The following is a 125,146-nucleotide window of genomic DNA, read 5'->3' as shown; positions in this document are numbered from 1 at the left end:
CCATATGTATATCCTGGTCACTTGTAATTAACATATTCACCCAATACTCAAACAAAAAATTAAACTAATCAAGAAAATTGAAACCATGTTTTATTTTCTTTTTATCATTTGAAATAAATCGAAGCATTTTGAACTAAAACCCACCCTATGAAAACGTAAATGATATTTCATTTAATTTATTTTCAATTGTATGATATATTTCAGCTTTACATACAGAAAAAATCGTGATTGTCACATCAAAAAAATATTAGGATTTAGGATTGTGTGTGGTCTAACCACAGCGTTTTGGATATTGTGCTGGGAGGGTATACGGGTTTGGTTTTTAATAGAAAAAAACTTACTCACAGGAAAAAGCCTAAGTTCTTTGATCTAAGGGTCTATGCGGTAATCCGCGTGGACTGTGGGCGTCCAATAAAGTCGGTTGTATTCCCGGTCGATTAGATCCGGTCATGTTTCCGTTAAGTTGTAAATGTCACACACAATATCAACTTGAAACAACCAGCCTTAATAATAAGATTTATACTAGTAACAATGTGTGACTGCTAAGATTGTGTTATCACAAGTGATTGTCACACTTAATTTGCCATTATGTTTGTCTTTACGTCATTTTTTGACAGAGTTGACAATATTTCACTCGTATGTGAGATTAGAGACTTGTGCCAAGTGTCTATGTATTGTGGGAACTTCTGAAAAATAAAACTTTAGGAAAGCAGTCAACTTGATAAAACCGGATCCTGTCATAATATAGAATATGGAGTGAACAATCGGATGTCTCGTTTGTAATTAGAAGCTTGTTTAAGGATTTTACAACAAACGGGGATTGCCAGTTAATAAAGCGGGCATTTTGCTAAGTCTAAAGAACGACAAGGAAAGAGAAATCAGGAGAGGGTCTCGGACTTCACATACACTACATTATTGCACCCCGGGTCCGTTTTTCAACGAGTGACAATTTTGACGTTACACCGGCCTCTCTGTTGCACACCAGTCTTCTAGAGTGTTACGAAATCTAGTGGTATATAATATCCCACTGCGGTATCCGTATCACCAATCGATGAATAACCTTTTTATTTCAAAGTGATGCTCTATTTTTTTTTTTTTCTTTTTGTTTGTTTGTTGTTTTTTGTTTGTTTGTTTGTTTGTTCGCATTCCAGAGATTCCAGGTTAATTAGTCTGGATACGTAACTACATCAATTTTTGCACCACTTTTTAAAGACTGGCGTAACATTTGCTGTCTTTCAACAACTGAGTTTTTTATTTCTTCACTGGGATATTTTTTTTAATTTGCATAGATGTTTCTATGTTGGTTTCAGGATCATATGATTTGTCAGGTATTTCAGATATTTAAATGATCGCAAATATGTGGGATTATATATATATATCTTAAAAGCAACTGACTAGCTCGTGGCAATGTCACCATTTCCCAGGCAGAAAAAGAAAGAGGGGGAGAGAAAGAATGTTTCATGTGAAGTGACGATTAAGTCGCTTTACTTCCTGCTTCTGTTGTTAACATGGAAATTCCAGGATAAATGATAGAAATATTGAAAGCATTACTTTTGGAAATAAAAGATAACCAGTAAACACTTATGACATGCGTCAAAAATTAAACAAAACATGGACTTACAAAAAAACAACAAGAAAATATCAACATATCAACGCTATCATAATCCAAACTCAATATCAACAAAACTAGGGCAAAATATGAAAGATTTACACGGAGACTCACGAAAAAGTACAATGAGAATAAGACCAGGTTTTCCGGAAGAGAAAGCGTCTACTGTTTCATCGACAACACCCGCCATGTAAATCTTGGTCAATCCAAGTTGGTGATGTCACGCTCTCAATTGGGGACATGTGTAAGTTTCATTAGGCGCATATTTTTGCCACAAAAAGGCGGGAAAAAATATGAATTTATCAATTAATAGATGAGCAAACAGTCATGCCATTTTTACAGTGGTGTCAATGGCCAGAGTATGGGCCTAGATATTACGCACTGACGCAAACATTTAGGTTTTATAAATATACCTTTTTGTTCAAAAGAAACAAAATGGAGCATGTCTTCTTTCCACTAACAAATGTACAACTAAACAGACCTACTGAGACTGTCCGATTATTGAAACGACTTCGTTGTACCAAATAGCCACCATTAGAGGTACACTATAAATGGTTATTTCACATTGATATACCTTCGCTGTCCGTGAGCAAACATTTATTTGATTTGTGCGACAATGTACAGGGAAATTAGATACATATATTCTAACTGTTCCGACGTTTTGGACATCGTTCGAGACAATTTATAAAATGTCAGAAGACGAGTTCCTGTTTGCCAATTAGCCGATTTGTCCTTATACATGTATGTCAAATCCAAGCTTACATCGGCTTATCTACAACATTGACTAGTCCTGATTTATGTACACACCACAGATGTGGAAGTGTATTATAGTTGTAGTGCAGTGAAATAGGTGTGTTACAACAATATCAACAGAATATCAATATATGTGAGTCGTTCTCATCACCCACGTGTTAGATAAAATCATAGAAATGGATACCCCCAACCAAAAAAAAATAATAAAAAACAAATATATTTCAAAAATAAAAATGGGCTTAAAAACAAAAAACGGATGACCCTTAACAACAGCACTAGTCTATATACCTTACACATAGGTACCCCGAAATATATTACTAGTCTATATACCTTACACATAGGTACCCCGAACTGTAGTACTAGTCTATATACCTTACACATAGGTACCCCGAACTGCAGTACTAGTCTATATACCTTACACATAGGTACCCCGAACTGCAGTACTAGTCTATATACCTTACACATAGGTACCCCGAACTGCAGTACTAGTCTATATACCTTACACATAGGTACCCCGAACTGCAGTACTAGTCTATATACCTTACACATAGGTACCCCGAACTGTAGTGAAATTATCTGTCATACCAATTAGATGTCATAATAAATCTTTGTACAAGTGGCCAGAATTTACTCACGTGTGCATATTGCATTAATCAGATTTCGTTATTGGCATATAAACATGTATGTCTCTTTTCTTTCTTTCTTTTTCTTTTTATCTCGGTTAGGGTTTTAACTATTGTCTTTAATGTAGCTAATTATGTCGAGGCCAAGTTGAATGTTGGTCTTACCATTGTAAAACAAAACTACATCGTACAAAATCGTTATCTCTTTAAAGTAAGAACTGTATAACACTCGCTGGAACTAAATGATAAACATATCAAACTACAGTGGATTAATATCTACTGCAAAATAAAAATATAGGTATTTGATGAGATTGATTCAGGTCTTATTCTCTCTTAGGTTGATAAAACAATTATCATTTGTCACACCGTAGTGTGTACCGTAATCAGTGGAGAACTAGCATTGACAAGGTGTCTATCTATGGATGTGGCGTTACGTAACAATGCGAACATCTTATTACTTATACTGTGAAGTGTAGATTAAGATAGATGACTCACATGTACGTGTTTACTGAAATTTACGCTTGCGAATATATTTCAAAGTTATTTTACGTTAATAATACAGGATTATATAGGATTAAATCACGGTTAGAACGTGGTCAGCTACAAATACATTACACATTCGTTCATCTAATGTTTATTCATTGTCAAATTATCAGAAAGTACACTGAGACGTTTATGCGACGTCTTGTTAAGTAAGGAAACACGATTGTAAAACACGTTTTATACCAAAATGTTAAGGTTTACCCTTTGTGTCTGCGAGCAGTACAGCTACTTGACATTTGGTTGAAATTCTGTCTCGTTTCGAATAACATTGTACACATTCTTGTTGTTTTGTATTGGTGTTTGTGAAAAAAAGGGACTTTCAATAGCTTGATAAAACAGTTTTTTCTTGAAAAATATTTACACAAAGGTTTTGGAGTATTTAAGTAATACACAATGCGCTGACACGAAACTTTAAATGTAAAAATATCTTATATGTCCATTTTAATTCAAATGAATGATTCGTGCTTTAATTTAACACTAGGAACCCGGGGACCAGTTAAGGTAACTCTTACACAACATTATTGACGCAAGGTGTTGAACTTGGAGGAGGAATATTTAATTTGATCGATACTGTATGATAACTGTAAGGATGTACCGTCCGCTATCTGGTGTGCAGTAGTTGAGTTTGTTACGTGAGAATCAACGCCTCCTCGCTTTGATGTGAATGCTTGATGATAAAGTCGGGCAGTGTATAGTATCCGTGCTTCATTGTTAATTCCAGGACATCACTTACAAGACTGGGTGTGTCACCTAGACCTTGAACCTGGGGTTACACAAACAACAGTCGATATTTAAAATCATTTTAACTCTTTCAAGAATCCCTAACCCTCCTCCCTGTCCCGATGTGGTAATTTATTGTGATTGGTTCAGATGAAAAAAACTGTTACATTGTATAAAGAATGTGTTACTTGGAAGAAGTATATATCTACTCCCTGCGTTACAACAGTCGCTCTTTTATCCCTAACATGTCATATTGATGCTTGTTTTTTTTTCTTTTTCGGCATACATAAGCGACATGTGCTTGGCGACATTGAACCAAATTATGCCTTTCCATGATCCGGAAGGCGCTAATGATGCACGTTTATTCAGTAAGCTGCTGTATAAGAGTCACTGATATGGAAACACTTAGCACGATTCCCTTCTTACAAGGAAACCCTTCTCAACTGTAAACTACTTTACTGTACTGCCTTGTTTGTCTTTTTGTTAATATATCCGATGTTTTCGATGTCTTTTTCCATTGTTCTCTTTAAAGAAGATGACATCACTTATTTGGATTGGCCATGTGTGGTGGATATCGATGAAGTAGAGGGCGCTTATCCTTCTAAAACATCTGGTCATATCATCTTAAACTAAGATTTGTGAACTATGTTATTTTCCTTTTGTTTATGACCCCAAATTAAATGTCTTACCCTTATTATCACAAATACTGAAACCTATATATCTATAGCCCTTAACACACACACACACACACCCTCACACACACACACACACACACACACACACACACACACACACACACACACACACACACACACACCACCACCACCACCACCACCACACGCACACACACACACACACACACCACCACCACCACACTCACACACACACACATATATATAAACTTAAATTAGATGAGAACATTGTGCATCGTTTAATTATGAAAACATAAAAGGCCAACAAGGCAAATAAACTTGATTATCGCCATATAAGGCCAGCATGTTTGTATGTTTACATATATTAACTTGTTTTCTTAAGCGTTCCTCTAAAATATACGCATTTGCCTTTAGATTTGAGCGTCAAGTCAAACCCATTTAAGCCCCCATCCCCCATACCCCACATTACAACATGATCACTTTGCGATTCGAGCGGAGGGGGGCGTAAATTGGACCCCCCCCCCCTTCCCCCCACAAAAAACAGCTCTGTGACGGGGAAATGAACCCTTCAGAAAATTCTAACAAAATTGCTTAAGATTGATGTAAATATTTGATGAATCAACGACCAAAGTACACGGTCTTGTTTAGCGTGGTTCGTTCAGCGGCGGCCTGTCAGATGTTTTAAATCTTGGTCAAGCAGAGTCCTGGTGGTCTTAGCTAGTGCAAGCCACGCCCTGCATGTTACACCGTATCCTGTACTCGCGACATGAGTGAAATCTGGCGAGTGACAGATGTGACCTATTTATTACATTCCCTAGATCATACAGTTGTTGCGTTTAATAATGATACTTAAGATTTGAATAAAAATGATATTGCGAATCTATAGAGGATAATTTCTACTAAAATATCTCAATGAAACATATCTACTCCGCCCCTTTATGTCACGTAGACGTCGAAATCTGTGGTGCATAATTTTATCTAATTTGATGTACAGCAAAACATTTTAATTAGATGTACATTATAAGGCCTGTTGTAATTTTTTGGCATATATGTCGAAACTCGAAAGAAATTCTCCTACACTTCCAATCCGTTAATGGTATTCCTGTTGCCGTTCACGATGGTGTAGAGGAGGGAGGAGAGGTGATAATTCATTAATGATTACATCAAAACTTATCTAAATCAAACGATACTCTGAAGACATCCGAGATTTACATGTATATATATATATCTAGGTAGGTATATTTTCTACAATAATATATTTAATCAATGTTGTGGGCTCATTTTTGGTTAGTACTTACTGTACGGAATTGACAACATATCATTTGTTTTATATTGGAAAGCCATATGAAAAAAATCCCGGTCAAGATTGCATTGGAAATGATTATTCAAATGTGAACGAAAAATTAGATATACATTATACTTATGTTTATCCTCCTAGGAGTAAAGGTCAAAAACATCGCGTTAACAGCAGGAAGAAAAAAACGGATTTAAATAAAAACTAGTAAAATTTGACGAGATTGTTTAATCTAAGTTTTCTACTGCTGAAAATTTTACAACGCGAGTTATTAGTTGAAAGCGATAATTGGAAAAACATTAAAGAAACCATACAAATTCTGGTTCCTTATTGAAAATGTTATATACGGGAGGTTTTAGAGGGAAAAAAATATGAAAAGAGTAACCTTGAGAGTATTAAAAAAAAAAGTTTTTAAAAAAATCTGTAAACAACCGCTATTCCGCACCTGCGCCTCCGCTATTCCGCACCTGCGCCTCCGCTATTCCGCACCTGCGCCTCTTCACACAATAACAGAAATCGGCACAGTGTTAAAGACGAAAAAACTCATCCAAATGGTAATATCTGGTAAATGTTGAGAATTAATGGTATTATCTTCATGTTTACAAAGGTGACTTCCAAATGTTTTTTAAAATTTCGATACATTTTTTTTTTTTTTTTTTACATCTATTCAATTTTGATTTATAACTGCTTAAAAATTCAGACTCAGATCTATATATATATATATATATCTAAATCCCTTGTGTAATTCACACGTTTAGATAAAATAAATTTAACTGTAATGTTTTATCATACAATATAGTTTATAAATACTTTTGAATTAGTGTCGGACTGAAATGCTTTAAACTATCAGTCATAATAACAGTGAGATAAATTTAAGGTTTTTGTTTTTCGCATACAGGTATCTCCAGAGAACAAATATGTAAACTCAGACACATGTTAATTTCTATTAAGACGCAAAATTAAGTGACAAGTAGTGGTATATAATAAAACTATTGCATAACAATATTAATTACGTCCTTGAATAGGAGTAAGAGTTCTGACAGCTAGCGCTCGTCGAGCCGCCATTAATGGCACGAGTTGAAATTAATCCTCCTAGTTTATAAGTCAAGAGTCAAATTAATATTCTTACCTTGTAAGTTGCGTGGGAGATTCAACAATCTGTTTCGGACGATTACAATTTCAAAGAGCCAATGAGTTCTTCAGCTGCAATTAAATAAAACTTGGTAACTCCTTCAGTTAAAAATTAAGATATTTTGCTATCCACACTGACATTTCGTTAAGTGTTTATATCCGAAAGTTTATACTTTACTTCTGAGCGAGTTACTCCTGTGTGTGAGAATCGTCCGTATTTGCAAGATGTAAAACCTACCTCCACAACAGGTAAACACACCAGGTACGTACATGCACAGGTACGCTCGCTCGGTCATTTTACATCTATCACAATATATAGGCCCGGCTGTCACAGACAAATGACTGGCTGCTGGCAGGGATCACGTCCACGGAGGGCTTATTCTCTTCAGTGTTCTCTTACTATACTGAACCCTAGTGGTCCTATGATAGATAAATAAAAGTGGACATTGCCCGTGTTAGTCATGTAGCCAGGGGGAAATAAGAAAAGATCAAAATTTTGTTTTTAAGGGGGGTAAGGGTTTGGGGAGGTTGGTGGGGGAGGGGGGGGTATTCCTTTCTCTGGATTGTAATATGCTTTGTAATAACGACCATCCTACATATGTATATCCTGCTTCATCTAGTATGAGTTTACACTTAAAATCTAACCTGAAGCATGATTTGACAATTTCTTTTACATTTTGCTCTAGCAAATTCTTTGATTTTCGTATTTATTGCGAAATATAAAAAAACCTAAATATTTGTCCTTTACTTTACATCCTTATTCATTCCAAATGCAATTTAGTTGTGTATATCTTGTGTAATATGTTTTTTCTCGCAGTTAATTCATTTCCGTTGCTTTCTGTTTTCCCTTTTTAATAATTCGTTTGATTGTACCAGTCCATTTATTCCCCCCCCCCCCCCCCCCCATTTTCACGATCAACTGTCTTCTACAGATGCTGCATTATTTTGAAGAAAAGCCACAAATCATATATTTTTTTAATTTGGCCTTTTTGGTGAAATTGAAATGTTTTCATAATGTATATTAGAAGCACCCATTTACAATGTATGACGTCATAATATATGATTATCTAATATGCGTAGATAGTGTTATGAGATTGGCTACGTCTATTATGACACTCTTTTTGTATATCACAACTTTGCGTAATTATAATCGCATTTCTGGTCAAGGAAAGTCAAACATAATTGTCAAATTACTAATCAAACAAGAGACAGAATTATAATTGTCAACTTTCTCATCATAGAAGATTTAATATCAAAACTGTCGAAATCCTTGACATGAAAGACTTTCTCATCAAACAATAACATCATTCAATAATTTCAATACCTATATCAATCATTAATTTTAATATAACTTCATATCTGAGGCTAAAGTGTCCCTGTTATTAACTTCCTTCAACATACACTGCACATTCAATATATCCGTCGCTCATCAAAATTCAAACGTGTTCATCTGATATGCATCAGTAATATTTGCATTAGTATTATGCATGACATACGAAAACTTAAATGTCATGTCCTAAATAAAAACCCACCGAAAATACCAACAATAAGAAATATCTAGATGATTTAGTATCGATCTCATGTTTACTATATGATACGTTAAAACTAATTATGTTTCTTTTTAATAATCAATTTCCTACACGCTTACGTGTACGGAAAACTAAGATAAGTATATATAGATACCGAAAATACTGAAACAGGTTCTAATTTTATGTACCTCACTTTCTGCCATATAGTTATTTTGTCATATAGATGTAATTTGGCTTTCAAAATGACATTGGAAACTAGTTTTACATAAAGTAAGTAGTTACTGTATTATACTTAAGATGTAAAAGTACTAAAGGCAAAAGATGAAAAAAAACTGTCAGCTGTAGGTAAATGCAATGTCAGTTGTGACATGAAAGTAGTTAGCGAAAGATTTGAAGATACAGATCAAATTTACCATGAAATGCTTCGTAACGATGCTCACTTGTTGAAAAATAACAGATTACTAATGTGATCGTAATATGTAAAATTTGACTGATAACTTCTCTTAGGGGACATTTCCATAAATAGTAATTTTAATTCTTTCCTTTGTCACGCCATACCACGTACAAAGATTGCTATTTATCACATCTCTTGAGTAAGAGAGTAAGATGTCAAGGATGAGAAATTCTCGTACCCAGACTACTTTTTATAAAGATGATAACGACACTTTCATAACATCAAGGTATCGCGTTTAGGTTGTTAAAAAGCCGGCGATAAGAAGGTCGTTACAATCTCGTGTATTTTTAAAATTTGGCAGGTTTTTCATTGAGAAATCAAAATATATTTTCAGGGGGAGAAATAATTCAGGGGTGGAAATCCTCACTGTAATTAGGACGATATATCTAAAAACTCTCCAAAAAGTGCTTAAAGGTAAAAACATTGATAAATTGTGTTGTTTAATTTTGTAGTTTTGTATTCGTTGTTTTTCCTTTTGCAGGCTTCCCGAAGTGAAGTTTACATAGCAGCACTAACTGCAGAAAAAAGCCCATTGATATCAACCTTTTTTTATAAAATGTTTTGAATGTTAGAGGCCAATGTCAAAAGCCATGATTGTTATATATCGGCTTAATACATCAGATTGTAATTGCAATGTATCTATTTTTACAATTCTGTATCCACTTCAAAAATAAAGAAAATTAGAAGGAGGAATAACCATGTGCTTACAGAATAAACTAGAAAACCAAATACATGAGATCGTGCATGTAGGTTTACTGTGTAAAGATATTAAAAACCCCTGTGAAAACTACGGACGATTATAAAGGTTATAAAAATATAATATCTGTCTCGGACTTAAATCCTACACAGACTGCCTTCTCTTTTAATACACCAGAAATAATATTTATGGCCAAGCTCAGCAGGAACTACACGATAGCAAAGTTAGATTCAGTACATAAAAACAGGATGAGAAGTCATTATCCTTAACGGATCTCTTTTACGAAACCATGTCCAGCGGAAGCATAGATAGAGACACATTTATGAAATATACAGGGAAATTAAACGTTTTGAAACTTTTTCAAATGGGTTGATATTGTGATGTTAGGGCACTTCCTTATTTGGGTTCTGGCATTTCTTCCAACACTGTTGCTTTTCCCTAGTCACCTTCCTGGTTTCCAGATTTAGTCCCGTAGTCATACCTGTAATCCTTTATACTCGCTGAACAAATTAACATCAAAGTGGCGGGGACTTTGAGTTCTTTGTCGGAAAGGACACTATAAAAATCAATATCCTTCGTTATGTGTAACTCTATTCTTAGTCAGCTACAAGTAGTTGGTTGTTCATCCGAAGTTTATAATATGTACTTAATATTGAAATTGCCCCGTGAATTCGTAGCAGCAATCGTATTTGGTGTACTGCCCATACCGGCATAATGTCATGATTCAATAGCGCTACTATGAACTTTAATTAAGTACATTATCATGGAGTAATAACTTAATACGTTTAGATTTTGTCAATCAAGTAATATCTAGAGAAAAAATCCTAGGGCAATCCGTTTTGTGATAAAATAAGAATTTGCACTCGTTCCCCTCTCATGTGACATGTATAAAGTCCTCTTGTTCTGTTACTAGCCCGAGGTTTGTTAACGTGGACACTTCTACAAACGTTTCATATCTTCTGCATTTCAGAGCTTTCTAGTGACAAATTTGCATTAATTTACGAAAAATATATGTAGCTTTTCTACGTAAATCTATGTAGCTTTCTACGTAAACCGATGTAGTTTTCCACGTAAACCGATGTAGTTTTCCACGTAAACCTATGTAGTTTTCCACGTAAACCGATGTAGCTTTTCTACGTAAACCGATGTAGCTTTTCTACGTAAACCGATGTAGCTTTCTACGTAAACCGATGTAGCTTTTCTACGTAAACCGATGTAGTTTTCTACGTAAACCGATGTAGTTTTCCACGTAAACCGATGTAGCTTTTCTACGTAAACCGATGTAGCTTTCTACGTAAACCGATGTAGCTTTTCTACGTAAATCGATGTAGCTTTCTACGTAAACCGATGTAGTTTTCTACGTAAAGCGATGTAGTTTTCTACGTAAACCGATGTAGTTTTCTACGTAAACCGATGTAGCTTTCTAAGTAAACCGATGTAGTTTTCTACGCAAACCGATGTAGTTTTCTACGTAAACCGATGTGGCTTTCTACGTAAACCTATGTAGTTTTCTACGTAAAGCGATGTAGTTTTCTACGTAAACCGATGTAGCTTTCTACGTAAACCGATGTAGTTTTCTACGTAAAGCGATGTGGCTTTCTACGTAAACCGATGTAGCTTTTCTACGTAAACCGATGTAGCTTTCTACGTAAACCGATGTAGTTTTCTACGTAAACCGATGTAGCTTTCTACGTAAACCGATGTAGTTTTCTACGTAAACCGATGTGGCTTTCTACGTAAACCTATGTAGTTTTCTACGTAAAGCGATGTAGTTTTCTACGTAAACCGATGTAGCTTTCTACGTAAACCGATGTAGCTTTCTACGTAAACCGATGTAGTTTTCTACGTAAATCGATGTAGTTTTCTACGTAAACCGATGTAGCTTTCTGCGTAAACCTATGTAGCTTTTCTACGTAAACCTATGTAGTTTTCTACGTAAACCGATGTAGTTTTCTACGTAAACCGATGTAGCTTTTGAAATGTGTTTTCTAATATTTCTTTGATTCGAATTAATGGGCTTCATCATTTTTTATTTATTTTTCATTTTTCATCTACATGTTGATGCTGTTTAATTATTTTATTTATTATTTGATAATATTATTATCGATATATCTATTCTAGGTTAATGATATGCAATACATCCACTTAAAAGTGTTTTATTTTGAACGTACAACATCTGCACTGTGTGCCTTTCCTATTCCTTTATTTGAATTCGTGCATGAATTCTGAATGACTGAATGATGGTCTGTTTGTGAAATGACAAGCATGAAATTGACATTAGGTCTGGATAACTCTATAGAACGGTTGTCATATCAATCTCTGATTTGTAAAGCACGCAGTATTAACCCACCGATCCGATTAATAGGCATGGTTCTGTAGCAAACTCACAGCTGGCAATGGAGGTGTCTGTGTTCACTTGGTTCATTGTTGATGTTGCTAAAGGAAAGCAGTGTGGGATAGTAGGATGTCAATGTGCAGTCTTTTGTTTATTGAAATTATTACAGTGTAAGTTCATTTTATACGTGATATACAGCATATTAGTGAATTGTACACTGAAGTTTGATATTTTATGAGACGCTAGTTTTGTCAATATGGGCCATTTATACATATCCTTTAACATCTCAGAAATAATCTTCTAGAAAACGTTATAATGTAAATGATTCATATACCACAACCTACAAACAGCTTAACAACCCGTTAAAAGAATATTCATTCAAATATCATTTCGAAGAAACTGTGGCAAGATAAAACAAATGAAAATTTTACACGCAGACTTCTGAAAAGTACAATGATAATCAAACCAGTTGTTCCGGAAGGGTAAACGTCTCCCGCTTATCGAGGACACCTGCCTTGTACATTTTATTCAATTCAAGCAAGTAATGTCACGTTCCCAAATGAGAGTGTCAACAAGAATGGAACCACAAGACATGGAACATCGATCACGTCAGTAGAGCGATAGGTTGACAATTTTTTTTTTTTTTTTCATCGAGTTTGGTGGAAAGATCTTTCAACCGACATGCCTATGGGGACTAATTATACCCCTCAGGAGCGCAAGAAGAAATAAAAAACAGTCAGCCAAGAGAGGGATAAAGTTTGTTCCGAGATCAAACTGGTACTTATCTCATATAGGATATATTCGAGTATCAGATTTCGATGCAATTGAAACTAATTCTACGTGTAATGCGTTCTGCAAAGGGTAATGATTTTGTCTTGCTCCATGGACATTTTCTCATATTTTTTTTCATTAATAAATTTACTTGTATGTATTCATTTATGTATTTATTCAATTTTTCATTATTTTTTGTAAACGTTTTCCTAATTCAGCTTAATAGCAAATATGAAGAATTCCATCAAGATAAGCAAAGAATTAGCACAAAAATATTCTTCATACCAAAATCCATCAAAGGACGAACGACACTAAGGTATTTGTTCAATTGATCTGTTTGTATTGAACGAAACGAGTCTTTAAAAACGGTATAAAAGGGGACATCACTCACCAAATATTTTTTTCTCGTTATTGTAATGTACTCGCGAATTATGTGCTTGGAGTAAATCCGGCTTCAACAAAACTAGGTCTATTAAATTCTAATCAGTGATAAAGTAGTTCTAGATTTGTTGGTACAAGGAATATAGAACATGGTATGTTGTATGATGTAGCTTTAGAAAGCATGGTAATTTTTGTTTTGAGTCGTGGGCGAAAAAAAGACGAATATTAGACTCAATCCATTGGTGGTCAATATGTATGAATTAAATAAGAAATTACTTCCCTCTTGAATATTCTCTCCAATCCCTCTCTTAAGTTAGGTTATCTTCGTAAACAAAATATATTTGCAACAGACTTTGTGTGTCGTGGGAAGAATTTTAAAGGTGTAGGCTGGAGAGAAACGCTGGCATATTGCACAAGAATATCGGTTACACAAGGTCGGAAAGGTCAATTTTCCCATATCTACATGCTCTTGTCCCCGCGACCACTGTAACGTCAGAAAAACCTTATATATCAATTCAGGAAATTCAATTTCCAAACCCATAAGTAGAATTTAAGTGATTTTCAAACACAATCCACAGCTTCGTCGAATTATAATTGAATTTATCTGAAGCCATTTTGATTCACGTCTCCAATCATCCGTAGAATGATTATTGTAGAATCAATTTAGATAATAGGATGTTCGTTCTGCTTGAGTGATTTTGAGGCGATATTAAATGCATGTGGAATATCTCGTGATTTAGGAAGCCTAGGGCTTGGTAAGTTACATACTGAGAGTCTATATATCTACAACGGTGCGCCATTCTGTGAAAAAAGTTTAAACTTTGGGTGTGCCTAAATAACAATATATTTCAAAATATCTTGAAACGACTGGTATGTTGAGAGTTTCGATGATTCACTTACGTATTTTTAAGGGTACAACGTTGAATATATGTACATATGTGTCGATTAGGTTAAATTGACAAACCACAGATCAGTAACTAAGCGAGTTTTATTTTCAATATCACAGATGTTAAGGATTATAGGTAATGAAACATCCGTCAGTAAACTTTAAATACATAAGTTATTATGCTTGATGTCCAAAACAACTTCGCGTCTTAGTATCAATGCCAAGCGTGCGCTTTCCTGACATGACTGGAAACAGTTCATTTTCTTAAAATCAATTATGTGTATTTAATGAAATAAAATTAAAGTTTCTTGTGCCTATGTGTTATTGTAAAACTGAAACTCTGGACTGAAATCAAGCCTGGAATAATGGTTTATATCCAACGTAAAATAACCATTTGTACTTTATGCCGGCGAAACTAGAACGTATGCTCAGAATCCGAACTGTCCTAAAAATCAATGATGAAATCAATTTTTTTTTTTTTTTTTGTTTTTTTTTTCTTTATTGTGAACATTAAAATACTTTCTTAATTCGAGTCTTTATTAAATGTATAGCAACACGGACTTTCAGACAAACACTAACCGGAACCGGTTTATAGAAATATGAAAGCAGACGTTTGCAAAAAATCTATCTTGTAGATGTTTAATCGTTGGTTTTGACATTTGTGAACGGTTTCTATATTTATCATGTTTAATTATCATGTATTTTGTTTCCACGAAACCAGATGAGACGAATGACGTAAAGTCGTGTCCTACAGGATGTGACAAAGATAATCAACACTCTGTATAACATCCTTGAATAGTTCCGTCTGGTTTAACATTTTTAGGATGTTTTTTATAATTACTCATTGTTATCATAACTAGTCTACCGTTTATAATCTTACTATAACACTAGACCTATGAGACAATATGTAATCAAAAGTAATAGAATTAATCTTACAAGGAGCACTAATGAAGTGTGACTATCCGATTAAGTAGAAGCTTGAAGTTGATAAGTTTATAACGAACAATTCCTTTAGTACATATATATATATATATATTATTAAGAGTTTCTTCCGTGCGAGTGAAATTGTTAAAACTTAACATTGTGTGTGTTCTATATGTTAAAATTTCTATATCTTCTTGTTGGAATGTTAGTTCCAGAGCTCGAATACAAGTCTGTTCTAACTAGTGCTGTAGTATTCTGTCTATATGATCATAAAATCGCTGTCACCCTTTTCTTTATCTCCATATGTCTCATGTATTTAGGGTAGAGTACCACATGCGTGTGAAATCTGACTCATTTTTTCAAGACAGAATTTATTCTAAAACTTCCAGACATCTGTGCTGCATTTAAGCACCTTGAAGGTCAACCATTGTAAAATGCTGTTGTGACACTCTAAATTTAGCAGAAGTGAACATATCTGGTGTCATTTACACCACATAAAAATAACATTTTCGCTCAATGACAGAAACTTTGTGTAATAATCATGATAATGTAGAGATAAAACTTAAAAGGCACTTACCTTCCCTTACCTCATTAACTATTAGATATACTGATCCATTCACATCAAACACCTAATTTGAATGATGCTCTAAATAGATGTGGGTTTATAAAACACGGTAACACAATTTGAAAGCAAAACTATTACAATCATCGTTTTAGATTTAACTTTAATCAAAATAAATAAAAAAAATTTCATTCAAATGACAGAACCATTTTTGTAATCTATTAAGATATTTTCGACTGTAAGAAAGGCTTTTGATTTTTTTGTCCATTCAGTTTTTTTCTGTTTGGCATACAGATATGTGCTCATGAAAGCAAGAAATTTGAAATGTATTCATACATAAGATGCCTTCGATCTCGCCTTAGATTATGCAAATAGTTTCGCTATGAGATTAAATCGGTCTTTCATAACCTTAAATTACATATAACCTACATCTATTTCTAAATAAGTTGAAAATGCATGTTGAACAATGTGACAATTTGATGTGAAAAACGTTTACTGCAAAATGGAAAATAGATAGGTACGGATTTTTTTTCTTGTTCTCTTCTTCAATATGTTAATTAACCAAAAGATCCTAGAGGGATCCTGGCGGCCACAATTGTTTGATCTTTATACGCTCTTTGAAAATCGGATCTTTTCCCTTCTTTTCTCTTCTCTCTTCTGTTTTTGCTCTTGATGATCAGATATTTGAGCATTCCTTTACCTGCAAATCCGAAATGGCCGCCTGGAAGCCATTTTGTTTCTTCTGATCAGTCCCAAAATCAAACGAGCACAAGAAGGGATCAAAGGGAACATACGTATGAAAAGAGTACTTCTGAAGAACTAGCAATAACAATCTTTAAAAGGCAAAATCAAAGATGGCCGCTTGTCAGCCATTTTGATTTCTCTCATCAGTACCAAACTCAAATGGGCAAAACGAGGGATCATGGTAAGCATACACATGAAATTGGAGAAAGATCCATACCGTAGTTCCCAAGATATAGCGATAGCGATAACAAACTTCCAAAGTCAAAATCAAGGGTGGCCACTAGTCAGCCATTTTATTTTCTCTTATCAGCACTATACTCAAATGGGAAAAACTAGGGACCAAGGGGAACCTATACATGCCATTTTGAGAAAGATGCATCCAGTACTTCTCAATAAATAGCATACAACCAAAACTGTTTATGGGCGATCAGACAGTTGGAGTGGTAGTTGTGCATATTTCACATGTGAGCTGCAAAAAGTACAAAGAGCACTTTTGTGGTGCACATTGTAAAACTGTATAGGTGAGAATATTAAGCCAAATAAGCCTACTAGATGCATCCCGTATCACTTTTGTCAATATGACAAAAGCAAAAACAAAAACAAAAAACAAAAAACAAAAACAAAAAACAAAAAGAAAAACACCACGTCAATATGTGGAACAATATTAAGATATATCACATGCACGAGTAATGCTTCCAATAAATGAAAATTGACGTTTTTCCAACACAATATATTTGTCAAAGTTTCCATAAGAGAATGAATTATAAATTGTGTCTTTGTTAAAAATATGGTGGATTATGGACAGGTTATTTTAGACTTCACGGGCAGTTTGCAACAGCTGATGCTCACAATTATGTACAAGTCATCTCAAACGTCACGGATGAATAACCTCTAAAACTCTAAAACTGCCGCCAACTTCCTGAATACAATAGTGGTTGAAGCCCACAATTATTGACAAGTCTTCAAAAAATTTACGTATTAAATTCAGGTATTGCCGAATGGATAACAACACCTCAGATATTACTGTTATCATGATCATAAAATATCACAGTCATCAAACATATAAATGAAGAAGTCAACTACTTTTTATAAATGGTCCATGGTACAAAGAAAATTATACTTAATATAAAGTATAAAATTACTTCAAATAATACAGGGTGGGGCAGTTTATCACAAACTCTACCAAGGAATACCCACCGAATCACACACAAATGATACCAGAGGGCAAACCTACAGCTAGTATTGCAAATATAGACGGGGTTGGATTGCAGTTAGGAGCCTGCAGGTTTTTAGAGGGGAAGGTGGGAAGGGGGCCAGGTTGGTCGGGGTAGAGGGGTAGGTGGGGAGGGGGCCAGGTTGGTCGGGGTAGAGGGGTAGATGGGGAGGGGGCCAGGTTGGTCGGGGTAGAGGGGTAGGTGGGGAGGGGGCCAGGTTGGTCGGGGTAGAGGGGTAAGTGGGGAGGGGGCCAGGTTGGTCGGGGTAGAGGGGTAGGTGGGGAGGGGGCCAGGTTGGTCGGGGTAGAGGGGTAAGTGGGGAGGGGGCCAGGTTGGTCGGGGTAGAGGGGTAGGTGGGGAGGGGGCAAGGTTGGTCGGAGTAGGGGGTAGGTGGGGAGGGGGCCAGGTTGGTCGGGGTAGAGGGGTAAGTGGGGAGGGGGCCAGGTTGGTCGGGGTAGACTCGGTAGGTGGGGAGGGGGCAAGGTTGGTCGGAGTAGGGGGTAGGTGGGGAGGGGGCCAGGTTGGTCGGGGTAGGGGGGTAGGTGGGGAGGGGCCAGGTTGGTCGGGTAAAGGGGGTAGGTGGGGAGGGGGCCAGGTTGGTCGGGGTAGGGGGTAGGTTAGGAGTAAAGGAGGAGGTGGTGTTAAGTGGGGAAGACCAAGATGGGCCGCCATAAAATCTTCATACTTAATCCCCATCGTCATCATTTTCATATATTGCTGCCATCATCTTCATGATCTACTGAAACATCATCATGATGAATCCCTGACATCGTTATCCTTGATCCCAATCATCCTTGATCCCAATCATCCTTGATCCCAATCATCATTGATCCCAATCATCCTTGATCCCAATCATCATTGATCCCAATCATCCTTGATCCCAATCATCGTCTTCATTAATCTTCATTATCACCAACTTTGCCGTCTTGATTCAATTTTGTGGCAAATTAATATTTCAACCAGAAGGCGTAATCCTCCAATCCAATGCAGCCATGTGAGGTCTAGTACATCCACACTAGGTCAGCTCATTCAAGGATCCATCTGTAAAATATTTTTAATTTGTGCTGTGTTTATAAAATGTTAAAAAATAATACCCAACAGTTGATTATACCTCTCACGGGAAATGTAACACCTAGGGGTCATGAAATTCACCCATATTCTCCTTGGTCAATGTCAGATTGTGCATCTCTTGATTTTTAAAATTATTTTTTTTCTTTAAGTTATTTTTATAAAAACTTTACAAGTATCACATTTCAAATAAAATTCCACTTTCATTCAGTTGATGCAATCCTTGCAAGAAATCAAAGTGAATGCTTTAACAAATTTGACAGAAACAGGGCTGCAAAATTTGAAATCCAAATGCCAATTGAGTCTGTATTCCTTATCGCTCATGTGCTTAAGCTTATTTAGATTATAAAAAAGCAACTAATAGATGTTTTCTCTTTAACGAGAGGCCCTGGTACCTAAACAGTCATGTGAATAAACTGCAAAGGGTCGTAACTTAATCAAATCGGTTCCATAATATCAAGGCTGCAGACCCAGGTTCACATCCATATTTTCAATTTTTCATGTGCACAAGGTCCACTGAAAGTAACAAGGTCATATATCTGTAAACTACAGATGAATCCCTGACAATGTCAAACTCATCCAAATATATTGTACAATTTTGGAGAATGGAGAAAGCAAAGTGATTGACAGCTATAATGACATACAATTAGCTGCAAGTACCCTGTATTTTATTGTTTTTCAATTCATTTATCTATTAATATTCCACTAAATTAACGTTAGCCATTTCATACCTTAATTTTGTATAGCAAGTGTGAAGGTCTTGTGCAATGAATGGTCAAGGTCATAACTAAAACCAATACATGTATGTATACCTTTATGTTTTCTGGGCTAAAGTCAAAATCAAGACCATACGTAGATTTCAGGTGAAGGTTATGATAATAAAATCTCTCTTGTCGATGTTGAGCAAAAACATAATAGGTCTTGTGACCTGTATGGCCCGTTTCTAGATAAGTCATCACAATTGACAACACAAAATAATTCACACAATGTACAGTGAATTCCACTGATGATATCAATATGATATCCCACTTACTATATTTATTCTGAGTACCAAATAATCCCTATATAAATTAGATGTAAAAAGTCCAACATGAAATATCAGAACTAAAAGTGAAAGTAAATTTATCTTTTATTTGATGGCTGCTTATGATGTTTTAATACACATATATCACCATTGATATAAGTAACAAGAGGTCTATAGGGCTTGTATCACTCGCCTGGATATTAAAGGCCAGCAATGGTATACATGCCTATAGGTTGGGTATTTCAAATTACAGCTCATTCACTTAACCTCTTTGACTGGACAAGACCATTGTGTAAATTCTTATACCATGACTGTCTTTGTGTTTTGATGCCCAGTAAGAGTTCATGTTTGGCTAAACCATAAATACCCGTGGAAGAAAGTAATTAATAAAAGAATTTTTGCTCTTGACGATAAGAAATTTGAACATTAATCCTTTGCAGAATTAGCCATAACTAGAACTGTCACACCCAAGGGTCAATGCTTGCACCATGAATGTGTTCATCTCTTGATGTCTAGTAATGCTATATATAGTTATGGGGTTTGGATATTCACTGTCTCAATGATATAACCTAGAAACAAATCCCAGAAGTGGGTTCAGACTGCATGGTCATTTATTTACGTGTACTGACTGACAAGATATACATTTACGTTCGACATTAAGAGATGCTGTGATATTTACTCTGTCTAGGTTTCATGACCCTAACCTCCCCTAATATGCTAATTTCGACCGATCAGAAGCCTCCAAACTGTTTCCTTGGTAACGGTTTTGGAACATTTAATGTATCAAATAATAGGCTGTAATAAGCTGTAGCATTTGATCAAGTTTCAATGAAAAGTGAAAGGTAACAACTATACATCATAGGGATGTAGTTTGAGAAATATTGATTCTATACTTTATTAGATCTACTTGACACAAAATCCTATAGAGTATCTACACAAAGGGGCATAACTCTTCCAAATGTTGTCGAAATTTACAAAAAGAGAAAATAAAACATCGATCTTAAATAAGATAAAAACAATTTTAGAGTAGTCCATATTTACAGTTTGGGTTGCCTCCCTTCAGCTGTAGCCAGGATTGTTTTGGCATAAACAGTTAAACCTGTTAAACTACAGTGCAAAAAAGACATCATGTACCAATCGAGACTGAGGCTGGCCAGCGGAATATTTGGCATATGCACTCTGAGGGGTCGACCTGTATCTATCTATCAAAACAAGTTTCAAGAAATTCATCATTAGGCTGGTTTCCAGAAATGCTATGCTCTTTGGTGCAAGTTAAAAAGGACGTCATTTTTATTTTTGGTTCATTATTCTCTGTTTGACAGGGAGTTCAATTTGGGCAGGCGAGCTAAAAATGAAACTTAATCTGAACTACTATTTACAAATGATATCCTGTATGTGTGCATACGTGTGCAATGCGTGGTATACATTTGTACAAGATCAGATAAATCCAAAAAGTATAAAACAGTAGTATGATGCAGTTGAAATCATAATTTGGCTAGATGTTGTATCCAATCTCAGAAGTAAAATGAAACGTGTTATTAACTTCTGGTTCAATCCTTTGAACTTTGATGAAAATTCACGTCTTGCTAGTAAAAACATCACCAAGCAACCGTTCTGAAATATTGTGGTATCCCATCATTCCATTGGGTACCCTGGAGTTATAATGGTTATATTTTTAATCCTTATAAAATAAAAAAAATCAATAGTGATGGGAAATTGATCACAATCATTGATTACAATCATATAAGTTTTAACTGTTGGGAGTAATATTTTCTTGTAACCAAGTAACATAAAATGTCTCACTTACTTCGAATTAATATTAAAAAAATCTTTATCTTTATTATGCATATTATTTTTTACTTAAATTAAAATTTCAATGATCAATTTAATAAAAAAAAAGTGACTGATTATTGGATCAGGTAAGACTAAACGATCCATTATATCTGATCATCATCCCATCACCACCAGCCAGGGGGATCAACAGATTATGAAATAAGACATTTGATAAGATTTCGGTCGATTCATATTTTGATCACTCTTGCAGATAACATAAGTATTTAATCAACTTGGCGCAACCTTACTGCATTACACCTCAAACTGAAATTAAACAGGTGAATTGAACAACATTATATCTTGATTTTTGCAGGGCTTACATTAAGATCTCTCAATAATAATGACCATTCAGGTTTCCATATAACAATAAATATCAGTTTTTTCACCAAACTTGATAGACTCCCAGTCCCAAGATGTTTCAAACCCCGAACAACAATTAACTTTTTATGTAAAACAGTTAGAATATCAGTTACATGCATATGATTTTAAATGAAAACAAATTGAAATCAATTTTCAAACATGACATCTGCTGCATGTGCAAACACTTATGTTTATAAGTCTATATGTGGATGGGTGGGAGAGCCAGAGGACACCTCAGACGTCCTGAGACATCAGTTTGCACCAATTAATAGAAGGGCCAGTTGTACGCCTACCTAGTACAGTCTCCCTGTGTATCCCGGGGATACTCCCTAAGGTTAGGAGTTTTGAGCAGGGTTTTGATCAGAAGGGGACCTCTACTGCGTCCGTTACACAGCCCTAGACATGGGCCCCAAGTCTCCAATATTCGGTATGTACCATCGCTTGTGCAATAAAGTGTTTGTGTGAAACTATTTGTGTCTGTCTTTGCTGTTAAATGTTTGGAACAAAAGAAAACGTGATCGGTAGTTTCCACATTGTTACATAACTCAGTTTGCGGACGCATGTTCCAACATAATATATTGACGTTCAGTTTTGTTTTGCCTCATCTTAATTAAGTACTTAATGTAATTTGATTTACTGGTACAAACCTTGTTTTCAGTGTATAAGTGACAGATGAGGCTGGTACCTTCTAGACTCCCATTGATACATTTTGGGAAAAATTCATTCCGAAAGTAAAATACGAAAATGTTCCGAGTAAATTATGGCGTGCATTTTGCACGTGCGATTTGCCGCGAATGTTTCCATTGACTCCTAAGCCCTACGGTAACATACATGTATTGTAGGGGAATTTAGGGATTAACAGAGTACATTTCACTACTTAGGTAAAGTCAATGTCAGTTGCGTGGTTTAGGGTAGTGTCTATTTCATTTATAGTTGTGTCATGTTAGTTGTGTGGTTTAGGTTAGTGTCTATTTTATTAATAGTTGTGACGTGTCAGTTGCGTGGTTTAGGGTAGTGACTATTTTATTAATAGTTGTGTCGTGTTGTGGTGTATGTGCGCAACTGAGTAATTTGTTTAATGTGTTTACATTTAATATAATCATATTTCATAGGATTAATGTACAAAATAGGATCCGGCACAAGTTTTCAAATTCATATGAAGCCTTTTCCGAATACAACTTTTTCAATTCTATATGATTTTAAGATGACATATTGGATATATGAATTTTTTTTTGAGAGAGATAAGGAAATATTTCATTTAGGTGAACATAGATAATCATGGATAACTATAGCTTATCAACTGATAGTATAACTTTAAACTGTTCACTTTAGAACCCACTATTACTGATTTAAACATATTTTATTATCTGTAAAAGATAAATGGATCAGAGAAATTCTAGCAAGTTATAAACTCTTCTCCATAGATAAAATTACGAATAATCAATATACCGCACGTGACACATATTTATTCTATAAATATGAAGATATGTAATTCTTAGACGTGCAATTGTAAGTTTAAATTATTTTGTCAAAAGGAGGAAAACATGAGAAGATAGGACAAAAAGAAAAAGGGAAAAAGAGATAGTATATATTTTATATCTATTTTATATCAATTCTATATCAATTCAGTGCCGACTACAAACAGTTCAGAATTAGGTAGTGTTAAAACTTTTGAACAGATCTAACAATATTAATATAAGTTTCATATGAGTAAACATCACTGTCGCCCCATAAGTTTCTATATCAAAATCTACGTCTAAATCATACAAAGTATCAAACAATATGCGTCTACAGTTAGAAAATAATGAACATGTAAGGAAATAGTGACTTGTGTCTTCAATACCATCACCACACGGACATTTCGGGGATTGACAAATACCTACCCTATATAAATCTGAACGTAAGCCACTACAGTGGTGTCTAATGCGGCCAGGTATAACAGAGAGGTATCGATTATTAGAATGTAAATAACCAGGAACCGAGGAGTATGTGCGGGATAGTATGGTTCTGAATGATTTTAATGATACCACCGATTCAGTAGAATTATCTAAATAATTCCACACATTTATAGTCGACGGAACAAAAGCCTTTCATAATATCCAGACGACTTCGTGGACTTAATAGTTGTCTAGATGTCTTAACTCCATGTTTAAGTCACGCCCATTAGGTGGTATCAAGTTTTCTAAATATAGAGGGACGTTTTTGTTACGTATTTTGTAGAAAGTGATAAGCTTTGATTCCTCTCTTCACTGTTTGAGACACATGCCTGTGTGTAATAGAGGTTAGGGGAGGGGATATAGTCAATACGAGTTACGTCCCTTGTACATGTGCCACTGGGTGTGCATGTCAGTAATTGGTGCAATTCGATAATACACACTAATCGGATTGATGAACGCACAAAAACCTTGTTTGATACTTTAAGTATTATGTATAAACTTTTTGAACAACATTTTGTTTTTTTGTAAAATGAACATTTATTCACAAAAGCCTTAATCTATAGCAATGTACCTAAAAGAATAGATTTTGTCTTTAAAATAGCGCTTAAAATTGGATTTTCATATAACCCATGTATGCAGATTAAAGCAATTCAGTAGTTACGTTGTCATCATTGTTAATTTTCAGATTATTGTAAGATGACAACATAACTACTGCATCATTGTCATATATATATATATATATATATATATAGAGAGAGAGAGAGAGAGAGAGAGAGAGAGAGAGAGAGAGAGAGAGAGAGAGAGAGAGGGGTGTGTGTGTATTTATATTTTGTTGACATGAACTGGTTACACATAACTGTCGGGGCTTGCATATGATTAAATATGATTAAATATTATGTAATTTTGACGTCTATAAAATGCCCTAATAAAGGGTTTATTTTTTAATCTTATTCCCTAAACCTCTGGATCCATGTTATTACGTCTTCTCTTTCAAAATCTGCAGAGTATTCTTTATTTATCTACATGTACACGGACCGCCATTTAAAGTCCCGTTCGCCCGTTATTTGATAAATTTTATTTTCTCTCCGGACACACAATCCGTGTGCTGCAATAAATCCAAAGTATAGATTATTAGAAACAAATCTCATTAATACATACCTACCCACACACACACACACACACACACACACCCTCACACACACTCACCCACACCCACACACACACACACACACACACACACACATACATTTATACATACATACATACATCAAACTTCATATATGATGTTAGCTTATGAGGTACATAGAGAGTGTGATTGAGTTTGGGGTAAAAAGATCAACTACAAAGGTCACTACGGTTGCTAAAAATTTTGGTTTCCAGGTGATAACTGCAGACAGGATTGATGGATTTGCTTGAACTGATTGACGGACAGTTTTTCAGTCGCCATGACACCTTCCGTATCGGTATCGTCTAACCGACAAACGTCAGTGTTCTGGAGGCGTGCACGCTTGAAACTTCATACAATATTAGCTTTCAATGTTAGCTTATGGGGTAATACAGGGTATGAATTTGGGGTCGAAAGGTTGACTGCGAAGGTCATTGTTGCTAAAAAAAAAGAAGTATATCGTCAAATTTTGGTTTCCAGATGAAAATTTCAGAGAGGATCGATGGACTTGTTTTTAACTTCATACGATGTTAGCTTCTGAGGTAATATAGAGTTGGATTGAGTTCAGGGTCATACGATGTAAGCTTCTGAGGTAATATAGAGTTGGATTGAGTTCAGGGTCATACGATGTAAGCTTCTGAGGTAATATAGAGTTGGATTGAGTTCAGGGTCATACGATGTAAGCTTCTGAGGTAATATAGAGTTGGATTGAGTTCAGGGTCATACGATGTAAGCTTCTGAGGTAATATAGAGTTGGATTGAGTTCAGGGTCATACGATGTAAGCTTCTGAGGTAATATAGAGTTGGATTGAGTTTGAGGTCAAAGAGTCGATAAGCTACGAAGTTAGGGTTACTAAAAATTATATTTTTATCGTCATATCTTAGCTTCCAGATGATAAGTTTTATTTATTTTTTTATTTATTTTAATTTTACAAGATATTTTACATAATACATAATAACATGAGACACACTCTCATCCATGCATACATTTTCATACATTCATGCACACATACATGTAATTCATCATCATCATCATCATCATCATCATCATCATCATCATCATCATCATGTACACGGACCGCCGTTTAAAGTCCCGTTCGCTTACAATTTAATATAATTTATTCTCTCTCCGGACACACAGTCCGTGTGCTACAATAGGTCAATCAACAAATCCATACTATAAATTATTAGAAGCAAATCACATCAATAGTCACACACACACACACACCCACACACACACACACACACACACACACACACACACACACACACACACACACACACACACACACCATCATCATCATCATCATCATCTGCATCATTCATATCATCGCCTGCATCAAATTCTATCATGATGACAATAATGAATGATGATCATCATTCCCATCATCATCTAGATCATCATCTATTTCATCATTATCACACATACATATAATCCCTTACATATCTGCCCATCCACACATCCATACACATTTATGTTCATAACAGACATATAACCATGCACATCTACAAAAACAGTCTGAGAGAGAGTAAGCGAGAGAGAGAAGAGACATGGAGATAAAGAGTAATAAGTAAAATGTATGTTCCTCAAGCTTCCTGGTGGTAGATATTTGATACATGAAATATTATATATGCTATTGTATATAAATACTGCACAAAAGAGCATTTGTCAAGGACTGGAGACAGAAAGTTTACGTAACCTTTTGACAAGACAATACGATATGTGTAGGTAATAAATGTGTCAATGTAACATTAGCATTAATTTTTCCCACTTCTTTCAATCATTTACACATTTCTCTTTTGCTATTTCCCCTTTACTGTTAGAATGTACTTTTTAACTTTATAATGGTCAAATATAGTAAAAATCAGAGCATTAATATTCAGTGACTTGTGTAGGCATCTAGTTCTGTAAATGTATTGTTTAATTAGTAAAATGATTTGATTGTCAATTTTATATAATGCAGAGTTTTTAGTATTGATCTTGCCAACAAGAAGGGCGTGTTTGTTTAAAGTAAACGGAATAAAAAGAGCTTCTAATAACAATTCTAAACTTTGAACAAAAAAATGAGTTTGATCACATTCCCAAAACAAATGTTCAATGGTTTTTCTCTCTGAGTTACAAAGATTACAGAGAGGACTACCTACAAGTTTTACGTTAAAACGAAAGGAATTGGTGGTTAGAATATGGCGAGATACTCTAAACTGTAACCACTGAAGTTTGGAATTTTTAGTAATTTAAAAAAAGGCATTGCATACATATACTCTTCCAGACATCCTCGTTAAAATCAAAGGTCTCTCCCCACTTTTCTTTGCCTTTAGCAACTAGAATGTTTATATTATTTAAAAATTCATAAAATTTTTTGAACCTCAATCCTCTTTAGAAATATAGCAATGTTGACTGGTAGAACAGGACGAGTTAGTTTGTATTCCCAAATGTAATGGTTTTGTACATATTTTCTAATGGCTGATACTATGTCATTATATTTTAAAAAGTCTCTGTCAATGTTGTATTGATGTATAAATTCATAATATGTAAAGAAAGTATTTGTGTTGTAGTCCTTAATGAAATCTCCTATTAAGTAAATGCCTTTTATACCATCTCGGATAAAAATCTGGTTTGCCACCAATTGTTACGTTATCATTATGCCATAGAGGTGTGTGCAAGAGTGACTTCCCCTTTAGTAGTTTCATGTTATCTGAGTTATCTAATCTTTGCAAAGCTCCCAAAACATCTGTCCAAAAACTATTATCACAATTTTCTTGCGAAATCTTTATATAGTTACCTCCAATATATATCAGTCTATTTACGTTCACTAATTCCTCCAAAATTACTCTCCATTTGCCTGGATATGAATATAATCTTTTAATCCAACTCAATTTCAAAGCATCAATGAAGTTATAAATATTAAGCATTTTTAAACCACCATGAGTATAATCTTGTACAATAACTTCCCTTTTAACTTTATCAACCTTACTGTGCCATAAGAATTCATATAAAATATAGTTTATTTTCTTCAGTTTTTTTTTCATTGAAACTTAATGCAATCTAATATAACTAAAACATATACGGGTGGGATGGAGTTGGGAATGAAAAGGTCAACTGTGAAGGCTATAAAGGTCACTTACTACAAATGAAATTTATCACCATTTTTAGGGCCTGCATCAAAGATGCAAGTTTGTCAGAATAACACCAGCAGTCAACTGACCAATGTTCGAGGTCACTGTGTCAAAAGGTCACGGTCAAATTTTACATCTTTTTATGTGTATACTGACAATGTATCTATGATGGTTAAATATACCCTGACAGGTCAGACACAAAGCCGGATCATTTCTGATATGTCAGTGTTTTAGTTTGTTTTCCAGATAATCACTTAATTGAATTAGGGATGATAAACTTGATTAAATTTCATGCAGTATTTAGCCCTAGGAGGTATATATGAAGTTATTTTCGCGTTATTTTCTTGTTTGTACGTCCTTCCTGCCAAGACACTTGATTTAGGAAGGAAGACTTTCAATTGTTAAAATGACATATTTGTTCATTTCTATCAAGGTCTTTGTTGCTTAGAAAAGTTTATTAACGGCAGGGGACGAGTGTTGCATGTAACACTAACTGTAAACTTGTTTTTTCTAGATTTTCTAAAAAATTGACAACTTTCTTGATAAGAGGCACACTTGTCCATCGACCTGTTTCAAAAGCCAGAATTTTAGATTGTTGGCTGTTCTAAATCAACAGAATATTCTCTTTTCTTCCGGATATAACTAATTCCAATCTGCTTTTAAAAATTAAATAGATTTGTCAACGAGAGGAAGCCCTGTATCATGATACCATTTAAAAATAAATTCGTCATTTAATGTATGTTTGAGGGATCTTTGCTCCCACCATTGCTTCAGTAATGTTTATTTTCACTTTGAAAATTCTATCTTTTCCCTTTTTTCCCTTTTCTTCTCTGTTTTGCTCTTTATGATAAGACATTTGAACATTCCTTTGCAGAAATTGCGATGATAATCTTTACCTGACAAATCCAAAATGGCCGCCTGGAAGCCATTTTGTTTTTCCGATCAGTCCCAAGCACATACAACTAGGGACCAAGAGGAAATCAAACGGGCACAAATAGGGAAAAATAGAAACCTACATATAGAGTTTAAACAAGATCCATCCAAAACGTGTGAAGAAATAACGATAACAAACCTCGTAGTTTTGTTGATTCGTTCTAAAGTTAAATGAGCACAAGTAGTGACAAAGGGGAACTTACATAAAATATTTGAGAGAGATCCATGTGGTACTTCTCCCGAAATAGCGATACTTTTAAAGTCAAAATATGTCGGCCAGTCCCAAAATTAGATGGGCTAATAGAGGTTACAAAAATTGTTGACCCACGGACGATGGGCGCCGTAATGTGAGCGATACAAGAAACATAGGCGGGAAAGGTTGTGAATAAATTCCTTGTGACTTGCATGTAGACACTGCCTGAAGATGGCCGATAGTTCTGAAAACATAAAAAAGAATTAGAATTAAGTTGAACTTATTTTTCATTATGCAGATGTAAATAAATGTACATGGAGTCCTGATGTTTGTTGTTTCTCCTTTCGATTAAACATTATAATACACTTTACACGTTTTATCAACCAATTCCAAATGAACGAACATTAACTAGTCCCAGGTAGAGTTAAAACCATTAAAAATAGTAGCAATATGAACACAATGACATTAATAAAACGTTTTAACCAGGCAATTTTTTTTAATCTGGATTGTCAGTTATTAGTGTCAACTTTTACAGCTGCGTGCCTGAATATATTACATAGCTGTTTTATTGGCGTCACAGATCAATCCCCATGACGTATGTGACAGATTCTCAAAGATCTAATGACGATATTTTGTTTATAGTACTTCCAGTGACAAAGGACCAACATCAATCTGTTATAACACACTCAGTCAATCTTAATGCTACCGTCAGATATACATATCGCCGGAATCATTTGGAGAGTATATCAAACGAGTTTCATTTCATTTTAGAACAATTTTCGTCTCATAATAAAAATAATACAATTAAAAAAAGATATTTATATCACAACGGTGTAATATGCTGTGGAAAAATTTGACCAAATTATACCAGAGTATTTGTTTTGACACTGCTATGATAAATTCACATTGGACAAAGATGTGAATTGCCTTCACCTCGCACACAGTTATGAAACTCTTTCTGATATCAAATACTACCGAAGTTAGTCCAAAGATTTTTAAAAACAATTTTTTGATGAAGATGTCACAAAATAAACCACACATCTAATTTCTAATGAATGCTCAGGTAATGAGGGGATCGGTGTTATAAGATACCTTTAATTTGTTACTTGTAAGCTATTTCTATTGTATTTTCTCTCTGCATTATTCATTGACCTTTTCAGTGTTCTTGTCATGTGTATGCGTGTCTGATATATATATATGATATGAAGCGTACTAGGTCAGGTGAGCTAATTTTGTCAAATTTATTCCACTTTTCACATTTTCTTGTACTTTGGATTTGTGGCTGAAAAGTCCAGTATATATGCATTCGTATGTATACTATTGTTTGTTTATCCCTCCCCGAGTACGTCCTTCTAGGTAAAAATAAGTCACGTGATAGAGTTCACACCTTAATACAGTGTGATTGTGATTTATCAACGGAAACGCGCGAGACTGAATCATTAAGCACTGCCATCATGTTATATAACATGTAAAATAGTGCATCTAATTTAAAGCATGTGTTTATTAATAGAAAACCAATGATTCGGAAACAGATGAAATCCTTTAAAACCACGAGTCATAGTTGTCAGTGCTATTAGAAAAATAAACTTAAAATGTCTCGCTGAAGTGTGGTTCACCGCCTACAGCTAGCGAGACAAGACAATGCCTTGTCAGTGCCCATGTTAAACAATGATCGATTGTGCTTAATTACGAAAGAAGAAGCTTGGCCAACCAAACAACTCTGTTTAAAGGTATGACATAGGTAGGTGTTGACGTCACATTGGATATGGTTAGAGAAAAAAAATTGATCACTTTTAAATATGTAAATCGTCGGAGAAATTCTATATAAAAGGACTGAAATTGACAATATCAGAAGAAACAAAAATACAAACAAGGAGTACATGTTTTTATAAATATTTATTGCCTTATGTTTATACACTACTCGACGATGGTTTTATTTACAATTTTACTTTTACTACAATGGTTACCAGTGATTCAAGGGGATACATCCTCGTCATCAGGAGGTCAGATAACAGGTAGGATGTTGTATAAAGGAGCTGGGTATATTATCAGACCTAACATTATACATTCACCGTGTTTTGCATGCTACATTTTAGATTTTCTTTAATAACTACCAATAAATATACTAGCAATATTAAAAAAACAAAAGTCACGTCTTATTCTTAAGAATTATGAAGTAGAAATATATATGTGCTGTATAGCTTGTCTAATAAATAATTTCACTATTGTATATCCATAGAATGCAAGAGACTGATTGATCTGATTGCTGTGATCGACGCTTCCGACAGCATCAACGATGACGACTTCCGAATGTTAAAAGACTCCATGAACACCTTTATAGACCATATTCATATTAACTCTGCCCGTATGGGTATTGTCGTGTACAGCTCCCGGATCTCTCTGGAGTTACCCCTGACTGGAAACAAGGCGCGCCTTCAGGAAAAGGTCGGAAGCCTACCCCATGACAAGGAGGGTACCAACACAGATCTGGGTATTGAGAGCATGACGAAACTTTTTAAACAAGACGAACGGCCTGGTGTGCCTATGTTAGGATTCGTCTTGACCGACGGAAGGTCAAAGAACCCGAATGCGACTTCCCACCAGGCAGGGCTAGCCAGGGATTATGGTATTAACATGTACGCTGTTGGTATCGGTAGTAAGATTGATGACAACGAACTGAATGAGATTGCTAGTAAAAAAGAGCAAGTGAAGAGAGTTGCCTCGTTTTCGTCACTGGCAGATTCTATAGGAGAACTCGTAAAGCTTGTGTGTCCAAGTAAGTATATTAGTTTAATAACATTATTGGAGTATGGGGTTAACTGTACAGGGACGTAATTTTTTTTTATTCTATTACACCATGACTGTTTTGGTAATGATAACAGATCGAAAGAACGCCCCCGTGAGGATCAAAAGGGATGCTATTATTTTTATCTAAATAATCTATTTCATTCGTTCGTGTTTGAATGATTTTTTTTAACATTTCGGTATTTTCTTGTTTTTAGCTACTTCAACAACTACCACAACGACTACAACAACTACAACGACCACTCCAACTACAACAACGACCACTCCAACTACAACAACGACCACTCCAACAACGACCACTCCAACTACAACAACGACCACTACCACTCCTGCGCCAAGTACAACTACCCCTAATGGCGCGGAGCCGAGCACGCTTCCTCCATCTAAAGGTAGAGTGTTTGTTAATTAACGTGACCATAGTATTACTGTCGGTGTAATATCAATTGTAATAGCTGTGTTTTGAGTCCGGAAAACCAGAAATGGTCCCGGAATTAGACATCAGTCATTTTCGAAGTCTCACTTCCACATTGCAACAAAAGGGCCACCATTTCCTAACCTCTGATTAGTCATTTTTTTATAAACACGTTTGTTTCTTTGCAAACGAAAATTAAAAGCTCGGAAAAAAGCTGGAAAAATTGAAGGTCCCTTGTGCAACACCTAGTGTACAAGTAGAAAAGACTAGTCTGATTCTTTGATGTACATCAATCGCATATCGAGGTCACATAGCGGTATCTTGTTATGGTTGTGAAGTTGGGTGTCGATCTTTTGAAATCTTTAAATGGAGCATATCAGCCTGTGATTGGTCAGTTTTCTGTCTCCTGGAACAAATCAAATCAATTCACTTGTGCCTTCAATTTTTCCATGACATGTTCCAGGGGTGCAGAGAGCGAAAGTGATCGTAACCCCTGGAGTATCTAGGATGGCCAGCTTAACATATATTCAAAAAGCAATAAATATGATATCTTAATTGCAAAAGAATCTTACATGTTACTATAGCTTAAAGAGATCGCACCAGTTTCTATATAAGATATCTCAGTAATTATCCTACATATATGTAACATATCTGATATATAAGATATATCTTATGTTATATAAAATATCTTATATACGGCTAAATATCTCTTATCTTATCTAAAATGGTGGTTTTACTTCGTAAAACTGTCAAATCTCGAGTACTGTCACACGGCAGCCCAATATGTCTTTGGACATATCATATTGATCTTTCAATACAACCAGAACGGACTTTTGTCGTTCTGTATAACCAATATTACATTCTTATGAACTATCCTTGCGGATGAAAAATGGTTTCGTCTCTAGCACATTTCTCCATATCGTCAATCACGCGGCGCGTTCATCTCGCCATCGAGTGCAAATTCAGTAGCGCAATAGATAATTCTTTGAGATATCTAAGTTCCTGCCGCGAACCGTGCGACATTATATTCTATATTAGCTAATGTGTACATTAACAAAAATACCTCATTATTTTGCAAATATATAATGTTTCGATTCAACAGACCGGAAATGTCCAGAACTGGAACTTCGGGACGACTGGCACTACATAGAAAAAACTTAAGTTTTGTATCTTACTCAAAGACAATTATTGAAACTTAACTTTGTGCTAACACATACAGTTTAAATGTAGTTATTGCTATGTTTTACAGTCTTAAAGACAACATTTTTTATATCTGTTACAGGCGTATGTGATGACTGTACCATCGTAAATGGAATAGGTTACAATCCTCACCCAGAAGACTGTGATCAATTTGTCCAGTGTTTCTTTGGTGACAATGGTGAAGTTCGTGCTATAGACAGACAGTGTGGTTTTGGACAATACTGGGACCAAACAGTTCTCACCTGTAGAAAAGCTGCAGAAGTTCCCTGTCGTAGAGGTAAGCGCTTTTACGTTGTTTTACCGTCTTTATAGTGATACGATGTATCCCCAGGGCTGTTATCACGCGTCTGTGGTATAATTATATCCACAGATTTTACTTTCAAGATTAGAAGACGTTATATCAAATTGGTATGATATTAGTTGATAAAATACAAGGATGTTATTGGTGTTTAAGTGTCATCCGATCTAGTCTGTAACAAGACTTTGCTCCAGATCAACAGTAATAATACTAATATTATTTAAGGATTGAATCTTGCTTATGTTGGTCTTCGAAGTTCATTAAATTTGTCTCAAGACAAACTCATTTCATCATCCCATGAAATCGACATAAGCAAGATTCAATCGTTATATTTCAATTCACGCTTCTTTTTTCTATGGCATGGGAACTGACGCAATTTATCTTCTACTTTCGTTTCTCGTCATCATATCGTCTGACGTCATACAAGCAAATTGTCTGTCATTTGAAGACAGATTATTGTGACAGGTTGAAATATATTTCAGCGTGGTTACTTAATATTCAATGAAACTTAAATAAGAACGAAATTTAATATATTTTTCGACAACTTTAATGAAAATTTATATAATAGTGTGCAACAAAGACAGTATGCATTTTTCCCCGCGGAGGAATAACCTCTAGACGTGGTGCGCCGGTCCGCAAATGAAGCGGTGTCGGCCATTTTTTTACAGGCACTGAAGCGGAGAGCAAGAAATATTAAGCTTCAATCGCTTCACATCTTTTGAAACGTAAAGTTACTGTTAGTAAATGTTGAATTGAAATTTTATTTTGATGTTTGTTCATACTTGTGGTATATTGCCAGTCTAGTAGATTTTGGGGAGTTTTCTCTCCTCACCTAATTTTTGTATTCATACGCCCTGGCAATGTTATTCTGGTCATATTCATTGGTAAATGAAACAGATCACATTTAGTAGTTTCATTGAGTCTGATTTGGGTAAAAATTGTTTAATGAAAGAAAAACAAAGCTCAATGACTTGGAGTTACTTCCATCACTTAGATGCATCTAATACATAGAGTCCCGTATCTCCGAAACTCCAGGGATTACCATCACTTTCGCTTTCTACACCCCTGGAACATGTCATGGCAATATTGAATGTTCCTTATTCAACACCTTGTAGACACGGCAAAAGACTAGTTTGATCCTTTGATGTACATCAAACGAATCTCGAGGTCGCATAATGGTATATTGTTATGGTTTTGAAATTGGGTGTCGCTCCTTTGTAAACTTCAAAACGAATGTATCAGCCTGTGATTGGTCAGGTTTTTTCTCCTGAAAGCAATCAAATTACTTCGCTTGTGCTTTCAATTTTGCCATGATATGTTCCAGGGGTGCAGAGAGCGAAAGTGATCGAAATCTTTGGAGGATGAGAACCCTATCATATATGTACATATGTTCACATGAGTTGTATTTTCATACAAAAAGACTCAATTTAATAATTGTTATCTTGCAGAAAAATGCCGGTATCCATTTCTGTTGTCCTATCCTTACGATGGTATAAACAACTGTCGGGCTCACTGGAAGTGTAACATGGGGAAGTCCGAGGGTATGTGTTGTCCTAAAGGTTATTCATACCGACCATACTATGGCTGTCGAGCCGACGAGAGTTGTAATGACCACTGTCCGCCATTATTCAATCACCAGACGGGAGGTTGTGATACAATGATGGTGGTCGGGAATCCAAAGGCTTATAAACAGTACGTAAACGGGTTCGGCTGGATGGAGCGGCCATGTGCTCCTGGTACCCATTACGACGCAATGATTTGTGGTTGCAAGATGTATGATAGTATTGTCCCCGGAAAAGGTAATTATAACGTTTTATAAACAATATGTTATAACAGTTTGAAGTTTCGTTTCGCACAGTTTTCGAATTTTGATTCTTTTCGTTTCTTTTATTGAGAAATATTATTATATATACACCATCAATGAATATCCGGAAGTTACCATTTTGTGTGTTGGTATGTCCGTGTTTCCGTATCGTCTCGGTTTTGGTTCTTGTTTTAGTTTTACTTAAACTTTTTCCGGAATAAAATTGAAGAGATTGAGAAACACGTGTTCTAGTTAAACAACTCTCGCCAAGCTCCCCAAACACAATTCTTTATACAACATTATATTGATTCATTGACAGAATGCAAACCAGTCGTAAATATACCGTTTGATGGAGACGTCAAGAACCATGCTAATGGTAACATACACGTGGAGAGCGACAATGTTGAGGTGGCTGTCAACAACTATGGGTATTTTAACGGTAGCTCCAAACTCTACATCCCCTACTTCGCCAATATGGAGTTCTACACAGATTTTGTCATTATAATGAAATTCCTTCCTGTCAAGCCAGGTGTCCAGGCTTTGCTTAGCAACAGTGATTGTTGTAGTGACGGCGCCACCATAAACATCCTCAAGACGTCGAAAAATATCTATTTCCGGGCAAGAGCTGACGCCAGTGAATCCGCCTCCTTACGTCTTGGAATAGTTGTAAGTAGAAATTTTGTTTTCAGTATTTGTCAGGCATAATCTTGTACGTGGTTCTCTTTGAATGAAATGACTTATTGTAATATGGAAAGAAAAACATTGTAATGGAGTCAAATCATAGTTTAACGACAGATGAATGTGTATTTGAAATCAACTTTTCCAAATTATCACTAAGGATTTTACAAGTGAATAACATCCTTCGGTAAAATTTAGAATGAGGTAGAACAAGCCAGTCAATGAAATACACAGCATATTGTACAACTGTTCGATCTTTCTTGAACTTTTTGGAATCAAAAGTATTGATTTATGCAAATTGATTGATGACAAACTAATGATATGCTGTATAAACTATTTCCAAAATATTTGAAATATTTGATGTGTAATATAAGATCAGTCGTAATATTTAGCCTACATATCTGTCAGAGGTGAAAGGTTTCATATAACAAACAACAAAATAATTGATGACTTGGTTATTTATCCCACAGCATGGCAACTGGAATAAGATCTACTTCATTCACGACCACTACAGCCTTCAGGCGAGAAGTAACGAGAGAATGGCGGAGACGGATGCATTCGGTCCTATTAGGACGAGTTCAACGGGTATACAGATTGGTTATAGCAAAGGATTCGACAGCTTTGTGGGTTTTATGGATTATGTGAAAATCTACATGTGCCGCCCGTCCACTGTGTAACCAGGATACCCATCATATGAAATCTCTCATTATAATCCAGAGACTGACAGAAAACTAATTCGGATATACTTGTCTGTTTCATAGATCAAAACAAAAAATAGGTCACGTGAGCGATTTACTTCAAAGATAAAAAAATATATGCTATTTTTGTCGTTATGGGGGCCTTTGGCGAGGAATGGATGCGTGAATAAATTGGAGGCGTTCTACAGATGTATGTTAAAATAACTCTGATAGTAATATTATGTTTATTTGTAAATAACCTAATAACATTACAACTTTCTAACGCTGTATTTATATCTAATATTGATACATTTTCCTTTTAAGCCATCTCAATGCAGTTGAAAGTATGTGGTATTATTTAGTTGTCAAAGTTACATTAAAAATAATGGAAACGTACAGAATTTCAAAGCCCGACGACGCATAAACTCCGTTTTAGAACAATACAGTTTCACCAGATGTAAAACACGTGTTAAGAACAATACAACACTACCAGATTTAAACACGTGTTTAGAACAATACAATATCGCTAGCTGTCAAACACGTGTTTACGATATTGATGATGTATTATATAACATCAAACAAGTTAGTTGCATGATATTTATTGATAGATATATAATATAGTTGAGATTTTCGTGATCTTTTCTCGTTTCTAATGTGCAATAACCAGACGATCAATGATATCCAAATTGTAATATGTAATTGTATATGACTTTCGGTGATTTATGTGAGGTAACTTCTTGAATAGCGATGTGTTCACTCAATACGTTTCAGAATGTATGTTGACGTGACAGTTTGTGTGAATGACAGTGACTTGAAGATCTTTGTGACAATTTGTGTGAATGACAGTGACTTGAAGATCTATGTGACAGGTTGTGTGAATGACAGTGACTTGAAGATCTATGTGACAGGTTGTGTGAATGACAGTGACTTGAAGATGACAGTGACTTGAAGATCTATGTGACAGGTTGTGTGAATGACAGTGACTTGAAGATCTATGTGACAGGTTGTGTGAATGACAGTGACTTGAAGATCTATGTGACAGGTTGTGTGAATGACAGTGACTTGAAGATCTATGTGACAGGTTGTGTGAATGACAGTGACTTGAAGATCTTTGTGACAGGTTGTGTGAATGACAGTGACTTGATCAAGCATGTATGTTTTAACAAAAGTGCTATGTTTGTTACATATTCTCAGAATATTTATTAACATATTTATATTTTTTGAAATTTTGAACTTGATTAAAATGTGATATCTTATCAGACTTGCTGTTGTGTGTTTATTTGTAGACTTAAAGAAAACAAAATCGATACATAGATATAAACAATCACCTTGTCCTGTTGGACGTAACAGATAGGTCACCTAACCGAGGCCTGTACAACCATGTTGGTTACAGTTTTACCTGTACAACCACGTAAATAACAATTTTACCTGTACAGCCATGTTGGTTTCCATTCTACCTATACAGCCATGTTGGTAACAGTTTTACCTGTACAGACATGTTGGTTACAATTTTACCTGTACAGCCATGTTTGTTACAATTTTACCTGAACAGCCATGTTGGTTACAGTTTACCTGTACAGCCATGTTGGTTACAGTTTTACCTGTTCAACCACGTTAATTTTAATTTTACCTGTACAGCCATGTTAGTTACAGTTTTAACTGTACAACCACGTTAATTATAATTTTACCTGTACAGCCATGTTGGATACAGTTTACCTGTACGGCCATGTTGGATACAGTTTTACCTGTACAGCCATGTTGGTTACAGGTTTACCTGTACAGCCATGTTGGTTACAGGTTTACCTGTACAGCCATGTTGGATACAGTTGTACCTGTACAGCCATGTTGGTTACAGGTTTACCTGTACAGTCATGTTAATTAGAATTTATCTTCAGCGCCATGTTAGTTACAGTTTTCCCTGTACCTGTATCATCACACTAACCAGCCATGTTGGTTACAGGTTTACCTGTACAGCCATGTTGGATACAGTTGTACCTGTACAGCCATGTTGGTTACAGTTTTACCTGTACAGCCATGTTGGTTACAGGTTTACCTGTACAGTCATGTTAATTAGAATTTATCTTCAGCGCCATGTTAGTTACAGTTTTCCCTGTACAACCACGTTAATTATAATTTTACCTGTACAGCCATGTTGGTTACAATTTTACCTGTACAGCCATGTTGGATAGAGTTTACCTGTACAGCCATGTTGGTTACAGTTTTACCTGTACAGCCATGTTGGTTACAGGTTTACCTGTACAACCGTGTTGGTTACAGTTTTACCTGTACAGCCATGTTGGATACAGTTTACCTGTACGGCCATGTTGGTTACAGTTTTACCTGTACAGCCATGTTGGTTACAGGTTTACCTGTACAGCCATGTTGGATACAGTTGTACCTGTACAGCCATGTTGGATACAGTTGTACCTGTACAGCCATGTTTGTTACAGTTTTACCTGTACAGCCATGTTGGTTACAGGTTTACCTGTACAGTCATGTTAATTAGAATTTATCTTCAGCGCCATGTTAGTTACAGTTTTCCCTGTACATGTAACTCGCCGTTATCATCCTACACTAACCAGTCTAACCTGATATGTTGTGATTCGCTGTAATCAATCTATACTATTCTTCCTAACCTTATGTGTTGTGACTCGCTGTAATCAATCTACACTATTCTTCCTAACCTGATATGTTGTGACTCGCTGTAATCAATCTACACTATTCTTCCTAACCTTATTTGTTGTGACTCGCTGTAATCAATCTACACTATTCTTCCTAACCTGATATGTTGTGACTCGCTGTAATCAATCTACACTATTCTTCCTAACCTGATGTGTTGTGACTCGCTGTAATCAATCTATACTATTCTTCCTAACCTTATGTGTTGTGACTCGCTGTAATCAATCTACACTATTCTTCCTAACCTGATATGTTGTGACTCGCTGTAATCAATCTATACTATTCTTCCTAACCTTATGTGTTGTGACTCGCTGTAATCAATCTACACTATTCTTCCTAACCTGATATGTTGTGACTCGCTGTAATCAATCTACACTATTCTTCCTAACCTGATATGTTGTGACTCGCTGTAATCAATCTACACTATTCACTAACTAGTATTCTACCTGATATGTTGTGACTCTAACCTTCCTAACCTATGTTGTGACTCGCTGTAATCATTCTACACTATTCTTCCTAACCTGATGTGTTGTGACTCGCTGTAATCATTCTACACTATTCTTCCTAACCTGATATGTTGTGACTCGCTGTAATCATTCTACACTATTCTTCCTAACCTGATATGTTGTGACTCGCTGTAATCATTCTACACTATTCTTCCTAACCTGATGTGTTGTGACTCGCTGTAATCATTCTACACTATTCTTCCTAACCTGATATGTTGTGACTCGCTGTAATCAATCTACACTATTCTTCCTAACCTGATATGTTGTGACTCGCTGTAATCAATCTACACTATTCTTCCTAACCTGATATGTTGTGACTCGCTGTAATCAATCTACACTATTATTCCTAACCTGATCTGTTGTGACTCGCTGTAATCAATCTACACTATTCTTCCTCGCTGTAATCCTGATATGTTGTGATTCAATCTATACTATTCTTCTGTAATCAATCTACACTATTCTTCCTAACCTGATATGTTGTGATTCGCTGTAATCAATCTTCACTAACTAGTCTAACCTGATATGTTGTGACTCGCTGTAATCAATCTACACTATTCTTCCTAACCTGATATGTTGTGACTCGCTGTAATCAACTCACACCAACCTTTCTAACCTAATATATACCTATATAAATATAGTTACTTTTCTTGTGTTAATTATCATAGGTATTTCATATCATTTCTTACAAACATTAACCATGAAAATTCCCTTTAAAGTAAAGTGCTTGCGTGAATGATGTATCTTACACGGAAGGTGCCTTTACTGACAAATGTCGCGCTCCCTTTGTTTGTGTCATAATGACATTCATCATTCTGATGGTCGTGACCTTTGATAGAATGTTATTGTATAGTGGCCATCTAACGCAACGTTTATCAATAACATCATTGTTTATATTTTTGTTTATAAAAGAATCAGACTTAAACGTAAATCATTGCTGATGTTTCATGTTTACTGCCAATCTTTTAACATCTAATATTGTTATGATTTATCCTGATTTTGTTTGATTCTCATTGATGCATTTTTAATTGGATTATGTCTTATATATAACTCGGAACAGATAAAAACAATAAATTAAAAAGCAAACAGTTAGTCAAATTGTTCCTGAACTCACGAGAAGTCAATAAAATGCATTTTTCTGCGGAAGTCCCATTTTTATTGTTTTAATTATCGCAACAAAAATCTAAGGGAGACAACTCATCTATGTACAGACTTTGATTCTACACACTTGTCAACTGCCGGTGAATTCCAGTGAATTAATATGCCGAGACGTTTGTACACACCTGAATGTAACTCAAAATTTGTTACAACAGCAGTAATGTGTATGAAGCTCTGAATTTAAGAAACACCATACTTATCTACTTTCTATATTGTAGATATAGAATCTAAACGAATATGGAATCGAGGCTTTGCGTTTTATTGTGTGTATGACAAATCGTTCACAATATAAAGGGATAGGATTCACAGAGCCCAAAAATATGTATAAGATAAATGTGTTGTATATATATATGACCGCAGTTAGTTACCTTAATTCTAGTGCAAAGTGACACTTTTTTTAATCCATCTTAACTTGTTAATACTTGATATCAATCAAAAAGCTCGAGGCAGATTTTGAAGTCAGCTCTATTTAAATGTGATCATTTCAGCTTACAGTCCCAACGACATAAAAGGTAGGAGATACATCACCGTTTGACAACTCAGATCTATCTAATATGGAAACACAAACACTGAATATATCCAAATGTCATACGAAATCCGGCCGACACCGATATATCTTGACCTGAAACGCCAAAGTAAAATTGATGTTAATGCAAGTTTGAAACCAAAAAAAAAAAAAATAGTACTATGATATTGTAGGGAAGCGAAAAAAAGTCTGTTGTATATTAAATGGCAGATGAGTTTTATCGTAACTGTAGAAAATTTTAAAAACAAATTTTAAATCCGTATCCAATGAACTATGAGTGGGCGTTTCCTCAGCAGATCATCAGTAAAGAGGAGCGGACACCTGCCTCAGGAATTACTGTACGATTATTTGAATAAAGTATAAGTTAAAGATATTACATACATTACACCCAATGATGGAAAATCATTTGTGTATCTAATTAAATATTTAATTTCAATGAAAATATTTGATGTACATTGTGAGAGAGTGATCAGTCAAAAAGGTGGATTCACAAAAGAACAGACAGAAGAGGTGTGTGTAGTCATGTTTCAGTTATGATATTTTATAGAACATCATACCAGGAAAAGTGTATTAAGCAATGTGTTGGGACAAATCACGCCTTCAAATATTGTAAACCTTCTCTAGCCGAAACTACGAACTGATACAGCAATGTATAGGTCAACCTCAATAATACTCCAGGGGTTACGATCACTTTCTCTCTCTGTATCCTCGATACTCCAGGGGTTACAATCACTCTCTGTATCCTCGATACACCAGGGGATACGATCACTTTTTCTCTCTGTATCCTCGATGCTCCGGAGAGAGAAAGTGATTGTAACCACCGGAGTATCGAGGATACAGAGAGAGAAAGTGATTGTAACAACTGGAGTATCGAGGATACAGAGAGAGAAAGTGATTGTAACCCCTGGAGTATCGAGGATACAGAGAGAGAAAGTGATCGTAGCCCCTGGAGTATCGAGGATACAGAGAGAGAAAGTGATCGTTACCCCTGGAGTATCGAGGATACAGAGAGAGAAAGTGATTGTAACCACCGGAGTATCGAGGATACAGAGAGAGAAAGTGATTGCAACCCCCGGAGTATCGAGGATACAGAGAGAGAAAGTGATTGTAACCCCTGGAGTATCGAGGATACAGAGAAAGAAAGTGATTGTAACCACCGGAGTATCGAGGATACAGAGAGAGAAAGTGATTGTAACCACCGGAGTATCGAGGATACAGAGAGAGAAAGTGATTGTAACAACTGGAGTATCGAGGATACAGAGAGAGAAAGTGATTGTAACCCCTGGAGTATCAAGGATACAGAGAGAGAAATTGATCGTAACATCTGGAGTATCGAGGATACAGAGAGAGAATGTGATTGTAACTCCTGGGATATCGACGAGACAGAGAGAGAAAGTGATTGTAAACCCTGGAGTATCGAGGATACAGAGAGAGAAAGTGATCGTAACATCTGGAGTATCGAGGATACAGAGAGAGAAAGTGATTGTAACAACTGAGTATCGTAGGATTCTTAGAGAGAGAAAATTGATTGTAACCCTTGGAGAGTATACAGAGAGAGAAAGTGATCGTATTCCCAGGAGTATGGAGGATACAGAGAGTGAAAGTGATTTTAACTCCTCGGGTATCGAGGATACAGAGAGAGAAAGTGATTGAACCCCTGGGGTATCGAGGATACAGAGAGAAAAAGTGATAGTAAACACTGGAGTATCGAGGATACAGAGAGAGAAAGTGATTGTAACCACCGGAGTATCGAGGATACAGAGAGAGAAAGTGATCGTTTACACCTGGAGTATCGAGGATACAGAGAGAGAAAGTGATTGTAACCCCTGGAGTATCGAGGATACAGAGAGAGAAAGTGATTGTAAACCCTGTAATCGTTATCAGGATATCGGACACATCGTCGTCATTCATACCTGAAGTTTAAATAATAATGTGATCTCACTGAGTTACAAATGTACGTTTCTTAATCCAGAACACGTAATGAGTTTTTGATTAATGGAAACCTTGTACTCGGAAATAATCGAAGCTAAATTCTGTATGAATGTATTGAACGCTCTCGGTTGTCTCCCCCTTATGACGTCCCATCCGGTCCATCCATGGCAAAAGCACCGGGAAGAGCGGTTTCAAACCTTTCTAGAAAACTCAGATACAAGACAAAACTTCGGATATCGGTTTGGATTTCGACGTTTTGCGGTCTTGAAATGAGATTGGAAAAAAAAAAAGATAAAAATATAGTTCTGTAGTCAGATTGACTGTTGCCATTATACGTACCTCATCAATATAACCCCTGAAGCTGTCAAATCCCCTTCCATAACCGATATGGATGCCTGTGTGTGTCCGTTTGATACGCCCTGTGGAATCAAGGATATGACGTCAATCACACAAAACAGCAATAAGTAATTACGTTACAACATCAATGGTGTTACAGAAACTGTGGAAATTCAGAACTTACCGTGTAAAGGACGTGACTTCATCTTTTTATTACAGCTGCCATACACCTTTTCTGCATCGTAGATGAAGTAGGCATCGTTCCATCCATCCTACAATACAACAGTCATCTATCCTAAAACATTAATCAGATTCTATATCTATCCTAAAACATTTATCAGACCAGACATCTATCCTAAATCATTTATCAGACCAGACATATGATAAATCATTTATCAGACCAGACATAAATGATAAAACATTTATCAGACCAGACATATGATAAAACATTTATCAGACCAGACATAAATGATAAAACATTTATCAGACCAGACATATGATAAATTATTTATCAGACCAGACATATGATAAATCATTTATCAAACCAAACATAAATCATAAAACATTTATCAGACCAGACAAATATGATAAATCATTTATCAGACCAGACAAATATGATAAAACATATTTGTTGGAAACATTGAAGTGTTTCCAACTTCAATGACAACTAATATGAATTGTATGTATGTGATTTGATATCTCATTTGTGACTTTAGCACTAACACCAGTTGACGCTGTCTTTCGTTACCCACGTTTCACTATTGATAGAATACCGATTTATACATAATATGTATTTACAATGAGAATACTGGAAATCACTTACACATTTGGGAAGATTAAATGAACACATCTTGCGATTTTGTGATATTGCCATATAATGAACATAGGATTTACTTAGGATCATCATCAGCGAGGCGTCCTCGTTACAACAGTCACTGTTACTGACCAAGGCGGACAGTCTGCTCCTCTTGCTAGCTGGCCTTTTTGACCTTTTGACCTTGAAACGGATCTTTATAACAATCTCTTTGAAATCTGCATTTGAATATCTGGGAATGACAAGCTTTGACCGGCCATTGAAATATGCATAACCCTTCCTTGTCACTTTTACATTATAGTTTTGAACATAGCTGTGAGATCCGGAATGATCCCTGAGATCCTTTGTAAATGGTAGGTATACTTCCGGTTTACATTTCCCTGTAAAAAAACAGTGTTACATCTATATGATCTAGGTAGTATATATACACGACTTGATTTACGAAATAGATAACGCTGAGGCATTAGTTTCGGGACCTTTAATAATCGCCATGTCGATTGACAACAAACAAATACAGAACTGAATTAAAATGTTTCCATTCTATAAAATTCACTAAAACGCTTACCAATGAAACATTTTTTTTCTATAAATATCCATCGATACGACCTCAAGTTTGCTCACCTAAAATGACCGACATGTATCGGAAATATTACTGTACCTCTGTTTCTGATGAAATTACTGAACACAGAGACGCTTTAATAACCCGACGATGGCCCAGATGTGTACAGATAATGAATCACATAAAACCATCATTTGAATGAGAATAACATTGCAATGAACACATTTCAAAATACAGTCATGATGTAAAAAGATGAATATATATAAGGATATATTTAACAGGACGATGTTACATGTATAGAACGGCAGTATTATGCACAGTTGTGGGATAGCACAACGTTACATGATGTGCGGTGTGCTCCTGAAGACTGCACGATGTGCGCACGAAGGGAAATTTGGCCGCAATAAGGTGTCATTCTATCCTGGTTAATATAAAGGACAGTATTGTATATAGCAGGACGGTGTTGTATATATAGCAGGACGGTGTTGTATATATAGAAGGACGGTGTTGTATATATAGAAGGATGGTGTTATATATATAGCAGGACGGTGTTGTATATATAGCAGGACGGTGTTGTATATATAGAAGGATGGTGTTATATATATAGAAGGACGGTGTTGTATATATAGAAGGATGGTGTTATATATATAGAAGGACGGTGTTGTATATATAGAAGGATGGTCTTATATATATAGAAGGACGGTGTTGTATATATAGAAGGATGGTGTTATATATATAGAAGGACGGTGTTGTATATATAGCAGGACGGTGTTGTATATATAGAAGGATGGTGTTATATATATAGAAGGACGGTGTTGTATATATAGAAGGATGGTGTTATATATATAGAAGGACGGTGTTGTATATATATATGTTGTATATATAGAAGGATGGTGTCATATATATATATATATAGAAGGATGGTGTTATATATATAGAAGGACGGTGTTCTATATATATATAGAAGGATGGTGTTATATATATAGAAGAACTGTGTTTTATATATAGAAGGATGGTGTTATATATATAGAAGGACGGTGTTGTATATATAGAAGGATGGTGTTATATATATAGAAGGATGGTGTTATATATATAGAAGGATGGTGTTATATATATAGAAGGATTGTGTTATATATATAAAAGGATAGTGCTATATATATAAAAGGATGGTGTTATATATATAGAAGGACGGTGTTATATATATATAGAAGTACGGTGTTATATATATAGAAGGATGGTGTATATATATAGAAGGACGGTGGTATATATATAGAAGGACGGTGTTATATATATAGGACAGTGTTATATATATAGAAGTATGGTGTTATATATACTAAAAGGATAAAGAAACGCAGGGTGAACTTTAAACCAGAAATTAAGTATGATATCGGGCTTCATTTAAAACGAAATTTGGTATACTTACAGATAAATTAAAGCTTAAAATTTTCCAAAGTCCGTATTTTGCATCTGACAATTGGTTTAGAGGCACTAACGATTAAACTGAATGGGCCCATAGGATTTTGAAATTGAACTGAGTCATCAATATCTTGTGTGTCCGCCGTTTGGTGTGGTCACGGTCCTTATTCTTCTGGTCATAGAGTTCATGAGAGCGTTAATCCGTCTCATGGGGATGTTGTCCCGCTCTTCAATCAGAGCTCTTGTCAACTGCTCTCGAGTAGCAGAGGGTGGCTGGCACTTTCGAACCTGTCTATCCAACTGGTCCCAAAGATGCTCGATCGCGGACAAATCAGGGCTATATGGCGGCCAATCTAGTGGTTGAATGTTGTTGTTGGCAAGAAAGACTTGGCAAATCCTTGCTACGTGGGGCCTAGCTTTATCCTGCTGGAGGGTTAGATTATGCTGCTGTAAGAATGGGATAACATGGGGTCGGAGGATCTCATCTCTATACTTAGCTGCTGTTAAATTGCCATCAATAACAGCCAATTGTGATTTTAACCCGTGTGAGATTCCTCCCCACACCATTTCTGAACCGCCCCCAAACCTATCCCTCTCTACAAAGCAAGCGTCCGTAAAACGTTCGCCACGACGTCGGTAGACACGTTGACGGCCGTCAGATCGATAAATACAGAATCGAGACTCCGCCGTGAAGAAAACTTTTCTCCACTGCCTCAGTGGAAACCGTCGTAGAGCTTGTGCAGCGACCCAGGCCATACGACGCTGACGTCGAGCAGGGGTAAGGTGTGGACCTACGTAGGGGCGACGTGCTCTTACACCAACTTCTCGTAATCGATTCCTTACAGTTTTTGAACTTATAGGACGCCCATGATTTCCAGGAACATTAAATGCACTCTCAACGGCAGTAAGGCGCCGATTACGCACATAAGAGACGACGATATAGCGATCCTGACGTCGTGACGTTACGCGCGGACGTCCTGACCCAGGTCGATCGGCCAATCGCCCAGTTTCCCGAAGACGTCTTACAAGACGTTCTATGGTGGAAACATTAACACCAAAGTGCCTAGCAACCTGATTTTGCAGCTGTCCTTGCATCAGCATCTGAATGGCCTGACCCCTCTGAACTTCTGTGCCATTCTTAAAACGAATCAAATTCTCAATTAATTTTAGGGAAGCAGTTGGTCTGTATTAAGACTAACGAAGAGTGACTTGACCAACGCTGCATGAGACCAGAACAATACGGTGCACGAGATTCTTGTTTTTCCCTTCCTCCATTAACCAGAGCTGCGCACTGTACCGTGGCTAAATTTTCGATACATGACAAGGTGTAATATGACCTAATTACTTAATCCACAAAGTTTCACTTTATTTGGAGAACGCGTTTTCAAAATATCAGAATAAATATTACCCTACGTTTCTTTATCCTTTCAGTATATATAGAAGGATGGTGTTATATATATAGAAGGATGGTGTTATATATATATAGAAGGATGGTGTTATATATATAGAAGGATGGTGTTATATATATATATAGAAGGACTGTTATATATATAGAAGGCTAGTGTTATATATAGAAGGACGGTGTTATTTATATATATAGAAGGATGGTGTTTGTATATAGAAGGACGGTGTTATATATATAGAAGGATAGTGTTATATATAGAAGGACGGTGTTATATTATATATATATAGAAGGATGGTGTTTGTATATAGAAGGACGGTGTTATATATATAGAAGGATAGTGTTATATATAGAAGGACGGTGTTATTTATATATATAGAAGGATGGTGTTTGTATATAGAAGGACGGTGTTATATATATATATATATATATAGAAGGATGGTGTTATATATATATATATATATATATATAAAAGGACTGTGTTATATATATAGAAGGATGGTGTTATTATATATATATATATATATATATATATAGAAGGATTGTGTTTGTATATAGAAGGACGGTGTTATTTATATAGAAGGATGGTATCATATATATATAGAAGGATGGTGTTATATATATATAGAAGGACTGTGTTATATATATACAATATTTGTATGTATAATTATTTGGTAAGTATATGGTGGTTTTTGTATGGTCTGTGTGTATAATGGTTTTGTTTGTACAACGGTTTATTATCTATGATGGTTTGGTAGATGTTAAGATGGGAGCGCAAACATGTACTTGCCATAAACCTTTTTATCAACTTACGTCTGCGGGGAATGTGAGATTCATGTCCAGTGCACGCGCATTTATCCGCGTTATACAGACTTCCGGGTGCACATGGACGAGGAACCCACATTTTCCATCCTTTAATGAATTGCTCGTAGACTTTAGCGTTACCAAACACCATCCGTGTCTCACATTTTGAAACCAGTGTAATAGACGGTGGGCAGTCATCCTGACATCCGGGGTCTTTTACACAACTACCCTTGCCTCGCCAAATCTTATACCGATATCCCTTAGCACAGCATTTTGCAACCGATCTTCCATTTTTACACTTCCAATAAGCACGACAGTTCCGTAATCCGTGATATCGATAGGATTTCAAATGTGGCCGTAACACACATTTATCTGTAATATGTATAGTACATATCATTCATAACGGAGATAATCTGTATATAAGATATAATGATCGTATCTGGTCAGAGAGTTACCTCCCCTGTAATATTTACTTACCATTGTCACAGTGTGATTGATACGATGGAAGACAGGACAGCACGCTGGAGTCAAAGAAAAAACCAAAAGGACATTCTCGGTGTGTAGCTCTCATGTTCCCGTGAGGTCCGAAGTAACACTGTGTAAACTTACTACAAATGCGAGGATGTGGATTATAGCCAACCCCGTTCATCATACTGCAATCGTCACAGGGTCCTGACAACAGGAATATCGAATTAGATAGAGCTCACTAGAGGGGTTCAAATTAGACAGAGCTTACCAGAGAGAATCGAATTAGACAGCTTACTATAGAGGATCAAATTAGACAGAGCTTACTATAGAGGATCGAATTAGTCAGAGCTTACTATAGGGGATCTAATTAGACAGCTTACTATAGGGGATCTAATTAGACAGCTTATTATAGGGGATCGAATTAGTCAGAGCTTAATATAGGGGATCTAATTAGACAGCTTACTATAGGGGATCTAATTAGACATAGCTTACTATAGGGGATCGAATTAGACAGCTTACTATAGGGGATCTAATTAGACAGCTTACTATAGGGGATCTAATTAGACATAGCTTACTATAGGGTATCTAATTAGACTTTTTGCACCTCGGACTAGAATGCATTGATCTGATTGGACGTTGCTTGCCCCCTATAAATCTATAGGGGGCAGCTGAATATATAGGGGGCAATGGCCGCCATCCATTATCTCTGAAAGGCGTCACTTCGTAATTTCAAATCACAGATTGGCGATATTCACATTCTGTTCCGTGTCGGAATATTGGCTAGAGTGAATCCTAGAAGTTGCTATTATCTAGTACGAGTTGTTTCCCCTACACGAAGCACCTATTTGACTCGGATCAAAAATGGCTGGGCGGTTCGGGCAGACGACAGCTGCAGACAAGGAAAAAAAACGCCTGGCACTTAACGCTGATAAGACGTTAAAAGCTAATAAGTTGGCCGCTAAAGTGTTCAAAGATTATTTGGTGGAAAAGCAGCAAAACCCAGATTTTGAAGATTACGATGTAGTCCGACTGGACGAATGTCTTGGCCATTTTTACATGGATGCCAGGAAATGTGATGGGACATATATATATATTTAAATGGGTCCTTGGTGCAATAAATTCGCCCGAATCCCCCTACCAATCTGACTGAACCCCTATATTCCTGTAGGGGGTCACTAGCAAACTACATAACTAATAATAGCTTCCTATAGGAGATCTAATTAGACAGCTTACTATAAGGGATCTAATTAGACAGCTTACTATAGGAGATCTAATTATACAGCTTATTATCGGGGATCGAATTAGACAGAGGTTACTATAGAGGAACGGATTAGACAGAGCTTACTATAGAGGATCAAATTAGACAAAGCTTGATATAGAGGATCGAATTAGACTGAGGTTACTATAGGGGATCGAATTAGACAGAGATTACTATAGGGGATCTAATTAGACAGCTTACTATAGGGGATCGAATTATACAGCTTACTATAGGGGATCTAATTAGACAGAGATTACTATAGGGGATCTAATTAGACATAGCTTACTATAGGGGATCGAATTAGACAGCTTACTATCGGGGATCGAATTAGACAGAGGTTACTATAGGGGATCGAATTAGACAGAGCTTACTATAGGGGATCGAATTAGACAGAGGTTACTATAGGGGATCGAATTAGACAGAGGTTACTATGGGGATCGAATTAGACAGCTTACTATAGGGGATCGAATTAGACAGCTTACTATAGGGGATCGAATTAGACAGAGGTTACTATAGGGGATCGAATTAGACAGAGGTTACTATAGGGGATCGAATTAGACAGCTTACTATAGGGGATCGAATTAGACAGAGGTTACTATAGGGGATCTAATTAGACAGAGGTTACTATAGGGGATCTAATTAGACAGCTTACTATCGGGGATCGAATTAGACAGCGTACTATAGGGGATCGAATTAGACAGAGGTTACTATAGGGGATCTAATTAGACAGCTTACTATAGGGGATCTAATTAGACAGCTTACTATAGGGGATCTAATTAGACATAGCTTACGATAGGGAATCGAATTAGACAGCTTACTATCGGGGATCGAATTAGACAGAGGTTACCATAGGGGATCGAATTAGACAGAGCTTACTATAGGGGATCGAATTAGACAGAGGTTACTATAGGGGATCTAATCAGACAGAACTTACTATAGGGGATCTAATTACACAGCTTACTATAGGGGATCTAATTAGACATAGCTTACTATAGGGGATCTAATTAGACATAGCTTACTATAGGGGATCTAATTAGACAGCTTACTATAGGGGATCTAATTAGACAGAGCTTACTATAGGGGATCTAATAAGACAGAGCTTAGTATAGGGGATCGTATTAGACAGAGCTTACTATAGGGGATCGAATTAGACAGCTTACTATAGGGGATCTAATTAGACAGCTTACTATAGGGGATCTAATTAGACAGCTTACTATCGGGGATCGAATTAGACAGAGGTTACTATAGGGGATCGAATTAGACAGAGGTTACTATTGGGGATCGAATTAGACAGAGGTTACTATAGGGGATCGAATTAGACAGCTTACTATAGGGGATCTAATTAGACAGCTTACTATAGGGGATCTAATTAGACAGAGCTTACTATAGGGGATCTAATTAGACAGAGCTTACTATAGGGGATCTAATTAGACAGCTTACTATAGGGGATCGAATTAGACAGCTTACTATAGGGGATCGAATTAGACAGCTTACTATAGGGGATCTAATTAGACAGCTTACTATAGGGGATCTAATTAGACAGAGATTACTATAGGGGATCTAATTAGACAGCTTACTATAGGGGATCTAATTAGACAGAGATTACTATAGGGGATCTAATTACACAGCTTACTATCGGGGATCGAATCAGACAGCTTACTATAGGGGATCTAATTAGACAGAGGTTACTATAGGGGATCGAATTAGACAGCTTACTATTGGGGACCGAATTAGACCGAGGTTACTATAGGGGATCGAATTAGACAGAGGTTACTATAGGGGATCGAATTAGACAGCTTACTATAGGGGATCTAATTAGACAGAGATTACTATAGGGGATCTAATTAGACATAGCTTACTATAGGGGATCGAATCAGACAGCTTACTATCTGGGATCTAATTAGACAGCTTACTATAGGGGATCTAATTAGACAGCTTACTATAGGGGATCTAATTAGACAGAGCTTACTATAGGGGATCTAATTAGACAGCTTACTATAGGGAATCGAATTAGACAGCTTACTATCGGGGATCGAATTAGACAGAGGTTACCATAGGGGATCGAATTAGACAGAGCTTACTATAGGGGATCGAATCAGAGAGAGGTTACTATAGGGGATCTAATCAGACAGAACTTACTATAGGGGATCTAATTACACAGCTTACTATAGGGGATCTAATTAGACATAGCTTACTATAGGGGATCTAATTAGACAGAGCTTACTATAGGGGATCGAATTAGACAGCTTACTATAGGGGATCGAATTAGACAGAGCTTACTATAGCGGATCGAATTAGACAGAGATTACTATAGGGGATCTAATTAGACAGAGCTTACTATAGGGGATCTAATTAGACAGAGCTTACTATAGGGGATCGAATCAGACAGAGCTTACTATAGGGGATCGAATTAGATAGAGCTTACTATAGGGGATCTAATTAGACAGCTCACTATAGGGGATCGAATTAGACAGCTTACTATAGGGGATCTAATTAGACAGAGCTTACTATAGGGGATCTAATTAGACAGCTTACTATAGGGAATCTAATTAGACAGCTTACTATAGGGGATCTAATTAGACAGAGCTTACCATAGAGTATTGTATTGTATTTAGTTTATCATTAGGATATTTGATATAATCTAACTAATGAGAATCAAACAAGAGATTTTAGCTTCGATTGCTTAATTTGTCATTATCCACCAAATTAGTTATTTTTTACTTCATTGCGTTTTTTGTGTGAGATAAATACACATATCCACTAATATTATTTACCTTTGATCCAACTAGCCTTTTTCGGCATGGTAGTGGTAGCTTTGGTCGTAGTAGTGGTCGTTGTAGGCGTGGTAGTGGTCGTTGTGGGCGTGGTAGTGGTCGTTGTGGGCGTGGTAGTGGTAGTTGTAGGCGTGGTAGTGGTAATTATGGGCGTGGTAGTGATAGTTGTGGGCGTGGTTGTGGTAGTTGTGGTCGTGGTTGTTGTGGTCGTTGTAGCTGCAAAATATTTAAGCAAAAAAAGGTTGCGTAAACATTTGTATTTGGTGGTAACGGTACTATACATGGTGGTACCATGGTGATATTTGTGGAAACCGTTCTTTGCTTGGTGGTACAATGGTGACATATTGTGTGTGTTATCCACACTATGCTTGGTGGTACGATCGTTATATTTGATTGCTACCGTAATGTATTTGTAGATTCCAACTGTTTATAATAAATTGTTTTTTATGTATTTCTGTCAATTTATTTATTTAAGAATGGAAAAGTATTACATGTCATGAATTGTAATGAATTGTAACATTTCCAACAACAACATGGTGGGTATCGCGGGTGAAGCAGAAGACGCTTACACTTCTGGAACACATTGTCTCATTTTCCTCGTACTTTTTAATGAGTAATTTTTTTCTGTTTTTGATATTTTGCCCTGGATTTGAGTTTGGATTAAGATTTTGACGACATGCTGGTATTTTGTTGTTTTTACTTTTTATCCACTAAATGTTAAATCACCACCACACATTATATATAAATCAAATGTAATAACATAACCATCTGATGTAATAACGTAACCATCAAATGTAATAACATAACCATCTAATGTAATAACGTAACCATCTGATGTAATAACGTAACCATCTGATGTAATAACATAACCATCTGATGTAATAACGTAACCATCTGATGTAATAACGTAACCATCTGATGTAATAACATAACCATCTAATGTAATAACGTAACCATCAAATGTAATAACGTAACCATCTGATGTAATAACATAACCATCTAATGTAATAACGTTACCATCTGATGTAATAACGTAACCATCTGATGTAATAACGTAACCATCTGATGTAATAACATAACCATCTAATGTAATAACGTAACCATCTGATGTAATAACGTAACCATCTGATGTAATAACGTAACCATCTGATGTAATAACGTAACCATCAAATGTAATAACGTAACCATCTGATGTAATAACGTAACCATCTGATGTAATAACGTAACCATCTGATGTAATAACGTAACCATCTGATGTAATAACATAACCATCTAATGTAATAACGTTACCATCTGATGTAATAACGTAACCATCTGATGTAATAACGTAACCATTTAACCATCTAATGTAATAACATAACCATCTGATGTAATAACGTAAACATCTGATGTAATAACATAACCATCTAATGTAATAACGTAACCATCTGATGTAATAACGTAACCATCTGATGTAATAACGTAACCATCTAATGTAATAACGTAACCATCTAATGTAATAACGTAACCACGTAACCATCTAATGTAATAACATAACCATCTGATGTAATAACGTAACCATCTAATGTAATAACGTAACCATCTAATGTAATAACGTAACCATCTAATGTAATAACATAACCATCTGATGTAATAACGTAACCATCTAATGTAATAACGTAACCATCTAATGTAATAACGTAACCATCTAATGTAATAACATAACCATCTGATGTAATAACGTAACCATCTGATGTAATAACGTAACGTAACCATCTGATGTAATAACGTAACCATCTGATGTAATAACATAACCATCTGATGTAATAACGTAACCATCTGATGTAATAACGTAACCATCTGATGTAATAACGTAACCATCTGATGTAATAACATAACCATCTAATGTAATAACGTAACCATCTGATGTAATAACATAACCATCTGATGTAATAACGTAACCATCAAATGTAATAACGTAACCATCTAATGTAATAACGTAACCATCTAATGTAATAACGTAACCATCTGATGTAATGTAATAACGTAACCATCTGATGTAATAACGTAACCATCTGATGTAATAACATAACCATCAAATGTAATAACGTACGCTACACTATATTTTTAAACAACATTTCTTTTTATTTTATTTATTTTACAACTCAATAAAAATGTATGTTATTGAATACTTAAATCACTTTGGCTGTAAAGAATTAAAATAAATTATTAAACTGAGATAAATAAGTAATTTGATAATTTGAATCTTACCAACAGGAGTTAATTTACTTCCACCATCCCGCCACAGGTTAACTTCAAGGAAGTATTTAGCATTTTATCTTTATTGTATAAACTTTTTAAGCCAGAAAGATTTGAAAGAACTGTTCAATTCAAAGAGAGTTTAATGAAATGACTTTTCCTATCCTCCTATCGCAAGACTTTTTTTTCCCCCTACATGTATAGCTAAGAATTTTCTCACATACAAAGATAGCTGTGACATTTGGCTCACCTTGACAACAAATTTTGTTTTAGGAAAAACAATATATAAGTTCCAGCTCTTGTTAACCGTGACGACACATTGTTACAAGTAGGTAATGAATTGAAAAGTCTTGAAATATTAGGATAACTAAAATATTTCTAAACTTTCCATGTCATATAGTGAAAGAGCATTATCCATAAAATGTCAGTCTGGTCATATCTAATAACTTTACAAACTGTTCTATTCTGTATGACATTGCCCCCGATGTTATGTTCTGTGAAAAATTCAGTAGTAATACTGGACATTAATTGTAAATAGCATTTCTTACTCGGACAAACCATTTTCACCAGACGATCCATGGAGTCTCTCAGCTGGTTGAAGGATTTGACAGTCAAGGTATTTTCTGGCCGGGAAGCTATTCCATTCAGTTCTGTCCTGTTAACCAGGTCTGAAATCCCTACAGCAAACATTTCGATGCCGTTTTCCTTCGCTTTCATCGCCTGTTTTAAGGTTTTACGCATATTTTTGGAGCGACCGTCTGTTAGAACCATACCCACAGCAGGAATACCGGGGCGTTTTCTTCTTAACGAGTCAGAATTGAAAATATCACGCATCATCTTAATTCCTTGTGCCGTGTTAGTTCCGTCTTGTGGGTGTGGCAGTTGTCGAATTTTTGCTTTCAGTTTACCCCTGTTGGACGTAAGGCGTTGCGTCATGGAAATGTTTGAACTGAATACGACAATTCCCATACGGACCTCCCCGGATGTTATCTGGAACAAGTCAACCATTTCTTCTACCACCTCCCGTAAGGTCTGAAAGTCATCCTCGCTGATACTATCGGAACCATCCACAACACACACAAAGTCAAGCAAGCGACGGCACTGAGCTGTAATACGCGCATTAAGAATTGATATATAAATAAAACCATACTCATATATGCAAGTCATGATAATACCAAATATAGCTTTTTTGGGTAACAAATCAACTTCTATAGGGTACACTCTTAATTCTCTATCCCATGAGGCAAGAAATTAGATATAACTTCAAGTACCAAGAGTGTATTTGTCAGCAAGGTGTAATCTTTAAAAGAAAGTCTGCATATGTTTTTAGGGAGAATAAAAACCCAAACAAGCGATTGGGAGAAAATTAGAGCATTATTTCTAAAGTAGAAACTCATAAAATAAATTATCAGTATTCGCTTAAATATGACTTACAGCAATGTTTCATTGCATGAAAGAAATCGATGTTTTCGTTAGTTAAGAATAAATAAAAACTTACAATGATCTGCTGACAGTATCGTCAGCACAGACAAGCTAATGACCATGACCAGCAGGACTGACTTTTCCATGTTGTTTTATGGTCCACAGCCTCTGTGTTCCTTTTTTTAATCTTCAGTAAAGTACAAGCTGATGCGACCTTCTGGTACCATCCTCATTAATCAGTGTCACGTGCCCTCCTTACGCGCCCCATCCCGAGGGGGTGTTGATAACTGATAATCAATGTGCAGGATGCACGTGCCTTCCTGGGGGTGCTGCATGGATCGCGGCTACTAAAATGCACAACGAACATCACAATGCCAACTGTTTAAACCGACAAAATATTCTGTCATATTATGATGGACGATTATCATTCTATGCACGTGTTTTATTGACTAGATATGTATTTCTGTTGAATCATTCATTAACCTGTCATCCCTGAACTTACCGCGGGTGCAACCTGCACAGAATCATCGGAGGCGTGGATATCAACACAACTTACAATTGATGAGTTTGTTAAGATCCATTAGTCCTGATTTTAAAGTTTTAGTACTTATACCGACCGGAGGCTATGTCTGTACAATAAAAGTCCATAGGCATCTTCAACCAAATTGTTAAATTTGTTATCAAGTGTAAATATTTGACCACGACATGAAATCTGATTTATCGGTCTTTGATTATCAAAATCTCCTGCTTCTGTTTTACATTTATATATAAATTTAACAACACATGTCTTCCAAGAATCAGGTATGTTAACTCTATTTGAAGCAGCAGAAAACAACTTTCCATAATTTCCCATTCAAAAGACCATCTAATCTTCAATCCTTACGTGAGCAGTTTCATTAGAGTAAGCTCCCTTGTTCAGCTCTTTAAAATGATTGTATAATTCAACGATATTTCCATCTAATTTCTGTCCTGTACTATTGCCCACAATATCATTCAGAATTTACCAGATTTTTTCTTTAATCTTGAGGCGTTCCTTAATTTCGTTTCCAGTTTCTTTTGATGGACTTTATCAAATTTATCTAGAGTTGTCCTGTATTTCTATGTTTTAATTTCGTTCGCGGTGTGATTTTTTCAAGCATTAAAATTACGTTTAGCTTTATGAAAATCTAGGCGCTTAATATGATATTCTCTTGTTAACCAAGGTTTGCTAGTATTTCGCCTTCTGCTGATTAGATGAAAAACCGTCTTTTCCCAAAAAATATGTTTCCCCGAATCAGAATATACGTCTGTGTTATATACGTTAATAAATCAATTGTTGACTGTGTATACTATATCATTTATTCCGTCAGCTTTGACAAAATTATATGGTTTCCCCGAAATTAGATACATTATTTCAAAAATGTCCTTAAAGGTACCATAATCTTCAATGCAAAGTTAGATACCATATCAGTGTTTCATTTCACATAGATACTTGTCCTAACATCTACCATTTAGATTGTCTGAGTCCGTTTTTTTCAAGCAAAATTACAAAATCTACGATGAACATCTGAAACGTAAGATTTCAAGATCGACAATTTCAAAATTTGAAACTTTTTCAACAAAATCTGACGATAATAAGAAAAAGTAAATTACAATTGTATCACTTGAATACTGGAAATATTTATTTTCTTTACAAAATTCTACCAGTTTATAGCCAAAGCTATTTGATAATAATTTACACTGACTAGCTCTGTTTATTAGTACACCAAATTCATATAATTTTTGCAGATCATGTATATTAGTGTAAAATTCGACGTTCTCATTTAGACCAGGGGCTTCTATTAGTGTATCGTTAGATTGTTACAAAACATCTTTAAGTTAAGGTGTGTCACTAAAGACGCCAATCTAAGGTGGTTTACATATGTTTTAAGTTCGCCGTTCACACCAAAAGTTTCAATAAGAGTATCGTCAGATTGTACAAAATCAGTTTTGTATTAGAATCACCAATCATACTTATGTACACGTGTTTTCAGCTAGTTCATTTATCTGATTTTTTATTGCTTCAAAGCAATCAGTAGACGGAGGTTGTGAGTTTTTAGGAGGAATGCATACACAACCTTATCATATCATAATACTTATAATCATTAAACAAACTCCTACGGAGTGTTGTGAAAACACAGCTGAGATTTAACTTTATATATAATACTACCAGATTTCTTCTTCATTTCTTTTGACATGTTTTTTTCAAAGGTATACGAGCTTCTGTGGTACCTGTAGCACATCACAATCACCCGTCTTACCTTCAACAAAAACTAATATTTCATATACTCAGTGAATAATACAAATTCAGGGGAACGGGTGAGGGGGCGGGGGGTTTGTCAAATAATAATGCCTTAAGGGCACATGAAAGGTGTTCCGCCATGTTATCATTTCGTTTCTTCGGCTTTCTAGTCTGTACATCTTAGGCCTTCTATCTTTAAACATCTTAATCTGTCTATCTTTAAACATCACAGAAAACATCCCCTACAGAAAAAAAATACATTAAACGTCCACTACGTAAACATCCATGTCAAAAATGCCACTGAACACATTCAACATAGAAAACATTTTCAAAACATCTACTACAGAAGAAAATTATACAGAAATTACCACAGAAAACATACACTACAGAAAACATCCTCTACAAAAAACATACACTACAAAAAACATACACTTCAGAAAACATCCTACAGAAAACATACACTACAGAAAACATACACTACAGAAAACATTCTCTGCAGAAAACATACACTACAGAAAACATACACTACAGAAAACATACACTACAGAAAACATACACTTCAGAAAACATCCTCTACAGAAAACATACTACAGAAAACATACACTACAAAAAACATACACTTCAGAAAACATACACTACAGAAAACATACACTACAGAAAACATACACTACAGAAAACATACACTACAGAAAACATACACTACAGAAAACATCCTCTACAGAAAACATACACTTCAGAAAACATACACTACAGAAAACATACACTACAGAAAACATACACTACAGAAAACATACACTACAGAAAACATACACTACAGAAAACATACACTACAGAAAACATCCTCTACAGAAAACATACACTACAGAAAACATACACTACAGAAAACATACACTACAGAAAACATCCTCTACAGAAAACATACACTACAGAAAACATACACTACAGAAAACATACACTACAGAAAACATACACTACAGAAAACATACAGAAAACTACAGAAAACATACATACACTACAGAAAACATACACTACAGAAAACATACACTACATCCTCTACAGAAAACATACACTACAGAAAACATACAGAAAACATTCTCTACAGAAAACATACACTACAGAAAACATACACTACAGAAAACATACACTACAGAAAACATACACTACAGAAAACATTCTCTACAGAAAACATACACTACAGAAAACATTCTCTACAGAAAACATACACTACAGAAAACATACACTACAGAAAACATACACTACAGAAAACATACACTACAGAAAACATACAGAAAACATACACTACAGAAAACATACACTACAGAAAACATCCTCTACAGAAAACATACACTACAGAAAACATACACTACAGAAAACATTCTCTACAGAAAACATACACTACAGAAAACATTCTCTACAGAAAACATACACTACAGAAAACATTCTCTACAGAAAACATTCTCTACAGAAAACATTCTCTACAGAAAATTCTCTACAGAAAACATACACTAACATTCTCTACAGAAAATATACACATACAGAAAACATACACTACAGAAAACATACACTACAGAAAACATACTCTACAGAAAACATACACTACAGAAAACATACACTACAGAAAACATACTCTACAGAAAACATACACTACAGAAAACATACACTACAGAAAACATACACTACAGAAAACATCCTCTACAGAAAACATACTACAGAAAACATACACTACAGAAAACATACACGACAGAAAACATACACTACAGAAAACATACACTTCAGAAAACATCCTACAGAAAACATACACTACAGAAAACATACACTACAGAAAACATTCTACAGAAAACATACAGAAAACATTCACAGAAAACACAGAAAACATACACTACAGAAAACATACACTACAGAAAACATCCTCTACAGAAAACATACATACACTACAGAAAACATTCTCTACAGAAAACATACACTACAGAAAACATCCTCTACAGAAAACATACACTACAGAAAACATACACTACAGAAAACATCCTACAGAAAACATACACTACAGAAAACATACACTACAGAAAACATACACTACAGAAAACATACACTACAGAAAACATACACTACAGAAAACATACACTACAGAAAACATTCTCTACAGAAAACATTCTCTACAGAAAACATCCTCTACAGAAAACATACACTACAGAAAACATACACTACAGAAAACATACACTACAGAAAACATCCTACAGAAAACATACACTACAGAAAACATACACTACAGAAAACATACACTACAGAAAACATACACTACAGAAAACATACACTACAGAAAACATACACTACAGAAAACATCCTCTACAGAAAACATACAGTACAGAAAACATACACTACAGAAAACATACACTACAGAAAACATACACTACAGAAAACATACACTTCAGAAAACATACACTACAGAAAACATTCTCTACAGAAAACATCCTCTACAGAAAACATACACTACAGAAAACATACACTACAGAAAACATACACTACAGAAAACATACACTACAGAAAACATACACTACAGAAAACATACACTACAGAAAACATACTCTACAGAAAACATACACTACAGAAAACATACACTACAGAAAACATACACTACAGAAAACATACACTACAGAAAAAACATACAGAAAACATCCTCTACAGAAAACATACACTACAGAAAACATTCACTACAGAAAACATACACTACAGAAAACATCCACTACAGAAAACATACACGACAGAAAACATACACTACATACACTAACATCCTCTACAGAAAACATACACTACAGAAAACATACACTACAGAAAACATACACTACAGAAAACATTCTCTACAGAAAACATACAGAAAACATACAGACAGAAAACATACACTACAGAAAACATACACTACAGAAAACATTCTCTACAGAAAACATACACTACAGAAAACATACACTACAGAAAACATACACTACAGAAAACATACACTACAGAAAACATACACTACAGAAAACATTCTCTACAGAAAACATACACTACAGAAAACATACACTACAGAAAACATCCTCTACAGAAAACATACACTACAGAAAACATTCAATACAGAATAAAAAGTATTGACCGTTTTTGCGTTTACAACAATTAAGTAATCTTATCAAGTGTGCATTGACCTCTGACCTTACTAATGGCTGTGACCGTCATCCAATTCCTGACCGGAACTCTGCTTTTTTGTTTCGTATCATTGACCAAAAATATCATTCGTACGCAATATAAAGCTTTCACATTGACAATCAAATGTTAACAGTATCACAACGCCATTTGTGGGACAGCTGTAGCTTGTGTACATAACGACACTCGTATTACGCGATTTGAGCACGATATGAGCACGACAGGAAAAGCAACCGGATATTGCAAATCTGTCTTAAATGAACGTCTCGTCTCGTCTAGTCTCGTCTAGACTCGCAAATAAATCATCTAAAAGTTTGTACCAAAACATAGGACATATCATTTACGTCCCTGTTGTACTATTCTCAATTTTCTAGCATTTTGTGAAGGAAAACCTACATACACATGTACGGATCTGTCAGGTACATCACGTATACAAAAATAAGAAAACATGCCCCTATTTATTACTTATTTATTAAACGAGTTTTACGTCCGCTGTTACGGCATTTCGGCCTTTCAGTGGACGATCCAGACATCACGAGTTCCGACCCCTAGAAAGGTTTTTTTGTTGCCCGCAGCACATCACTCCCCATTCTCTGATGTGAAAATATACCAAAGAGAGGGTCCGGTTGTATTTTGGAAACTGTCAAATTAGAAAATAGCTTTATGATCACCAAACAAAATTTAATACGCTTCTGATCACTATTCAATACAGTACTAAAAGTAACTCATGTGTATTATTACAGCAGTAAAATTAACTCCTTATTACTGTGTAACACATTATTATTACTGTAGTAAAATTAACTCCTGTGTGTTTAACTCATGTGTACTGTAGTAAAATTAACTCCTGTGTATTATTACTGTAGTAAAATTAACTCCTGTGTGTTATTACTGTAGTAAAAGTAACTCATGTGTATTATTACAGCAGTAAAATTAACTCCTGTGTATTATTACTGTAGTAAAATTAACTCCTGTGTATTATTACTGTAGTAAAATTAACTCATGTGTATTATTACAGCAGCAAAAATTAACTCCTGTGTATTATTACTGTAGTAAAATTAACTCCTGTGTATTATTACTGTAGTAAAATTAACTCGTGTGTATTATTACAGCAGTAAAATTAACTCCTGTGTATTATTACTAAAATTAACTCCTGTGTATTATTACTAAAATTAACTCCTGTGTATTATTACTGTAGTAAAATTAACTCATGTGTATTATTACTGTAGTAAAATTAACTCGTGTGTATTATTACTGTAGTAAAATTAACTCGTGTGTATTATTACAGCAGTAAAATTAACTCCTGTGTATTATTACTGTAGTAAAATTAACTCATGTGTATTATTACTGTAGTAAAATTAACTCCTGTGTATTATTACTGTAGTAAAATTAACTCCTGTGTATTATTACTGCAGTAAAATTAACTCATGTGTATTATTACTGTAGTAAAATTAACTCCTGTGTATTATTACAGCAGTAAAATTAACTCATGTGTATTATTACTGTATGTATTAAATTTAACTCCTGTGTATTATTACTTTAGTAAAATTAACACATGTGTATTATTACACAGTAAAATTAACTCCTGTGTATTATTACTGTAGTAAAATTAACTCCTGTGTATTATTACTGTAGTAAAATTAACTCCTGTGTATTATTACTGTAGTAAAATTAACTCATGTGTATTATTACTGTAGTAAAATTAACTCCTGTGTATTATTACTGTAGTAAAATTAACTCCTGTGTGTTATTACTGTAGTAAAATTAACTCCTGTGTATTATTACTGTAGTAAAATTAACTCCTGTGTGTTATTACTGTAGTAAAATTAACTCCTGTGTATTATTACTGTAGTAAAATTAACTCCTGTGTATTATTACAGCAGTAACATTAACTCGTGTGTATTATTACTGTAGTAAAATTAACTCCTGTGTATTATTACAGCAGTAAAATTAACTCGTGTGTATTATTACACAGTAAAATTAACTCCTGTGTATTATTACTGTAGTAAAATTAACTCGTGTGTATTATTACACAGTAAAATTAACTCATGTGTATTATTACAGCAGTAAAATTAACTCGTGTGTATTATTACACAGTAAAATTAACTCCTGTGTGTTATTACAGCAGTAAAATTAACTCATGTGTATTGTTACTGTAGTAAAATTAACTCATGTGTATTATTACAGCAGTAAAATTAACTCATGTGTATTATTACTGTAGTAAAATTAACTCCTGTGTATTATTACTGTAGTAAAATTAACTCCTGTGTATTATTACAGCAGTAAAATTAACTCCTGTGTATTATTATAAAATTAACTCATGTGTATTATTACTGTAGTAAAATTAACTCGTGTGTATTATTACTGTAGTAAAATTAACTCCTGTGTATTATTACTGTAGTAAAATTAACTCATGTGTGTTATTACTGTAGTAAAATTAACTCCTGTGTATTATTACAGCAGTAAAATCAACTCCTGTGTATTATTACTGTAGTAAAATTAACTCCTGTGTATTATTACACAGTAAAATTAACTCATGTGTGTTATTACAGCAGTAAAATCAACTCCTGTGTATTATTACTGTAGTAAAATTAACTCCTGTGTGTTATTACAGCAGTAAAATTAACTCCTGTGTATTATTACTGTAGTAAAATTAACTCCTGTGTATTATTACAGCAGTAAAATTAACACATGTGTATTATTACTGTAGTAAAATTAACTCCTGTGTGTTATTACTGTAGTAAAATTAACTCCTGTGTGTTATTACTGTAGTAAAATTAACTCCTGTGTATTATTACAGCAGTAAAATTAACTCATGTGTATTATTACTTTAGTAAAATTAACTCCTGTGTATTATTACACAGTAAAATTAACTCGTGTGTATTATTACTGTAGTAAAATTAACTCCTGTGTATTATTACTGTAGTAAAATTAACTCCTGTGTATTATTACAGCAGTAAAATTAACACAGGTGTATTATTACACAGTAAAATTAACTCATGTGTATTATTACTGTAGTAAAATTAACTCATGTGTATTATTACTGTAGTAAAATTAACTCGTGTGTATTATTACTAAAATTAACTCGTGTGTATTATTACACAGTAAAATTAACTCCTGTGTATTATTACTGTAGTAAAATTAACACATGTGTATTATTACACAGTAAAATTAACTCATGTGTATTATTACTGTAGTAAAATTAACTCATGTGTATTATTACTGTAGTAAAATTAACGCGTGTGTGTTATTACTGTAGTAAAATTAACGCGTGTGTATTATATATGCATTACAGTCAAACTTAGAATTTCGAAGGACTACCAAAATGACTTCGATACATCGAGACTTCGAATCATTCCAGGGGAGCTATATCGACGTTTCCACGATGTTTCTTCCTGAACAAACACAACAAATACCACATCACACGTATAAATAAAAATATGCATTTTCATCTTATAACATTTTCATTCATAGAAAAATAACTTTACATAGAAATCAAGGAGATATTGATAAAGCGTGGTTAGGTATACGGTCGCGCCTTCCTGTCACAAAGTATATGTATTTTACGGATCGATTTTAAATAAAACGGCGCACAGCATTAAAATGGTCTGCAAGTGTTACAGTAATTATTTCAAGACTTATAGGAACTAATTCATTCAAAAGAATGCAAATTAATATCATAATGTATTTTGTCCAGAAATGACAGTACTAACATCACACATCTTCGGTCATAGAAAATACAAGAATGTTTGTCGATGTTCTGACGACGGCCAGCCTGAATCAATCGGAGAACGCATAATTGACTGATAAATCAACGTGTTTCTCGTGCTTTTATGTTTAAAACTGAAATGTGACACTTTGGGAATGAATGAAATCATCATACAAGTGATAGGATTTCCTCCGATTGTTTTCACAATTCCGTAAATTATACCTAACTGAATATGCCTAACTAAATACTATCACCACAATGGCGGCGGTGACCATCACACGATGTCCCATTATATTTGATGAAACATCATGGCTTGTAAGTAAGCAATTAAATTCTAACTGTGCCCAGTCATTAGCTAACCTCGTAACACAGAGCCAATGTAGCGGGCTAAGGTAATCCCATTGTCAGGTAGCATTCTTCGTTGAAGTGTGTGCAATTTTGCAGCTGGGCCAAAAAATACTTTGTACAGTACTAATAAATGTTCGAATCATGAGGTGTCAATGACAGTGTTGGTTTATATCTTACGGTCCGTGAAAAACTTTGTTACATCGAAAAGTTCAATTTATAAAGCTTCGATTCATAATGGGGTACGTTAGTAGTAATATATAAGAATAAAATTCGGGAACGGACAAAAACTTTGATACATCGAGAAATTCGAATTATCGAAGTTCGATTCAACGAAGTTTGACTGTTTTTTAAAACAGCAATAATATCAAATTATAGGTAAAGATAGAATAGTAGAAATAAATGTTATATAACTTTAGAAAAAACAGTGATTAGATAGTAAGAAAAGTTATCTCACAGAAAGAACCTACGATACAAAAACGAATTTTAGATAATTTCAAATCTTCGGCGATATAATGGAAATAATGACGTCATTCTTCGTGACATCAACAACACGATTGCTAAACGACTGTTGTCCGTTACGTGATGTCACAGAAATCGATAAACAAAAGGAAGTGTTAACTGTAGTTTGTTTAAGCTATTTATAAGTGCATATTGAACTGGAGAAATATTTTAAGTTATTGAACTATTCAAAACTTTAGAGACTTTATTTTATGTATATCTGGTCTGTATTTTACGTTTTCACATTTTTTTATTTACCGTATAAAATACGAGATCATTAATTAAGCGAAGCTGTGATAATACACAAGAGTGTATTAACGCGCGTGACGTAATGGGTAAGCCTTGGCATAGCCCAATCAGCTGTGATGTTTCGGGAGACAATGGTAAGTTAAGAAAACCTCTAGGACTGATGTGTACGTATGAATAAGTATGTTTATCACGCCTCGCTGCTCTAATGTCACGGGGGGATTCCCCGACATACATCACATCGTAACACACGTCTAACGTCATCCACTTCTATCCGGAATAAAACACTCCGAGCGTCATTACAATATATCTCAGTGGTAGTGATTTTCGTTCAAACAATGAGGATTTTCATAGCGACATTGATTCTACTCCAGTATACGCTTGTATCACGATGCCAATTTCTAAATACAGGTAAGTGATGTTTGTCTTATTTCTTTTCTAGGCCTGTCATACTTAGTGTAATGACAAATGACAAGCCTTCCGGTGTAGTCAGGTAATTAATGTCAGGCTGAAATACATACGCCTACTGTTTATACAGACACTATGTTTAACAGGTATCAATATTTCGGCTCGAAACATGGCACAAAAATAATCCCGATAGCAGTATATCTAAACAAGACTTTATGGTTTCAGAACCATCTAAACGCTTTGTTCCATGTTAAACTAATTATACTGTTACAACACCAAATATTCATAATGGATGCCAGAATTTATTATGTCATGAACTGGGCATTCCACCTTAACCTACATATCAGCTTGACATGATAATATATAGAATATGCAATATATTTTTAGTACACTTCAAACTTTACATTTGTTATATCGAAAAAACATCACATATAACACCTTTGTTATACACATCACATATAACACTTTGTTATACACACCACATCTAACACATTGTTATAAACATCACATATAACACTTTGTTATACTCACCACATATAACACTTTGTTATACACATCACATATAACACTTTGTTACACACATCACATATAACACTTTGTTATACACACCACATCTAACACATTGTTATAAACATCACATATAACATTTTGTTATACAAATCACATATAACACTTTGTTATACTCACCACATATAACACTTTGTTATACACATCACATATAACACTTTGTTACACACATCACATATAACACTTTGTTATACACATCACATATAACACATTGTTATAAACATCACATATAACATTTTGTTATACAAATCACATATAACACTTTGTTATACACATCACATATAACACTTTGTTACACACATCAAACATAACACATTGTTATACACATCACATATAACACTTTGTTACACACATCAAACATAACACATTGTTATACACATCACATATAACACTTTGTTACACACATCAAACATAACACATTGTTATTATACACATCACATATAACACTTTGTTACACACATCACTTTGTTACACACATCACATAACACTTTGTTATATAACACATACACATCACATATAACACTAACACACTTTGTTATACACACACATCACATATAACACTTTGTTATACACATCACATATAACACTTTGTTATACACATCACATATAACACTTTGTTACACACATCACATATAACACTTTGTTATACACATCACATATAACACTTTGTTATACAAATCACATATAACACTTTGTTACACACATCACATATAACACTTTGTTACACTCATCACATATAACACTTTGTTATACACATCACATATAACACTTTGTTATACAAATCACATATAACACTTTGTTATACACATCACATATAACACTTTGTTACACATATCAAACATAACACATTGTTATACACACCACATCTAACACATTGTTATAAACATCACATATAACACTTTGTTATACACATCACATATAACACTTTGTTACACACATCAAACATAACACTTTGTTATACACATCACATATAACACATTGTTATACACATCACATATATCACTTTGTTATACAAATCAAACATGAGACTTTGTTATACACATCACATATAACACTTTGTTATACACATCACATATAACACATTGTTATACACATCACATATAACACTTTGTTATACACATCACATATAACACTTTGTTATACACACCACATCTAACACATTGTTATAAACATCACATATAACACATTGTTATACACATCATATATAACACTTTGTTACACATATGACATGTAACAATTTGTTACACACATCACATATAACACTTTGTTATAAACATCACATATAACGCTTTGTTATACACATCACATATAACACTTTGTTATACACACCATTCACTTCAAACCAGAAACTTTTTCATACATTTCAAACTAAAAAGTTTATCATACACTTTTAACCAGAGACTTCAAACTAGAAAGTTTGTCGTACACTTCTAACCGCAAAGGTCGTCATATATTTCAACCCAAAAGCGTTGTCATTCACTTCTAACCAGAAACTTTTTGATACACTTCAAACTAGAAAGTTCGTCATACACTTCTAACCGCAAAGGTTGTCATTCATTTCAAACCAGAAACTTTGTCATACACTTCAAACCAGAAAGTTTGACATACTCTCCAAACCAAAAAGTTTGACATACTCTCCAAACCAGAATTTCGTTATACACTTATGACCAGAAACTTTGTCATACACTTCAAACCAGAACCTTTTCATACAACACAAACCAGAACATTTGCCACATACCAAAACCCAGAAATGTTTCCATGCTGTTCAAGGTAGAAAGTTTGCCATACACTTCAAACCAGCACGTTTGTCATACAGTTCCAGCTAGAAAGTATGTCATACACTTTCAACTAGAAAGTTTGCCATACCCTTCAAACAAGAAAGTTTGCCATACCCTTCAAACAAGAAAATTTGTCATACACTTCAAACCAATAAGTTTGTCATAGTTCCAGCTAGAAAGTATGTCATACACTTCAAACTAGAAAGTTTGTCATTCACTTGAAACCAAAATGTTTGTCATACACTTCAAACCAAAAACGTTGTCATTCACTTCAAACTAGAACCTTTTTATACACCTCAAACCAGACCATTTGCCACGCACCAAAACCCAGAAACGTTTTCATGCAGTTCAAACCAGAAAGTTTGTCGTACACTTCTAAAAAGAAAGATTGTCATACACTTTTAACTAGAAAGTTTGCCATACACTTCAAACCAGAAACTTTTTCATACACTTCAAACTAGAAAGTTTGTCATACACTTCAAACCAGCATGTTTGTCATACAGTTCCAGCTAGAAAGTTTGTCATACACTTCTAACCAGAAAGTTTGTCATACACTTCATACCAGAAAATTTGTCATACAAATCAAACCAAAAAATTTGTCATACACATCCAACTAGAAAGTTTTGTCATACACCTCAAACCAGAACCTTTGCCACACACCAAAATGAAAAAAAAAATTCATGCACTTCAAAGTAGAAAGTTTGCCATATGCTTCAAACCTGAAAGATTGTCATACATTTTTAACTAGAAAGTTTGTCATACACTTCAAACTAGAAAGTTTGTCATACACTTCAAACCAGCAAGTTTGTCATACACTTCAAACTAGAAGGTTTGTCATACACTTCAAACTAAAAGCTTTGGCATTCACTTGAAACCAAAATGTTTGTCATACACTGCAAACCAAAAACGTTGTCATACACTTCAAACTAGAAGGTTTGTCATACACTTCAAACTAAAAGCTTTGTCATTCACTTGAAACCAAAATGTTTGTCATACACTTCAAATCCAAAACAATGTCATTCACTTGAAACAGAAAGGTTGCCATCAAATTCAAACTAGAAAGTTTGTCATACACTTCTAACCAGATAGGTTGTCATACACTTCAAATCCAAAACAATGTAATTCACTTGAAACAGAAAGGTTGTCATCAAATTCAAACCAGAAAGTCTATCGTACACTTCAAGCTAGAAATTTTGTCATACATCTCAAACCAGAAGGTTTGTTATACACTTCAAACCAGAAGGTTTGTCATACACGTCAAACCAGAAGGTTTGTCATACACGTCAAACCAGAAGGTTTGTCATACACGTCAAGCCAGAAAGTTTGTCATCCACTTCAAACCAGAAGGTTTGTCATACACTTCAAACCAGAAAGTTTGTCATACACGTCAAACCAGAAAGTTTGTTATACACTTCAAACCAGAAAGTTTGTTATACACGTCAAACCAGAAAGTTTGTCATACACGTCAAACCAGAAAGTTTGTTATACACGTCAAACCAGAAGGTTTGTCATACACTTCAAACCAGAAGGTTTGTTATACACTTCAAACCAGAAGGTTTGTCATACACTTCAAACCAGAAGGTTTGTCATACACGTCAAACCAGAAAGTTTGTCATACACTTCAAACCAGAAGGTTTGTCATACACGTCAAACCAGAAAGTTTGTTATATACGTCAAACCAGAAGGTTTGTCATACACTTCAAACCAGAAAGTTTGTTATACACTTCAAACCAGAAAGTTGATCATACAGTTCCAGCTAGAAATTTTTTCATACACTTCAAAGCAGAAAAGTTGTAATACACTTCAAACCAGAAACAAAAAGTTTGATATACGCTTCAACCCAGAAGATTTTTTAATACACTTCTAACCAGAAACGTTGTCATACACTTCAAACCAGAACTTTGTAACCAGCCTTAATGAGGATATTTTGTTATACAAACAGGAAAATTAGTAAAATACGTCCAACTTGAATCGGTGTCACAATACTCAAAAGAAAAAGTTATACACCTCAAAATAGACTTTTTTAAATAAATCTCAAACTCGAAACTTCTAACCTTTGATATACACATCTACATGGACGTTCTTTTAGACACGTTAAACTGGACACTTTGTTATACACCACAAACTGCACACTTTTTTGACATTTGAAACAGGACACTTTAATATCCACCAAAAACTGGACACTTATTCATACACCTCAAACTGGACACTTTGTTATACACCACAAACTGGACACTTTGTTATACACCACAAACTGGACACTTTTTTATACACCACAAACTGGACACTTTGTTATACACCTCAAACTGGACACTTTGTTTTACACCTCAAACTGGACACTTACTTTGTTATACACCTCAAACTGGACACTTTGTTATACACCACAAACTGGACACCACAAACTGGACACTTTGTTATACACCACAAACTGGACACTTTGATATACACCTCAAACTGGACACTTTGATATACACCACAAACTGGACACTTTGATATACACCACAAACTGGACACTTTGATATACACCACAAACTGGACACTTTGTTATACACCACAAACTGGACACTTACTTTGTTATACACCACAAACTGGACACTTTGTTAGACACCACAAACTGGACACTTTGTTATACACCACAAACTGGACACTTTGTTATACACCACAAACTGGACACTTACTTTGTTATACACCACAAACTGGACACTTTGTTATACGCCACAAACTGGACACTTTGTTATACGCCACAAACTGGACACTTCGTTATACACCACAAACTTGACACTTTGATATACATCACAAACTGGACACTTACTTTGTTATACACCACAAACTGGACACCACAAACTGGACACTTTGTTATACACCACAAACTGGACACTTTGATATACACCTCAAACTGGACACTTTGATATACACCACAAACTGGACACTTTGATATACATCACAAACTGGACACTTTGATATACACCACAAACTGGACACTTACTTTGATATACACCACAAACTGGACACCACAAACTGGACACTTTGTTATACGCCACAAACTGGACACTTTGTTATACGCCACAAACTGGACACTTCGTTATACACCACAAACTTGACACTTTGTTATACACCACAAACTGGACACTTTGTTATACACCACAAACTGGACACTTTGTTATACACCACAAACTGGACACTTTGATATACACCACAAACTGGACACTGTTATACATCACAAACTGGACACTTTGATATACACCACAAACTGGACACTTTGATATACACCACAAACTGGACACTTTGTTATACACCACAAACTGGACACTTTGTTATGCACCACAAACTGGACACTTTGATATACACCACAAACTGGACACTTTGATATACACCACAAACTGGACACTTTGATATACACCACAAACTGGACACTTACTTTGTTATACACCACAAACTGGACACTTACTTTGTTATACACCACAAACTGGACACCACAAACTGGACACTTTGTTATACACCACAAACTGGACACTTTGTTATACGCCACAAACTGGACACTTTGTTATACACCACAAACTGGACACTTTGTTATACACCACAAACTGGACACTTTGATATACACCACAAACTGGACACTTTGATATACACCACAAACTGGACACTTTGTTATACACCTCAAACTGGACACTTTGTTATGCACCACAAACTGGACACTTTGTTATACACCACAAACTGGACACTTTGATATACATCACAAACTGGACACTGTTATACATCACAAACTGGACACTTTGATATACACCACAAACTTGACACTTTGATATACACCACAAACTGGGCACTGTTATACATCACAAAGTGGACACTTTGTTATACACCACAAACTGGACACTTACTTTGTTATACACCACAAACTGGACACTTTGTTAGACACCACAAACTGGACACTTTGTTATACACCACAAACTGGACACTTTGTTATACACCACAAACTGGACACTTTGTTATACACCACAAACTGGACACTTTGTTATACACCACAAACTGGACACTTTGATATACACCACAAACTGGACACTTTGATATACACCACAAACTGGACACTTCGTTATACACCACAAACTGGACACTTTGTTATACATCACAAACTGGACACTTTGATATACACCACAAACTGGACACTTTGTTATACACCACAAACTGGACACTTTGATATACACCACAAACTGGACACTTTGATATACACCACAAACTTGACACTTTGTTATACACCACAAACTGGACACTTTGTTATACACCACAAACTGGACACTTTGATATACACCACAAACTGGACACTTTGTTATACACCACAAACTGGACACTTTGATATACACCACAAACTGGACACTTTGATATACACCACAAACTGGACACTTTGATATACACCACAAACTGGACACTTTGTTATACACCACAAACTGGACACTTTGATATACACCACAAACTGGACACTTTGATATACACCACAAACTGGACACTTTGATATACACCACAAACTGGACACTTTGTTATACACCACAAACTGGACACTTTGATATACACCACAAACTGGACACTTTGATATACACCACAAACTGGACACTTTGTTATACATCACAAACTGGACACTTTGATATACACCACAAACTGGACACTTTGATATACACCACAAACTTGACACTTTGATATACACCACAAACTGGGCACTGTTATACATCACAAACTGGACACTTTGTTATACACCACAAACTGGACACTTTGATATACACCACAAACTGGACACTTTTTTATACACCACAAACTGGACACTTTGTTATACACCACAAACTGGACACTTTGATATACACCACAAACTGGACACTTTGATATACACCACAAACTGGACACTTTGATATACACCACAAACTGGACACTTACTTTGTTATACACCACAAACTGGACACTTACTTTGTTATACACCACAAACTGGACACTTTGTTATGCACCACAACTGGACACTTTGTTATACACCACAAACTGGACACTTTGATATACACCACAAACTGGACACTTTGATATACACCACAAACTGGACACTTTGATATACACCACAAACTGGACACTTACTGTTATACACCACAAACTGGACACTTTGATATACACCACTTTGTTAACTGGACACTTTGTTATACACCACAAACTGGACACTTTGATATACACCACAAACTGGACACTTTGATATACACCACAAACTGGACACTTTGATATACACCACAAACTGGACACTTACTTTGTTATACACCACAAACTGGACACTTTGATATACACCACAAACTGGACACTTACTTTGTTATACACCACAAACTGGACACTTTGATATACACCACAAACTGGACACTTTGTTATACACCACAAACTGGACACTTTGATATACACCACAAACTGGACACTTTGTTATACACCACAAACTGGACACTTTGATATACACCTCAAACTGGACACTTTGATATACACCACAAACTGGACACTTTGTTATACACCTCATACTGGACACTTTGATATACACCACAAACTGGACACTTTGTTATACGCCACAAACTGGACACTTTGTTATGCACCACAAACTGGACACTTTGATATACACCACAAACTGGACACTTTGATATACACCACAAACTGGACACTTTGATATACACCACAAACTGGACACTTTGATATGGACACTTTGATATACATCACAAACTGGACACTTACTTTGTTATACACCACAAACTGGACACTTTGATATACATCACAAACTGGACACTTTGATATACACCACAAACTGGACACTTACTTTGATATACACCACAAACTGGACACTTTGTTATACACCACATACTGGACACTTTGATATACACAAACTGACACACCACAAACTGGACACTTTGATCAAACTATACACCACAAACTGGACACTTTGTTATACACCACAAACTGGACACTTTGTTATACACCACAAACTGGACACTTTGATATACACCACAAACTGGACACTTTGATATACACCACAAACTGGACACTTTGATATACACCACAAACTGGACACTTTGATATACACCACAAACTGGACACTTTGATATACACCACAAACTGGACACTTTGATATACACCAAACAAACTGGACACTTCGTTATACACCACAAACTTGACACTTTGTTATACACCACAAACTGGACACTTTGTTATACACCACAAACTAGACACTTTGTTATACACCACAAACTGGACACTTTGATAAACACCACAAACTGGACACTTTGATATACACCACAAACTGGACACTTCGTTATACACCACAAACTGGACACTTTGTTATACACTACAAACTGGACACTTTGTTATACATCACAAACTGGACACTTTGATATACACCACAAACTGGACACTTTGATATACACCACAAACTGGACACTTTGATATACACCACAAACTGGACACTTTGATATACACCACAAACTGAAAACTTACTTTGTTATACACCACAAACTGGACACTTTGATATACACCTCAAACTGGACACTTTGATATACACCACAAACTGGACACTTTGTTATACACCACAAACTGGACACTTTGTTATACACCACAAACTGGACACTTTGATATACACCACAAACTGGACACTTTGATATACACCACAAACTGGACACTATACACCACAAACTGGACACTTTGTTATACACCACAAACTGGACACAAACTGGACACTTTGATATACACCACAAACTGGATACACCACAAACTGGACACTTTGATTATACACCACAAACTGGACAACTGGACACTTTGTTACACCACACCACAAACTGGACACTTTGTTACACCACAAACTGGACACTTTGTTATACAAAACTGGACACTTTGATATACACCACAAACTGGACACTTTGATATACACCACAAACTGGACACTTTGATATACACCACAAACTGGACACTTCGTTATACACCACAAACTGGACACTTTGTTATACACCACAAACTGGACACTTTGATATACACCACAAACTGGACACTTTGATATACACCACAAACTGGACACTTTGATATACACCACAAACTGGACACTTTGATATACACCACAAACTGGACACTTTGTTATACACCACAAACTGGACACTTTGATATACACCACAAACTGGACACTTTGATATACACCACAAACTGGACACTTTGATATACACCACAAACTGGACATTTCGTTATACACCACAAACTGGACACTGTTATACATCACAAACTTGACACTTTGATATACACCACAAACTGGACACTTTGATATACACCACAAACTGGACACTTTGATATACACCACAAACTGGACACTTTGATATACACCACAAACTGGACACTTTGATATACACCACAAACTGGACACTTTGATATACACCACAAACTGGACACTTTGATATACACCACAAACTGGACACTTTGATATACACCACAAACTGGACACTTTGATATACACCACAAACTGGACACTTTGATATACACCACAAACTGGACACTTTGATATACACCATACACTTTGATATACACAAACTGGACACTTTGTTATACACCACAAACTGGACACTTACACCACAAACTTGTTATACACCACAAACTGGACACTTTGTTATACACCACAAACTGGACACTTTGTTATACACCACAAACTGGACACTTTGTTATACACCACAAACTGGACACTTTGTTATACACCACAAACTGGACACTTTGTTATACGCCACAAACTGGACACTTTGTTATACACCACAAACTGGACACTTTGTTATACACCACAAACTAGACACTTTGTTATACGCCACAAACTGGACACTTTGTTATGCACCACAAACTGGACACTTTGTTATACACCACAAACTGGACACTTTGTTATACATCACAAACTGGACACTTTGTTAGACACCACAAACTGGACACTTTGATATACACCACAAACTCGACACTTTGTTATACACCACAAACTGGACACTTTGTTATACACCACAAACTGGACACTTTGTTATACATCACAAACTGGACACTTTGATATACATCACAAACTGGACAGTTTGATATACACCACAAACTGGACACTTTGTTTTACACCTCAAACTGGACACTTTGTTTTACACCTCAAACTGGACACTTTGATATACACCACAAACTGGACACTTCGTTATACACCACAAACTGGACACTTCGTTATACATCACAAACTGGACACTTTGATATACATCACAAACTGGACACTTTGATATACACCACAAACTGGACACTTTGATATACACCACAAACTGGACACTTTGATATACACCACAAACTGGACACTTTGTTATACACCACAAACTGGACACTTTGATATACATCACAAACTGGACACTTTGTTATACACCACAAACTGGACACTTCGTTATACACCACAAACTGGACACTTTGATATACACCACAAACGGGACACTTTGATATACACCACAAACTGGACACTTTGTTATAACACAAACTGGACACTTCGTTATACACCACAAACTGGACACTTTGTTATACACCACAAACTTGACACTTTGTTATACACCACAAACTGGACACTGTTATACACCACAAACTGGACACTTTGTTATACACCACAAACTGGACACTTTGTTATACACCACAAACTGGACATTTTTTATACACCACAAACTGGACACTTTTTTATACACCACAAACCGAATGTTTTCATCACATGTACGTCTATCGTTGTAGAAATGAATGTAACTGTTTAATTACAAAAGACAGCTTTTTTATCCAGTGGTTTAAACGTGATGTGATAAAGCTGTTCAAAATTCCATTGTCTTTCAATATCTTATACTTTATTGCATTTAATTTGAACTGAAGATCAGATACGTTGTTACACTAGTATTACTCATCGATGTAAATATCTATGTGGCTTCAGATATTGACCTCGTTTTCGACATGTCTCATTATGAGGTCACAGTAATCTTCATTGTTTGGTCATGATGTCCTCTTAAAATAGAAATGATTAAAACTGAGGTGTAAAACACCAGTTGCAGTCGTGTACATAACATTTAAAATGCAGATATATGGAAAGAAGTTTAAAATATCTTGTCTGACACTGTATGAAACACGTACTGAGGTTTACAAGCTTCTTACTAAACCATCAGAGAGATAACACACAATCATCGATACCTGTCCCATTACTTGTGTACATTAAATATATAAGGTGTATAACGCTACAGATTAGAATTTCAATACGTTGTAACACGGTTCTTCAAAGTATTAATATTTAGCCAACCAATACTGTTTCAAATTCCAGTGCTAATACCTTGTGTTACGGTAACATTATAAACGACAAATATAGGTAATTTATGTCTATCATCCTAGGTAATTAAACGATTTTTAATGCCGTTTAATTACTTAACAAAAATCGACGACATTTATGCAAATGAAAAAGTTAAAGTATGTGTTCCTTATCCATTTTTTCAAAGACATCGCAACTATAACCACAGACGACCTAAAATAGACTACCACTGTATATATACTGGTCATCGGACATTAACAGACCGTGTACCACTGTATATATACTGGTCATCAGACATTAACAGACCGTGTACCACTGTATATATACTGGTCATCAGACATTAACAGACCGTGTACCACTGTATATATACTGGTCATCAGACATTAACAGACCGTGTACCACTGTATATATATCTGCAGACCGTGTATGTATATATACATTAACAGTATTGTATATATACTGGTCATCAGACATATGTACCACTGTATATATACTGGTCATCAGACATTAACAGACTGTGTACCACTGTATATATACTGGTCATCAGACATTAACAGACTGTGTACCACTGTATATATACTGGTCATCAGACATTAACAGACCGTGTACCACTGTATATATACTGGTCATCAGACATTAACAGACCGTGTACCACTGTATATATACTGGTCATCAGACATTAACAGACTGTGTACGACTGATCTAACGCTTTAATTTCTTTCTAAATATCACTTATGTAATATATCCCTAAGATATGATCTTTCCCTGTCAGAGATTGATTGATGTCTTAATTGATTTTAGCAAAATGGGTTTCTTTCTTTTATTTTCTCCTCCACATTTTATCTTTCAAACATTCAGATTTCAAATATCACCAAGGTAATCAAACATTAAATCTTGTCTGTCTCGTTTCCTGAAATATTCTTTAGAAATGAAAAAAAATTAACTAAGATCCTGTATTTCTGACTAATATGAACGGAATAATGTATATTATCTTCATAATGTCAGATTTTTTCTCATCACAGAGCTAATTAATTATTATGAAACCATGTTTATGTTATGGGTACTTAACCCTACTATAGATCCATGTGTAAAGGTTCAGTGACGACGAGAAAAAAGTCTGATCTTGTTAGGTATACGGCAACAGGTTTTACTTGTGTCACACCGTGACGATAGTCCAATGATTTACTATGATAAATCGACTCATACACAAACGATTTCCCGTTGTTGTAATTTTATATGAAAACTTCAAGTCAAGCCCAAAGATACAAGTTTGCAGTCAATAGAAAATAACATTTCGGTTTAATGTAGCATACTCCTAAACGCGACACGCAACCAACAATTAAAATGTAATAATGATTGCATATGATAGCTTTAAATCAAGCCGAAAGATAAAAGTTCGTACTCAATAAAAAATTAATGTTTCAGTTCAACGTGCTCTTATACGCGGGTGCAACCGAATATTGAAATAATAAGAAAATGTCAAATTTTATATATAATTTCATTGGAATCTATAATACAACTAACCGTGAAATACCTTGTATGCATGTCGTCAGTATGACTGCCGAAGAGCCACGCTATGACAAAACGTCACTAAGTTCACACGCAGAAATTTTATAACAAAATAGTGGCGAGTTTAGCATTACGTCAGGGGAGTAATGGCGGTACCTACGGGCTCGAGAAAGTCACCTGTTGGCAGAATTACACTTACGTTTATCACGAGAGAATATTTATATATTCTGCCCGCAATGTTCTAACACAAAAACGTAATTTGTCCCCGGTTTAAACCACCGTAAGATAAACAGGAATATCAAAACTGAATTAAACTTAACATAATGCTGTCAGATTTGAAGGTCGTACTTCGTCAGCGCAAATTAACAATGAAGATGAAGAGAAATATGATTATAGTCCGGAGCTAGAAGGGCCACTGTCCACCCCCCTCCCCCTTCCCCTCCACAAACCCCCGAACCGATATTTTTCTGAAGCCCCATGACGTCCTGATCACGAAAATATATGTTAACATTGCGTCATCAAGATGGCCGTCATAATGAAATTTACCCAAAACTTTATTAAAGTTTTTAATTAGTGTTGCATGCATTTTACAGATGTAACAGAACCACCAGTTGATCCAGTTGATGTAGCCATTGTAGAAACCAGGGACAACACAACACCTGACAGAATGACAATCACCATGCCCTACAATCTCAACATGGGCATAGAATTGATGCAAAGTGAAAAACCTGTTAGTCTATCTTTAAAACTGGTTGATAATAAGAACGAACTTCGCGATGTATACGTGACTAGAATGAATAAGGATGGAAAAAAGATTCTACAGAAAGTAAACATTCCTATCCATAAAGTAAGTTATCATCATCATCATCATCATCATCATCATCATCATCATCATCATCATCATCATCTAGTCCTCCTCCACTTCCTTCTCATTATCATCATCTAGTCCTCCTCCTCCTCCTCCTCCTCCTCCTCATCATCATCATCATTATCTAGTCCTCCTCCTCCTCCTCCTCCTCCTCCTCATCATCATCTAGTCCTCCTCCTCCTCCTCATCATCATCTAGTCCTCCTCCACCTCCTTCTCCTCCTCCTCATCATCATCATCATCTAGTCCTCCTCCTCCTCCTCATCATCATCATCTAGTCCTCCTCCACCTCCTTCTCCTTCTCCTCCTCATTATCATCATCTAGTCCTCCTCCTCCTCCTCCTCCTCATCATCATCACCATCATCATCATCTAGTCCTCCTCCACCTCCTTCTCCTCCTCCTCCTCATTATCATCATCTAGTCCTCCTCCACCTCCTTCTCCTCCTCCTCCTCATTATCATCATCTAGTCCTCCTCCTCCTCCTCCTCCTCCTCCTCCTCCTCATCATCATCATCATCATCATCTAGTCCTCCTCCACCTCCTTCTCCTCCTCCTCCTCATTATCATCATCTAGTCCTCCTCCTCTTCCTCCTCCTCCTCATCATCTAGTCCTCCTCCACCTCCTCCTCCTCCTCCTCCTCCTCCTCCTCCTCATCATCATCATCATCAGCAGCAGAAGCGTCGTCGTCATCATTAGATATATTCTATAGTTATGCTACTCTCTGTTATTACGTTTTGCTGTTGTATTTGGATTTACCTGAGATTTTCTGCTGGCGGTAAATTATTTCCTGTGTAACAGTCTATAAATGTCGATATATATTTAAAATTGTTTCTGTTCCTGCTACTGTAATCAACTAAACAAAGTATTAGGGTACTTATCTTCTATCTATAGAAAACAGGAAGTATAACCATGACAACGTGGTGGTGTGGTATAGATAACAGGAAATATATACAGGACAACATGATGGTGTGGTATAGATAACAGGTAATATATACAGGAAAACGTGATGGTGTGGTATAGATAACAGGTAATATATACAGGACAACGTGATGGTGTGGTATAGATAACAGGTAATATATACAGGACAACGTGATGGTGTGGTATAAATAACAGGTAATATATACAGAACTACGTGATGGTGTGGTATAGATAACAGGAAATATTACCATGACAACGTGATGGTGTGGTATAGATAACAGGTAATATATACAGGACAACGTGATGGTGTGGTATAGATAACAGGTAATATATACAGAACTACGTGATGGTGTGGTATAGATAACAGGAAATATTACCATGACAACGTGATGGTGTGGTATAGATAACAGGTCATATATACAGAACTACGTGATGGTGTGGTATAGATAACAGGAAACATTACCATGACAACATGATGGTGTGGTATAGGTAACAGGTAATATATACAGGACAACGTGATGGTGTGGTATAGATAACAGGTAATATAACCAGCACAACGTTTTGGTGTGGTATAGAAAACAGGAAGTATAACCATGACAACGTGATGGTGTGGTATAGATAACAGGAAATATATACAGGACAACGTGGTGGTGTGGTATAGATAACAGGAAATATATACAGGACAACGTGGTGGTGTGGTATAGATAACAGGTAATATATACAGGACAACGTGGTGGTGTGGTATAGATAACAGGTAATATATACAGGACAACGTGATGGTGTGGTATAGATAACAGGTAATATATACAGGACAACGTGATGGTGTGGTATAGATAACAGGTAATATATACAGGACAACGTGATGGTGTGGTATAGATAACAGGTAATATATACAGACAACGTGGTGGTGTGGTATAGATAACAGGAAATATTACCATGACAACGTGATGGTGTGGTATAGATAACAGGTAATATATACAGAACTACGTGATGGTGTGGTATAGATAACAGGAAATATTACCATGACAACGTGATGGTGTGGTATAGGTAACAGGTAATATATACAGGACAACGTGATGGTGTGGTATAGATAACAGGTAATATAACCAGCACAACGTTTTGGTGTGGTATAGAAAACAGGAAGTATAACCATGACAACGTGATGGTGTGGTATAGATAACAGGTAATATATACAGGACAACGTGATGGTGTGGTATAGATAACAGGAAATATATACAGGACAACGTGATGATGTGGTATAGATAACAGGTAATATATACAGAACTACGTGATGGTGTGGTATAGATAACAGGTAATATATACAGGACAACGTGATGGTGTGGTATAGATAACAGGTAATATATACAGGACAACGTGATGGTGTGGTATAGATAACAGGTAATATAACCAGGACAACGTGATGGTGTGGTATAGATAACAGGAAATATATTATATAATGGTGGACAATATCACCCTATTAAACCTCACGTGACCTCCATTGATGATCAGAACAAGGTCATTCTATATTGGTAAATAAAATTAGAGATAGCTAGAGATATTTTAGTCAGTGATTGACAGATATCACGCATTGGTCATCACTTTAGACAAATGTTAATATCACGCAGTGTCATCACTTTAGACAAATGTTCATTTCACGCAGTGGTCATCACTTTAGACAAATGTTCATTTCACGCAGTGGTCATCACTTTAGACAAATGTTAATATCACGCAGTGGTCATCACTTAATTTATATGTTAACGGTAGCTTTATGGTGTTGGTACATTATTTGTATGATAAATGAATTTCTACACTTGTTCTGTATTCCTAATACATATTCATGTGAAACACACAAATGCGATGCATGTTTGAATATGAGATCGACAGAAAGAGTTTTCTTTCCCGTGTTATAATATTTCATTCAAATTCTTTTGAAATAATTCTAGACAGCGAATATACTATTTATGTATGTTTAAGTTTTCGGCTGATCATAGTCATATATATGTTTACCACCTAATGGAAAAACTTGTCGTGCTTTCTCTTGTTACAGAATGTTGCCTTTTATCAAGATAGTGAGACGGGAGCTGCGTGTAAAGTGACCTGCGAGGGCCTCTCACAAGGACACTGTGACCCTTTACTGGTAACAACTAAAATTGATCACTAACTTCTGTCGGTCGTAAGATCCAGATCATGAGACACTCTAACGCGGCTGTGAGATCTAGTACGTGTGAAAGAGTAGGTTGTGAGTTCTAGAGTCTATAACATCTTCAGTCGGCTGTGAGATCTAGAGCGTGAAACAGCCTCTTCGGCTGTGATATATAGAACGTGAAACAGCCTTTTCAGCTGTGAGATCTAGAGCGTGAAACAGCCTCTTCGGCTGTGAGATCTAGAACGTGAAACAGCCTTTTCAGCTGTGAGATCTAGAACGTGAAACAGCCTCTTCGGCTGTGATGTATAGAACGTGAAACAGCCTTTTCAGCTGTGAGATCTAGAACGTGAAACAGCCTTTTCGGCTGTGATATCTAGAACGTGAAACAGCCTCTTCGGCTGTGAGATCTAGAACGTGAAACAGCCTCTTCGGCTGTGAGATCTAGAACGTGAAACAGCCTCTTCGGCTGAGAGATCTAGAACGTGAAACAGCCTTTTCAGCTGTGAGATCTAGAGCGAGAAACAGATTCTTCGACTTTAAAATCTAGAGCGTGATACAGCCTCTTCACCTGTGAGGTCTAGAAAATGACCTATACAGTGTGACAGCCATAGGTTGTTACATTCCCAGTCGACCGTGACGTGTAGAGCGTGTGACAACCCCAGTCGGGCAGGAGATCTAAAATGAGTGACAGCGCCAGTTGGCAGTGTTCTTCTACCAGTCCTTCCACGTACTGCCAAACTCGCCCTTGGAAAACATGATATCTTATCTTTAAACGTGGTATCAATATGAGATTATCTGGAGGGGGTCGGGCTGAGGGGGGGAGGGGGGGGGGGCAATGGGGACCAATTGGAGATAATTCACAGGTATAATGTATCGTTCTGTCGCTATTATTACATACGTTGTATGCAGTAAGATTTAGAAAATAAATGTAGACAATTCAGCGACACACTTTTGGTTGATAAAGTCACACGGTATACGATATAAACAACAAAACCCACAACATTATTACACACTGAGTAACACTCCTTTGAAGTTAGAACACCTTGCAATGTATCGTGACGGATTGGAAGGAAAATCAAGTGATCCATTATTTTCGCTTTATTTATATCTACATATGTTTTAAACACGGCTAAGTAATGATGTAGCTCTGAAATAAAAAGAAAACATTCTTGAGTACGTTATTACCATGATGATGCAGCTAATAACAGCTCTATATAAATATGTGTTTATTTAAATTAGTTTCCGCATTTTTCCCTTGTAACACATACATACTTTCATTATTGACGTCAGTGTGTTGTAATTTATATTCAAACGTTCTATTATTCTACGACATCCGGAAACGGTTCACATGTAACACAATAAAAATACGTCCGGTTACTGTTCACAAATTAAACAATGAAGATATGTCTGGTTACACATATAACACAATACAGATATGTCTGGTTACACATATAACACAATACAGATATGTCTGGTTACACATATAACACAATAAAGATATGTCTGGTTACACATATAACACAATAAAGATATGTCTGGTTACACATATAACACAATAAAGATATGTCTGGTTACACATATAACACAATAAAGATATGTCTGGTTACACATATAACACAATAAAGATATGTCTGGTTACACATATAACACAATAAAGATATGTCTGGTTACACATATAACACAATAAAGATATGTCTGGTTACACATATAACACAATAAAGATATGTCTGGTTACACATATAACACAATGAAGATATGTCTGATTACACATATAACACAATAAAGATATGTCTGGTTACACATATAACACAATAAAGATATGTCTGGTTACACATATAACACAATACAGATATGTCTGGTTACACATATAACACAATAAAGATATGTCTGGTTACACATATAACACAATAAAGATATGTCTGGTTACACATATAACACAATAAAGATATGTCTGGTTACACATATAACACAATAAAGATATGTCTGGTTACACATATAACACAATAAAGTCTGGTTACACATATAACACAATACAGATATGTCTGGATTACACATATAACACAATAAAGATATGTCTGGTTACACATATAACACAATAAAGATATGTCTGGTTACACATATAACACAATAAAGATATGTCTGGTTACACATATAACACAATAAAGATATGTCTGGTTACACATATAACACAATAAAGATATGTCTGGTTACACATATAACACAATACAGATATGTCTGGTTACACATATAACACAATAAAGATATGTCTGGTTACACATATAACACAATAAATATATGTCTGGTTACACATATAACACAATAAAGATATGTCTGGTTACACATATAACACAATAAAGATATGTCTGGTTACACATATAACACAATAAAGATATGTCTGGTTACACATATAACACAATAAAGATATGTCTGGTTACACATATAACACAATAAAGATATGTCTGGTTACACATATAACACAATATAACACATATAAACAATAAAGATATGTCTGGTTACACATATAACACAATAAAGATATGTCTGGTTACACATATAACACAATAAAGATATGTCTGGTTACACATATAACACAATAAAGATATGTCTGGTTAGATATGTCTGGTTACACATATAACACAATAACAGATATGTCTGGTTACACATATAACACAATAAAGATATGTCTGGTTACACATATAACACAATAAAGATATGTCTGGTTACACATATGTCTGGTTACACATATAACACTATACAGATATGTCTGGTTACACATATAACACAATAAAGATATGTCTGGTTACACATATAACACAATAAAGATATGTCTGGTTACACATATAACACAATAAAGATATGTCTGGTTACACATATAACACAATAAAGATATGTCTGGTTACACATATAACACAATAAAGATATGTCACACATATAACACAATATAACACAATAAAGATATGTCTGACACATATAACACAATAAAGATATGTCTGGTTACACATATAACACAATAAAGATATGTCTGGTTACACATATAACACAATAAAGATATGTCTGGTTACACATATAACACAATAAAGATATGTCTGGTTACACATATAACACAATAAAGATATGTCTGGTTAATAACAGATATGTCTGGTTACACATATAACACAATAAAGATATGTCTGGTTACACATATAACACAATATATGTCTGGTTACACATATAACACAATAAAGATATGTCTGGTTACACATATAACACAATAAAGATATGTCTGGTTACACATATAACACAATAAAGATATGTCTGGTTACACATATAACACAATAAAGATATGTCTGGTTACACATATAACACAATAAAGATATGTCTGGTTACACATATAACACAATACACATAGATATGTCTGGTTACACATATAACACAATAAAGATATGTCTGGTTACACATATAACACAATAAAGATATGTCTGGTTACACATATAACACAATACAGATATGTCTGGTTACACATATAACACAATAAAGATATGTCTGGTTACACATATAACACAATACAGATATGTCTGGTTACACATATAACACAATACAGATATGTCTGGTTACACATATAACACAATAAAGATATGTCTGGTTACACATATAACACAATAAAGATATGTCTGGTTACAGTTCACATATAACACAATAAAGATATGTCTGGTTACACATATAACACAATAAAGATATGTCTGGTTACACATATAACACAATAAAGATATGTCTGGTTACACATATAACACAATAAAGATATGTCTGGTTACACATATAACACAATAAAGATATGTCTGGTTACACATATAACACAATAAAGATATGTCTGGTTACACATATAACACAATAAAGATATGTCTGGTTACACATATAACACAATAAAGATATGTCTGGTTACACATATAACACAATAAAGATATGTCTGGTTACACATATAACACAATAAAGATATGTCTGGTTACACATATAACACAATACAGATATGTCTGGTTACACATATAACACAATACAGATATGTCTGGTTACACATATAACACAATACAGATATGTCTGGTTACACATATAACACAATAAAGATATGTCTGGTTACACATATAACACAATAAAGATATGTCTGGTTACACATATAACACAATAAAGATATGTCTGATATAACACAATAAAGTTGTCTGGTTACACATATAACACAATAAAGATATGTCTGGTTACACATATAACACAATAAAGATATGTCTGATATACACATAAAGATAACACAATAACACAATAAAGATATGTCTGGTTACACATATAACACAATACAGATATGTCTGGTTACATTAAGATGTAACACACACAAATAGTTACGTCCAGTTACGATGGAAATATATCCGTTTATGGTATGTGATGGCTGGAAACAATCATTATAAACATCATAAAATGAGTACCGCCCTGTTGTCTGACAGAGTAAGGAACGATAGAACCTCAGACCTGAGGTCTGGTGCAATGGTATTGTTAGTGGAAATTCAAACTGATCGAAAATAGACCCTCACTAAACTACACCCTAACTGAAAGTTTCTGCAGAACTGTGACCCGATTCGTAACAGTGTATACGTGACTACAAAAATATCACCTAATAAACAGTTTACATAACCAGGATAAAAACAAACATCACCATCACAACCAAATCGTATCACGACGTACAACACAAAGACACGTGGTTTGGGTAACCAATATAAGGAGCCCATGTTTTTAAGAATGGAAATTAATTTCCTTGAAACTTTTAAGAAAAGAATACACATCATCAGCGTGATCTTTGATAAGACACTAGTATGTAAAAGTGACGTCATCTGTTTAACTTTTTTTTTTACATTTATCATTTACAGACTGGCAGCTTTAATGTAGAGGGTGTAGAGTATGCGATACAAATGATACCGGGAGATGAAAGAGTCAGACGAAGTGTCAGATCACGTGGTGTACGTCATAAAGGTCGTCTGTACCAAGTATTCAGAACGAAAAGACACATGGCATCCATGTCGGATTATATGGACACAGGTAACTAACAATGTACAGGTAACAAACAATGTACAGGTAACTAACAATGTACAGGTAACAAACAATGTACGGGTAACAAAAATGTACGGTAACAAACAATGTACGGGTAACAAACAATGTACAGGTAACTAACACTGTACAGGTAACTCACAATGCACAGGTAACAAACAATGTACAGATAACAAACAATGTACAGCTAACAAACAATGTACTGGTAACTAACAATGTACAGGTAACAAGCAATGTACAGGTAACAAACAATGTACAGGTAACTAACACTGTACAGGTAACTAACAATGTACAGGTAACAAGCAATGTACAGGTAACAAACAATGTACAGCTAACTAACAATGTACAGGTAACTAACAATGTACAGGTAACAAACAATGTACAGGTAACAAACAATGTACAGGTAACAAACAATATACAGCTAACTAACAACCTACAGGTAACAAACAATGTACAGGTAACAAACAATTTACAGGTAACTAACAATGTACAGGTAACAAACAATGTACTGGTAACTAACAATGTACAGGTAACAAACAATGTAAGAGTAACTAACAATGTACTGGTAACTAACAATGTACAGGTAACAAACAATGTACAGGTAACAAACAATGTACAGCTAACTAACAACCTACAGGTAACAAACAATGTACAGGTAACAAACAATGCTCAGCTAACTAACAATGTACAGGTAACAAACAATTTACAGGTAACTAACAATGTACAGGTAACAAACAATTTACAGGTAACTAACAATGTACTGGTAACTAACAATGTACAGGTAACAAACAATGTACAGGTAACAAACAATGCTCAGCTAACTAACAATGTACAGGTAACAAACAATTTACAGGTAACTAACAATGTACTGGTAACTAACAATGTACAGGTAACAAACAATTTACAGGTAACTAACAATGTACAGGTAACAAACAATGTACGGGTAACTAACAATGTACAGGTAACAAACAATGTACAGCTAACTAGCAATGTACAGGTAACAAGCAATGTACAGGTAACAAACAATGTACAGGTAACTCACAATGTACAGGTAACAAACAATGTACGGGTAACAAACAATGTACGGGTAACAAACAATGTACAGCTAACTAACAATGTACAGGTAACAAACAATGTACAGGTAACTAACAATGTACAGGTAACAAACAATGTACTGGTAACTAACAATGTACAGGTAACAAACAATGTACAGGTAACTCACAATGTACAGGTAACAAACAATGTACGGGTAACAAACAATGTACTGGTAACAAACAATGTACAGGTAACAAACAATGTACGGGTAACAAACAATGTACTGGTAACAAACAATGTACAGGTAACAAACAATGTACAGCTAACTAACAATGTACAGGTAACAAACAATGTACAGGTAACAAACAATGTACAGGTAACAAACAATGTACAGGTAACTAACAATGTATAGGTAACAAACAATGAACAGGTAACTAACAATGAACATTTAACTAAAATTTACAGGTAACTGAAATGTACAGGTAACTTAATAAAACTGCACCGGCAACTAACACTGTTCAATAGGAAATTAACAATTTATTGGCAAGTTACAATTTACAGTCAACTAACACCTGTACATTGTAACTAACTAAATTCAGGTAACTGACAATGTGCATGTGTATTTGGCAGGAAACAGGTAACTAACAATGTACAGGTGTATCTGGCAGTGTCCTTGGTTACTGGAAACTAACCATAACAAGCAATGTACAGGTAACTAACAATGTACAGGTGTATTCGGCAGTGTCCTAAGATACAGGTAACTAACAATGTACAGGTGTATTCGGCAGTGTCCTAGGATACAGGTAACTAACAATGTACAGGTGTATTCGGCAGTGTCCTAGGAAACAGGTAACTAACCATAACTAGCCATGTACAGGTAACTAACCATAACTAGCCATGTACAGGTAACTAACCATAACTAGCCATGTACATGTAACTAACCATAACTAGCCATGTACAGGTAACTAACCATAACTAGCCATGTACAGGTAACTAACCATAACTAGCCATGTACATGTAACTAACCATAACTAGCCATGTACATGTAACTAACCATAACTAGCCATGTACATGTAACTAACCATAACTAGCCATGTACAGGTAACTAACCATAACTAGCCATGTACAGGTAACTAACCATAACTAGCCATGTACATGTAACTAACCATAACTAGCCATGTACATGTAACTAACCATAACTAGCCATGTACAGGTAACTAACCATAACTAGCCATGTACAGGTAACTAACCATAACTAGCCATGTACATGTAACTAACCATAACTAGCCATGTACAGGTAACTAACCATAACTAGCCATGTACAGGTAACTAACCATAACTAGCCATGTACAGGTAACTAACCATAACTAGCCATGTACAGGTAACTAACCATAACTAGCCATGTACATGTAACTAACCATAACTAGCCATGTACAGGTAAATAACCATAACTAGCCATGTACAGGTAAATAACAAGGAACAATTCCATGATACCATTATCTTCCTGAATTAGACATACACGAGTTTTGCAAAATGTTGAAGCTAGATTTTGCAACCTTTACAAGTGATATGCTCGTGTACATGTATCACGACAATACCACAGTATAGAGCTGTAATATTTTACGATAAATGAACGGCGAACTTTAAAGAAAACTGTTTATTTGTACAAACGACCACATCAAGCATAAAAAGCCCATTTTATGCGCAAAATTAGCAGCGTAAATAAAGATCCCAACATAAATACGTCAACATAATCACGATTAGGGCGTGGTTATCATTGTTTAAATATTACAACAGTTTCCAAGACAATTTAATGACAAAATAATTGGTTTAAACTTTCTGTTACCTCTACTACGTGAACGTGATTTGAGCCATGACGCCATCTAGCGAGGAATTTGGGAACTACTACTTTTATTGATAAAATTTCAGACCTAAGATATCTCATATTTGACCAATCAGAACGCTGCTTGCTCATTACAGCTATAGCGACTCTCGGCTCCAGTCTAGACACATTATTACTTGTTCCCGGAAGACAAGAAACACTCATACTCCCAAGATCTTCATCATCTATAAGCTCTGAATTCTTTTTTAACTATATGTTTTATGATTATCGAAATGAAAACTAAATCTTCATTATTTTTTCAATTAAGGCGGTGATCCGAACAAAATACAAAAGAAAAGAAAAGGCAATAAGGGTGGAGCTATGAGACACTCAGAATCTGTGATAGATCTGACAAGTAATGTAACAGATCCCATGGCGATGCGAACGAGAGGGCGAGTCATCCAAGGTAACCGTCCGTCACCTCACAGACGTGCCCTCTACCATCTCGGCCTGCTGTTAGTGATCGACTATAATATATACAGGCGGTAAGTCTACATTTACCCTTGGTTAATGTAATAATACTAACAATAATAATAAATATATACGTTGGTTAAGTGAGTTTGAGGTCAACATGTTTTATGTTAAACCAGAGGGCCGAAGGCAAGAGTTTGGTCCTAGGTTTCGCATAACACATGTTGACCGAAAATCCAGTTTACATATGTTTTTGTTTTACCTTCTACCGTTGATAAGGCAACATCAATTTGGTAGACGAGTTTGGCAGGGGGCACTACCATAGTTTTATGGCGGAAATTGCCGACTAACGACCGGAAAGTACCGAACAGTAATGAGCTGTTTCGTAAGCAGTTACCGTGGATATATTGAGCGGTAACCATTGTTCTGGAACAAACATCTGGAATTCCAGACTTTATTCACCATAGAAAATTACAGAGAATAAATAGTAAAGGTATAAGAAATATTTCATTTAAGTGTCACATATAATTTACATTATAACTTATGTAATCAAATATTCATAAATATTTATGAACATAAATGTGATTTATTTGTAATTGACCTGAAAACGAAACTCTGAAGTTATCATGTAAATCATTTCATTATTATGATTAGAACTTAAAGTGAAAAGGGAGATAACTGTCTACTATAATAAAATGTTTTTTACGGAATGTTCCATCCTCGATACTCCAGGGATCACGATCACATTCGCTCTCTGTACCTCTGGAAAAACGTCATGGCAAAATTGAAGGCACACACGAAGTTATTTGATTGGTACCAGGATAAAAAAACTGACCAATCACAGGCCGATACGCCCTTTTGAAGATTACAAAAGAGTGACACCAATCTTCACAGCCATTACTATATACCGATGTGTGAATTTGAGATTCGTTTGATGTACATCAAAGGATCAAACTAGTCTTTTTGTCTTGTTCACAAGGTGCCGCACATTGAACCTTCAATTTTGCCATGAAGTGTTCCAGGGGTATAGAGAGCGAAAGTGATTGCAAACCCTGGAGCATCGCTGATGTTTCTGTCCAAATATTGTTTTTCCTTTGAAAGAGTTGAAATCTTAGCGGCGTTTTTACACCAAAATCACTATAAACCGTGAAAATGTCCAGTCACCTTATACGTCCTCTGGTGTACATATATAGTTAATTAAGTTCAAACATAATGAAAGCAAATTCTTTTCCTTGTTTTAACTGACAATATCTCTTAATTATCAACATAATAGACATGTATTTATGTACAATGAACATATTTCACGTGAAAACCACCTTCATCAGTATTTTACACTAAATAAATCGTCTGAGTGAGTATAACTATCAACACATGAAGTTCTTTTCCTGTTCTACAGATTTTTCGATGCGTCAACTGGAAGTTCCCATTTCGAAAGAGACGAACAAGCTAAAGCCAACATACGGGAACATATGGCTAATATAGTGAACGGGGTAATTAATATTGTGTCGCTTGAATTCAAATGTTGTCAGTTATTATTCTTTATTTATTATTTATCATTCAGTCTTCTGGACAATAATTTTCAGTTAAGCTGATTTTTCCCATTTCCAATGTACGAGTTAAATTATAACGTTCATTAAGACAAATATTCACTATTAAGAAAGTGACGGTGTTTTAATGCAGAATGTATGTATTTATCCCGTAATCGATACTTATCGCCTTATATATACCTATCACCTAATCGATACCTATCGCCTAATCGATACTTATCACCTAATCGATACCTATCACCTAATCGATACTTATCGCCTAATCGATACCTAACGTCTCTGATAATCAAAATCAGGCTATGGGTGACTGAGACTTGATTAGGAAACAACATTACAAAATTAATAATGAGCAAAAACAGACATGCTATATCTCACTAGACGATACCGTCAATTGGGGACCCTATATTGTCACTGCCAACATGATAATATATTTATATGATCGAAGTTCATGGTCTTTCGGGGACTCGTGACACCTGGCTGTGTTAATAGTACCAGTCCAGTGGACTAGTTGATGGTATGGTCCGTAATTACAAGTATTTACACGTGAAACATGCCTTATCGCCCCTAATGTAACTTATATCCGAGTTACAGAGTGGATCATTACTATGGTATTTACAAGTATTAACAAGTGACCCCCTCTCCCCTACTCACCGGGTTACAGGGCGGTATTAATACTATGGTGACAATGTAAGTGAGACATTGTCACAGAGAGTGTTTATGTAAGTAATTTTCCCCTTGTGTTTTTTCCAGGTCGATCTACGTTTCAATAATTTCGAGACGTTTGAGGTAAAGGTTGCTATAACTGGATACGTAATCATTGATGTAAGTAATACATAACTTCTTAAATCACATTTCTATCTAATATACAAAATATTTATTTATAGAATTAGATCCGGGGTATCTGTATGATATATAGCGGTCTATATAGTGATATCTTACCGGTGTGTAGATCATGATAGCGGTCTATATAGCGATATCTTACCGGTGTGTAGATCATGATAGACAGCTGTCTATATAGCGATATCTTACCGGTGTGTAGATCATGATAGACAGCGGTCTATATAGTGAAATATTACCGGTGTGTAGATCATGATAAACAGCGGTCTATATAGCGATATCTTACCGGTGTGTAGATCATGATAGACAGCGGTCTATATAGCGATATCTTACCGGTGTGTAGATCATGATAGACAGCGGTCTATATAGTGAAATATTACCGGTGTGTAGATCATGATAGACAGCGGTCTATATATCGATATCTTACCGGTGTGTAGATCATGATAGACAGCGGTCTATATAGCGATATCTTACCGGTGTGTAGATCATGATAGACAGCGGTCTATATAGTGAAATATTACCGGTGTGTAGATCATGATAAACAGCGGTCTATATAGCGATATCTTACCGGTTTGTAGATCATGATAAACAGCGGTCTATATAGCGATATCTTACCGGTGTGTAGATCATGATAGACAGCGGTCTATATAGCGATATCTTACCGGTGTGTAGATCATGGTAGACAGCGGTCTATATAGCGATATCTTACCGGTGTGTAGATCATGATAAACAGCGGTCTATATAGCGATATCTTACCGGTGTGTAGATCATGATAGACAGCGGTCTATATAGCGATATCTTACCGGTGTGTAGATCATGATAGACAGCGGTCTATATAGTGATATCTTACCGGTGTGTAGATCATGATAGACAGCGGTCTATATAGCGATATCTTACCGGTGTGTAGATCATGATAGACAGCGGTCTATATAGCGATATCTTACCGGTGTGTAGATCATGATAGACAGCGGTCTATATAGTGAAATATTACCGGTGTGTAGATCATGATAGACAGCGGTCTATATATCGATATCTTACCGGTGTGTAGATCATGATAGACAGCGGTCTATATAGCGATATCTTACCGGTGTGTAGATCATGATAGACAGCGGTCTATATAGTGAAATATGACCGGTGTGTAGATCATGATAAACAGCGGTCTATATAGCGATATCTTACCGGTGTGTAGATCATGATAGACAGCGGTCTATATAGCGATATCTTACCGGTGTGTAGATCATGATAGACAGCGGTCTATATAGCGATATCTTACCGGTGTGTAGATCATGATAGACAGCGGTCTATATAGTGATATCTTACCGGTGTGTAGATCATGATAGACAGCGGTCTATATAGTGATATCTTACCGGTGTGTAGATCATGATAGACAGCGGTCTATATAGCGATATCTTACCGGTGTGTAGATCATGATAGACAGCTGTCTATATAGCGATATCTTACCGGTGTGTAGATCATGATAGACAGCTGTCTATATAGTGATATCTTACCGGTGTGTAGATCATGATAGACAGCGGTCTATATAGCGATATCTTACCGGTGTGTAGATCATGATAGACAGCGGTCTATATAGCGATATCTTACCGGTGTGTAGATCATGATAGACAGCGGTCTATATAGCGATATCTTACCGGTGTGTAGATCATGATAGACAGCGGTCTATATAGTGAAATATGACCGGTGTGTAGATCATGATAGACAGCGGTCTATATAGCGATATCTTACCGGTGTGTAGATCATGATAGACAGCGGTCTATATAGCGATATCTTACCGGTGTGTAGATCATGGTAGACAGCGGTCTATATAGCGATATCTTACCGGTGTGTAGATCATGATAGACAGCGGTCTATATAGCGATATCTTACCGGTGTGTAGATCATGATAGACAGCGGTCTATATAGCGATATCTTACCGGTGTGTAGATCATGATAGACAGCGGTCAATATAGCGATATTTTACCGGTGTGTAGATCATGATAGACAGCGGTCTATATATCGATATCTTACCGGTGTGTAGATCATGATAGACAGCGGTCTATATTGTGACATCTTACTGGTGTTAATAAGTACCTTTAGACAAGGCTTGAAATTATTTGTAAACATGTTTTTACGCGATGATAACCCGATTGTAATTTTATTATATTCAATATCGATTGTATCTTTCCTTTATCAAATTTATTGTACTTCTCATTCAACAAAAGGATATGTATATGTAGATCTTGCTTTCTAAAATCACATTCACTTGATAAAAAAAACTTCGCACATAGCAGTGTAATGCTAGAACAACATTTTACAGCGTCATGCCTTTCATATTAGTTTAAAGTTTACTTTTGAAGCCAAATCAAACAGACTTTATAACTAAAAGTTGTTTACTAGAAAAAGGGAATGCGTTTTGATATTATAGAAAAAATTGTCCTATAATTGACGTATGTTCATCATTAAGTGTGAGAAATATCAATCAATGAAACCGATAATGATTTCGAACAGTTCTATTAATTTTCTCGTGAAACTGCTTTGGAATTGGTGTTTACTCAGTTTTGAACAACTATGTGTTTAGAAAGAAGAAGATTCCCGATGGACACTTCAGAAAATTTCCAAACGTCCACGTGATATTCTGAATGCCTCTATTGCTCTGTCAGAACTCTTTGAATGGAAGAAAGATTTCCAACAGGATCTTCCTCCTCATGATCACGTGATGCTTTTCACACAGTAAGTGACGTTGATTTTTTTTTTCCAAAAAAGTATTTTTTTTCAAAATAAGAGCAGTTGTACCAACTGTATAGCCACGTTATAACCAGTTTATCATCCTCTGAAAACGCTGTATCGTAGCCTTTATCCACCAAGTGTATCGCAGCTTTTTTTAAGACGAGTACCATAAGGTGTAAGATGTCTACAGATAGGACAAGTCGAAACCTTGCCATTTAGTTCTGGAATCCATGTTTGTTGTGTGCAATACACTGTCTGCTGTTGGTGACCTAGGTCGCCCATCATCGCCCATTCCGTCTAAAATTCCATATCGCCTACTCCTACAGGAGATCTACATTGCTCATCAATCTATCAGATCTAGATCGCACACTCCTTCATTATATCTAGATCGCCCACTCCTTCATAAGATCTAGATCGCCCACTCCTTCATTAGATATAGACCGCACACTCCTTGATTATATCTAGATCGCCCACTCCTTCATCAGATCTAGATCACACACTCCTTCATTAGATCTAGATCGCTCACTCCTTCATTAGATCTAGATCGCCCACTCCTTCATAAGATCTAGATCGCCCACTCCTTCATTAGATATAGACCGCACACTCCTTGATTATATCTAGATCGCCCACTCCTTCATCAGATCTAGATCACACAATCCTTCATTAGATATAGATCGCCCACTCCTTCATTAGATCTATATCGCACACTCCTTCATTAGATCTAGATCGCACACTCCTTCATTAGATATAGATCGCACACTCCTACATTAGATCTAGATCGCACACTCCTTCATTAGATCTATATCGCACACTCCTTCATCAGATCTAGATCGCACACTCCTTCATTAGATCTAGATCGCTCACTCCTTCATTAGATCTAGATCGCCCACTCCTTCATCAGATCTAGATCGCACACTCCTTCATTAGATCTAGATCGCACACTCCTTCATTAGATCTAGATCGCACACTCCTTCATTAGATCTAGATCGCCCACTCCTTCATTAGATCTAGATCGCACACTCCTTCATTAGATCTAGATCGCACACTCCTTCATTAGATCTAGACACACTCCTTCATTAGATCTAGATCGCACACTCCTTCTTCATTAGATATATCTATTATATCGCGCCACTCCTTCATTAGATCTAGATCGCACACTCCTTCATTAGATCGCACACTCCTTCATTAGATCTAGATCGCACACTCCTTCATTAGATCTAGATCGCACACTCCTTCATTAGATCTAGATCGCACACTCCTTCATTAGATCTAGATCGCACACTCCTTCATTATATAGATCGCACACTCCTTCATTAGATCTAGATCGCTCACTCCTTCATTAGATCTAGATCGCCCTTTCCTTCATTAGATCTAGATCGCACACTCCTACAGTAGATCTAGATCGCACACTCCTTCATTAGATCTAGATCGCCCACTCCTTCATTAGATATAGACCGCACACTCCTTGATTATATAGCACACTCCTTCATTCTAGACTCTCTTTCATCATATCTAGATCGCCACTCCTTCATTAGATAGATCTCCTTCATTATCTAGATCGCACACTCCTTCATTAGATCTATCGCACACTCCTTCATTAGATCTAGATCGCACACTCCTTCATCAGATCTAGATCGCACACTCCTTCATTAGATCTAGATCGCACACTCCTTCATTAGATCTAGATCGCACACTCCTTCATTAGATATAGATCGCACTCCTTCATTAGATCTAGATCGCACACTCCTTCATTAGATCTAGATCGCACACTCCTTCATTAGATCCTTCATAGATCTAGCACACTCCTTCATTAGATCTAGATCGCACACTCCTTCATTAGATCTAGATCGCACACTCCTTCATCAGATCTAGATCGCACACTCCTTCATTAGATCTAGATCGCACACTCCTTCATCAGATCTAGATCGCACACTCCTTCATTAGATCTAGATCGCACACTCCTTCATTAGATATAGACCGCACACTCTTTCATTAGATCTAGATCGCACACTCCTTCATTAGATCTAGATCGCCCACTCCTTCATAAGATCTAGATCGCCCACTCCTTCATTAGATCGCCCACTCCTTCATTAGATCTAGATCGCACACTCCTTCATTAGATCTAGATCGCCCACTCCTTCATTAGATCTAGATCGCACACTCCTTCATTATATCTAGATCGCACACTCCTTCATTCTAGATAGCACTCTCTTTCATCATATCTAGATCGCCCACTCCTTCATTAGATCTAGATCGCACACTCCTTCATTAGATCTAGATCGCACACTCCTTCATTAGATCTAGATCGCACACTCCTTCATTAGATCTAGATCGCACACTCCTTCATTAGATCTAGATCGCACACTCCTTCATTAGATCTAGATCGCCCACTCCTTCATTAGATCTAGATCGCACACTCCTTCATTAGATCTAGATCGACCACTCCTTCATTAGATCTAGATCTCCTTCATTAGATCGCACACTCCTTCATTAGATCTAGATCGCACACTCCTACATTAGATCTAGATCGCCCACTCCTTCATTAGATATAGATCGCCCACTCCTTCATTCTAGATAGCACTCTCTTTCATCATATCTAGATCGCCCACTCCTTCATTAGATCTAGATCGTCCACTCCTTCATCAGATCTAGATCGCACACTCCTTCATTAGATCTAGATCGCTCACTCCTTCATTAGATCTAGATCGCCCTTTCCTTCATTAGATCTAGATCGCACACTCCTACAGTAGATCTAGATCGCACACTCCTTCATTAGATCTAGATCGCACACTCCTTCATTAGATCTAGATCGCCACTCCTTCATTAGATCTCTCTTTCAGATCGCCCACTCCTTCATTAGATCTAGATCGCACACTCCTTCATTAGATATAGATCGCACACTCCTTCATTAGATCTAGATCGCACTAGATCGCCCACTCCTTCATTAGATCTAGATCGCACACTCCTTCATTAGATCTAGATCGCACACTCCTTCATCAGATCTAGATCGCACACTCCTTCATTAGATCTAGATCGCACACTCCTACATTAGATCTAGATCGAAAACTCCTTCATTAGATCTAGATCGCACACTCCTTTACCAGATCTAGATCGCCCTTTCCTTCATTAGATCTAGATCGCACACTCCTACAGTAGATCTAGATCGCACACTCCTTCATTAGATCTAGATCGCACACTCCTTCATTAGATCTAGATCGCACACTCCTTCATTAGATCTAGATCGCACACTCTTTCATTAGATCTAGATCGCCCACTCCTTCATTAGATCTAGATCGCACACTCCTTCATTAGATCTAGATCGCACACTCTTTCATTAGATCTAGATCGCACACTCCTTCATTAGATCTAGATCGCACACTCCTACATTAGATCTAGATCGCACACTCCTACATTAGATCTAGATCGCACACTCTTTCATTAGATCTAGATCGCCCACTCCTTCATTAGATCTAGATCGCCCACTCCTTCATTAGATCTAGATCGCACACTCCTTCATTAGATCTAGATCGCACACTCCTTCATTAGATCTAGATCGCACACTCCTTCATTAGAACTAGATCGCCCACTCCTTCATTAGATCTAGATCGCACACTCCTTCATTAGATCTAGATCGCACACTCCTTCATTAGATCTAGATCGCACACTCCTTCATTAGATCTAGATCGCACACTCCTTCATTAGATCTAGATCGCCCACTCCTTCATTAGATCTAGATCGCCCACTCCTTCATTAGATCTAGATCGCACACTCCTTCATTAGATCTAGATCGCCCACTCCTTCATTAGATCTAGATCGCACACTCCTTCATCAGATCTAGATCGCACACTCCTTCATTAGATCTAGATCGCACACTCCTTCATTAGATATAGATATCTAGAACGCCATGTCGTTTCATTAGATCTAGATCGCTCACTCCTTCATTAGATCTAGATCGATCGCCCACTCCTTCATTAGATCTAGATCGCACACTCCTTCATTAGATCTAGATCGCCCACTCCTTCATTAGATATAGATCGCACACTCCTTCATTAGATCTAGATCGCCCACTCCTTCATTAGATCTAGATCGCACACTCCTTCATTAGATCTAGATCGCACACTCCTACATTAGATCTAGATCGCCCACTCCTTCATTAGATCTATATCGCACACTCCTTCATTAGATCTAGATCGCACACTCCTTCATTAGATCTAGATCGCACACTCCTTCATTAGATCTAGATCGCACACTCCTTCATTATCGCATTCATTAGATCGCACACTCCTTCATTAGATCTAGATCGCACACTCCTTCATAAGATCTAGATCGCACACTCCTTCATTAGATCTAGATCGCACACTCCTTTACCAGATCTAGATCGCCCTTTCCTTCATTAGATCTAGATCGCACACTCCTACAGTAGATCTAGATCGCACACTCCTTCATTAGATCTATTAGATCTAGATCGCACACTCCTTCATTAGATCTAGATCGCACACTCCTTCATCAGATCTAGATCGCACACTCCTACATTAGATCTAGATCGCCCACTCCTTCATAAGATCTAGATCGCCCACTCCTTCATTAGATCTAGATCGCCCACTCCTTCATTAGATCTAGATCGCACACTCCTTCATTAGATCTAGATCGCACACTCCTTCATTAGATCTAGATCGCACACTCCTTCATTAGATCTAGATCGCACACTCCTTCATTAGATCATTAGATCTTAGATCTAGATCGCACACTCCTTCATTAGATCTAGATCGCACACTCCTTCATTAGATCTAGATCGCCCACTCCTTCATTAGATCTAGATCGCACACTCCTTCATTAGATCTAGATCGCACACTCCTTCATTAGATCTAGATCGCACACTCCTTCATTAGATCTAGATCGCACACTCCTTCATTAGATCTAGATCGCACACTCCTTCATTAGATCTAGATCGCACACTCCTTCATTAGCACACTCCTTCATTAGATCTAGATCGCACACTCCTTCATTAGATATAGATCGCACACTCCTTCATTAGATATAGATCGCACACTCCTTCATTAGATCTAGATCGCACACTCCTTCATTAGATCTAGATCGCACACTCCTTCATCAGATCTAGATCGCACACTCCTTCATTAGATCTAGATCGCACACTCCTTCATTAGATCTAGATCGCGCACACTCCTTCATTAGATCTAGATCGCACACTCCTTCATTAGATCTAGATCGCACACTCCTTCATTAGATCTAGATCGCACACTCCTTCATCAGATCTAGATCGCACACTCCTTCATTAGATCTAGATCGAAAACTCCTTCATTAGATCTAGATCGCACACTCCTTCATTAGATCTAGATCGCACACTCCTTCATTAGATCTATTAGATCGCACACTCTTTCATTAGATCTAGATCGCACACTCTTTCATTAGATCTAGATCGCACACTCCTTCATTAGAACTAGATCGCCCACTCCTTCATTAGATCTAGATCGCACACTCCTTCATTAGATCTAGATCGCACACTCCTTCATTAGGTGTAATTTGTCTTTTTTGTTTCCTTTCAGATATGATTTGTACGTAAATGCCTTTTCAGACACAAAGGTAGCCGGTGAGTATTTGTTATTGTTTAAGACTTCAATACAACAACAACACACATACATAGGCTGTATAATATAACAAAACCATTATAACTACAATTCAAAATTTAATATGTTATTGATACAATACCATTACAACACCGATAAAATACAGATACAATACAGATAAAATACAGATACAATACAGATACAATACAGATACAACACATATACAATACAGATACAATACAGATACAACACAGATACAACACAGATACAATACAGATATACAGATACAATACAGATACAACACAGATACAATACAGATACAATACAGATACAATACAGATACAACACAGATACAATACAGATACAATACAGATACAATACAGATATACAGATACAATACAGATACAATACAGATATACAGATACAATACAGATACAACACAGATACAACACAGATACAATACAGATATACAGATACAATACAGATACAATACAGATACAATACAAATACAATACAGATATACAGATACAATACAGATACAATACAGATATACAGATACAATACAGATACAATACAGATACAATACAGATACAATACAGATACAATACAGATACAACACAGATACAATACAGATACAATACAGATACAATACAGATATACAGATACAACACAGATACAATACAGATATACAGATACAATACAGATACAACACAGATACAATACAGATACAATACAGATACAATACAGATACAATACAGATATACAGATACAATACAGATACAATACAGATATACAGATACAATACAGATACAATACAGATATACAGATACAATACAGATACAATACAGATACATACAATGAATGTGATAAATTGATACACGGGTAAAAGGAATGCCGATGTTAAGACAATATCGATATAATACATATACAATGTAAGAGTAATACAGGTGTAGAATCAACACGAAAATTACAAGGGGAATACGACCATGTGTTTCAGAAGAGAAAGCTTCTTCTTCATCGATGACACCCGCCATGTAAATCTTGGTCAAACCAAGTAAGTAATGTCACGTTCTTAAAGAAGACAAAGTATACAACGATGAAACCACCCAGAAAATTAACAAACATCAAACACGCCCAGTTTCATATCGCAGAAAAATATAGAATATTCTCAATGAGATCGCTTTAACGACTGTAAACATTCCCTACAGTTCTCATCAATCTGCATCCCTTGAAAACCCAGCGTCTGAATCAATTACGACATGTAAACACCATAGTTTTGGGATGATGGAAAGTTGTTATCTAGAAACGGAAAACTCACAGATAAGTTGGTGATGTAGCAGAGTCTGGACAGAAGAGATGCAATCAATAGGTAAGAATATCATGCCATCGATAAATGAAATTTATTCCGTTCATTGTAGGTTTTGCTCATATAAAGGCAGTATGTAAAGACAAAGGTGTTTCTGTTGTTGAAGACGAGGGCGGATTCGATAATATCCTCACAGCAACGCATGAGCTGGCGCACAGGTAGGTGACTCATTATCATTACAGTAACACATGATCTGGCGCACAGGTAGGTGAATCATCATTACAGTAACACATGAGCTGGCCCACAAGGAAGTGACTCAATATTAATATCGTTAGAGCACCACATGAGCTTGCGCACAGGTAGGTGAATCATCATTACAGTAACACATGAGCTGGCGCACAGGTAGGTGAATCATCATTACAGTAACACATGAGCTGGCGCACAAGGAAGTGACTCAATATTAATATCGTTAGAGCACCACATGAGCTGGCGCACAGGTAGGTGACTCATTATCATTACAGTAACACATGAGCTGGCGCACAGGTAGGTGACTCGATATCACAGCAACACATGAGCTGGCGCACAGGTAGGTGGCTCAATATTCTAACGGCAACACATGAGCTGGCGCACAGGTAGGTGACTCATTATCATTACAGTAACACATGAGCTGGCGCACAGGTAGGTGACTCAATATCCTCACAGCAACACATGAGCTCGCGCACAGGTAGCTGACTCAATATTCTCACGGCAACACATGAGCTGGCGCACCGGTAGGTGACTAAATATTCTCACGACAACACATGAGCTGGCGCACAGGTATTTGACTCAATATAGATATCGTTACAGCACCAAATGAGCTGGCGTACAGGTAGGTGACTCAATATCACAACAACACATGAGCTAGCGCACAGGTAGGTGACTCAATATCCTCACGGCAACACATGAGCTGGCGCACAGGGAAATGACTCAATATTGATATCGTTACAGCACCACATGAGCTTGCGCACAGGTAGGTGACTCAATATCACAGCAACACATGAACTGGCGCACAGGTAGGTGACTCAATATCCTCACAGCAACACATGATCTGGCGAACAGGTAGGTGACTCTATATTAATATCGTTACAGCACCATATGAGCTTGCGCACAGGTAGGTGACTCATTATCATTACAGTAACACATGCGTTGGCGCATAGGTAGGTGACTCAATATCACAGCAACACATGAGCTGGCGCACAGGTAGGTGACTCAATATTCTCACGGCAACACATGAGCTAGCGCACAGGTAGGTGACTAAATATCCTCACGGCAACACATGAACTGGCGCACAGGGATTTCCTAGATGAGTTTTGAGGTAAGTTCTTCTAACAAACTTTTGGCATACCTATAGGAAATAATTATGTACCTGTCCCTTGTCTTCATCATGAATGTATCGAAGAGCCTATTAGTTAAGACAGAAAACAAAGATGCAGACATGTTGATCACGTCTCGTCTGATATAGTTTATATAACAGTATACACTAAAATATCACTGATACCTCCCTATGAGGCTGTATAGTGAATGATTGTGTTACTTTGCTCTTAAATCTGGATTTCTAGACCACGTTAGAGATTTACTCATTTCATTCCTTTGGACCCAAATTGTTTGTCATGTTTTTACCATATAAGGTATCCCTTCATTAAGTATACACACTCAGTTGTATATGCTGTAGGTAATACATACAATATCTTGCTTTAGTCTTGGTGCAAGTCACGATGGCGACCGTCGCTATGACAACCATTGTGACCCTAACGACGGATTTATCATGACAGCTGTTGGTGGAGGCACTGCTGGAGATGCAACAAAGGGACAAAACTCGTACAGATTTTCGACTTGTTCGGAAGACCAAATTATCGATTATTTCGACTCGTTGTAAGTAAATATATTCTCATATCATACAGTGAATTAGGAATTTCTCTACAATGATTATACTGCTGAAAACGTTACCAGATATTTATGTCCTGGTGTGTCGATGATGTGATATTTATGTCCTGGTGTTTTGATGCTGTTTGATATTTGTGTCCTGGTGTGTTGATGCTGTGATACTTGTGTCCTGACGTGTTGACAATGTGATATTTGTGTCCTGGTGTGTTGATGCTGTGATATTTGTGTCCTGGCGTGTTGATGCTGTGATATTTGTGTCCTGGTGTGTTGACGCCGTGATATTTGTGTCCTGGTGTGTTGATGCTGTGGTATTTGTGTCCTGGTGTGTTGACGCTGTGATATTTGTGTCCTGGTGTGTTGATGCTGTGATATTTGTGTCCTGGTGTGTTGATGCTGTGATACTTGTGTCCTGGTGTGTTGACGCTGTGATATTTGTGTCCTGGTGTGTTGATGCTGTGATACTTGTGTCCTGGTGTGTTGATGCTGTGATACTTGTGTCCTGGTGTGTTGATGCTGTGATATTTGTGTCCTGGTGTGTTGAAGCTGTGATATTTGTGTCCTGGTGTGTTGACGCTGTGATACTTGTGTCCTGGTGTGTTGACGCTGTGATATTTGTGTCCTGTGTTGATGCTGTGATACTTGTGTCCTGGTGTGTTGACGCTGTGATACTTGTGTCCTGGTGTGTTGACGCTGTGATACTTGTGTCCTGGTGTGTCAATGATGTGATACTTGTGTTCTGGTGTGTTGAAGCTGTGATATTTGTGTCCTGGTGTGTTGACGCTGTGATACTTGTGTCCTGGTGTGTTGATGCTGTGTATTTGTGTCCTGGTGTGTTGTTTATGCTGTGATGCTGTGATATTTGTGTCCTGGTGTGTTGACGCTGTGATATTTGTGTCCTGGTGTGTTGTGTGATATGTGTCCTGGTGTGTTGACGCCTGTGTGTTGATATTTGTGTCCTGGTGTGTTGACGCTGTGATAATTGTGTCCTGGTGTGTTGATGCGATGTGATATTTGTGTCCTGGTGTGTTGATGCTGTGTTATTTGTGTCCTGGTGTGTTGACGCTGTGATATTTGTGTCCTGGTGTGTTGATGCTGGTGTGTTGACTTGTGTCCTGGTGTGTTGATGCTGTGATATTTGTGTCCTGGTGTGTTGATGCTGTGATACTTGTGTCCTGGTGTGTTGACCTGGTGTGTTGATATATTGTGTCCTGTGTGTTGATACTTGTGTCCTGGTGTGTTGACGCTGTGATATTTGTGTCCTGGTGTGTTGATGCTGTGATATTTGTGTCCTGGTGTGTTGACGCTGTGATATTTGTGTCCTGGTGTGTTGATGCTGTGATATTTGTGTCCTGGTGTGTTGACGCTGTGATATTGTGTCCTGGTGTGTTGACCTATTTGTGTGTGTGTTGACGCTGTGATATTTGTGTCCTGGTGTGTTGACGCTGTGATAGTTGTGTCCTGGTGTGTTGACGCTGTGATAGTTGTGTCCTGGTGTGTTGATATTTGTGTCCTGCTGTGATATTTGTGTCCTGGTGTGTTGATGCTGTGATATTTGTGTCCTGGTGTGTTGACGCTGTGATATTTGTGTCCTGGTGTGTTGACGCTGTGATATTTGTGTCCTGGTGTGTTGTGTCTGGTGTGTTGACGCTGTGATATTTGTGTCCTGGTGTGTTGATATTTGTGTCCTGGTGTGTTGACGCTGTGATATTTGTGTCCTGTGTGTTGATGCTGGTGTGTTGGTGTGTTGATGCTGTGATATTGTGTCCTGGTGTGTTGACGCTGTGATATTTGTGTCCTGGTGTGTTGATGCTGTGATATTTGTGTCCTGGTGTGTTGACGCTGTGTGTTGATGTGATATTGTGTCCTGGTGTGTTGATGCTGTGATATTTGTGTCCTGGTGTGTTGACGCTGTGATATTTGTGTCCTGGTGTGTTGACGCTGTGATATTTGTGTCCTGGTGTGTTGACGCTGTGATATTTGTGTCCTGGTGTGTTGACGCTGTGATATTTGTGTCCTGGTGTGTTGATGCTGTGATACTTGTGTCCTGGTGTGTTGACGCTGTGATATTTGTGTCCTGGTGTGTTGACGCTGTGATATTTGTGTCCTGGTGTGTTGATGCTGTGGTATTTGTGTCCTGGTGTGTTGATGCTGTGATACTTGTGTCCTGGTGTGTTGACGCTGTGATATTTGTGTCCGTGTTTACGCTGTGATATTTGTGTCCTGGTGTGTTGACGCTGTGATATTTGTGTCCTGGTGTGTTGATGCTGTGATACTTGTGTCCTGGTGTGTTGACGCTGTGATACTTGTGTCCTGGTGTGTTGATGCTGTGATATTTGTGTCCTGGTGTGTTGACGCTGTGATACTTGTGTCCTGGTGTGTTGATGCTGTGATACTTGTGTCCTGGTGTGTTGATGCTGTGATATTTGTGTCCTGGTGTGTTGATGCTGTGGTATTTGTGTCCTGGTGTGTTGATGCTGTGATACTTGTGTCCTGGTGTGTTGACGCTGTGATATTTGTGTCCGGGTGTGTTGATACTTGTGTCCTGGTGTGTTGAAGCTGTGATATTTGTGTCCTGGTGTGTTGATGCTGTGATATTTGTGTCCTGGTGTGTTGATGCTGTGATACTTGTGTCCTGGTGTGTTGACGCTGTGATACTTGTGTCCTGGTGTGTTGATGCTGTGATATTTGTGTCCTGGTGTGTTGACGCTGTGATACTTGTGTCCTGGTGTGTTGACGCTGTGATATTTGTGTCCTGGTGTGTTGACGCTGTGATATTTGTGTCCTGGTGTGTTGACGCTGTGATATTTGTGTCCTGGTGTGTTGACGCTGTGATATTTGTGTCCTGGTGTGTTGACGCTGTGATATTTGTGTCCTGGTGTGTTGACGCTGTGATATTTGTGTCCTGGTGTGTTGACGCTGTGATATTTGTGTCCTGGTGTGTTGACGCTGTGATATTTGTGTCCTGGTGTGTTGACGTTGTGATATTTGTGTCCTGGTGTGTTGACGCTGTGATACTTGTGTCCTGGTGTGTTGACGCTGTGATATTTGTGTCCTGGTGTGTTGACGCTGTGATACTTGTGTCCTGGTGTGTTGACGCTGTGATACTTGTGTCCTGGTGTGTTGATGCTGTGATATTTGTGTCCTGGTGTGTTGATGCTGTGGTATTTGTGTCCTGGTGTGTTGACGCTGTGATACTTGTGTTCTGGTGTGTTGACGCTGTGATACTTGTGTCCTGGTGTGTTGACGCTGTGATATTTGTGTCCTGGTGTGTTGACGCTGTGATATTTGTGTCCTGTGATATTTGTGTCCTGGTGTGTTGATATGATATTTGTGTCCTGGTGTGTTGATGCAGTGGTATTTGTGTCCTGGTGTGTTGACGCTGTGATATTTGTGTCCTGGTGTGTTGACGCTGTGATATTTGTGTCCTGGTGTGTTGACGCTGTGATATTTGTGTCCTGGTGTGTTGATGCTGTGATATTTGTGTCCTGGTGTGTTGATGCAGTGGTATTTGTGTCCTGGTGTGTTGACGCTGTGATATTTGTGTGTTGACGCTGTGATATTTGTGTCCTGGTGTGTGTGATATTTGTGTCTGTGTGTTATTTGTGTCCTGGTGTGTTGATGCTGTGATATTTGTGTCCTGGTGTGTTGACGCTGTGATATTTGTGTCCTGGTGTGTTGACGCTGTGATATTTGTGTCCTGGTGTGTTGACGCTGTGATACTTGTGTCCTGGTGTGTTGACGCTGTGATATTTGTGTACTGGTGTGTTGACGCTGTGATATTTGTGTCCTGGTGTGTTGATGCTGTGATACTTGTGTCCTGGTGTGTTGACGCTGTGATACTTGTGTCCTGGTGTGTTGACGCTGTGATACTTGTGTCCTGGTGTGTTGACGCTGTGATACTTGTGTCCTGGTGTGTTGACGCTGTGATATTTGTGTCCTGGTGTGTTGACGCTGTGATATTTGTGTCCTGGTGTGTTGATGCTGTGATACTTGTGTCCTGATGTGTTGATTTGATAAGCTAATGCTTGAGTTTCGGTAAATATTTCCGGTTGGAATGCTTAAATTTACAGTAGTGATGTTTTCCCTTACTTTTTACAGAGGTCCAGGGCACTGCTTAGAAAAGGAAGATTTTGTATATGATAGTAGAGAGTTTGACAGTCATGTTAGTACCATGCTCGGCCAGAAATACAATCCGAACGAACAATGCGCTTTAAATCTGGGTTACCCGTCATATTACGCCTGGGTGAGTAGTCTTGTAATCTATTGATATACTACAGTATTATCAACAAATAGGGTTAACAACTTATTCGAGTGATATGTTAGATAGCATGATTATATGTATGCACGTCTCTTTCATCATTTGTAGCTCATATCAACTTTTGTCCTTCAAAACTATTTATCTGTCAGAGAGGAAATCTACCGTAACTGTTAGTGAGGGAATCTACCGAACTGTAAGATAGGAATTCTACCGTAACTGTTAGAGAGGAAATCTACCGTAACTGTTAGAGAGGAAATCTACCGTAACTGTTAGAGAGGAAATCTACCGTAACTGTTAGTGAGTAACTGTTAGAGAGGAAATCTACCGTAACTGTTAGAGAGGAAATCTACCGTAACTGTTAGTGAGGAATTCTACCGTAACTGTTAGAGAGGAAATCTACCGTAACTGTTAGAGAGGAAATCTACCGTAACTGTTAGAGAGGGAATCTACCGTAACTGTAAGATAAGAAATCTACTGTAACTGACAGTGCGGAATTCTATTGAACCAATCATTGAGAAAGTTCACAATATTGTAACCTGTCCGTTAATGTTCTGTATCTTATATAATGTTATTGATTTGTCCTTTTTTGTAAGTGTTCCTCGTTCGTTACAGGGCGGCAGACTGGGAGAACCACACGATATATGTACCAGTATGGCGTGTAAAAATCGACTTAGTAGTGAAAGTTTCAACATATTTAACGCTTATAGAGGAACATCTTGCGGTGATAAAAGGGTAAGTTGTCATGTAAAAGAACCCATCTCGTTTGATTACCTCTCTTACAATTGTATTCATCTCCCTATTGTTGTATTCATCTCCTATAGTTGTATTCATCTCTCCTATAGTTGTATTCATCTCTCCTATAGTTGTGTTCATCTCCCCTATAGTTGTATTCATCTCCCCTATAGTTGTATTCATCTCTCTGGTAACTGAATTGTGTAAAAGAACTCATATCTCTTGTGACCCTACTCGTCTCTCTCGCAAAATACCTCACCTTTTTGTGATAGAATCTGTCTCTTTAAATATCGTCTCTCTTGGAATGGCACCAATCATATGTGTTTTACCGACGTGTTATGATGTTTTAATTATGTCGAATGAAATATAACTACATATTGGGCACAGCTACTCAAATGATATAACTATAAGTCATTGCAACACACGTGACGCTGGCATGCTTTAATTTAGATCATGTTTCAATGGTTTTTTCAATGAACAGGCAGTCATATTAACAAAACAAAAGTGTATTGAGCGGTTGTCTGTCCCAAGATCGGAACACACTGATTCTCAAACCTTAACAATAGCAGTTGGCACGATAACCAGCTGTGATGTTTTCTCTGCGAAACCAGTGCTCTCTAATTGGTCAAAACTGAGTGAAAATAAAGTTTGTACGTTCACTTTGAGAGAAAATCACTGTATGTTCTTCAACTTAAAGTAAAACCTTATCGTTCACTACTGAAAACGTGATATAGATAAGCGAGGTAACCACTGTTGTTAAGGAGTAACTGTCGCCATCTTGGATACAGCTTATCTTTAAATGTCAATAATTACCAATAATGCGGATATTTGCCGAACTGATATTGTTTCTACACTCTTATCCATACTAAGTATACATATACTTTTCAAGATAACTTTTCAAAACCAAACCAGTCGTTGAAAAGAAAGAATTAAAATAGATATGAAAAAGAAAAAAGTGAGAAAAAAAATTATAGACTATTACGAAATATATTACAGAGAATGACAAAATGCATAGGAAGAAAGACAAGAAGTTTTCAATTTGTTTCACTTAAATACAAGTATCCCCCCAAGAAAATACGCTAATCTCTTCATTTTGTAGTAATCAAATTTATTTATCTTAACTGTCACCCTCGTTGTTGTTGTTGTTTTTTTTATAGATATGCGTGTTGTTTCTTTCGTGTCAGTGCATATCTGATGTCAGTGTGAATGATCATTATGATGAGTGGAAGCCCTCCTGCGCGAGGACATGTGTTGTTATAAGTATATATATACTATGTCCTTTGTCAATAAAAAAGATTGGAGAATATAGAAATATTATAGATATATGATAGGTCTCATGGCATGTTGTTTAATTTTGGTATTCCAGATTGTATTACCTCTAAAACATCATCTTTATTCATATTTTCAAATCTCTGTAATGTTTTCCCATTTTTTATCAGCCTTTTCTCCTTTCTAAAATAACACACGGTATTAATTTAAAGCACAAAATCACAAATGCATTTCTTTTATTGTAAAAGTCCATTTACCATAACTCTAACTAACTGTTTTCTATGCCCAACTCCAAGAGACATTTGAAATTACTGATTACAACCATAGAATAAAAACAGTAGCTCAAAGATCTACAATTTATACAACTTTGGTTTGAGTTATCTCCCTTGTGACATAAACATGGATACTCCATCGGCGATTTCACCGTATAACAGTCCAATTATGTGATAAAACCTTTATCACACACAATGTACTTAGACTTGAATATATATTGTTTATTTGAATCAGCTTAAAAATAGTGAATAGAACATTTTTTGGAAAAATATGTCCATCTCAAAAAAGACATTTACCGAAAAAAAATTCTGGTTGGCAGTTCCTTCCTTCGTCTTATTTGATGGTAAGATTTGTATCTTCAGACTTTTGGAATATCTGAAGGAACACACTGTATCTCATTTGTAGCTATTTTATGTGAGACAGAGTTTATCGGAGAGTTCATCAACGCTAATGACAAATAACTTGCGAAGTCCTTCTATTTCACTTTCAGACATATTTATAATGTTCTGTTATTACATAACGAGATCTATTGACCTCGTCCAATCTTTATACTTACCACAATTAGAAATCAAGCACACGGCAGGCATTGGCCTCTTACCATGGTCTTTTGCTACAAGAAAATCAACAAGGACAGTTTTTTGTCAAGCTCTGTGATAAACGTGATGATCTCATTTTCTACAATGTAAATTTTCCATTTTTTCTAGAGCAACATTCCATCTTCTTCAACATAATATAAGGTTTACAAGTAGACGTTGAACCTGCTGGTTCCATTTTTGATAACCGTGTTTGATGATCGTTAGTATACTGTTGGTTCCGCTGTTGTTTATCGTGTTTGATGCTCATTAGTATACCTGTTGGTTCCGTTGCTGTTTGCAGTGTTTGATGCTCGTTAGTATACCTGTTGGTTCCGTTGCTGTTTTATCGTGTTTGATGTTCGTTAGTATACCTGTTGGTTCCGTTGTTTTTTGCAGTGTTTGATGTTCGTTAGTATACCTGTGGGTTCCGTTGTTGTTTATTGTGTTTTATGTTCGTTAGTATACCTGTTGGTTCCGCTGTTGTTTACAGTGTTTAATGTTCGTTAGTATACTGTTGGTTCCATTACTGTTTGCAGTGTTTGATGCTCGTTAGTATACCTGTTGGTTCCGTTGCGGTTTGCAGTGGTTGATGCTCGTTAGTATACCTGTTGGTTCCGTTGCGGTTTGCAGTGTTTGATGCTCGTTAGTATACCTGTAGGTTCCGTTGCGGTTTGCAGTGTTTGATGCTCGTTAGTATACCTGTTGGTTCCGTTGTTGTTTATTGTGTTTGATGTTCGTTAGTATACCTGTAGGTTCCGTTGCTGTTTGCAGTGTTTGATGCTCGTTAGTATACCTGTTGGTTCCGTTGCTGTTTGCAGTGTTTTCGTGTGTAAACGTCACATTACGTACTTAGAGTGACCACTTAATATGACCATTTTGTCCGGATGAGACTGAGTAGGTGTAAATAGTTCTTTGTTTAAATTCAGCCTTTTTCTATGTACTTTGAGTTTGTATTAAAGTTTTGTTGACACAGTGGTAGTTTCTTTGTTTTTGTCTTAAGTAGACAGAAAAATTCAAAATAAATGGTATAAAATTGTGTCACACACAATGTTCTTAAGCTTGAAGTGTTTTTAAGTTCCTGTATCAAGAGTAATTCTCACAGGGATCAGCATGGAATATCGCCCTGGTTTACTCTTTACCCTTTTGTCGTACATATCTTCTAATTTTTCCTTGTAGTGGTGTATCGATGGCGTTTGTAGAAGCTCTGAGTTTGCTCCGGGCAAAAATGGTGAGAAAATACGAAAATTGTACATTACAGATTAACATGTCTGTTATCGGATCCTGGATTCCGTTCAAAGCTCTGTTATATCTAACAAATATTTTATACAACGAGGGATCACTTGTCCTTTAGGGTATAATGACAACTGTTTACTGTTTATCTAAGTGTAATTTGAAAATGTTTTGACATCAATCCTAGATATCAGAAATAACGGATCAGCTTAACTGAGTATTTGTCAAATATCAGGCGTTCATAAGATCAATTAATTAGATGCAAATAAATATATGAAATTTTATATTTTTCATATTGTAAACATTTTTTGTCAAGCTGTCGTTTTCGTCATTAAAAGGATTAATAAAAACTGTCATTGTGTTCTGTGTTTCTGTAGAGTCCTCTCTAACAAGTGTGTATCTGTGATTTTTCTTTACCAGATGTGTGTGTTCATGGGGATTCGCGAAGGATGTTTGGACCCAAACGCAATTTGTCATGTAAAGATTTCCTGGTGTCCCAGCCTTTCCGATGTTACGACCCGTATTACACGATGTTCTGTTGTAGCACGTGTGCTAGTCTAAAAACAAACACTGTCGGTAGGTCCACGTGACATTGATTGGTTTAATCGATAGATCGATTAATCAATGAATAGCAAAAGTAGGAATATGGTCTTTTTACATATCTAAAGTGAAATCAAAGTCATACTTTGATGTGACATTTGCTGACTACTATATCAGGGCCTCTTCGTGTATGTTCATATGATAAAGTTTTTAGAGTTAAATAAACGCATCATTCTTCTTTACATTCGATTCAAAATTGGGTATATAATTTATTAATGTGGCTATATATAGAATCCACTGACGTCATAATGACGTGCCGTTTATCGTTTACACATTTCAGGTTGTGAATACGGAGATAAAAATACAACAGAGTGCGCCATGCTGGAGTCACGGAAAGATTTGTGCTATATTGAAGCGAATGCTGCCTTGTGTTGCAGCACATGCGCAAAGCATTTCACTGGTGTATCAGGTAATAATGGTTTTTGTGTAAATTGTAAAGTTACAAAATTCCTTATCAAAGCTATGGTATGATATATGGTGTCAACATAATATCGTTATCGTTTAATTTCACCTTCGGATATATTGATGACGTCTTGTCTTTAGATAACAAGAAGTTTAGTGACTACGTCCATCGTATATATCTACCAGAACTTTAAATAAAAAATACGACTGACTCTTCTACATTAGCTGCTTATCCCAATCTTTTCCTACAACGAAACCAACATGGGCAGTTGTCCACCAAGTAGTATGATAACCGTGACGATTTGAATTTCCCTATTGTTAATTTCCGTTTCTGGATAGCAATATCCCTGCAACTCCAACCTATGGCGTTTACAAGTCACAGATAATTCGATATTCGAGCACCTGTTGTTATTATCACGTTTTTCGTGCAAGAAGTCGTCAACTGACTGACAAACTCATAATACTTCAGTTCAAAGCAGACTCATGAAAATTATGGGGAAGTTTTATGGTCGCCATAGTGATCTCATTGAGAAATAAACTTTTTGTGCGACATGGAGCTGGACGTTAGTTTGCCTGTTAGTTCCGTTCTTGTATACCTTGTCCTCATTTAAGAACGTGATATTACTTACTTGGATTGACCAATGTTTACATGGCGGGTGTCGTCAATGAAGCAGAAGACGCTTATTATTCCGGAACGTCTTGTCTGGTCTTACCCTCATTGCACTTATTCAGGTTTCTCCGTGTAAACCTTTCTTTTGCTTGCCCTAGTTTTATGGAATTAGAGTTTGTTTTATGATTAAGTAGCCATGTTAGTATTTTCTTGATTTTTTATGAGCATAAAGACTAATGAGCAATTTCATTGATATCCTAGAAAGCCATATTATTATTTCTTTGAGGGAAAGTTCGACCTAGCGAAGAGAAAACCCATATTCCCCCAACACCACCCCATTAAAAAAAAAAGAAAAATAAAGAAAACTGCATATTCGCATACTTTATCTTGACCTATATATATATATATAAACTGACATTAACAATCTATGTTTTGAGAACAACTTGGTATTGAATCTTTTCCTACAGGCTGTGAATATGGAGATCGATACAGATTGTGTAATCCCAGCGACTGCAGCACACCAGAGAATGCCAAATTTTGCTGTGAAACATGTGGGGTATTAGGTTCTACAAGAGACCGACCAGTATCGCGTCAGGTGACAACGCAGCGAACAACGACGGTTCGACCTGTCTTTACTGCTCGTCCGCCTGCAACACGCCCACCTAAAACGAAAACGCCAAGAGACAATTTTAGGACGAAGAAAAGAAATAATCGACGTCGCCAATTTCCATCCATTAAATCTAAAAACAAAGGGCAAATAGAACCCGTTTTGGAATGCGTTAAAAAAAATACAACATTTTTCCAAGCTTCATGTACTTGGCTAGATACGTGGCTAAGAGGAATCTGTAAAAATAGCCTCTTCAGGTCAACATGTTGTGAACCATGTACAACGGCCATAAAAACGGTTAAATCACCACTTACTAAAGTTTCAAACAAAAGCAAGTTTCCTCTCTCAAAGAGTATTCCGCCATTGCAACCATCTAAAAGCAAGGAGGCAGTATTAAAGGAGACTAAATCAGGTGAGAATACCTAAAGGCTTATTGTAGAAGTTGTCTTCATCACTCACCTCCACGTTCTTACAGGTTGTCAACAGAAACATCCAGACATCAATTTCACTTAATTTGTTTAAATTTGAATTTTGATCAAGATCCTTTTGCCATGTCGCTATGTTGTTATTGTTGTTAACTATCAGTATTTCGTTGTTTACTATCAGTATTTCTTTGTTAACTATCAGTATGTAGTTGTTTACTATCTGTATTTCGTTGTTTACTATCTATATTTAGTTGTTTACTATCTATATTTAGTTGTTTACTATCTATATTTAGTTGTTAACTATCTATATTTCGTTGTTTACTATCTGTAGGTCGTTGTTTACTATCTATATTTCATTGTTTACTATCAGTATTTCGTTGTTTACTATCTGTAGGTCGTTGTTTACTATCAGTATTTCGTTGTTAACTATCTATATTTCGTTGTTTACTATCTATATTTGTTTACTATCTATATTTCGTTGTTTACTATCAGTATTTCGTTGTTTACTATCTGTAGGTCGTTGTTTACTATCTGTAGGTCGTTGTTTACTATCTATAATTAGTTGTTTACTATCTATTTTTCGTTGTTTACTATCAGTATTTCGTTGTTTACTATCTGTAGGTCGTTGTTTACTATCTGTAGGTCGTTGTTTACTATCTATATTTCGTTGTTTACTATCTATATTTAGTTGTTTACTATCTATATTTCGTTGTTTACTATCAGTATTTCGTTGTTTACTATCTGTAGGTCGCTGTTTACTATCTGTAGGTCGTTATTTACTATCTGTAGGTCGTTGTTTACTATCAGTATGTCGTTGTTTACTATCTATATTTAGTTGTTTACTATCTGTATTTCGTTGTTTACTATCAGTATTTCGTTGTTTACTATCAGTATTTCGTTGTTTACTATCAGTATTTCGTTGTTTACTATCAGTATTTCGTTGTTTACTATCTGTATTTTGATGTTTAATATCAGCATTTTGTTGTTTACTATCTATATTTAGTTGTTTACTATCTATATTTAGTTGTTTACTATCTGTATTTCGTTGTTTACTATCTGTAGGTCGTTGTTTACTATCTGTAGGTCGTTGTTTACTATCTGTAGGTCGTTGTTTACTATCTATATTTCGTTGTTTACTATCTATATTTAGTTGTTTACTATCTGTATTTCGTTGTTTACTATCAGTATTTCGTTGTTTACTATCAGTATTTCGTTGTTTACTATCTGTATTTTGATGTTTAATATCAGCATTTTGTTGTTTACTATCAGTATTTATGAACTTTATTTATTCTTGTGTGTATTTTCTGTTTACGAAGCCTGTTTCGACAGTGGCCGACACTGTACTGACATCACCGCACGTCAATGTTACACCTTGGCCACCAGGAGCAGATGTTGTGCTACATGTGAATCTCTAAGATCGGACATACCAGGTAATTACTCTGAACTAAAAACGAGTACTTCGGGACGTGTTAGCCCACCTTGCCAGGACGGCCTGGTGACTGTAGTCGTACTGCGACATCCGTCTGTCAACATTCAGACGTAACTAGTTTACAAGGCCTAATTGAATTTGCCCAACGGAGGAGTACCATTTCAAAAGTTCTAACAAAACAATGCTGGAATAATTTTGTAGATTATTCTTGTGTTTTCTGCTAAATAGGGATCCAGTGTTTTAAGAACTAAATTTTCAATGGCCCATTCCTCTTTGCATTTTGTTTGATTGAAATTCTGAGGAAATACAAAGATGAAGAATACTTATCAAATTATATATATACTAACGGAAAAAAGAAACTGTCAATCACTAAAATTTAATTATCTCGGAAACTACCGAACGTTTCTCAATAAAATTTCATGGGTATATTTATCGTGTCATACCACACGCTATCACGTGATTAGGTCACCTACCGCACGTGCATTTTGCGACCTACCCGGGCAATATGATCAATACCTAATTGGAAGGCAGTACACGTGTCAGTGAATACCTATCGTTATTTTTGTGTCAATATCCCTCTGTGGGTACCATATGAACCAAAAAACATCCTAGTTCCAAGAAAAAGCGATTTCTGATAATGCCACGGTTGACGGAAAATGAGCGTTTGCGGATAATCGGCATGCTTGAGGCAGGAATGACCCAAAATGACATCGCACAGCGTTTCAATGTCCATAGGAATACCATACAGTCTTTAGCAAGACGTTATCGGCAATATGGAATCACTCTTGATAGACCGCGTTTAGGACGTCCGCGTGTGACGTCACATCAACAGGACAATTACATACGGTTAACGCATCTAAGGAATCGTTTCCAAACGGCCAGTTTAACGTCTAGGAACATTCCTGGACTAAGAAATATCCACCCAAGAACCGTCTGTAACCGATTGAGAGAACACCGGCCGCGATCCGCCATACACCTGTATTGCAGCAACGTCATCGCCAAGCAAGATTAGCGTGGTGCCGTAGGCATATCCGATACACCCAACGTGAATGGACGGGTATTTTATTCACGGACGAGTCGAGATTTCTCTTAGACAGCAGTGACGGCCGTAACAGAGTGTATCGCCGTGTTGGAGAACGATTCCAAGATGCCTGTGTCGTAGAACGACGTTCTTTTGGTGGTGGCAGTGTTATGGTCTGGGGAGGGATCACTACCCATCGCAGAACTCCTCTTGTGTTAGTCCAAGGTAATTTGACCGAGATTCAATACAGAGATGCTATCATTCGACATGTTGTGCCCTTCATACGTGCCCAACAACGTCAAGTCACGTTACAGCAAGACAATGCCCGTCCGCATGTTGCTCGTGTTGTTACCGACTACTTAAACCGACAGAACATCAATGTTCTTCCATGGCCAGCCGTCTCGCCAGATTTGGCACCAATCGAGCATGTGTGGGACGAGATGGAACGTCGTCTACGTCAGCTGCCTAATCAGCCAATGACGTTAAATCAACTCGGCCAAGACTTGATCAGAGTGTGGAACAATATTCCCCAGCACTTCTTCGGCACATTAGTTCGCTCCATGAGACGTCGTTGCCAAGCTTGCATTGACGCAAATGGTGGACACACTCGTTATTGACATTGAGAACTCGGTTTTGACCCCATAAGGATTTGAACCCCTGTGAAATGAATTGTTACTCAAATCAATTTGAAAATCCATATTGATTTTGTTGTAATGAAATCAATAAAGCAACATGCAAACTTTTAACCTAATATTATAAGAATTATAGATTTTATAAACGTTTCTCCGGTGCACAGTTTCTTTTTTCCGTTAGTATATATATCAAAGAAGAATATTTGCAGCTTTTGTCTTCATAAATATGTAATTTCTCTTGTAATGAAAGTCTTACTCAGGCTGTCTACCTGGGGTCCTTTTCTCTCCTGGATTAAAATTTCTCTCGGATCAAACAGATCAAAAATGTTGTGATATGATCAATTCTTATTGGACATCAAAACCCTATTATTTCTAACAAAATTATGTCTATTCTACGTTTTGTTTTCAATTGTACTTATTATAATAAGATCAATTTCAACCCACAAATAAAATATTCTCACCAAATTCTGGTTGTCGTGGTTGGATCTAGATATACAAGTAATATCTTTTTAATATTTATTGAAATATGTGTCAGTATTTCAAAACTTGTGGGATTTATGTTTGATTGTCACTTATGGTTTTTTTTTCAGATTGTCCTTTTGGGGATAAGAACAGTCGGTGTGCGCCTACTTTTAAAATGGATCCGGAGTACACATGTACTCAGAAACGCTCACTATGTTGCTACAGTTGCCGTGGTGTGACAACCATGCGTGGAAAGAAGCAGTCTATTCCTGGAGTAAAACCGAGAGGACATTTCCAGACAACCACACCGCGCCCTGCTGGTAGTGCAGCCTCAAGGCACAGTAACTTTAAACCGGTCAAGAGTAGGAGAAGGACGCAGAAAGGAGGACGAGGTCATCGTATTTATGGATCGGAGAGAGCTGCTGGAAGAGATGCAGCAGCCAAACGATTTCTAGAGCGAAGAGAAAGAGAGCGACAGATGAGACGCAGAAATAGATTTGTCTCAAATTTTCGAAACAGAAATCGTGGATAAAGTTTTAAAAGAAGCATTTGATTCTTTGTTCGTGCATTTCAAATCTTAATGCGCCCAACATATGGGTCTATAAGGACTGTAACAAAATTAAATGGAGAAGAATACATCTCACATATCTTGTAAACAACAAATTCTTTGTAAATGTTTTGATAGGATCGTTTTCTGTAATTAACAGAACCAGAAGTTTATATGACTTTTTGTTGCAAAATTAAAATTTCCTTCGAAACTGCTGTTGATTTATCAAATCCTGCAGCCCATCGATGCCACACGAAGCAGTTTAGCGTTATTGTTTGTTTTTTTAGTTAGTTTATTTGTTTATCATTATCGCATTATTGTTTTTATATATTAGTGTATTTTAAATACAGATTTGACTTCAAATGATATTTTTAACGTATATTGGCCACGGGGTTGGGTAAAACGTGTCTTAGCTGAGTTTCGAATCCATAGACATAACAGAGTCCTCGTTAAAACTATACTATACCATAAATTATCGACTGTTTGCTCCTCAGTGCATAAGTAACTAACATAAAGGTAGCAGCTTGCAAGGTAAGGAAAAAGTAGACAATATTTTTTTTAATAACTTCTGAGTCGTTTGGAAGCTTTGTAATACTAGTTCCTTCAAACGCGCAAATGATCTAGTGCATGAATAGCATTTCAGATTAAAGGCGTCCTTTACAGACAAAGGACATTGGAATTAAATAGGAAATATTTCGGCAAGTAAATTATGTACAATAATGTCGCATGGTCAGATCACCTGATTTAGTCAATATGTAATTGGATTACGTGTTAATTATATATAATTAGTATCACTTACATCGAGACACGTATATTTAAGGTCGTGTTGATAGTGCAGCAGTGAATGGAACCAGTTTCCTCTTAGTTTTGAATTTAGTTTTCATTATTCATACGATTTAACTGACCTGTTTATAGTTTTAATACTTCTCGTCGGTTAGGTTTTAATTGGACGTTAACTGACCCGGGCATCACGTGACAAAATATAACTGACAAACGTATATTTTAATACGAAGAATACTAGTATTCTAGTTATTTTTGCCACTTAATGAGTTATTTAACAAAGCCATAATGTGTTGAATCTTTGATGATTCGCAGAGAAGCAATAGCGATATAGATTACTAGTGGTTGTATTTCTAACGTTCTGGAACATCTGGAGTTGAATACTATACTCATCAATCTGTAACAAACACACTTAATCACAAAGCTCGATAAATGATTATTCAGATTTCGTTTTCTTATTTTTGTTAAAAAAATGAACATTCATTACAAACATGAAATGCTGAATGCGTATTTGATTACAACTAGTAAAATTTTAGGTGTGTGGGTTAACTCGTTCAGTAACTTGAAATAGGTTTTAGATACAGAATAGATTTGTGTCATGACCTAGATTCTCTTGAGCAGCTTTGTGCTATGACCAGGTGCTCTTGATTTGCTTTGGGTCATGATCGAGGTTCTCTTGAGTAACTTTGTGCCATGACCATTGTTCTGTAGAGTAGCAGCTTTATGTCTGTGTATTTGTTTGAGGGGGAGGGATGGTGTTAGGTTATGTAAAGAAGCTAGAATAGTTGTGGTTTAGCCTAGAATCTACAGTATAGTTGTGTGTCACAACATACCACATTTATATTAAATCTATATCTAAATATACAAGCTTCTGATGCTGATTGATGAAATGCTGATCTTGCTTGCGACTGACATGGTTAATAAATAACGAGGAGACGAAAGGTGAAATACGGACAACGGTCGACGATCAATGAACTCCTAATGTACTCCTTATTTAAAATAACGACGTCGTACAATCATATACACGTGATTCCTGACCCTGATAGCTAGAAGAATATCGACAGAATTGCAAGACAGCGAACAATTAAAATACACAAACGATATTATCATATAAATAAGTTTTTGAAATAGAAATAAAAAAACTGTCGACGGCAATTACAATGTATAGCAAAACGCGATAGATGAAAATAAAACATATTCCAAACAAACAAACAAAACGATAAAAAAAAACCACGAAATTTCTTTTACTGTATTATCATAAGCATTTTAAATGTTATAAAGTCAATGTAAAATGTTCACAGATGCTTTTGAACAAAGCTTCATTTTGACAACGCGTCATTGCCAAATAAATGCCTTATTTTTATTTCCAATCAACAAACCACAGGGGACCATTTACAAAATGGATAACAAAAGTTCAACTTAAGTTTAACATCACAGTCATGTAACACAGACTAAAAGAAACGTGTAAAGTTAATGGAAGTAGCGAGTAGTGATAGAAAATATCATTTAACCTTACTTAAAACTCTGTTAGGGATAAATGAAATATATCTCAGTCAGACGCAAGACCAAGGAAGATAAAGTGATTTTCGTTTAAAACACTCTGTAACGTTTATTCTACTTCCCTGAA

General features: G+C 36.2%; 3 protein-coding genes across 3 annotated transcripts; 2 read left to right on the top strand and 1 right to left on the bottom strand.

Annotated features, from left to right (window-relative positions):
- The first annotated feature begins 31,380 nt into the window (after positions 1 to 31,380).
- Positions 31,381 to 37,327, top strand: LOC132548009 (protein PIF-like). Its single transcript, XM_060211822.1, has 7 exons — positions 31,381 to 31,468; positions 31,693 to 32,229; positions 32,456 to 32,647; positions 33,953 to 34,147; positions 35,617 to 35,967; positions 36,292 to 36,638; positions 37,121 to 37,327. The coding sequence occupies exons 1-7, from the start codon at positions 31,381 to 31,383 to the stop codon at positions 37,325 to 37,327; spliced, it is 1,917 nt and encodes a 638-aa protein (XP_060067805.1).
- A 6,773-nt stretch (positions 37,328 to 44,100) lies between these two features.
- Positions 44,101 to 57,762, bottom strand: LOC132548008 (protein PIF-like). Its single transcript, XM_060211821.1, has 8 exons — positions 57,693 to 57,762; positions 56,743 to 57,300; positions 53,957 to 54,172; positions 49,466 to 49,828; positions 45,285 to 45,655; positions 44,646 to 44,733; positions 44,465 to 44,544; positions 44,101 to 44,106 (listed from the first exon to the last, which is right to left on the bottom strand). Exons 1-8 carry the CDS (start codon positions 57,760 to 57,762, stop codon positions 44,101 to 44,103), a joined length of 1,752 nt encoding a protein of 583 aa, XP_060067804.1.
- A 9,252-nt stretch (positions 57,763 to 67,014) lies between these two features.
- On the top strand, positions 67,015 to 122,724 carry LOC132548006 (uncharacterized). Its single transcript, XM_060211820.1, has 19 exons — positions 67,015 to 67,075; positions 82,014 to 82,267; positions 85,255 to 85,344; positions 90,240 to 90,408; positions 93,603 to 93,819; positions 95,142 to 95,235; positions 96,043 to 96,114; positions 98,705 to 98,856; positions 104,418 to 104,461; positions 105,857 to 105,962; positions 107,482 to 107,655; positions 111,766 to 111,910; positions 112,538 to 112,657; positions 115,951 to 116,002; positions 116,425 to 116,580; positions 116,885 to 117,013; positions 118,084 to 118,635; positions 119,965 to 120,078; positions 122,321 to 122,724. The coding sequence occupies exons 1-19, from the start codon at positions 67,015 to 67,017 to the stop codon at positions 122,722 to 122,724; spliced, it is 3,105 nt and encodes a 1,034-aa protein (XP_060067803.1).
- The last annotated feature ends 2,422 nt before the right edge of the window (positions 122,725 to 125,146 follow it).

Source organism: Ylistrum balloti, unplaced genomic scaffold (genome assembly GCF_031769215.1).
Source record: "Ylistrum balloti isolate Yb309-2 unplaced genomic scaffold, AGI_CSIRO_Ybal_v1 Utg369994, whole genome shotgun sequence".
Taxonomy (NCBI): domain Eukaryota; kingdom Metazoa; phylum Mollusca; class Bivalvia; order Pectinida; family Pectinidae; genus Ylistrum; species Ylistrum balloti.
This window is presented reverse-complemented; position numbering and strand designations above follow the sequence as displayed.

Bases quoted from the DNA above. Each gene is read 5' to 3' on its own strand.
- LOC132548006 (XM_060211820.1), top strand. From the start codon at position 67,015: ATGGCGGCGGTGACCATCACACGATGTCCCATTATATTTGATGAAACA. The intron at 105,963-107,481 runs GTAGGTGACTCA...ATCTTGCTTTAG, and splicing joins ACGCATGAGCTGGCGCACAG to TCTTGGTGCAAGTCACGATG. The intron at 117,014-118,083 runs GTAATAATGGTT...CTTTTCCTACAG, and splicing joins GCATTTCACTGGTGTATCAG to GCTGTGAATATGGAGATCGA.
- LOC132548008 (XM_060211821.1), bottom strand. From the start codon at position 57,762: ATGGAAAAGTCAGTCCTGCTGGTCATGGTCATTAGCTTGTCTGTGCTG. The intron at 57,301-57,692 runs GTAAGTTTTTAT...CGCGTATTACAG, and splicing joins GATACTGTCAGCAGATCATT to CTCAGTGCCGTCGCTTGCTT. The intron at 49,829-53,956 runs GTAAATAATATT...TACATATTACAG, and splicing joins AAAGGCTAGTTGGATCAAAG to ATAAATGTGTGTTACGGCCA.
- LOC132548009 (XM_060211822.1), top strand. From the start codon at position 31,381: ATGGTTTTATTTACAATTTTACTTTTACTACAATGGTTACCAGTGATT. The intron at 32,648-33,952 runs GTAGAGTGTTTG...TATCTGTTACAG, and splicing joins CACGCTTCCTCCATCTAAAG to GCGTATGTGATGACTGTACC. The intron at 35,968-36,291 runs GTAATTATAACG...ATTCATTGACAG, and splicing joins TAGTATTGTCCCCGGAAAAG to AATGCAAACCAGTCGTAAAT.